The sequence below is a fragment of the Anopheles funestus genome, unplaced genomic scaffold, assembly GCF_943734845.2.
Source record: "Anopheles funestus unplaced genomic scaffold, idAnoFuneDA-416_04 scaffold_12_ctg1, whole genome shotgun sequence".
NCBI classification, from domain to species: Eukaryota; Metazoa; Arthropoda; class Insecta; order Diptera; family Culicidae; genus Anopheles; species Anopheles funestus.
This window is the reverse complement of record NW_026045352.1, coordinates 565655-709833: the sequence shown is the minus strand read 5'-3', so window position 1 is coordinate 709833 and position 144179 is coordinate 565655. Positions and strand designations below refer to the sequence as shown.

Here is a 144179-nt window from a genome sequence, read left to right as displayed (position 1 = left end):
GGCTACCCCAGCAAGGGCATAAAGATCTGCATTTCGCGTGAAGCGGCTTGTGTCGAGTATCATGCGTAACAATTTGTTCAGCATGATCTGTAGTCTACTGTGGTGAGTTCTTGCGCAAGAATTCCAAACAGGGGCTGCATATGTTACTGCTGGCATTATAATTTGGTTAAAGATTGCCAATTTGTTTGGCAGTGATAATTTGGACCTACGATTTATGAGTGGGTACAGGCATTTTAGAAGAAAATGTCCTCTCTCCAAGATGGTTTCCACATGTCCCCGGAAAAGCATCTTGAAATCGAACGTAAGTCCTAGGTATTTTATCGCAGAGGCCCAAGGGACAATCGTTCCGTCAACAGTAATTACTGGGCTCAGAGGAGGTGTTAAGTTTCTTCTCAGACGATGAGGAAATACCATGGCCTGTGTTTTTGTTGCATTTATCTTGATTTTCCAATCAGCAGTGTATCTTAGAAGAGCATCGAGGCAACGTTGCAGAGCCAAGACACATTAGAAAAGACACATTAGCCAAGACACATTAGCCGAAACACATTAGCCAAGACACATTAGCCAAGACACATTAGCCAAGACACCTTAGCCAAGACACCTTAGCCAAGACACCTTAGCCAAGACACTTTAGCCAAGACACCTTAGCCAAGACACCTTAGCCGAGACACCTTAGCCAAGACACCTTAGCCAAGACACCTTAGCTGAGACACATTAGCCGAGACACATTAGCCAAGACACATTAGCCAAGACACATTAGAAAAGACACATTAGCCAAGACACCATAGCCAAGACACCTTAGCCAAGACACATTAGCCGAAACACATTAGCCAAGACACATTAGCCAAGACACATTAGCCAAGACACATTAGAAAAGACACATTAGCCAAGACACATTAGCCGAAACACATTAGCCAAGACACATTAGCCAAGACACATTAGCCAAGACACATTAGCCAAGACACCTTAGCCAAGACACCTTAGCCAAGACACTTTAGCCAAGACACCTTAGCCAAGACACATTAGCCAAGACACCTTAGCCAAGACACCTTAGCCAAGACACCTTAGCCAAGACACATTAGCCAAGACACCTTAGCCAAGACACCTTAGCCAAGACAATTTAGCCAAGACACATTAGCCAAGACACATTAGCCAAGACACATTAGCCAAGACACATTAGCCAAGACACATTAGCCAAGACACATTAGCCAAGACACATTAGAAAAGACACATTAGCCAAGACACCACAGCCAAGACACCTTAGCCAAGACACATTAGCCGAAACACATTAGCCAAGACACATTAGCCAAGACACCTTAGCCAAGACACCTTAGCCAAGACACTTTAGCCAAGACACCTTAGCCAAGACACATTAGCCAAGACACCTTAGCCAAGACACCTTAGCCAAGACACCTTAGCCAAGACACATTAGCCAAGACACCTTAGCCAAGACACCTTAGCCAAGACACCTTAGCCGAGACACATTAGCCGAGACACATTAGCCAAGACACATTAGCCAAGACACATTAGAAAAGACACATTAGCCAAGACACCATAGCCAAGACACCTTAGCCAAGACACATTAGCCGAAACACATTAGCCAAGACACATTAGCCAAGACACATTAGCCAAGACACATTAGAAAAGACACATTAGCCAAGACACATTAGCCGAAACACATTAGCCAAGACACATTAGCCAAGACACATTAGCCAAGACACATTAGCCAAGACACCTTAGCCAAGACACCTTAGCCAAGACACTTTAGCCAAGACACCTTAGCCAAGACACATTAGCCAAGACACCTTAGCCAAGACACCTTAGCCAAGACACCTTAGTCAAGACACATTAGCCAAGACACCTTAGCCAAGACACCTTAGCCAAGACAATTTAGCCAAGACACATTAGCCAAGACACATTAGCCAAGACACATTAGCCAAGACACATTAGCCAAGACACATTAGCCAAGACACATTAGCCAAGACACATTAGCCAAGACACCTTAGCCAAGACATCTTAGCCAAGACACATTAGCCAAGACACCTTAAACAAGACACCTTAGCCAAGACACATTAGCCAAGACACCTTAGCCAAGACACCTTAGCCAAGACACCTTAGCCAAGACACATTAGCCAAGACACCTTAGCCAAGACACATTAGCCAAGACACATTAGCAAAGACACATTAGTCAAGACACATTAGCCAAGACACATTAGCCAAGACACCTTAGCCAAGACACATTAGCCAAGACACCTTAGCCAAGACACATTAGCCAAGACACATTAGCCAAGACACATTAGCCAAGACACATTAGCCAAGACACCTTAGCCAAGACACATTAGCCAAGACACCTTAGAAAAGACACATTAGCTAAGACACCTTAGCCAAGACACATTAGCCAAGACACCTTAGCCAAGACACTTTAGCCACGACACCTTAGCCAAGACACATTAGCCAAGACACATTAGCCAAGACACCTTAGCCACGACACCTTAGCCAAGACACATTAGCCGAGACACATTAGCCAAGACACATTAGCCAAGACACATTAGCCAAGACACCTTAAACAAGACACCTTAGCCAAGACACATTAGCCAAGACACATTAGCCAAGACACCTTAGCCAAAACACTTTAGCCACGACACCTTAGCCAAGACACATTAACCGAGACACCTTAGCCAAGACACATTAGCCAAGACACCTTAGAAAAGACACATTAGCTAAGACACCTTAGCCAAGACACATTAGCCAAGACACCTTAGCCAAGACACTTTAGCCACGACACCTTAGCCAAGACACATTAGCCAAGACACTTTAGCCACGACACCTTAGCCAAGACACATTAACCGAGACACCTTAGCCAAGACACATTAGCCAAGACACCTTAGAAAAGACACATTAGCTAAGACACCTTAGCCAAGACACATTAGCCAAGACACCTTAGCCAAGACACTTTAGCCACGACACCTTAGCCAAGACACATTAGCCAAGACACATTAGCCAAGACACCTTAGCCAAGACACATTAGCCGAGACACATTAGCCAAGACACCTTAGCCAAGACACATTAGCCAAGACACCTTAGCCAAGACACTTTAGCCACGACACCTTAGCCAAGACACATTAGCCAAGACACATTAGCCAAGACACCTTAGCCAAGACACCTTAGCCAAGACACATTAGCCGAGACACATTAGCCAAGACACATTAGCCAAGACACATTAGCCAAGACACCTTAGCCAAGACACCTTAGCCAAGACACCTTAGCCAAGACACATTAGCCAAGACACCTTAGCCAAGACACATTAGCCAAGACACCTTAGCCAAGACACCTTAGCCAAGACACCTTAGCCGAGACACATTAGCCGAGACACATTAGCCAAGACACATTAGCCAAGACACATTAGCCGAGACACATTAACCAAGACACGTTAGCCAAGACACATTAGCCAAGACACCTTAGCCAAGACACCTTAGCCAAGACACCTTTGCCAAGACACATTAGCCAAGACACCTTAGCCAAGACACCTTAGCCAAGACACATTAGCCAAGACACCTTAGCCAAGACACCTTAGCCAAGACACCTTAGCCGAGACACATTAGCCGAGACACATTAGCCAAGACACATTAGCCAAGACACATTAGAAAAGACACATTAGCCAAGACACCATAGCCAAGACACCTTAGCCAAGACACATTAGCCGAAACACATTAGCCAAGACACATTAGCCAAGACACCTTAGCCAAGACACCTTAGCCAAGACACTTTAGCCAAGACACCTTAGCCAAGACACATTAGCCAAGACACCTTAGCCAAGACACCTTAGCCAAGACACCTTAGCCAAGACACATTAGCCAAGACACCTTAGCCAAGACACCTTAGCCAAGACACATTAGCCGAGACACATTAGCCGAGACACATTAGCCAAGACACATTAGCCAAGACACATTAGAAAAGACACATTAGCCAAGACACCATAGCCAAGACACCTTAGCCAAGACACATTAGCCGAAACACATTAGCCAAGACACATTAGCCAAGACACCTTAGCCAAGACACCTTAGCCAAGACACATTAGCCAAGACACCTTAGCCAAGACACCTTAGCCAAGACACCTTAGCCGAGACACATTAGCCGAGACACATTAGCCAAGACACATTAGCCAAGACACATTAGAAAAGACACATTAGCCAAGACACCATAGCCAAGACACCTTAGCCAAGACACATTAGCCGAAACACATTAGCCAAGACACATTAGCCAAGACACATTAGCCAAGACACATTAGAAAAGACACATTAGCCAAGACACATTAGCCGAAACACATTAGCCAAGACACATTAGCCAAGACACATTAGCCAAGACACATTAGCCAAGACACCTTAGCCAAGACACCTTAGCCAAGACACCTTAGCCAAGACACATTAGCCAAGACACCTTAGCCAAGACACCTTAGCCAAGACACATTAGCCAAGACACCTTAGCCAAGACACCTTAGCCAAGACACCTTAGCCGAGACACATTAGCCGAGACACATTAGCCAAGACACATTAGCCAAGACACATTAGAAAAGACACATTAGCCAAGACACCATAGCCAAGACACCTTAGCCAAGACACATTAGCCGAAACACATTAGCCAAGACACATTAGCCAAGACACCTTAGCCAAGACACCTTAGCCAAGACACTTTAGCCAAGACACCTTAGCCAAGACACATTAGCCAAGACACCTTAGCCAAGACACCTTAGCCAAGACACCTTAGCCAAGACACATTAGCCAAGACACCTTAGCCAAGACACCTTAGCCAAGACACCTTAGCCGAGACACATTAGCCGAGACACATTAGCCAAGACACATTAGCCAAGACACATTAGAAAAGACACATTAGCCAAGACACCATAGCCAAGACACCTTAGCCAAGACACATTAGCCGAAACACATTAGCCAAGACACATTAGCCAAGACACATTAGCCAAGACACATTAGAAAAGACACATTAGCCAAGACACATTAGCCGAAACACATTAGCCAAGACACATTAGCCAAGACACATTAGCCAAGACACATTAGCCAAGACACCTTAGCCAAGACACCTTAGCCAAGACACTTTAGCCAAGACACCTTAGCCAAGACACATTAGCCAAGACACCTTAGCCAAGACACCTTAGCCAAGACACCTTAGCCAAGACACATTAGCCAAGACACCTTAGCCAAGACACCTTAGCCAAGACAATTTAGCCAAGACACATTAGCCAAGACACATTAGCCAAGACACATTAGCCAAGACACATTAGCCAAGACACATTAGCCAAGACACATTAGCCAAGACACATTAGCCAAGACACCTTAGCCAAGACATCTTAGCCAAGACACATTAGCCAAGACACCTTAAACAAGACACCTTAGCCAAGACACATTAGCCAAGACACCTTAGCCAAGACACCTTAGCCAAGACACCTTAACCAAGACACATTAGCCAAGACACCTTAGCCAAGACACCTTAGCCAAGACACCTTAGCCGAGACACATTAGCCGAGACACATTAGCCAAGACACATTAGCCAAGACACATTAGAAAAGACACATTAGCCAAGACACCATAGCCAAGACACCTTAGCCAAGACACATTAGCCGAAACACATTAGCCAAGACACATTAGCCAAGACACATTAGCCAAGACACATTAGAAAAGACACATTAGCCAAGACACATTAGTCGAAACACATTAGCCAAGACACATTAGCCAAGACACATTAGCCAAGACACATTAGCCAAGACACCTTAGCCAAGACACCTTAGCCAAGACACTTTAGCCAAGACACCTTAGCCAAGACACATTAGCCAAGACACCTTAGCCAAGACACCTTAGCCAAGACACCTTAGCCAAGACACATTAGCCAAGACACCTTAGCCAAGACACCTCAGCCAAGACAATTTAGCCAAGACACATTAGCCAAGACACATTAGCCAAGACACATTAGCCAAGACACTTTAGCCAAGACACATTAGCCAAGACACATTAGCCAAGACACATTAGCCAAGACACCTTAGCCAAGACATCTTAGCCAAGACACATTAGCCAAGACACCTTAAACAAGACACCTTAGCCAAGACACATTAGCCAAGACACCTTAGCCAAGACACCTTAGCCAAGACACCTTAGCCAAGACACATTAGCCAAGACACCTTAGCCAAGACACATTAGCCAAGACACATTAGCAAAGACACATTAGTCAAGACACATTAGCCAAGACACATTAGCCAAGACACCTTAGCCAAGACACATTAGCCAAGACACCTTAGCCAAGACACATTAGCCAAGACACATTAGCCAAGACACATTAGCCAAGACACATTAGCCAAGACACCTTAGCCAAGACACATTAGCCAAGACACCTTAGAAAAGACACATTAGCTAAGACACCTTAGCCAAGACACATTAGCCAAGACACCTTAGCCAAGACACTTTAGCCACGACACCTTAGCCAAGACACATTAGCCAAGACACATTAGCCAAGACACCTTAGCCACGACACCTTAGCCAAGACACATTAGCCGAGACACATTAGCCAAGACACATTAGCCAAGACACATTAGCCAAGACACCTTAAACAAGACACCTTAGCCAAGACACATTAGCCAAGACACATTAGCCAAGACACCTTAGCCAAAACACTTTAGCCACGACACCTTAGCCAAGACACATTAACCGAGACACCTTAGCCAAGACACATTAGCCAAGACACCTTAGAAAAGACACATTAGCTAAGACACCTTAGCCAAGACACTTTAGCCACGACACCTTAGCCAAGACACATTAGCCAAGACACATTAGCCAAGACACCTTAGTCAAGACACCTTAGCCAAGACACCTTAGCCAAGACACATTAGCCAAGACACCTTAGCCAAGACACCTTAGCCAAGACAATTTAGCCAAGACACATTAGCCAAGACACATTAGCCAAGACACATTAGCCAAGACACATTAGCCAAGACACATTAGCCAAGACACATTAGCCAAGACACCTTAGCCAAGACACCTTAGCCAAGACACATTAGCCAAGACACCTTAAACAAGACACCTTAGCCAAGACACATTAGCCAAGACACCTTAGCCAAGACACCTTAGCCAAGACACATTAGCCAAGACACCTTAGCCAAGACACATTAGCCAAGACACATTAGCAAAGACACATTAGTCAAGACACATTAGCCAAGACACCTTAGCCAAGACACCTTAGCCAAGACACATTGGCCAAGACACCTTAGCCAAGACACATTAGCCAAAACACCTTAGCCAAGACACCTTAGCCAAGACACATTAACCGAGACACCTTAGCCAAGACACATTAGCCAAGACACCTTAGAAAAGACACATTAGCTAAGACACCTTAGCCAAGACACATTAGCCAAGACACCTTAGCCAAGACACTTTAGCCACGACACCTTAGCCAAGACATATTAGCCAAGACACATTAGCCAAGACACCTTAGCCACGACACCTTAGCCAAGACACATTAGCCAAGACACATTAGCCAAGACACCTTAAACAAGACACCTCAGCCAAGACACATTAGCCAAGACACATTAGCCAAGACACCTTAGCCAAGACACTTTAGCCACGACACCTTAGCCAAGACACATTAACCGAGACACCTTAGCCAAGACACATTAGCCAAGACACCTTAGAAAAGACACATTAGCTAAGACACCTTAGCCAAGACACATTAGCCAAGACACCTTAGCCAAGACACTTTAGCCACGACACCTTAGCCAAGACACATTAGCCAAGACACATTAGCCAAGACACCTTAGCCGAGACACAATAGCCAAGACACATTAGCCAAGACACATTAGCCAAGACACCTTAAACAAGACACCTTAGCCAAGACACATTCGCCAAGACACATTAGCCAAGACACCTTAGCCAATACACTTTGACCACGACACCTTAGCCAAGACACATTAACCGAGACACCTTAGCCAAGACACATTAGCCAAGACACCTTAGAAAAGACACATTAGCTAAGACACCTTAGCCAAGACACATTAGCCAAAACACCTTAGCCAAGACACCTTAGCCAAGACACATTAACCGAGACACCTTAGCCAAGACACATTAGCCAAGACACCTTAGAAAAGACACATTAGCTAAGACACCTTAGCCAAGACACATTAGCCAAGACACCTTAGCCAAGACACTTTAGCCACGACACCTTAGCCAAGACATATTAGCCAAGACACATTAGCCAAGACACCTTAGCCAAGACACATTAGCCAAGACACCTTAGCCAAGACACATTAGCCAAGACACCTTAAACAAGACACCTCAGCCAAGACACATTAGCCAAGACACATTAGCCAAGACACCTTAGCCAAGACACTTTAGCCACGACACCTTAGCCAAGACACATTAGCCAAGACACCTTAGAAAAGACACATTAGCTAAGACACCTTAGCCAAGACACATTAGCCAAGACACCTTAGCCAAGACACTTTAGCCACGACACCTTAGCCAAGACATATTAGCCAAGACACATTAGCCAAGACACCTTAGCCACGACACCTTAGCCAAGACACATTAGCCAAGACACATTAGCCAAGACACCTTAAACAAGACACCTCAGCCAAGACACATTAGCCAAGACACATTAGCCAAGACACCTTAGCCAAGACACTTTAGCCACGACACCTTAGCCAAGACACATTAACCGAGACACCTTAGCCAAGACACATTAGCCAAGACACCTTAGAAAAGACACATTAGCTAAGACACCTTAGCCAAGACACATTAGCCAAGACACCTTAGCCAAGACACTTTAGCCACGACACCTTAGCCAAGACACATTCGCCAAGACACATTAGCCAAGACACCTTAGCCAAGACACTTTAGCCACGACACCTTAGCCAAGACACATTAACCGAGACACCTTAGCCAAGACACATTAGCCAAGACACCTTAGAAAAGACACATTAGCCAAGACACATTAGCCGAGACACATTAGCCAAGACACCTTAGCCAAGACACCTTAGCCAAGACACATTAGCCGAGACACATTAGCCAAGACACCTTAGCCGAGACACATTAGCCAAGAAACCTTAGCCAAGACACATTAGCCAAGACACCTTAGCCAAGACACATTAGCCGAGACACATTAGCCAAGACACATTAGCCAAGACACCTTAGCCAAGACACCTTAGCCAAGACACATAAGCCAACACACATTAGCCTAGACACATTAGCCAAGACACATTAGCCAAGACACCTTAGCCAAGACACATTAACCGAGACACCTTAGCCAAGACACATTAGCCAAGACACCTTAGAAAAGACACATTAGCTAAGACACATTAGCCAAGACACATTAGCCAAGACACCTTAGCCAAGACACATTAGCCAAGACACCTTAGCCAAGACACTTTAGCCACGACACCTTAGCCAAGACACATTAGCCAAGACACATTAGCCAAGACACCTTAGCCACGACACCTTAGCCAAGACACATTAGCCGAGACACAATAGCCAAGACACATTAGCCAAGACACATTAGCCAAGACACCTTAAACAAGACACCTTAGCCAAGACACATTCGCCAAGACACATTAGCCAAGACACCTTAGCCAATACACTTTGACCACGACACCTTAGCCAAGACACATTAACCGAGACACCTTAGCCAAGACACATTAGCCAAGACACCTTAGAAAAGACACATTAGCTAAGACACCTTAGCCAAGACACATTAGCCAAGACACCTTAGCCAAGACACTTTAGCCACGACACCTTAGCCAAGACACATTAGCCAAGACACATTAGCCAAGACACCTTAGCCAAGACACCTTAGCCAAGACACATTAGCCGAGACACATTAGCCAAGACACATTAGCCAAGACACATTAGCCAAGACACCTTAGCCAAGACACCTTAGCCAAGACACATTAGCCAAGACACCTTAGCCAAGACACCTTAGCCAAGACACATTAGCCAAGACACCTTAGCCAAGACACCTTAGCCAAGACACCTTAGCCGAGACACATTAGCCGAGACACATTAGCCAAGACACATTAGCCAAGACACATTAGCCAAGACACCTTAGCCAAGACACATTAGCCAAGACACCTTAGCCAAGACACCTTAGCCAAGACACCTTAGCCAAGACACATTAGCCAAGACACATTAGCCGAGACACATTAACCAAGACACCTTAGCCGAGACACATTAGCCGAGACACATTAGCCAAGACACATTAGCCGAGACACATTAACCAAGACACATTAGCCAAGACACATTAGCCAAGACACCTTAGCCAAGACACCTTAGCCAAGACACCTTAGCCAAGACACATTAGCCAAGACACCTTAGCCAAGACACCTTAGCCAAGACACATTAGCCAAGACACCTTAGCCAAGACACCTTAGCCAAGACACCTTAGCCGAGACACATTAGCCGAGACACATTAGCCAAGACACATTAGCCAAGACACATTAGAAAAGACACATTAGCCAAGACACCATAGCCAAGACACCTTAGCCAAGACACATTAGCCGAAACACATTAGCCAAGACACATTAGCCAAGACACCTTAGCCAAGACACCTTAGCCAAGACACTTTAGCCAAGACACCTTAGCCAAGACACATTAGCCAAGACACCTTAGCCAAGACACCTTAGCCAAGACACCTTAGCCAAGACACATTAGCCAAGACACCTTAGCCAAGACACCTTAGCCAAGACACCTTAGCCGAGACACATTAGCCGAGACACATTAGCCAAGACACATTAGCCAAGACACATTAGAAAAGACACATTAGCCAAGACACCATAGCCAAGACACCTTAGCCAAGACACATTAGCCGAAACACATTAGCCAAGACACATTAGCCAAGACACATTAGCCAAGACACATTAGAAAAGACACATTAGCCAAGACACATTAGCCGAAACACATTAGCCAAGACACATTAGCCAAGACACATTAGCCAAGACACATTAGCCAAGACACCTTAGCCAAGACACCTTAGCCAAGACACTTTAGCCAAGACACCTTAGCCAAGACACATTAGCCAAGACACCTTAGCCAAGACACCTTAGCCGAGACACCTTAGCCAAGACACATTAGCCAAGACACCTTAGCCAAGACACCTTAGCCAAGACAATTTAGCCAAGACACATTAGCCAAGACACATTAGCCAAGACACATTAGCCAAGACACATTAGCCAAGACACATTAGCCAAGACACATTAGCCAAGACACATTAGCCAAGACACCTTAGCCAAGACATCTTAGCCAAGACACATTAGCCAAGACACCTTAAACAAGACACCTTAGCCAAGACACCTTAGCCAAGACACATTAGCCAAGACACCTTAGCCAAGACACATTAGCCAAGACACATTAGCAAAGACACATTAGTCAAGACACATTAGCCAAGACACATTAGCCAAGACACCTTAGCCAAGACACATTAGCCAAGACACCTTAGCCAAGACACATTAGCCAAGACACATTAGCCAAGACACATTAGCCAAGACACATTAGCCAAGACACCTTAGCCAAGACACATTAGCCAAGACACCTTAGAAAAGACACATTAGCTAAGACACCTTAGCCAAGACACATTAGCCAAGACACCTTAGCCAAGACACTTTAGCCACGACACCTTAGCCAAGACACATTAGCCAAGACACATTAGCCAAGACACCTTAGCCAAGACACTTTAGCCAAGACACCTTAGCCAAGACACATTAGCCAAGACACCTTAGCCAAGACACCTTAGCCAAGACACCTTAGCCAAGACACATTAGCCAAGACACCTTAGCCAAGACACCTTAGCCAAGACAATTTAGCCAAGACACATTAGCCAAGACACATTAGCCAAGACACATTAGCCAAGACACATTAGCCAAGACACATTAGCCAAGACACATTAGCCAAGACACATTAGCCAAGACACCTTAGCCAAGACATCTTAGCCAAGACACATTAGCCAAGACACCTTAAACAAGACACCTTAGCCAAGACACCTTAGCCAAGACACATTAGCCAAGACACCTTAGCCAAGACACATTAGCCAAGACACATTAGCAAAGACACATTAGTCAAGACACATTAGCCAAGACACATTAGCCAAGACACCTTAGCCAAGACACATTAGCCAAGACACCTTAGCCAAGACACATTAGCCAAGACACATTAGCCAAGACACATTAGCCAAGACACATTAGAAAAGACACATTAGCCAAGACACATTAGCCGAAACACATTAGCCAAGACACATTAGCCAAGACACATTAGCCAAGACACATTAGCCAAGACACCTTAGCCAAGACACCTTAGCCAAGACACTTTAGCCAAGACACCTTAGCCAAGACACATTAGCCAAGACACCTTAGCCAAGACACCTTAGCCAAGACACCTTAGCCAAGACACATTAGCCAAGACACCTTAGCCAAGACACCTTAGCCAAGACAATTTAGCCAAGACACATTAGCCAAGACACATTAGCCAAGACACATTAGCCAAGACACATTAGCCAAGACACATTAGCCAAGACACATTAGCCAAGACACATTAGCCAAGACACCTTAGCCAAGACATCTTAGCCAAGACACATTAGCCAAGACACCTTAAACAAGACACCTTAGCCAAGACACCTTAGCCAAGACACATTAGCCAAGACACCTTAGCCAAGACACATTAGCCAAGACACATTAGCAAAGACACATTAGTCAAGACACATTAGCCAAGACACATTAGCCAAGACACCTTAGCCAAGACACATTAGCCAAGACACCTTAGCCAAGACACATTAGCCAAGACACATTAGCCAAGACACATTAGCCAAGACACATTAGCCAAGACACCTTAGCCAAGACACATTAGCCAAGACACCTTAGAAAAGACACATTAGCTAAGACACCTTAGCCAAGACACATTAGCCAAGACACCTTAGCCAAGACACATTAGCCACGACACCTTAGCCAAGACACATTAGCCAAGACACCTTAGCCAAGACACCTTAGCCAAGACACTTTAGCCAAGACACCTTAGCCAAGACACATTAGCCAAGACACCTTAGCCAAGACACCTTAGCCAAGACACCTTAGCCAAGACACATTAGCCAAGACACCTTAGCCAAGACACCTTAGCCAAGACACCTTAGAAAAGACACATTAGCCAAGACACCTTAGCCTAGACACATAAGCCAAGACACATTAGCCAAGACACATTAGAGAAGACACCTTAGCCAAGACACATTAGCCAAGACACCTTAGCCAAGACACCTTAGCCAAGACACCTTAGCCAAGACACCTTAGCCAAGACACCTTAGCCAAGACACCTTAGCCAAGACACATTAGCCAAGACACCTTAGCCAAGACACATTAGCCAAGACACATTAGCAAAGACACATTAGTCAAGACACATTAGCCAAGACACATTAGCCAAGACACCTTAGCCAAGACACATTAGCCAAGACACCTTAGCCAAGACACATTAGCCAAGACACATTAGCCAAGACACATTAGCCAAGACACATTAGCCAAGACACCTTAGCCAAGACACATTAGCCAAGACACCTTAGAAAAGACACATTAGCTAAGACACCTTAGCCAAGACACATTAGCCAAGACACCTTAGCCAAGACACTTTAGCCACGACACCTTAGCCAAGACACATTAGCCAAGACACATTAGCCAAGACACCTTAGCCACGACACCTTAGCCAAGACACATTAGCCGAGACACATTAGCCAAGACACATTAGCCAAGACACATTAGCCAAGACACCTTAAACAAGACACCTTAGCCAAGACACCTTAGCCAAAACACTTTAGCCACGACACCTTAGCCAAGACACATTAACCGAGACACCTTAGCCAAGACACATTAGCCAAGACACCTTAGAAAAGACACATTAGCTAAGACACCTTAGCCAAGACACATTAGCCAAGACACCTTAGCCAAGACACCTTAGCCAAGACACATTAGCCAAGACACCTTAGCCAAGACACATTAGCCAAGACACATTAGCAAAGACACATTAGTCAAGACACATTAGCCAAGACACATTAGCCAAGACACCTTAGCCAAGACACATTAGCCAAGACACCTTAGCCAAGACACATTAGCCAAGACACATTAGCCAAGACACATTAGCCAAGACACATTAGCCAAGACACCTTAGCCAAGACACATTAGCCAAGACACCTTAGAAAAGACACATTAGCTAAGACACCTTAGCCAAGACACATTAGCCAAGACACCTTAGCCAAGACACTTTAGCCACGACACCTTAGCCAAGACACATTAGCCAAGACACATTAGCCAAGACACCTTAGCCAAGACACTTTAGCCAAGACACCTTAGCCAAGACACATTAGCCAAGACACCTTAGCCAAGACACCTTAGCCAAGACACCTTAGCCAAGACACATTAGCCAAGACACCTTAGCCAAGACACCTTAGCCAAGACAATTTAGCCAAGACACATTAGCCAAGACACATTAGCCAAGACACATTAGCCAAGACACATTAGCCAAGACACATTAGCCAAGACACATTAGCCAAGACACATTAGCCAAGACACCTTAGCCAAGACATCTTAGCCAAGACACATTAGCCAAGACACCTTAAACAAGACACCTTAGCCAAGACACCTTAGCCAAGACACATTAGCCAAGACACCTTAGCCAAGACACATTAGCCAAGACACATTAGCAAAGACACATTAGTCAAGACACATTAGCCAAGACACATTAGCCAAGACACCTTAGCCAAGACACATTAGCCAAGACACCTTAGCCAAGACACATTAGCCAAGACACATTAGCCAAGACACATTAGCCAAGACACATTAGAAAAGACACATTAGCCAAGACACATTAGCCGAAACACATTAGCCAAGACACATTAGCCAAGACACATTAGCCGAGACACATTAGCCAAGACACCTTAGCCAAGACACCTTAGCCAAGACACTTTAGCCAAGACACCTTAGCCAAGACACATTAGCCAAGACACCTTAGCCAAGACACCTTAGCCAAGACACCTTAGCCAAGACACATTAGCCAAGACACCTTAGCCAAGACACCTTAGCCAAGACAATTTAGCCAAGACACATTAGCCAAGACACATTAGCCAAGACACATTAGCCAAGACACATTAGCCAAGACACATTAGCCAAGACACATTAGCCAAGACACATTAGCCAAGACACCTTAGCCAAGACATCTTAGCCAAGACACATTAGCCAAGACACCTTAAACAAGACACCTTAGCCAAGACACCTTAGCCAAGACACATTAGCCAAGACACCTTAGCCAAGACACATTAGCCAAGACACATTAGCAAAGACACATTAGTCAAGACACATTAGCCAAGACACATTAGCCAAGACACCTTAGCCAAGACACATTAGCCAAGACACCTTAGCCAAGACACATTAGCCAAGACACATTAGCCAAGACACATTAGCCAAGACACATTAGCCAAGACACCTTAGCCAAGACACATTAGCCAAGACACCTTAGAAAAGACACATTAGCTAAGACACCTTAGCCAAGACACATTAGCCAAGACACCTTAGCCAAGACACTTTAGCCACGACACCTTAGCCAAGACACATTAGCCAAGACACCTTAGCCAAGACACCTTAGCCAAGACACTTTAGCCAAGACACCTTAGCCAAGACACATTAGCCAAGACACCTTAGCCAAGACACCTTAGCCAAGACACCTTAGCCAAGACACATTAGCCAAGACACCTTAGCCAAGACACCTTAGCCAAGACACCTTAGAAAAGACACATTAGCCAAGACACCTTAGCCTAGACACATAAGCCAAGACACATTAGCCAAGACACATTAGAGAAGACACCTTAGCCAAGACACATTAGCCAAGACACCTTAGCCAAGACACCTTAGCCAAGACACCTTAGCCAAGACACCTTAGCCAAGACACCTTAGCCAAGACACCTTAGCCAAGACACATTAGCCAAGACACCTTAGCCAAGACACATTAGCCAAGACACATTAGCAAAGACACATTAGTCAAGACACATTAGCCAAGACACATTAGCCAAGACACCTTAGCCAAGACACATTAGCCAAGACACCTTAGCCAAGACACATTAGCCAAGACACATTAGCCAAGACACATTAGCCAAGACACATTAGCCAAGACACCTTAGCCAAGACACATTAGCCAAGACACCTTAGAAAAGACACATTAGCTAAGACACCTTAGCCAAGACACATTAGCCAAGACACCTTAGCCAAGACACTTTAGCCACGACACCTTAGCCAAGACACATTAGCCAAGACACATTAGCCAAGACACCTTAGCCACGACACCTTAGCCAAGACACATTAGCCGAGACACATTAGCCAAGACACATTAGCCAAGACACATTAGCCAAGACACCTTAAACAAGACACCTTAGCCAAGACACCTTAGCCAAAACACTTTAGCCACGACACCTTAGCCAAGACACATTAACCGAGACACCTTAGCCAAGACACATTAGCCAAGACACCTTAGAAAAGACACATTAGCTAAGACACCTTAGCCAAGACACATTAGCCAAGACACCTTAGCCAAGACACTTTAGCCACGACACCTTAGCCAAGACACATTAGCCAAGACACCTTAGCCAAAACACTTTAGCCACGACACCTTAGCCAAGACACATTAACCGAGACACCTTAGCCAAGACACATTAGCCAAGACACCTTAGAAAAGACACATTAGCTAAGACACCTTAGCCAAGACACATTAGCCAAGACACCTTAGCCAAGACACTTTAGCCACGACACCTTAGCCAAGACACATTAACCGAGACACCTTAGCCAAGACACATTAGCCAAGACACCTTAGAAAAGACACATTAGCTAAGACTTATTAGCCGAGACACATTAGCCAAGACACATTAGCCAAGACACATTAGCCAAGACACCTTAGCCAAGACATCTTAGCCAAGACACATTAGCCAAGACACCTTAAACAAGACACCTTAGCCAAGACACCTTAGCCAAGACACATTAGCCAAGACACCTTAGCCAAGACACATTAGCCAAGACACATTAGCAAAGACACATTAGTCAAGACACATTAGCCAAGACACATTAGCCAAGACACCTTAGCCAAGACACCTTAGCCAAGACAATTTAGCCAAGACACATTAGCCAAGACACATTAGCCAAGACACATTAGCCAAGACACTTTAGCCACGACACCTTAGCCAAGACACTTTAGCCACGACACCTTAGCCAAGACACCTTAGCCAAGACACCTTAGCCAAGACACCTTAGCCAAGACACATTAGCCAAGACACCTTAGCCAAGACACCTTAGCCAAGACACATTAGCCAAGACACCTTAGCCAAGACACCTTAGCCAAGACACATTAGCCAAGACACCTTAGCCAAGACACATTAGCCAAGACACCTTAGACAAGACACCTTAGCCAAGACACATTAGCCAAGACACCTTAGAAAAGACACATTAGCCAAGACACCTTAGCCTAGACACATGAGCCAAGACACATTAGCCAAGACACCTTAGCCAAGACACCTTAGCCAAGACACATTAGCCAAGACACATTAGCCAAGACACATTAGCCAAGACACCTTAGCCAAGACACCTTAGACAAGACACCTTAGCCAAGACACTTTAGCCAAGACACCTTAGCCAAGACACATTAGCCAAGACACCTTAGCCAAGACACATTAGCCGAGACACATTAGCCAAGACACATTAGCCAAGACACATTAGCCAAGACACATTAGCCAAGACACCTTAGCCAAGACACCTTAGCCAAGACACATTAGCCACGACACATTAGCCAAGACACATTAGCCAAGACACATTAGCCAAGACACATTAGCCAAGACACCTTAGCCAAGACACTTTAGCCACGACACCTTAGCCAAGACACATTAGCCAAGACACATTAGCCAAGACACATTAGCCAAGACACCTTAGCCAAGACACCTTAGCCAAGACAATTTAGCCAAGACACATTAGCCAAGACACATTAGCCAAGACACATTAGCCAAGACACATTAGCCAAGACACATTAGCCAAGACACATTAGCCAAGACACCTTAGCCAAGACACCTTAGCCAAGACACATTAGCCAAGACACCTTAAACAAGACACATTAGCCAAGACACCTTAGCCAAGACACCTTAGCCAAGACACATTAGCCAAGACACCTTAGCCAAGACACATTAGCCAAGACACATTAGCAAAGACACATTAGTCAAGACACATTAGCCAAGACACCTTAGCCAAGACACCTTAGCCAAGACACATTGGCCAAGACACCTTAGCCAAGACACATTAGCCAAAACACCTTAGCCAAGACACCTTAGCCAAGACACATTAACCGAGACACCTTAGCCAAGACACATTAGCCAAGACACCTTAGAAAAGACACATTAGCTAAGACACCTTAGCCAAGACACATTAGCCAAGACACCTTAGCCAAGACACTTTAGCCACGACACCTTAGCCAAGACATATTAGCCAAGACACATTAGCCAAGACACCTTAGCCACGACACCTTAGCCAAGACACATTAGCCAAGACACATTAGCCAAGACACCTTAAACAAGACACCTCAGCCAAGACACATTATTCAAGACACATTAGCCAAGACACCTTAGCCAAGACACTTTAGCCACGACACCTTAGCCAAGACACATTAACCGAGACACCTTAGCCAAGACACATTAGCCAAGACACCTTAGAAAAGACACATTAGCTAAGACACCTTAGCCAAGACACATTAGCCAAGACACCTTAGCCAAGACACTTTAGCCACGACACCTTAGCCAAGACACATTAGCCAAGACACATTAGCCAAGACACCTTAGCCAAGACACCTTAGCCAAGACACATTAGCCGAGACACATTAGCCAAGACACATTAGCCAAGACACATTAGCCAAGACACCTTAGCCAAGACACCTTAGCCAAGACACATTAGCCAAGACACATTAGCAAAGACACATTAGTCAAGACACATTAGCCAAGACACATTAGCCAAGACACCTTAGCCAAGACACATTAGCCAAGACACCTTAGCCAAGACACATTAGCCAAGACACATTAGCCAAGACACATTAGCCAAGACACATTAGCCAAGACACCTTAGCCAAGACACATTTGCCAAGACACCTTAGAAAAGACACATTAGCTAAGACACCTTAGCCAAGACACATTAGCCAAGACACCTTAGCCAAGACACTTTAGCCACGACACCTTAGCCAAGACACATTAGCCAAGACACATTAGCCAAGACACCTTAGCCACGACACCTTAGCCAAGACACATTAGCCGAGACACATTAGCCAAGACACATTAGCCAAGACACATTAGCCAAGACACCTTAAACAAGACACCTTAGCCAAGACACATTAGCCAAGACACATTAGCCAAGACACCTTAGCCAAGACACTTTAGCCACGACACCTTAGCCAAGACACATTAACCGAGACACCTTAGCCAAGACACATTAGCCAAGACACCTTAGAAAAGACACATTAGCTAAGACACCTTAGCCAAGACACATTAGCCAAGACACCTTAGCCAAGACACTTTAGCCACGACACCTTAGCCAAGACACATTAGCCAAGACACATTAGCCAAGACACCTTAGCCAAGACACCTTAGCCAAGACACCTTAGCCAAGACACATTAGCCAAGACACCTTAGCCAAGACACCTTAGCCAAGACAATTTAGCCAAGACACATTAGCCAAGACACATTAGCCAAGACACATTAGCCAAGACACATTAGCCAAGACACATTAGCCAAGACACATTAGCCAAGACACCTTAGCCAAGACATCTTAGCCAAGACACATTAGCCAAGACACCTTAAACAAGACACCTTAGCCAAGACACATTAGCCAAGACACCTTAGCCAAGACACCTTAGCCAAGACACCTTAGCCAAGACACATTAGCCAAGACACCTTAGCCAAGACACATTAGCCAAGACACATTAGCAAAGACACATTAGTCAAGACACATTAGCCAAGACACATTAGCCAAGACACCTTAGCCAAGACACGTTAGCCAAGACACCTTAGCCAAGACACATTAGCCAAGACACCTTAGCCAAGACACCTTAGCCAAGACACATTAACCGAGACACTTTAGCCAAGACACATTAGCCAAGACACCTTAGAAAAGACACATTAGCTAAGACACCTTAGCCAAGACACAATAGCCAAGACACCTTAGCCAAGACACTTTAGCCACGACACCTTAGCCAAGACACATTAGCCAAGACACATTAGCCAAGACACATTAGCCAAGACACATTAGCCAAGACACATTAGCCAAGACACATTAGCCAAGACACCTTAAACAAGACACCTTAGCCAAGACACATTAGCCAAGACACATTAGCCAAGACACCTTAGCCAAGACACTTTAGCCACGACACCTTAGCCAAGACACATTAACCGAGACACCTTAGCCAAGACACATTAGCCAAGACACCTTAGAAAAGACACATTAGCTAAGACACCTTAGCCAAGACACATTAGCTAAGACACCTTAGCCAAGACACTTTAGCCACGACACCTTAGCCAAGACACATTAGCCAAGACACATTAGCCAAGACACCTTAGCCAAGACACCTTAGCCAAGACACATTAGCCGAGACACATTAGCCAAGACACATTAGCCAAGACACGTTAGCCAAGACACCTTAGCCAAGACACCTTAGCCAAGACACATTAGCCAAGACACCTTAGCCAAGACACCTTAGCCAAGACACATTAGCCAAGACACCTTAGCCAAGACACCTTAGCCGAGACACATTAGCCGAGACACATTAGCCAAGACACATTAGCCAAGACACATTAGCCGAGACACATTAACCAAGACACATTAGCCAAGACACATTAGCCAAGACACCTTAGCCAAGACACCTTAGCCAAGACACCTTAGCCAAGACACATTAGCCAAGACACCTTAGCCAAGACACCTTAGCCAAGACACATTAGCCAAGACACCTTAGCCAAGACACCTTAGCCAAGACACCTTAGCCGAGACACATTAGCCAAGACACATTAGCCAAGACACATTAGCCAAGACACATTAGAAAAGACACATTAGCCAAGACACCTTAGCCAAGACACCTTAGCCAAGACACATTAGCCGAAACACATTAGCCAAGACACATTAGCCAAGACACATTAGCCAAGACACATTAGCCAAGACACATTAACCAAGACACATTAGCCAAGACACCTTAGCCAAGACACATTAGCCAAGACACATTAGCCAAGACACATTAGCCAAGACACCTTAGCCAAGACACCTTAGCCAAGACACTTTAGCCAAGACACATTAGCCAAGACACATTAGCCAAGACACCTTAGCCAAGACACCTTAGCCAAGACACATTAGCCAAGACACATTAGCCAAAACACATTAGCCAAGACACATTAGCCAAGACACCTTAGCCAAGACACATGAGCTAAGACACCTTAGAAAAGACACATTAGCCAAGACACCTTACCCAAGACACATTAGCCAAGACACATTAGCCAAGACACCTTAGCCAAGACACATTAGCCAAGACACCTTAGCCAAGACACTTTAGCCACGACACCTTAGCCAAGACACCTTAGAAAAGACACATTAGCCAAGACACCTTAGAAAAGACACCTTAGCCAAGACACATTAGCCAAGACACCTTAGCAAACACATTAGCCAAGACGCCTTAGCCAAGACACATTAGCCAAGACACCTTAGAAAAGACACATTAGCCAAGACACCTGAGCCAAGACACATTAGCCAAGACACCTTAGCTAAGACACATTAGTCAAGACACATTAGCCAAGACACATTAGCCACGACACATTAGCCAAGACACATTAGCCAAGACACCTTAGCCAAGACACATTAGCCAAGACACCTTAGAAAAGAAACATTAGCCAAGACACCTGAGCCAAGACACATTAGCCAAGACACATTAGCCAAGACACCTTAGAAAAGACACATTAGCCAAGACACATTAGCCAAGACACATTAGCCAAGACACATTAGCCAAGACACCTTAGCCAAGACACCTTAGCCAAGACACCTTCGCCAAGACACATTAGCCAAGACACCTTAGCCAAGACACATTAGCCAAGACACATTAGCCAAGACACATTAGCCAAGACACATTAGCCAAGACACCTTAGCCAAGACACCTTAGCCAAGACACATTAGCCAAGACACCTTAGCCAAGACACCTTAGCCAAGACACCTTAGACAAGACACCTTAGCCAAGACACTTTAGCCAAGACACCTTAGCCAAGACACATTAGCCAAGACACATTAGCCGAGACACATTAGCCAAGACACATTAGCCAAGACACATTAGCCAAGACACATTAGCCAAGACACCTTAGCAAACACATTAGCCAAGACGCCTTAGCCAAGACACATTAGCCAAGACACCTTAGAAAAGACACCTTAGCCAAGACACCTGAGCCAAGACACATTAGCCAAGACACCTTAGCAAAGACACATTAGTCAAGACACATTAGCCAAGACACATTAGCCACGACACATTAGCCAAGACACATTAGTAAAGACACCTTAGCCAAGACACATTAGCCAAGACACCTTAGAAAAGAAACATTAGCCAAGACACCTGAGCCAAGACACATTAGCCAAGACACCTTAGAAAAGACACATTAGCCAAGACACATTAGCCAAGACACATTAGCCAAGACACATTAGCCAAGACACCTTAGCCAAGACACCTTCGCCAAGACACATTAGCCAAGACACCTTAGCCAAGGCACATTAGCCAAGACACCTAAGCCAAGACACATTAGCCAAGACACATTAGCCAAGACACCTTAGCCAAGACACCTTAGCCAAGACACATTAGCCAAGACACCTTAGCCAAGACACCTTAGCCAAGACACCTTACACAAGACACCTTAGCCAAGACACTTTAGCCAAGACACCTTAGCCAAGACACATTAGCCAAGACACCTTAGCCAAGACACCTTAGCCAAGACACATTAGCCGAGACACATTAGCCAAGACACATTAGCCAAGACACATTAGCCAAGACACATTAGCCAAGACACCTTAGCCAAGACACCTTAGCCAAGACACATTAGCCAAGACACATTAGCCAAGACACATTAGCCAAGACACATTAGCCAAGACACCTTAGCCAAGACCCCTTAGACAAGACACCTTAGCCAAGACACATTAGCCAAGACACCTTAGAAAAGACACATTAGCCAAGACACCTTAGCCAAGACACCTTAGCCAAGACACATTAGCCAAGACGCCTTAGCCAAGACACCTTAGCCTAGACACATAAGCCAAGACACATTAGCCAAGACACATTAGAGAAGACACCTTAGCCAAGACACATTAGCCAAGACACCTTAGCCAAGACACCTTAGCCAAGACACCTTAGCCAAGACACATTAGCCAAGACACCTTAGCCAAGACACCTTAGCCAAGACACATTAGCCAAGACACCTTAGCCAAGACACCTTAGCCAAGACACATTAGCCAAGACACATTAGCCAAGACACCTTAGCCAAGACACCTTAGCCAAGACACATTAGCCGAGACACATTAGCCAAGACACATTAGCCAAGACACATTAGCCAAGACACATTAGCCAAGACACCTTAGCCAAGACACCTTAGCCAAGACACATTAGCCAAGACACATTAGCCAAGACACATTAGCCAAGACACATTAGCCAAGACACCTTAGCCAAGACACCTTAGACAAGACACCTTAGCCAAGACACCTTAGCCAAGACACATTAGCCGAGACACATTAGCCAAGACACATTAGCCAAGACACATTAGCCAAGACACATTAGCCAAGACACCTTAGCCAAGACACCTTAGCCAAGACACATTAGCCAAGACACATTAGCCAAGACACATTAGCCAAGACACATTAGCCAAGACACCTTAGCCAAGACACCTTAGACAAGACACCTTAGCCAAGACACATTAGCCAAGACACCTTAGAAAAGACACATTAGCCAAGACACCTTAGCCTAGACACATAAGCCAAGACACATTAGCCAAGACACATTAGAGAAGACACCTTAGCCAAGACACATTAGCCAAGACACCTTAGCCAAGACACCTTAGCCAAGACACCTTAGCCAAGACACATTAGCCAAGACACCTTAGCCAAGACACCTTAGCCAAGACACATTAGCCAAGACACCTTAGCCAAGACACCTTAGCCAAGACACCTTAGACAAGACACCTTAGCCAAGACACTTTAGCCAAGACACCTTAGCCAAGACACATTAGCCAAGACACCTTAGCCAAGACACCTTAGCCAAGACACATTAGCCGAGACACATTAGCCAAGACACATTAGCCAAGACACATTAGCCAAGACACATTAGCCAAGACACCTTAGCCAAGACACCTTAGCCAAGACATATTAGCCAAGACACATTAGCCAAGACACATTAGCCAAGACACATTAGCCAAGACACCTTAGCCAAGACACCTTAGACAAGACACCTTAGCCAAGACACATTAGCCAAGACACCTTAGAAAAGACACATTAGCCAAGACACCTTAGCCAAGACACCTTAGCCAAGACACATTAGCCAAGACACATTAGCCAAGACACCTTAGCCTAGACACATAAGCCAAGACACATTAGCCAAGACACATTAGAGAAGACACCTTAGCCAAGACACATTAGCCAAGACACCTTAGCCAAGACACCTTAGCCAAGACACCTTAGCCAAGACACATTAGCCAAGACACCTTAGCCAAGACACCTTAGCCAAGACACATTAGCCAAGACACCTTAGCCAAGACACCTTAGCCAAGACACCTTAGACAAGACACCTTAGCCAAGACACTTTAGCCAAGACACCTTAGCCAAGACACATTAGCCAAGACACCTTAGCCAAGACACTTTAGCCAAGACACATTAGCCGAGACACATTAGCCAAGACACATTAGCCAAGACACATTAGCCAAGACAGATTAGCCAAGACACCTTAGCCAAGACACCTTAGCCAAGACACATTAGCCAAGACACATTAGCCAAGACACATTAGCCAAGACACATTAGCCAAGACACCTTAGCCAAGACACCTTAGACAAGACACCTTAGCCAAGACACCTGAGCCAAGACACATTAGCCGAGACACATTAGCCAAGACACATTAGCCAAGACACCTTAGCCAAGACACCTTAGCCAAGACACATTAGCCAAGACACATTAGCCAAGACACATTAGCCAAGACACATTAGCCAAGACACCTTAGCCAAGACACCTTAGCCAAGACACATTAGCCAAGACACATTAGCCAAGACACATTAGCCAAGACACCTTAGAAAAGACACATTAGCCAAGACACCTTAGCCTAGACACATAAGCCAAGACACATTAGCCAAGACACATTAGAGAAGACACCTTAGCCAAGACACATTAGCCAAGACACCTTAGCCAAGACACCTTAGCCAAGACACCTTAGCCAAGACACATTAGCCAAGACACCTTAGCCAAGACACCTTAGCCAAGACACATTAGCCAAGACACCTTAGCCAAGACACCTTAGCCAAGACACCTTAGACAAGACACCTTAGCCAAGACACTTTAGCCAAGACACCTTAGCCAAGACACATTAGCCAAGACACCTTAGCCAAGACACCTTAGCCAAGACACATTAGCCAAGACACCTTAGAAAAGACACATTAGCCAAGACACCTTAGCCTAGACACATAAGCCAAGACACATTAGCCAAGACACATTAGAGAAGACACCTTAGCCAAGACACATTAGCCAAGACACCTTAGCCAAGACACCTTAGCCAAGACACATTAGCCAAGACACATTAGCCAAGACACATTAGCCAAGACACATTAGCCAAGACACCTTAGCCAAGACACCTTAGCCAAGACACATTAGCCAAGACACCTTAGAAAAGACACATTAGCCAAGACACCTTAGCCTAGACACATAAGCCAAGACACATTAGCCAAGACACATTAGCCAAGACACATTAGCCAAGACACATTAGCCAAGACACCTTAGAAAAGACACATTAGCCAAGACACCTTAGCCTAGACACATAAGCCAAGACACATTAGCCAAGACACATTAGAGAAGACACCTTAGCCAAGACACATTAGCCAAGACACCTTAGCCAAGACACCTTAGCCAAGACACCTTAGCCAAGACACATTAGCCAAGACACCTTAGCCAAGACACCTTAGCCAAGACACATTAGCCAAGACACCTTAGCCAAGACACCTTAGCCAAGACACCTTAGACAAGACACCTTAGCCAAGACACTTTAGCCAAGACACCTTAGCCAAGACACATTAGCCAAGACACCTTAGACAAGACACCTTAGCCAAGACACATTAGCCAAGACACCTTAGAAAAGACACATTAGCCAAGACACCTTAGCCTAGACACATAAGCCAAGACACATTAGCCAAGACACATTAGAGAAGACACCTTAGCCAAGACACATTAGCCAAGACACCTTAGCCAAGACACCTTAGCCAAGACACCTTAGCCAAGACACCTTAGCCAAGACACCTTAGCCAAGACACATTAGCCAAGACACCTTAGCCAAGACACCTTAGCCAAGACACCTTAGCCAAGACACATTAGCCAAGACACCTTAGCCAAGACACCTTAGCCAAGACACATTAGCCAAGACACATTAGCCAAGACACATTAGCCAAGACACCTTAGAAAAGACACATTAGCCAAGACACCTTAGCCTAGACACATAAGCCAAGACACATTAGCCAAGACACATTAGAGAAGACACCTTAGCCAAGACACATTAGCCAAGACACCTTAGCCAAGACACCTTAGAAAAGACACATTAGCCAAGACACCTTAGCCTAGACACATAAGCCAAGACACATTAGCCAAGACACATTAGAGAAGACACCTTAGCCAAGACACATTAGCCAAGACACCTTAGCCAAGACACCTTAGCCAAGACACCTTAGCCAAGACACATTAGCCAAGACACCTTAGCCAAGACACCTTAGCCAAGACACATTAGCCAAGACACCTTAGCCAAGACACATTAGCCAAGACACCTTAGACAAGACACCTTAGCCAAGACACATTAGCCAAGACACCTTAGAAAAGACACATTAGCCAAGACACCTTAGCCTAGACACATGAGCCAAGACACATTAGCCAAGACACATTAGAGAAGACACCTTAGCCAAGACACATTAGCCAAGACACCTTAGCCTAGACACATAAGCCAAGACACATTAGCCAAGACACATTAGAGAAGACACCTTAGCCAAGACACATTAGCCAAGACACCTTAGCCAAGACACCTTAGCCAAGACACATTAGCCAAGACACATTAGCCAAGACACATTAGCCAAGACACATTAGCCAAGACACCTTAGCCAAGACACCTTAGCCAAGACACATTAGCCAAGACACCTTAGAAAAGACACATTAGCCAAGACACCTTAGCCTAGACACATAAGCCAAGACACATTAGCCAAGACACATTAGCCAAGACACATTAGCCAAGACACATTAGCCAAGACACCTTAGAAAAGACACATTAGCCAAGACACCTTAGCCTAGACACATAAGCCAAGACACATTAGCCAAGACACATTAGAGAAGACACCTTAGCCAAGACACATTAGCCAAGACACCTTAGCCAAGACACCTTAGCCAAGACACCTTAGCCAAGACACATTAGCCAAGACACCTTAGCCAAGACACCTTAGCCAAGACACATTAGCCAAGACACCTTAGCCAAGACACCTTAGCCAAGACACCTTAGACAAGACACCTTAGCCAAGACACTTTAGCCAAGACACCTTAGCCAAGACACATTAGCCAAGACACCTTAGACAAGACACCTTAGCCAAGACACATTAGCCAAGACACCTTAGAAAAGACACATTAGTCAAGACACCTTAGCCTAGACACATAAGCCAAGACACATTAGCCAAGACACATTAGAGAAGACACCTTAGCCAAGACACATTAGCCAAGACACCTTAGCCAAGACACCTTAGCCAAGACACCTTAGCCAAGACACATTAGCCAAGACACCTTAGCCAAGACACCTTAGCCAAGACACATTAGCCAAGACACCTTAGCCAAGACACCTTAGCCAAGACACATTAGCCAAGACACCTTAGCCAAGACACATTAGCCAAGACACCTTAGCCAAGACACATTAGCCAAGACACCTTAGAAAAGACACATTAGCCAAGACACCTTAGCCTAGACACATGAGCCAAGACACATTAGCCAAGACACCTTAGCCAAGACACCTTAGCCAAGACACATTAGCCAAGACACATTAGCCAAGACACATTAGCCAAGACACCTTAGCCAAGACACCTTAGACAAGACACCTTAGCCAAGACACTTTAGCCAAGACACCTTAGCCAAGACACATTAGCCAAGACACCTTAGCCAAGACACATTAGCCGAGACACATTAGCCAAGACACATTAGCCAAGACACATTAGCCAAGACACATTAGCCAAGACACCTTAGCCAAGACACCTTAGCCAAGACACATTAGCCACGACACATTAGCCAAGACACATTAGCCAAGACACATTAGCCAAGACACCTTAGCCAAGACACCTTAGACAAGACACCTTAGCCAAGACACCTTAGCCAAGACACATTAGCCAAGACACCTTAGCCAAGACACCTTAGAAAAGACACATTAGCCAAGACACCTTAGCCAAGACACCTTAGCCAAGACACATTAGCCAAGACACCTTAGCCAAGACACCTTAGCCAAGACACCTTAGACAAGACACCTTAGCCAAGACACTTTAGCCAAGACACCTTAGCCAAGACACATTAGCCAAGACACCTTAGCCAAGACACCTTAGCCAAGACACATTAGCCGAGACACATTAGCCAAGACACATTAGCCAAGACACATTAGCCAAGACACATTAGCCAAGACACCTTAGCCAAGACACCTTAGCCAAGACACATTAGCCAAGACACATTAGCCAAGACACATTAGCCAAGACACATTAGCCAAGACACCTTAGCCAAGACACCTTAGACAAGACACCTTAGCCAAGACACCTTAGCCAAGACACATTAGCCAAGACACCTTAGCCAAGACACCTTAGCCAAGACACCTTAGCCAAGACACCTTAGCCAAGACACATTAGCCAAGACACATTAGCCAAGACACATTAGCCAAGACACATTAGCCAAGACACCTTAGCCAAGACACCTTAGACAAGACACCTTAGCCAAGACACTTTAGCCAAGACACCTTAGCCAAGACACATTAGCCAAGACACCTTAGCCAAGACACCTTAGCCAAGACACCTTAGACAAGACACCTTAGCCAAGACACATTAGCCAAGACACCTTAGCCAAGACACCTTAGCCAAGACACCTTAGCCAAGACACATTAGCCAAGACACCTTAGCCAAGACACCTTAGCCAAGACACCTTAGCCAAGACACATTAGCCAAGACACCTTAGCCAAGACACCTTAGCCAAGACACATTAGCCGAGACACATTAGCCAAGACACATTAGCCAAGACACATTAGCCAAGACACATTAGCCAAGACACCTTAGCCAAGACACATTAGCCAAGACACCTTAGCCAAGACACCTTAGCCAAGACACCTTAGACAAGACACCTTAGCCAAGACACTTTAGCCAAGACACCTTAGCCAAGACACATTAGCCAAGACACCTTAGCCAAGACACCTTAGCCAAGACACATTAGCCAAGACACATTAGCCAAGACACATTAGCCAAGACACATTAGCCAAGACACCTTAGCCAAGACACCTTAGACAAGACACCTTAGCCAAGACACTTTAGCCAAGACACCTTAGCCAAGACACATTAGCCAAGACACCTTAGCCAAGACACCTTAGCCAAGACACCTTAGACAAGACACCTTAGCCAAGACACATTAGCCAAGACACCTTAGCCAAGACACCTTAGCCAAGACACATTAGCCAAGACACCTTAGCCAAGACACCTTAGCCAAGACACCTTAGCCGAGACACATTAGCCGAGACACCTTAGCCAAGACACCTTAGCCAAGACACCTTAGCCAAGACACATTAGCCAAGACACCTTAGCCAAGACACCTTAGCCAAGACACCTTAGCCAAGACACCTTAGCCAAGACACATTAGCCAAGACACATTAGCCAAGACACATTAGCCAAGACACATTAGCCAAGACACCTTAGCCAAGACACCTTAGACAAGACACCTTAGCCAAGACACTTTAGCCAAGACACCTTAGCCAAGACACATTAGCCAAGACACCTTAGCCAAGACACCTTAGCCAAGACACCTTAGACAAGACACCTTAGCCAAGACACATTAGCCAAGACACCTTAGCCAAGACACCTTAGCCAAGACACCTTAGCCAAGACACATTAGCCAAGACACCTTAGCCAAGACACTTTAGCCAAGACACCTTAGCCAAGACACATTAGCCAAGACACCTTAGCCAAGACACCTTAGCCAAGACACATTAGCCAAGACACCTTAGAAAAGACACATTAGCCAAGACACCTTAGCCTAGACACATAAGCCAAGACACATTAGCCAAGACACATTAGAGAAGACACCTTAGCCAAGACACATTAGCCAAGACACCTTAGCCAAGACACCTTAGCCAAGACACATTAGCCAAGACACATTAGCCAAGACACATTAGCCAAGACACATTAGCCAAGACACATTAGCCAAGACACCTTAGCCAAGACACCTTAGCCAAGACACCTTAGCCAAGACACATTAGCCAAGACACCTTAGCCAAGACACCTTAGCCAAGACACATTAGCCAAGACACCTTAGCCAAGACACCTTAGCCGAGACACATTAGCCAAGACACCTTAGCCAAGACACATTAGCCAAGACACCTTAGACAAGACACCTTAGCCAAGACACATTAGCCAAGACACCTTAGAAAAGACACATTAGCCAAGACACCTTAGCCTAGACACATGAGCCAAGACACATTAGCCAAGACACATTAGAGAAGACACCTTAGCCAAGACACATTAGCCAAGACACCTTAGCCTAGACACATAAGCCAAGACACATTAGCCAAGACACATTAGAGAAGACACCTTAGCCAAGACACATTAGCCAAGACACCTTAGCCAAGACACCTTAGCCAAGACACATTAGCCAAGACACATTAGCCAAGACACATTAGCCAAGACACATTAGCCAAGACACCTTAGCCAAGACACCTTAGCCAAGACACATTAGCCAAGACACTTCAGAAAAGACACATTAGCCAAGACACCTTAGCCTAGACACATAAGCCAAGACACATTAGCCAAGACACATTAGCCAAGACACATTAGCCAAGACACATTAGCCAAGACACCTTAGAAAAGACACATTAGCCAAGACACCTTAGCCTAGACACATAAGCCAAGACACATTAGCCAAGACACATTAGAGAAGACACCTTAGCCAAGACACATTAGCCAAGACACCTTAGCCAAGACACCTTAGCCAAGACACCTTAGCCAAGACACATTAGCCAAGACACCTTAGCCAAGACACCTTAGCCAAGACACATTAGCCAAGACACCTTAGCCAAGACACCTTAGCCAAGACACCTTAGACAAGACACCTTAGCCAAGACACTTTAGCCAAGACACCTTAGCCAAGACACATTAGCCAAGACACCTTAGACAAGACACCTTAGCCAAGACACATTAGCCAAGACACCTTAGAAAGACACATTAGCCAAGACACCTTAGCCTAGACACATAAGCCAAGACACATTAGCCAAGACACATTAGAGAAGACACCTTAGCCAAGACACATTAGCCAAGACACCTTAGCCAAGACACCTTAGCCAAGACACCTTAGCCAAGACACATTAGCCAAGACACCTTAGCCAAGACACCTTAGCCAAGACACATTAGCCAAGACACCTTAGCCAAGACACCTTAGCCAAGACACATTAGCCAAGACACCTTAGCCAAGACACATTAGCCAAGACACCTTAGACAAGACACCTTAGCCAAGACACATTAGCCAAGAAACCTTAGAAAAGACACATTAGCCAAGACACCTTAGCCTAGACACATGAGCCAAGACACATTAGCCAAGACACATTAGAGAAGACACCTTAGCCAAGACACATTAGCCAAGACACCTTAGCCAAGACACCTTAGCCAAGACACCTTAGCCAAGACACATTAGCCAAGACACCTTAGCCAAGACACCTTAGCCAAGACACATTAGCCAAGACACCTTAGCCAAGACACCTTAGACAAGACACCTTAGCCAAGACACTTTAGCCAAGACACTTTAGCCAAGACACCTTAGCCAAGACACATTAGCCAAGACACCTTAGACAAGACACCTTAGCCAAGACACATTAGCCAAGACACCTTAGAAAAGACACATTAGCCAAGACACCTTAGCCTAGACACATGAGCCAAGACACATTAGCCAAGACACATTAGAGAAGACACCTTAGCCAAGACACATTAGCCAAGACACCTTAGCCAAGACACCTTAGCCAAGACACCTTAGCCAAGACACATTAGCCAAGACACCTTAGCCAAGACACCTTAGCCAAGACACATTAGCCAAGACACCTTAGCCAAGACACATTAGCCAAGACACCTTAGAAAAGACACATTAGCCAAGACACATTAGCCAAGACACCTTAGAAAAGACACATTAGCCAAGACACCTTAGCCTAGACACATGAGCCAAGACACATTAGCCAAGACACATTAGAGAAGACACCTTAGCCAAGACACATTAGCCAAGACACCTTAGCCAAGACACCTTAGCCAAGACACCTTAGCCAAGACACATTAGCCAAGACACCTTAGCCAAGACACCTTAGCCAAGACACATTAGCCAAGACACCTTAGCCAAGACACCTTAGCCAAGACACCTTAGACAAGACACCTTAGCCAAGACACTTTAGCCAAGACACCTTAGCCAAGACACATTAGCCAAGACACCTTAGCCAAGACACCTTAGCCAAGACACATTAGCCGAGACACATTAGCCAAGACACATTAGCCAAGACACATTAGCCAAGACACATTAGCCAAGACACCTTAGCCAAGACACCTTAGCCAAGACACATTAGCCAAGACACATTAGCCAAGACACATTAGCCAAGACACATTAGCCAAGACACCTTAGCCAAGACACCTTAGACAAGACACCTTAGCCAAGACACCTTAGCCAAGACACATTAGCCAAGACACCTTAGCCAAGACACCTTAGCCAAGACACCTTAGCCAAGACACCTTAGCCAAGACACATTAGCCAAGACACATTAGCCAAGACACATTAGCCAAGACACATTAGCCAAGACACCTTAGCCAAGACACCTTAGACAAGACACCTTAGCCAAGACACTTTAGCCAAGACACCTTAGCCAAGACACATTAGCCAAGACACCTTAGCCAAGACACATTAGCCAAGACACCTTAGACAAGACACCTTAGCCAAGACACATTAGCCAAGACACCTTAGCCAAGACACCTTAGCCAAGACACCTTAGCCAAGACACATTAGCCAAGACACCTTAGCCAAGACACCTTAGCCAAGACACCTTAGCCAAGACACATTAGCCAAGACACCTTAGCCAAGACACCTTAGCCAAGACACATTAGCCGAGACACATTAGCCAAGACACATTAGCCAAGACACATTAGCCAAGACACATTAGCCAAGACACCTTAGCCAAGACACATTAGCCAAGACACCTTAGCCAAGACACCTTAGCCAAGACACCTTAGACAAGACACCTTAGCCAAGACACTTTAGCCAAGACACCTTAGCCAAGACACATTAGCCAAGACACCTTAGCCAAGACACCTTAGCCAAGACACATTAGCCAAGACACATTAGCCAAGACACATTAGCCAAGACACATTAGCCAAGACACCTTAGCCAAGACACCTTAGACAAGACACCTTAGCCAAGACACTTTAGCCAAGACACCTTAGCCAAGACACATTAGCCAAGACACCTTAGCCAAGACACCTTAGCCAAGACACCTTAGACAAGACACCTTAGCCAAGACACATTAGCCAAGACACCTTAGCCAAGACACCTTAGCCAAGACACATTAGCCAAGACACCTTAGCCAAGACACCTTAGCCAAGACACCTTAGCCGAGACACATTAGCCGAGACACCTTAGCCAAGACACCTTAGCCAAGACACCTTAGCCAAGACACATTAGCCAAGACACCTTAGCCAAGACACCTTAGCCAAGACACCTTAGCCAAGACACCTTAGCCAAGACACATTAGCCAAGACACATTAGCCAAGACACATTAGCCAAGACACATTAGCCAAGACACCTTAGCCAAGACACCTTAGACAAGACACCTTAGCCAAGACACTTTAGCCAAGACACCTTAGCCAAGACACATTAGCCAAGACACCTTAGCCAAGACACCTTAGCCAAGACACCTTAGACAAGACACCTTAGCCAAGACACATTAGCCAAGACACCTTAGCCAAGACACCTTAGCCAAGACACCTTAGCCAAGACACATTAGCCAAGACACCTTAGCCAAGACACCTTAGCCAAGACACCTTAGCCAAGACACATTAGCCAAGACACATTAGCCAAGACACCTTAGCCAAGACACCTTAGCCAAGACACCTTAGCCAAGACACATTAGCCAAGACACCTTAGCCAAGACACCTTAGCCAAGACACCTTAGCCAAGACACATTAGCCAAGACACCTTAGCCAAGACACCTTAGCCAAGACACATTAGCCAAGACACCTTAGCCAAGACACCTTAGCCAAGACACCTTAGACAAGACACCTTAGCCAAGACACTTTAGCCAAGACACCTTAGCCAAGACACATTAGCCAAGACACCTTAGCCAAGACACCTTAGCCAAGACACATTAGCCAAGACACCTTAGAAAAGACACATTAGCCAAGACACCTTAGCCTAGACACATAAGCCAAGACACATTAGCCAAGACACATTAGAGAAGACACCTTAGCCAAGACACATTAGCCAAGACACCTTAGCCAAGACACCTTAGCCAAGACACATTAGCCAAGACACATTAGCCAAGACACATTAGCCAAGACACATTAGCCAAGACACCTTAGCCAAGACACCTTAGCCAAGACACATTAGCCAAGACACCTTAGAAAAGACACATTAGCCAAGACACCTTAGCCTAGACACATAAGCCAAGACACATTAGCCAAGACACATTAGCCAAGACACATTAGCCAAGACACATTAGCCAAGACACCTTAGAAAAGACACATTAGCCAAGACACCTTAGCCTAGACACATAAGCCAAGACACATTAGCCAAGACACATTAGAGAAGACACCTTAGCCAAGACACATTAGCCAAGACACCTTAGCCAAGACACCTTAGCCAAGACACCTTAGCCAAGACACATTAGCCAAGACACCTTAGCCAAGACACCTTAGCCAAGACACCTTAGCCAAGACACATTAGCCAAGACACCTTAGCCAAGACACCTTAGCCAAGACACATTAGCCGAGACACATTAGCCAAGACACATTAGCCAAGACACATTAGCCAAGACACATTAGCCAAGACACATTAGCCAAGACACCTTAGCCAAGACACATTAGCCAAGACACCTTAGCCAAGACACCTTAGCCAAGACACCTTAGACAAGACACCTTAGCCAAGACACATTAGCCAAGACACCTTAGCCAAGACACCTTAGCCAAGACACCTTAGCCAAGACACCTTAGCCAAGACACATTAGCCAAGACACATTAGCCAAGACACATTAGCCAAGACACATTAGCCAAGACACCTTAGCCAAGACACCTTAGACAAGACACCTTAGCCAAGACACTTTAGCCAAGACACCTTAGCCAAGACACATTAGCCAAGACACCTTAGCCAAGACACCTTAGCCAAGACACCTTAGACAAGACACCTTAGCCAAGACACATTAGCCAAGACACCTTAGCCAAGACACCTTAGCCAAGACACATTAGCCAAGACACCTTAGCCAAGACACCTTAGCCAAGACACCTTAGCCGAGACACATTAGCCGAGACACCTTAGCCAAGACACCTTAGCCAAGACACCTTAGCCAAGACACATTAGCCAAGACACCTTAGCCAAGACACCTTAGCCAAGACACCTTAGCCAAGACACCTTAGCCAAGACACATTAGCCAAGACACATTAGCCAAGACACATTAGCCAAGACACATTAGCCAAGACACATTAGCCAAGACACCTTAGCCAAGACACCTTAGACAAGACACCTTAGCCAAGACACTTTAGCCAAGACACCTTAGCCAAGACACATTAGCCAAGACACCTTAGCCAAGACACCTTAGCCAAGACACCTTAGACAAGACACCTTAGCCAAGACACATTAGCCAAGACACCTTAGCCAAGACACCTTAGCCAAGACACCTTAGCCAAGACACATTAGCCAAGACACCTTAGCCAAGACACCTTAGCCAAGACACCTTAGCCAAGACACATTAGCCAAGACACATTAGCCAAGACACCTTAGCCAAGACACCTTAGCCAAGACACCTTAGCCAAGACACATTAGCCAAGACACCTTAGCCAAGACACCTTAGCCAAGACACCTTAGCCAAGACACATTAGCCAAGACACCTTAGCCAAGACACCTTAGCCAAGACACATTAGCCAAGACACCTTAGCCAAGACACCTTAGCCAAGACACCTTAGACAAGACACCTTAGCCAAGACACTTTAGCCAAGACACCTTAGCCAAGACACATTAGCCAAGACACCTTAGCCAAGACACCTTAGCCAAGACACATTAGCCAAGACACCTTAGAAAAGACACATTAGCCAAGACACCTTAGCCTAGACACATAAGCCAAGACACATTAGCCAAGACACATTAGAGAAGACACCTTAGCCAAGACACATTAGCCAAGACACCTTAGCCAAGACACCTTAGCCAAGACACATTAGCCAAGACACATTAGCCAAGACACATTAGCCAAGACACATTAGCCAAGAAACCTTAGCCAAGACACCTTAGCCAAGACACATTAGCCAAGACACCTTAGAAAAGACACATTAGCCAAGACACCTTAGCCGAGACACATAAGCCAAGACACATTAGCCAAGACACATTAGCCAAGACACATTAGCCAAGACACATTAGCCAAGACACCTTAGAAAAGACACATTAGCCAAGACACCTTAGCCTAGACACATAAGCCAAGACACATTAGCCAAGACACATTAGAGAAGACACCTTAGCCAAGACACATTAGCCAAGACACCTTAGCCAAGACACCTTAGCCAAGACACCTTAGCCAAGACACATTAGCCAAGACACCTTAGCCAAGACACCTTAGCCAAGACACATTAGCCAAGACACCTTAGCCAAGACACCTTAGCCAAGACACCTTAGACAAGACACCTTAGCCAAGACACTTTAGCCAAGACACCTTAGCCAAGACACATTAGCCAAGACACCTTAGACAAGACACCTTAGCCAAGACACATTAGCCAAGACACCTTAGAAAAGACACATTAGCCAAGACACCTTAGCCTAGACACATAAGCCAAGACACATTAGCCAAGACACATTAGAGAAGACACCTTAGCCAAGACACATTAGCCAAGACACCTTAGCCAAGACACCTTAGCCAAGACACCTTAGCCAAGACACCTTAGCCAAGACACCTTAGCCAAGACACATTAGCCAAGACACCTTAGCCAAGACACCTTAGCCAAGACACCTTAGCCAAGACACATTAGCCAAGACACCTTAGCCAAGACACCTTAGCCAAGACACATTAGCCAAGACACATTAGCCAAGACACATTAGCCAAGACACCTTAGAAAAGACACATTAGCCAAGACACCTTAGCCTAGACACATAAGCCAAGACACATTAGCCAAGACACATTAGAGAAGACACCTTAGCCAAGACACATTAGCCAAGACACCTTAGCCAAGACACCTTAGCCAAGACACATTAGCCAAGACACCTTAGAAAAGACACATTAGCCAAGACACCTTAGCCTAGACACATTAGCCAAGACACATTAGCCAAGACACATTAGAGAAGACACCTTAGCCAAGACACATTAGCCAAGACACCTTAGCCAAGACACCTTAGCCAAGACACCTTAGCCAAGACACATGAGCTAAGACACCTTAGCCAAGACACCTTAGCCAAGACACATTAGCCAAGACACATTAGCCAAGACACATTAGCCAAGACACATTAGCCAAGACACCTTAGCCAAGACACCTTAGCCAAGACACATTAGCCAAGACACATTAGCCAAGACACATTAGCCAAGACACCTTAGAAAAGACACATTAGCCAAGACACATTAGCCTAGACACATAAGCCAAGACACATTAGCCAAGACAAATTAGAGAAGACACCTTAGCCAAGACACATTAGCCAAGACACCTTAGCCAAGACACCTTAGCCAAGACACCTTAGCCAAGACACCTTAGCCAAGACACATTAGCCAAGACACCTTAGCCAAGACACCTTAGCCAAGACACATTAGCCAAGACACCTTAGCCAAGACACCTTAGCCAAGACACCTTAGACAAGACACCTTAGCCAAGACACTTTAGCCAAGACACCTTAGCCAAGACACATTAGCCAAGACACCTTAGCCAAGACACCTTAGCCAAGACACATTAGCCAAAACACCTTAGAAAAGACACATTAGCCAAGACACCTTAGCCTAGACACATAAGCCAAGACACATTAGCCAAGACACATTAGAGAAGACACCTTAGCCAAGACACATTAGCCAAGACACCTTAGCCAAGACACCTTAGCCAAGACACATTAGCCAAGACACATTAGCCAAGACACATTAGCCAAGACACATTAGCCAAGAAACCTTAGCCAAGACACCTTAGCCAAGACACATTAGCCAAGACACCTTAGAAAAGACACATTAGCCAAGACACCTTAGCCTAGACACATAAGCCAAGACACATTAGCCAAGACACATTAGCCAAGACACATTAGCCAAGACACATTAGCCAAGACACCTTAGAAAAGACACATTAGCCAAGACACCTTAGCCTAGACACATAAGCCAAGACACATTAGCCAAGACACATTAGAGAAGACACCTTAGCCAAGACACATTAGCCAAGACACCTTAGCCAAGACACCTTAGCCAAGACACCTTAGCCAAGACACATTAGCCAAGACACCTTAGCCAAGACACCTTAGCCAAGACACATTAGCCAAGACACCTTAGCCAAGACACCTTAGCCAAGACACCTTAGACAAGACACCTTAGCCAAGACACTTTAGCCAAGACACCTTAGCCAAGACACATTAGCCAAGACACCTTAGACAAGACACCTTAGCCAAGACACATTAGCCAAGACACCTTAGAAAAGACACATTAGCCAAGACACCTTAGCCTAGACACATAAGCCAAGACACATTAGCCAAGACACATTAGAGAAGACACCTTAGCCAAGACACATTAGCCAAGACACCTTAGCCAAGACACCTTAGCCAAGACACCTTAGCCAAGACACCTTAGCCAAGACACCTTAGCCAAGACACATTAGCCAAGACACCTTAGCCAAGACACCTTAGCCAAGACACCTTAGCCAAGACACATTAGCCAAGACACCTTAGCCAAGACACCTTAGCCAAGACACATTAGCCAAGACACATTAGCCAAGACACATTAGCCAAGACACCTTAGAAAAGACACATTAGCCAAGACACCTTAGCCTAGACACATAAGCCAAGACACATTAGCCAAGACACATTAGAGAAGACACCTTAGCCAAGACACATTAGCCAAGACACCTTAGCCAAGACACCTTAGCCAAGACACATTAGCCAAGACACCTTAGAAAAGACACATTAGCCAAGACACCTTAGCCTAGACACATAAGCCAAGACACATTAGCCAAGACACATTAGAGAAGACACCTTAGCCAAGACACATTAGCCAAGACACCTTAGCCAAGACACCTTAGCCAAGACACCTTAGCCAAGACACATGAGCTAAGACACCTTAGCCAAGACACCTTAGCCAAGACACATTAGCCAAGACACATTAGCCAAGACACATTAGCCAAGACACATTAGCCAAGACACCTTAGCCAAGACACCTTAGCCAAGACACATTAGCCAAGACACATTAGCCAAGACACATTAGCCAAGACACCTTAGAAAAGACACATTAGCCAAGACACCTTAGCCTAGACACATAAGCCAAGACACATTAGCCAAGACACATTAGAGAAGACACCTTAGCCAAGACACATTAGCCAAGACACCTTAGCCAAGACACCTTAGCCAAGACACCTTAGCCAAGACACCTTAGCCAAGACACATTAGCCAAGACACCTTAGCCAAGACACCTTAGCCAAGACACATTAGCCAAGACACCTTAGCCAAGACACCTTAGCCAAGACACCTTAGACAAGACACCTTAGCCAAGACACTTTAGCCAAGACACCTTAGCCAAGACACATTAGCCAAGACACCTTAGCCAAGACACCTTAGCCAAGACACATTAGCCAAGACACCTTAGAAAAGACACATTAGCCAAGACACCTTAGCCTAGACACATAAGCCAAGACACATTAGCCAAGACACATTAGAGAAGACACCTTAGCCAAGACACATTAGCCAAGACACCTTAGCCAAGACACCTTAGCCAAGACACATTAGCCAAGACACATTAGCCAAGACACATTAGCCAAGACACATTAGCCAAGACACCTTAGCCAAGACACCTTAGCCAAGACACATTAGCCAAGACACATTAGCCAAGACACATTAGCCAAGACACCTTAGAAAAGACACATTAGCCAAGACACCTTAGCCTAGACACATAAGCCAAGACACATTAGCCAAGACACATTAGCCAAGACACATTAGCCAAGACACATTAGCCAAGACACCTTAGAAAAGACACATTAGCCAAGACACCTTAGCCTAGACACATAAGCCAAGACACATTAGCCAAGACACATTAGAGAAGACACCTTAGCCAAGACACATTAGCCAAGACACCTTAGCCAAGACACCTTAGCCAAGACACCTTAGCCAAGACACATTAGCCAAGACACCTTAGCCAAGACACCTTAGCCAAGACACATTAGCCAAGACACCTTAGCCAAGACACCTTAGCCAAGACACATTAGCCAAGACACCTTAGCCAAGACACATTAGCCAAGACACCTTAGACAAGACACCTTAGCCAAGACACATTAGCCAAGACACCTTAGAAAAGACACATTAGCCAAGACACCTTAGCCTAGACACATGAGCCAAGACACATTAGCCAAGACACATTAGAGAAGACACCTTAGCCAAGACACATTAGCTAAGACACCTTAGCCAAGACACCTTAGCCAAGACACCTTAGCCAAGACACATTAGCCAAGACACCTTAGCCAAGACACCTTAGCCAAGACACATTAGCCAAGACACCTTAGCCAAGACACCTTAGCCAAGACACCTTAGACAAGACACCTTAGCCAAGACACTTTAGCCAAGACACTTTAGCCAAGACACCTTAGCCAAGACACATTAGCCAAGACACCTTAGACAAGACACCTTAGCCAAGACACATTAGCCAAGACACCTTAGAAAAGACACATTAGCCAAGACACCTTAGCCTAGACACATGAGCCAAGACACATTAGCCAAGACACATTAGAGAAGACACCTTAGCCAAGACACATTAGCCAAGACACCTTAGCCAAGACACCTTAGCCAAGACACCTTAGCCAAGACACATTAGCCAAGACACCTTAGCCAAGACACCTTAGCCAAGACACATTAGCCAAGACACCTTAGCCAAGACACATTAGCCAAGACACCTTAGAAAAGACACATTAGCCAAGACACATTAGCCAAGACACCTTAGAAAAGACACATTAGCCAAGACACCTTAGCCTAGACACATGAGCCAAGACACATTAGCCAAGACACATTAGAGAAGACACCTTAGCCAAGACACATTAGCCAAGACACCTTAGCCAAGACACCTTAGCCAAGACACCTTAGCCAAGACACATTAGCCAAGACACCTTAGCCAAGACACCTTAGCCAAGACACATTAGCCAAGACACCTTAGCCAAGACACCTTAGCCAAGACACCTTAGACAAGACACCTTAGCCAAGACACTTTAGCCAAGACACCTTAGCCAAGACACATTAGCCAAGACACCTTAGCCAAGACACCTTAGCCAAGACACATTAGCCGAGACACATTAGCCAAGACACATTAGCCAAGACACATTAGCCAAGACACATTAGCCAAGACACCTTAGCCAAGACACATTAGCCAAGACACCTTAGCCAAGACACCTTAGACAAGACACCTTAGCCAAGACACCTTAGCCAAGACACATTAGCCAAGACACCTTAGCCAAGACACCTTAGCCAAGACACCTTAGCCAAGACACCTTAGCCAAGACACATTAGCCAAGACACATTAGCCAAGACACATTAGCCAAGACACATTAGCCAAGACACCTTAGCCAAGACACCTTAGCCAAGACACATTAGCCAAGACACCTTAGAAAAGACACATTAGCCAAGACACCTTAGCCTAGACACATAAGCCAAGACACATTAGCCAAGACACATTAGAGAAGACACCTTAGCCAAGACACATTAGCCAAGACACCTTAGCCAAGACACCTTAGCCAAGACACCTTAGCCAAGACACATGAGCTAAGACACCTTAGCCAAGACACCTTAGCCAAGACACATTAGCCAAGACACATTAGCCAAGACACATTAGCCAAGACACATTAGCCAAGACACCTTAGCCAAGACACCTTAGCCAAGACACATTAGCCAAGACACATTAGCCAAGACACATTAGCCAAGACACCTTAGAAAAGACACATTAGCCAAGACACCTTAGCCTAGACACATAAGCCAAGACACATTAGCCAAGACACATTAGAGAAGACACCTTAGCCAAGACACATTAGCCAAGACACCTTAGCCAAGACACCTTAGCCAAGACACCTTAGCCAAGACACCTTAGCCAAGACACATTAGCCAAGACACCTTAGCCAAGACACCTTAGCCAAGACACATTAGCCAAGACACCTTAGCCAAGACACCTTAGCCAAGACACCTTAGACAAGACACCTTAGCCAAGACACTTTAGCCAAGACACCTTAGCCAAGACACATTAGCCAAGACACCTTAGCCAAGACACCTTAGCCAAGACACATTAGCCAAGACACCTTAGAAAAGACACATTAGCCAAGACACCTTAGCCTAGACACATAAGCCAAGACACATTAGCCAAGACACATTAGAGAAGACACCTTAGCCAAGACACATTAGCCAAGACACCTTAGCCAAGACACCTTAGCCAAGACACATTAGCCAAGACACATTAGCCAAGACACATTAGCCAAGACACATTAGCCAAGACACCTTAGCCAAGACACCTTAGCCAAGACACATTAGCCAAGACACATTAGCCAAGACACATTAGCCAAGACACCTTAGAAAAGACACATTAGCCAAGACACCTTAGCCTAGACACATAAGCCAAGACACATTAGCCAAGACACATTAGCCAAGACACATTAGCCAAGACACATTAGCCAAGACACCTTAGAAAAGACACATTAGCCAAGACACCTTAGCCTAGACACATAAGCCAAGACACATTAGCCAAGACACATTAGAGAAGACACCTTAGCCAAGACACATTAGCCAAGACACCTTAGCCAAGACACCTTAGCCAAGACACCTTAGCCAAGACTCATTAGCCAAGACACCTTAGCCAAGACACCTTAGCCAAGACACATTAGCCAAGACACCTTAGCCAAGACACCTTAGCCAAGACACATTAGCCAAGACACCTTAGCCAAGACACATTAGCCAAGACACCTTAGACAAGACACCTTAGCCAAGACACATTAGCCAAGACACCTTAGAAAAGACACATTAGCCAAGACACCTTAGCCTAGACACATGAGCCAAGACACATTAGCCAAGACACATTAGAGAAGACACCTTAGCCAAGACACATTAGCTAAGACACCTTAGCCAAGACACCTTAGCCAAGACACCTTAGCCAAGACACATTAGCCAAGACACCTTAGCCAAGACACCTTAGCCAAGACACATTAGCCAAGACACCTTAGCCAAGACACCTTAGCCAAGACACCTTAGACAAGACACCTTAGCCAAGACACTTTAGCCAAGACACTTTAGCCAAGACACCTTAGCCAAGACACATTAGCCAAGACACCTTAGACAAGACACCTTAGCCAAGACACATTAGCCAAGACACCTTAGAAAAGACACATTAGCCAAGACACCTTAGCCTAGACACATGAGCCAAGACACATTAGCCAAGACACATTAGAGAAGACACCTTAGCCAAGACACATTAGCCAAGACACCTTAGCCAAGACACCTTAGCCAAGACACCTTAGCCAAGACACATTAGCCAAGACACCTTAGCCAAGACACCTTAGCCAAGACACATTAGCCAAGACACCTTAGCCAAGACACATTAGCCAAGACACCTTAGAAAAGACACATTAGCCAAGACACATTAGCCAAGACACCTTAGAAAAGACACATTAGCCAAGACACCTTAGCCTAGACACATGAGCCAAGACACATTAGCCAAGACACATTAGAGAAGACACCTTAGCCAAGACACATTAGCCAAGACACCTTAGCCAAGACACCTTAGCCAAGACACCTTAGCCAAGACACATTAGCCAAGACACCTTAGCCAAGACACCTTAGCCAAGACACATTAGCCAAGACACCTTAGCCAAGACACCTTAGCCAAGACACCTTAGACAAGACACCTTAGCCAAGACACTTTAGCCAAGACACCTTAGCCAAGACACATTAGCCAAGACACCTTAGCCAAGACACCTTAGCCAAGACACATTAGCCGAGACACATTAGCCAAGACACATTAGCCAAGACACATTAGCCAAGACACATTAGCCAAGACACCTTAGCCAAGACACATTAGCCAAGACACATTAGCCAAGACACATTAGCCAAGACACATTAGCCAAGACACCTTAGCCAAGACACATTAGCCAAGACACATTAGCCAAGACACCTTAGCCAAGACACATTAGCCAAGACACATTAGCCAAGACACATTAGCCAAGACACCTTAGCCAAGACACCTTAGCCAAGACACCTTAGCCAAGACACCTTAGCCAAGACACTTTAGCCAAGACACTTTAGCCAAAACACCTTAGCCAAGACACTTTAGCCGAGACACATTAGCCAAGACACATTAGCCAAGACACCTTAGCCAAGACACCTTAGCCAAGACACATTAGCCAAGACACCTTAGCCAAGACACCTTAGCCAAGACACTTTAGCCAAGATACATTAGCCAAGACACCTTAGCCAAGACACCTTAGCCAAGACACCTTAGCCAAGACACCTTAGCCAAGACACCTTAGCCAAGACACCTTAGCCAAGACACCTTAGCCAAGACACATTAGCCAAGACACCTTAGCCAAGACACCTTAGCCAAGACACCTTAGCCAAGACACATTAGCCAAGACACATTAGCCAAGACACCTTAGCCAAGACACCTTAGCCAAGACACCTTAGCCAAGACACCTTAGCCAAGACACATTAGCCAAGACACTTTAGCCAAAACACCTTAGCCTAGACACTTTAGCCGAGACACATTAGCCAAGACACATTAGCCAAGACACCTTAGCCAAGACACCTTAGCCAAGACACCTTAGCCAAGACACCTTAGCCAAGACACATTAGCCAAGACACCTTTGCCAAGACACATTAGCCAAGACACCTTAGCTAAGACACATTAGCCAAGACACATTAGCCAAGACACCTTAGCCAAGACACATTAGCCAAGACACCTTAGCCAAGACACCTTAGCCAAGACACTTTAGCCAAGACACTTTAGCCAAGACACCTTAGCGAAGACACCTTAGCCAAGACACATTAGCCAAGACACCTTAGCCAAGACACATTAGCCAAGACACCTTAGCCAAGACACCTTAGCCAAGACACATTAGCCAAGACACATAAGCCGAGACACATTAGCCAAGACACATTAGCCAAGACACCTTAGCCAAGACACATTAGCCAAGACACCTTAGCCAAGACACCTTAGCCAAGACACTTTAGCCAAGATACATTAGCCAAGACACCTTAGCCAAGACACCTTAGCCAAGACACCTTAGCCAAGACACCTTAGCCAAGACACCTTAGCCAAGACACCTTAGCCAAGACACATTAGCCAAGACACCTTTGCCAAGACACATTAGCCAAGACACCTTAGCTAAGACACATTAGCCAAGACACATTAGCCAAGACACCTTAGCCAAGACACATTAGCCAAGACACCTTAGCCAAGACACCTTAGCCAAGACACTTTAGCCAAGACACTTTAGCCAAGACACCTTAGCGAAGACACCTTAGCCAAGACACCTTAGCCAAGACACCTTAGCCAAGACACATTAGCCAAGACACTTTAGCCAAGACACCTTAGCCAAGACACCTTAGCCAAGACACCTTAGCCAAGACACCTTAGCCAAGACACATTAGCCAAGACACCTTAGCCAAGACACCTTAGCCAAGACACCTTAGCCAAGACACATTAGCCAAGACACCTTTGCCAAGACACATTAGCCAAGACACCTTAGCTAAGACACATTAGCCAAGACACATTAGCCAAGACACCTTAGCCAAGACACATTAGCCAAGACACCTTAGCCAAGACACCTTAGCCAAGACACTTTAGCCAAGACACTTTAGCCAAGACACCTTAGCGAAGACACCTTAGCCAAGACACATTAGCCAAGACACCTTAGCCAAGACACATTAGCCAAGACACCTTAGCCAAGACACCTTAGCCAAGACACCTTAGCCAAGACACTTTAGCCAAAACACCTTAGCCTAGACACTTTAGCCGAGACACATTAGCCAAGACACATTAGCCAAGACACCTTAGCCAAGACACCTTAGCCGAGACACATTAGCCGAGACACATTAGCCAAGACACATTAGCCAAGACACCTTAGCCAAGACACCTTAGCCGAGACACATTAGCCAAGACACCTTAGCCAAGACACTTTAGCCAAGACACATTAGCCAAGACACTTTAGCCAAGACACCTTAGCCGAGACACATTAGCCAAGACACCTTAGCCAAGACACATTAGCCAAGACACCTTAGCCAAGACACATTAGCCAAGACACCTTAGACAAGACACCTTAGCCAAGACACCTTAGCCAAGACACCTTAGCCGAGACACATTAGCCAAGACACCTTAGCCAAGACACTTTAGCCAAGACACATTAGCCAAGACACCTTAGCCAAGACAAATTAGCCGAGACACCTTAGCCAAAACACATTAGCCAAGACACATTAGCCAAGACACCTTAGCCAAGACACATTAGCCAAGACACCTTAGCCAAGACACCTTAGCCAAGACACATTAGCCAAGACACCTTAGCCAAGACACCTTAGCCAAGACACCTTAGCCAAGACACCTTAGCCAAGACACCTTAGCCAAGACACATTAGCCAAGACACATTAGCCAAGACACATTAGCCGAGACACATTAGCCAAGACACATTAGCCAAGACACCTTAGCCAAGACACCTTAGCCGAGACACATTAGCCAAGACACCTTAGCCAAGACACTTTAGCCAAGACACATTAGCCAAGACACTTTAGCCAAGACACCTTAGCCGAGACACATTAGCCAAGACACCTTAGCCAAGACACATTAGCCAAGACACCTTAGCCAAGACACATTAGCCAAGACACCTTAGACAAGACACCTTAGCCAAGACACCTTAGACAAGACACCTTAGCCGAGACACATTAGCCAAGACACCTTAGCCAAGACACTTTAGCCAAGACACATTAGCCAAGACACCTTAGCCAAGACAAATTAGCCGAGACACCTTAGCCAAAACACATTAGCCAAGACACATTAGCCAAGACACCTTAGCCAAGACACATTAGCCAAGACACCTTAGCCAAGACACCTTAGCCAAGACACATTAGCCAAGACACCTTAGCCAAGACACCTTAGCCAAGACACCTTAGCCAAGACACCTTAGCCAAGACACCTTAGCCAAGACACATTAGCCAAGACACATTAGCCGAGACACATTAGCCAAGACACCTTGGTCAAGACACCTTAGCCAAGACACATTAGCCAAGATACATTAGCCAAGACACATTAGCCAAGACACCTTAGCCAAGACACCTTAGCCAAGACACCTTAGCCAAGACACCTATGCCAAGACACATTAGCCGAGACATATTAGCCAAGACACATTAGCCAAGACACCTTAGCCAAGACACCTTAGCCAAGACACCTTAGCCAAGACACCTTAGCCAAGACACCTTAGCCAAGACACCTTAGCCAAGACACCTTAGCCAAGACACATTAGCCAAGACACATTAGCCAAGACACATTAGCCAAGACACCTTAGCCAAGACACCTTAGCCAAGACACCTTAGCCAAGACACCTTAGCCAAGACACTTTAGCCAAGACACATTAGCCAAGACACCTTAGCCAAGACACCTTAGCCAAGACACCTTAGCCAAGACACCTTAGCCAAGACACCTCAGCCAAGACACATTAGCCAAGACACCTTAGCCAACACACCTTAGCCAAGACACCTTAGCCGAGACACATTAGCCAAGACACCTTAGCCAAGACACTTTAGCCAAGACACATTAGCCAAGACACCTTAGCCAAGACACCTTAGCCAAGACACCTTAGCCAAGACACCTTAGCCAAGACACCTTAGCCAAGACACATTAGCCAAGACACCTTAGCCAACACACCTTAGCCAAGACACCTTAGCCGAGACACATTAGCCAAGACACCTTAGCCAAGACACCTTAGCCAAGACACCTTAGCCAAGACACATTAGCCAAGACACCTTAGCCAAGACACATTAGCCGAGACACTTTAGCCACGACACCTTAGCCAAGACACCTTAGCCAAGACACTTTAGCCAAGACACATTAGCCAAGACACCTTAGCCAAGACACTTTAGCCAAGACACATTAGCCAAGACACCTTAGCCAAGACACCTTAGCCAAGACACCTTAGCCAAGACACCTTAGCCAAGACACCTTAGCCAAGACACATTAGCCAACACACCTTAGCCAACACACCTTAGCCAAGACACCTTAGCCGAGACACATTAGCCAAGACACCTTAGCCAAGACACCTTAGCCAAGACACCTTAGCCAAGACACCTTAGCCAAGACACCTTAGCCAAGACACATTAGCCAAGACACCTTAGCCAAGACACATTAGCCGAGACACTTTAGCCACGACACCTTAGCCAAGACACCTTAGCCAAGACACTTTAGCCAAGACACATTAGCCAAGACACCTTAGCCAAGACACATTAGCCAAGACACCTTAGACAAGACACCTTAGCCAAGACACATTAGCCAAGACACCTTAGCCAAGACACATTAGCCAAGACACATTAGCCAAGACACATTAGCCAAGAAACATTAGCCAAGACACCTTAGCCAAGACACATTAGCCAAGACACATTAGCCAAGACACATTAGCCAAGACACATTAGCCAAGACACATTAGCCAAGACACCTTAGCCAAGACACCTTAGCCGAGACACATTAGCCAAGACACCTTAGCCAAGACACTTTAGCCAAGACACATTAGCCAAGACACCTTAGCCAAGACACCTTAGCCAAGACACCTTAGCCAAGACACCTTAGCCAAGACACATTGGCCAAGACACCTTAGCCAACACACCTTAGCCAAGACACCTTAGCCGAGACACATTAGCCAAGACACCTTAGCCAAGACACCTTAGCCAAGACACCTTAGCCAAGACACATTAGCCAAGACACCTTAGCCAAGACACATTAGCCGAGACACTTTAGCCACGACACCTTAGCCAAGACACCTTAGCCAAGACACTTTAGCCAAGACACATTAGCCAAGACACCTTAGCCAAGACACATTAGCCAAGACACCTTAGACAAGACACCTTAGCCAAGACACATTAGCCAAGACACCTTAGCCAAGACACATTAGCCAAGACACATTAGCCAAGACACATTAGCCAAGAAACATTAGCCAAGACACCTTAGCCAAGACACATTAGCCAAGACACATTAGCCAAGACACATTAGCCAAGACACATTAGCCAAGACACATTAGCCAAGACACATTAGCCAAGACACCTTAGCCAAGACACCTTAGCCGAGACACATTAGCCAAGACACCTTAGCCAAGACACTTTAGCCAAGACACATTAGCCAAGACACCTTAGCCAAGACACCTTAGCCAAGACACCTTAGCCAAGACACCTTAGCCAAGACACCTTAGCCAAGACACATTAGCCAAGACACCTTAGCCAACACACCTTAGCCAAGACACCTTAGCCAAGACACATTAGCCAAGACACCTTAGCGAAGACACCTTAACCAAGACACCTTAGCCAAGACACATTAGCCAAGACACCTTAGCCAAGACACATTAGCCGAGACACTTTAGCCACGACACCTTAGCCAAGACACCTTAGCCAAGACACTTTAGCCAAGACACATTAGCCAAGACACCTTAGCCAAGACACATTAGCCAAGACACATTAGCCAAGAAACATTAGCCAAGACACCTTAGCCAAGACACATTAGCCAAGACACATTAGCCAAGACACATTAGCCAAGACACATTAGCCAAGACACATTAGCCAAGACACATTAGCCAAGACACCTTAGCCAAGACACCTTAGCCGAGACACATTAGCCAAGACACCTTAGCCAAGACACTTTAGCCAAGACACATTAGCCAAGACACCTTAGCCAAGACACCTTAGCCAAGACACCTTAGCCGAGACACATTAGCCAAGACACCTTAGCCAAGACACTTTAGCCAAGACACATTAGCCAAGACACCTTAGCCAAGACACCTTAGCCAAGACACATTAGCCAAGACACCTTAGCCAAGACACATTAGCCGAGACACTTTAGCCACGACACCTTAGCCAAGACACCTTAGCCAAGACACTTTAGCCAAGACACATTAGCCAAGACACCTTAGCCAAGACACATTAGCCAAGACACCTTAGACAAGACACCTTAGCCAAGACACATTAGCCGAGACACTTTAGAAACGACACCTTAGCCAAGACACCTTAGCCAAGACACATTAGCCAAGACACATTAGCCAAGACACATTAGCCAAGAAACATTAGCCAAGACACCTTAGCCAAGACACCTTAGCCAAGACACATTAGCCAAGACACATTAGCCAAGACACCTTAGCCAAGACACCTTAGCCAAGACACATTAGCCAAGACACCTTAGCCAAGACACATTAGCCGAGACACTTTAGCCACGACACCTTAGCCAAGACACCTTAGCCAAGACACTTTAGCCAAGACACATTAGCCAAGACACCTTAGCCAAGACACATTAGCCAAGACACCTTAGCCAAGACACCTTAGCCAAGACACATTAGCCGAGACACTTTAGAAACGACACCTTAGCCAAGACACCTTAGCCAAGACACATTAGCCAAGACACATTAGCCAAGACACATTAGCCAAGACACCTTAGCCAACACACCTTAGCCAAGACACCTTAGCCGAGACACATTAGCCAAGACACATTAGCCAAGACACCTTAGCCAAGACACCTTAGCCAAGACACATTAGCCAAGACACCTTAGCCAAGACACATTAGCCGAGACACTTTAGCCACGACACCTTAGCCAAGACACCTTAGCCAAGACACTTTAGCCAAGACACATTAGCCAAGACACCTTAGCCAAGACACATTAGCCAAGACACCTTAGACAAGACACCTTAGCCAAGACACATTAGCCGAGACACTTTAGAAACGACACCTTAGCCAAGACACCTTAGCCAAGACACATTAGCCAAGACACATTAGCCAAGACACATTAGCCAAGAAACATTAGCCAAGACACCTTAGCCAAGACACCTTAGCCAAGACACATTAGCCAAGACACATTAGCCAAGAAACATTAGCCAAGACACATTAGCCAAGACACATTAGCCAAGACACATTAGCCAAGACACATTAGCCAAGACACATTAGCCAAGACACATTAGCCAAGACACATTAGCCAAGACACCTTAGCCGAGACACATTAGCCAAGACACCTTAGCCAAGACACCTTAGCCAAGACACCTTAGCCAAGACACATTAGCCAAGACACCTTAGCCAAGACACATTAGCCGAGACACTTTAGCCACGACACCTTAGCCAAGACACCTTAGCCAAGACACTTTAGCCAAGACACATTAGCCAAGACACCTTAGCCAAGACACATTAGCCAAGACACCTTAGCCAAGACACCTTAGCCAAGACACCTTAGCCAAGACACCTTAGCCAAGACACCTTAGCCAAGACACCTTAGCCAAGACACCTTAGCCAAGACACATTAGCCAAGAAACATTAGCCGAGACACTTTAGCCAAGACACCTTAGCCAAGACACCTTAGCCAAGACACTTTAGCCAAGACACATTAGCCAAGACACCTTAGCCAAGACACATTAGCCAAGACACCTTAGACAAGACACCTTAGCCAAGACACATTAGCCGAGACACTTTAGAAACGACACCTTAGGCAAGACACCTTAGCCAAAACACCTTAGCCAAGACACCTTAGCCAAGACACCTTAGCCAAGACACCTTAGCCAAGACACATTAGCCAAGACACCTTAGCCAAGACACATTAGCCAAGACACCTTAGCCAAGACACATTAGCCAAGACACCTTAGCCAAGACACATTAGCCAAGACACATTAGCCAAGACACATTAGCCAAGACACCTTAGCCAAGACACATTAGCCAAGACACATTAGCCAAGACACCTTAGCCAAGACACCTTAGCCAAGACACCTTAGCCAAGACACATTAGCCAAGACACCTTAGCCAAGACACCTTAGCCAAGACACATTATCCAAGACACCTTAGCCAAGACACCTTAGCCAAGACACATTAGCCAAGACACCTTAGCCAAGACACATTAGCCAAGACACCTTAGCCAAGACACCTTAGCCAAGACACCTTAGCCAAGACACCTTAGCCAAGACACATTAGCCAAGACACCTTAGCCAAGACACCTTAGCCAAGACACATTAGCCAAGACACCTTAGCCAAGACACATTAGCCAAGACACCTTAGCCAAGACACATTAGCCAAGACACCTTAGCCAAGACACATTAGCCAAGACACCTTAGCCAAGACACATTAGCCAAGACACATTAGCCAAGACACCTTAGCCAAGACACCTTAGCCAAGACACCTTAGCCAAGACACATTAGCCAAGACACCTTAGCCAAGACACCTTAGCCAAGACACATTATCCAAGACACCTTAGCCAAGACACCTTAGCCAAGACACATTAGCCAAGACACCTTAGCCAAGACACATTAGCCAAGACACCTTAGCCAAGACACCTTAGCCAAGACACCTTAGCCAAGACACATTAGCCAAGACACATTAGCCAAGACACATTAGCCAAGACACATTAGCCAAGACACCTTAGCCAAGACACATTAGCCAAGACACCTTAGCCAAGACACCTTAGCCAAGACACATTAGCCAAGACACCTTAGCCAAGACACCTTAGCCAAGACACATTAGCCAAGACACATTAGCCAAGACACCTTTGCCAAGACACATTAGCCAAGACACCTTAGCCAAAACACATTAGCCAAGACACCTTAGCCAAGACACCTTAGCCAAGACACCTTAGCCAAGACACCTTAGCCAAGACACCTTAGCCAAGACACCTTAGCCAAGACACATTAGCCAAGACACCTTAGCCAAGACACATTAGCCAAGACACATTAGCCAAGACACCTTAGCCAAGACACATTAGCCAAGACACCTTAGCCAAGACACATTAGCCAAGACACCTTAGCCAAGACACATTAGCCAAGACACATTAGCCAAGACACCTTAGCCAAGACACCTTAGCCAAGACACCTTAGCCAAGACACATTAGCCAAGACACCTTAGCCAAGACACCATAGCCAAGACACATTATCCAAGACACCTTAGCCAAGACACCTTAGCCAAGACACATTAGCCAAGACACCTTAGCCAAGACACATTAGCCAAGACACCTTAGCCAAGACACCTTAGCCAAGACACCTTAGCCAAGACACATTAGCCAAGACACATTAGCCAAGACACATTAGCCAAGACACATTAGCCAAGACACCTTAGCCAAGACACATTAGCCAAGACACCTTAGCCAAGACACCTTAGCCAAGACACATTAGCCAAGACACCTTAGCCAAGACACCTTAGCCAAGACACATTAGCCAAGACACATTAGCCAAGACACCTTAGCCAAGACACATTAGCCAAGACACCTTAGCCAAAACACATTAGCCAAGACACCTTAGCCAAGACACATTTGCCAAGACACATTAGCCAAGACACCTTAGCCAAGACACCTTAGCCAAGACACATTAGCCAAGACACCTTAGCCAAGACACATTAGCCAAGACACCTTAGCCAAGACACCTTAGCCAAGACACCTTAGCCAAGACACATTAGCCAAGACACATTAGCCAAGACACCTTAGCCAAGACACATTAGCCTAGACAACTTAGCCAAGACACATTAGAAAAGACACCTTAGCCAAGACACCTTAGCCAAGACACCTTAGCCAAGACACATTAGCCAAGACACATTAGCCAAGACACCTTAGCCAAGACACCTTAGCCAAGACACATTAGCCAAGACACCTTAGCCAAGACACATTAGCCAAGACACCTTAGCCAAGACACCTTAGCCAAGACACCTTAGCCAAGACACCTTAGCCTAGACACATTAGCCAAGACACATTAGCCAAGACACCTTAGCCAAGACACATTAGCCAAGACACCTTAGCCAAGACACATTAGCCAAGACACCTTAGCCAAGACACCTTAGCCAAGACACATTAGCCAAGACACCTTAGCCAAGACACATTAGCGAAGACACCTTAGCCAAGACACCTTAGCCAAGACACCTTAGCCAAGACACCTTAGCCAAGACACATTAGCCAAGACACCTTAGCCAAGACACCTTAGCCAAGACACCTTAGCCAAGACACATTAGCCAAGACACCTTAGCCAAGACACCTTAGCCAAGACACCTTAGCCAAGACACCTTAGCCAAGACACATTAGCCAAGACACCTTAGCCAAGACACCTTAGCCAAGACACATTAGCCAAGACACATTAGCCAAGACACCTTAGCCAAGACACATTAGCCAAGACACCTTAGCCAAGACACCTCAGCCAAGACACCTTAGCCAAGACACCTTATTAAAGACACCTTAGCCAAGACACCTTAGCCAAGACACCTTATCCAAGACACATTAGCCAAGACACCTTAGCCAAGACACCTTAGCCAAGACACATTAGCCAAGACACCTTAGCCAAGACACATTAGCCAAGACACCTTAGCCAAGACACCTTAGCCAAGACAACTTAGCCAAGACACATTAGCCAAGACACCTTAGCCAAGACACATTAGCCAAGACACCTTAGACAAGACACCTTAGCCAAGACACATTAGCCAAGACACCTTAGCCAAGACACCTTAGCCAAGACACCTTAGCCAAGACACCTTAGCCAAGACACATTAGCCAAGACACCTTAGCCAAGACACCTTAGCCAAGACACATTAGCCAAGACACCTTAGCCAAGACACCTTAGCCAAGACACCTTAGCCAAGACACATTAGCCAAGACACCTTAGCCAAGACACCTTAGCCAAGACACATTAGCCAAGACACCTTAGCCAAGACACCTTAGCCAAGACACATTAGCCAAGACACCTTAGCCAAGACACCTTAGCCAAGACACATTAGCCAAGACACATTAGCCAAGACACCTTAGCCAAGACACATTAGCCAAGACACCTTAGCCAAGACACCTTAGCCAAGACACCTTAGCCAAGACACCTTAGCCAAGACACCTTAGCCAACACACCTTAGCCAAGACACCTTAGCCAAGACACATTAGCCAAGACACCTTAGCCAAGACACCTTAGCCAAGAGACATTAGCCAAGACACCTTAGCCAAGACACCTTAGCCAAGACACATTAGCCAAGACACCTTAGCCAAAACACATTAGCCAAGACACCTTAGCCAAGACACCTTAGCCAAGACACATTAGCCAAGACACATTAGCCAAGACACATTAGCCAAGACACCTTAGCCAAGACACCTTAGCCAAGACACCTTATCCAAGACACATTAGCCAAGACACCTTAGCCAAGACACCTTAGCCAAGACACCTTATCCAAGACACCTTAGCCAAGACACCTTAGCCAAGACACCTTAGCCAAGACACCTTAGCCAAGACACCTTAGCCAAGACACCTTAGTCAAGACACCTTAGCCAAGACACCTTAGCCAAGACACCTTAGCCAAGACACATTAGCCAAGACACATTAGCCAAGACACCTTAGCCAAGACACATTAGCCAAGACACCTTAGCCAAGACACATTAGCCAAGACACCTTAGCCAAGACACATTAGCCAAGACACCTTAGCCAAGACACATTAGCCAAGACACATTAGCCAAGACACATTAGTCAAGACACATTAGCCAAGACACATTAGCCAAGACACATTAGCCAAGACACCTTAGCCAAGACACCTTAGCCAAGACACCTTAGCCAAGACACATTAGCCAAGACACCTTAGCCAAGACACCTTAGCCAAGACACCTTAGCCAAGACACCTTAGCCAAGACACCTTAGCCAAGACACATTAGCCAAGACACCTTAGCCAAGACACATTAGCCAAGACACCTTAGCCAAGACACCTTAGCCAAGACACATTAGCCAAGACACCTTAGAAATGACACCTTAGCCAAGACACATTAGCCAAGACACATTAGCCAAGACACCTTAGCCAAGACACATTAGCCAAGACACCTTAGCCAAAACACCTTAGCCAAGACACCTTAGCCAAGACACATTAGCCAAGACACATTAGCCAAGACACCTTAGCCAAGACACCTTAGCCAAAACACCTTAGCCAAGACACCTTAGCCAAGACACATTAGCCAAGACACCTTAGCCAAGACACCTTAGCCAAGACACCTTAGCCAAGACACCTTAGCCAAGACACATTAGCCAAGACACCTTAGCCAAAACACCTTAGCCAAGACACCTTAGCCAAGACACATTAGCCAAGACACATTAGCCAAGACACCTTAGCCAAGACACATTAGCCAAGACACCTTAGCCAAAACACCTTAGCCAAGACACCTTAGCCAAGACACCTTAGCCAAGACACCTTAGCCAAGACACCTTAGCCAAGACACCTTAGCCAAGACACCTTAGCCAAAACACCTTAGCCAAGACACATTAGCCAAGACACCTTAGCCAAGACACATTAGCCAAGACACCTTAGCCAAGACACATTAGCCAAGACACATTAGCCAAGACACCTTAGCCAAGACACCTTAGCCAAGACACATTAGCCAAGACACCTTAGCCAAACACATTAGCCAAGACACATTAGCCAAGACACATTAGCCAAGACACATTAGCCAAGACACCTTAGCCAAGACACCTTAGCCAAGACACATTAGCCAAGACACCTTAGCCAAACACATTAGCCAAGACACATTAGCCAAGACACATTAGCCAAGACACCTTAGCCAAGACACCTTAGAAAAGACACATTAGCCAAGACACATTTGCCAAGACACATTAGCCAAGACACCTTAGCCAAGACACATTAGCCAAGACACCTTAGCCAAGACACCTTAGCCAAGACACATTAGCCAAGACACCTTAGCCAAGACACCTTAGCCAAGACACCTTAGCCAAGACACATTAGCCAAGACACCTTAGCCAAGACACCTTAGCCAAGACACCTTAGCCAAGACACCTTAGCCAAGACACCTTAGCCAAGACACATTAGCCAAGACACCTTAGCCAAGACACATTAGCCAAGACACCTTAGCCAAGACACCTTAGCCAAGACACATTAGCCAAGACACCTTAGAAATGACACCTTAGCCAAGACACATTAGCCAAGACACATTAGCCAAGACACCTTAGCCAAGACACATTAGCCAAGACACCTTAGCCAAAACACCTTAGCCAAGACACCTTAGCCAAGACACATTAGCCAAGACACATTAGCCAAGACACCTTAGCCAAGACACCTTAGCCAAGACAACTAAGCCAAGACACATTAGCCAAGACACCTTAGCCAAGACACATTAGCCAAGACACCTTAGCCAAGACACCTTAGCCAAGACACATTAGCCAAGACACATTAGCCAAGACACCTTAGCCAAGACACCTTAGCCAAGACACATTAGCCAAGACACCTTAGCCAAGACACATTAGCCAAGACACCTTAGCCAAGACACCTTAGCCAAGACACATTAGCCAAGACACCTTAGCCAAGACACCTTAGCCAAGACACCTTAGCCAAGACACCTTAGCCAAGACACATTAGCCAAGACACCTTAGCCAAGACACATTAGCCAAGACACCTTAGCCAAGACACCTTAGCCAAGACACCTTAGCCAAGACACCTTAGCCAAGACACATTAGCCAAGACACCTTAGCCAAGACACCTTAGCCAAGACACATAAGCCAAGACACCTTAGCCAAGACACATTAGCCAAGAGACCTTAGCCAAGACACCTTAGCCAAGACACCTTAGCCAAGACACATTAGCCAAGACACCTTAGCCAAAACACCTTAGCAAAGACACCTTAGCCAAGACACATTAGCCAAGACACCTTAGCCAAGACACATTAGCCAAGACACCTTAGCCAAGACACATTAGCCAAGACACATTAGCCAAGACACCTTAGCCAAGACACCTTAGCCAAGACACCTTAGCCAAGACACCTTAGCCAAGACACCTTAGCCAAGACACATTAGCCAAGACACATTAGCCAAGACACCTTAGCCAAGACGCCTTAGCCAAGACACATTAGCCAAGACACATTAGCCGAGACACATTAGCCGAGACACATTAGCCAAGACACATTAGCCAAGACACCTTAGCCAAGACACATTAGCCAAGACACCTTAGCCAAGACACCTTAGCCAAGACACCTTAGCCAGGACACCTTAGCCAAGACACATTAGCCAAGACACCTTAGCCAAGACACCTTAGCCAAGACACCTTAGCCAAGACACCTTAGCCAAGACACCTTAGCCAAGACACATTAGCCAAGACACATTAGCCGAGACACATTAGCCAAGACACCTTAGCCAAGACACCTTTGCCAAGACAAATTAGCCAAGACACATTAGCCGAGACACCTCAGCCAAGGCGAGATACTCACATTAGGCGAGATACCTTAGCCAAGACACATTAGCCAAGACACCTTAGCCAAGACACCTTAGCCAAGACACCTTAGCCAAGACACATTAGCCAAGACACCTTAGCCAAGACACCTTAGCCAAGACACCTTAGCCAAGACACCTTAGCCAAGACACCTTAGCCAAGACACATTAGCCGAGACACCTTAGCCAAGACACCTTAGCCAAGACACATTAGCCAAGACACATTAGCCAAGACACCTTAGCCAAGACACATTAGCCAAGACACATTAGCCAAGACACCTTAGCCGAGACACCTTAGCCAAGACACCTTAGCCAAGACACATTAGCCAAGACACATTAGCCGAGACACATTAGCCGAGACACATTAGCCAAGACACCTTAGCCAAGACACCTTAGCCAAGACACCTTAGCCAAGACACCATAGCCAAGACACATTAGCCAAGACACATAAGCCGAGACACATTAGCCAAGACACCTTAGCCAAGACACCTTTGCCAAGACAAATTAGCCAAGACACATTAGCCAAGACACCTCAGCCAAGGCGAGATACTCACATTAGGCGAGATACCTTAGCCAAGACACATTAGCCAAGACACCTTAGCCAAGACACCTTAGCCAAGACACCTTAGCCAAGACACATTAGCCAAGACACCTTAGCCAAGACACCTTAGCCAAGACACCTTAGCCAAGACACCTTAGCCAAGACACCTTAGCCAAAACACATTAGCCGAGACACCTTAGCCAAGACACCTTAGCCAAGACACATTAGCCAAGACACATTAGCCAAGACACCTTAGCCAAGACACATTAGCCAAGACACATTAGCCAAGACACATTAACCAAGACACATTAGCCAAGACACATTAGCCAAGACACATTAGCCAAGACACATTTGCCTAGACACATTAGCCAAGACACATTAGCCAAGACACCTTAGCCAAGACACCTTAGCCAAGACACCTTAGCCAAGACACCTTAGCCAAGACACATTAGCCAAGACACCTTAGCCAAGACACCTTAGCCAAGACACATTAGCCAAGACACATTAGCCAAGACACCTTAGCCAAGACACCATAGCCAAGACACATTAGCCAAGACACCTTAGCAAAGACACATTAGCCAAGACACATTAGCCAAGACACCTTAGCCAAGACACATTAGCCAAGACACCTTAGCCAAGACACCTTAGCCAAGACACATTAGCCAAGACACCTTAGCCAAGACACCTTAGCCAAGACACCTTAGCCAAGACACCTTAGCCAAGACACATTAGCCAAGACACCTTAGCCAAGACACATTAGCCAAGACACCTTAGCCAAGACACCTTAGCCAAGACACCTTAGCCAAGACACATTAGCCAAGACACATTAGCCAAGACACCTTAGCCAAGACACATTAGCCAAGACACATTAGCCAAGACACCTTAGCCAAGACACCTTAGCCAAGACACATTAGCCAAGACACATTAGCCAAGACACATTAGCCAAGACACCTTAGCCAAGACACCTTAGCCAAGACGCCTTAGCCAAGACACATTAGCCAAGACACATTAGCCGAGACACATTAGCCGATACACATTAGCCAAGACACATTAGCCAAGACACCTTAGCCAAGACACATTAGCCAAGACACCTTAGCCAAGACACCTTAGCCAAGACACCTTAGCCAGGACACCTTAGCCAAGACACCTTAGCCAAGACACATTAGCCAAGACACCTTAGCCAAGACACATTAGCCAAGACGCCTTAGCCAAGACACATTAGCCAAGACACATTAGCCAAGACACATTTGCCTAGACACATTAGCCAAGACACATTAGCCAAGACACCTTAGCCAAGACACCTTAGCCAAGACACATTAGCCAAGACACCTTAGCCAAGACACCTTAGCCAAGACACCTTAGCCAAGACACCTTAGCCAAGACACCTTTGCCAAAACACCTTAGCAAAGACACCTTAGCCAAGACACATTAGCCAAGACACCTTAGCCAAGACACATTTGCCAAGACACCTTAGCCAAGACACATTAGCCAAGACACATTTGCCTAGACACATTAGCAAAGACACCTTAGCCAAGACACCTTAGCCAAGACACATTAGCCAAGACACCTTAGCCAAGACACCTTAGCCAAGACACCTTAGCCAGGACACCTTAGCCAAGACACCTTAGCCAAGACACATTAGCCAAGACACCTTAGCCAAGACACATTAGCCAAGACGCCTTAGCCAAGACACATTAGCCAAGACACATTAGCCAAGACACATTTGCCTAGACACATTAGCCAAGACACATTAGCCAAGACACCTTAGCCAAGACACCTTAGCCAAGACACATTAGCCAAGACACCTTAGCCAAGACACCTTAGCCAAGACACCTTAGCCAAGACACCTTTGCCAAAACACCTTAGCAAAGACACCTTAGCCAAGACACCTTAGCCAAGACACATTAGCCAAGACGCCTTAGCCAAGACACATTAGCCAAGACACTTTAGCCAAGACACATTTGCCTAGACAAATTAGCCAAGACACATTAGCCAAGACACCTTAGCCAAGACACCTTAGCCAAGACACATTAGCCAAGACACCTTAGCCAAGACACCTTAGCCAAGACACCTTAGCCAAGACACCTTAGCCAAGACACATTAGCCAAAACACCTTAGCCAAGACACATTAGCCAAGACACCTTAGCCAAGACACCTTAGCCAAGACACCTTAGCCAAGACACATTAGCCAAGACACATTAGCGAAGACACCTTAGCCAAGACACATTAGCCAAGACACATTAGCCAAGACACCTTAGCCAAGACACCTTAGCCAAGACACCTTAGCCAAGACACCTTAGCCAAGACACATTAGCCAAGACACATTAGCCAAGACACATTAGCCAAGACACATTAGCCAAGACACCTTAGCCAAGACACATTAGCCAAGACACCTTAGCCAAGACACATTAGCCGAGACACATAAGCCGATACACATTAGCCAAGACACATTAGCCAAGACACCTTAGCCAAGACACATTAGCCAAGACACCTTAGCCAAGACACCTTAGCCAAGACACCTTAGCCAGGACACCTTAGCCAAGACACCTTAGCCAAGACACATTAGCCAAGACACCTTAGCCAAGACACATTAGCCAAGACGCCTTAGCCAAGACACATTAGCCAAGACACATTAGCCAAGACACATTTGCCTAGACACATTAGCCAAGACACATTAGCCAAGACACCTTAGCCAAGACACCTTAGCCAAGACACATTAGCCAAGACACCTTAGCCAAGACACCTTAGCCAAGACACCTTAGCCAAGACACCTTAGCCAAGACACCTTTGCCAAAACACCTTAGCAAAGACACCTTAGCCAAGACACATTAGCCAAGACACATTAGCCAAGACACATTAGCCAAGACACCTTAGCCAAGACACCTTAGCCAAGACACCTTAGCCAAGACACATTAGCCAAGACACATTAGCCAAGACACATTAGCCAAGACACATTAGCCAAGACACCTTAGCCAAGACGCCTTAGCCAAGACACATTAGCCAAGACACATTAGCCGAGACACATTAGCCGATACACATTAGCCAAGACACATTAGCCAAGACACCTTAGCCAAGACACATTAGCCAAGACACCTTAGCCAAGACACCTTTGCCAAGACACCTTAGCCAGGACTCCTTAGCCAAGACACCTTAGCCAAGACACATTAGCCAAGACACCTTAGCCAAGACACATTAGCCAAGACGCCTTAGCCAAGACACATTAGCCAAGACACATTAGCCAAGACACATTTGCCTAGACACATTAGCCAAGACACATTAGCCAAGACACCTTAGCCAAGACACCTTAGCCAAGACACATTAGCCAAGACACATTAGCCAAGACACATTAGCCAAAGCACATTAGCCAAGACACCTTAGCCAAGACGCCTTAGCCAAGACACATTAGCCAAGACACATTAGCCGAGACACATTAGCCGATACACATTAGCCAAGACACATTAGCCAAGACACATTAGCCAAGACACATTAGCCAAGACACCTTAGCCAAGACGCCTTAGCCAAGACACATTAGCCAAGACACATTAGCCGAGACACATTAGCCGATACACATTAGCCAAGACACCTTAGCCAAGACACCTTAGCCAAGACACCTTAGCCAAGACACCTTAGCCAAGACACATTAGCCAAGACACATTAGCCAAGACACATTAGCCAAGACACCTTAGCCAAGACACCTTAGCCAAGACGCCTTAGCCAAGACACATTAGCCAAGACACATTAGCCGAGACACATTAGCCGATACACATTAGCCAAGACACATTAGCCAAGACACCTTAGCCAAGACACATTAGCCAAGACACCTTAGCCAAGACACCTTAGCCAAGACACCTTAGCCAAGACACCTTAGCCAAGACACCTTAGCCAAGACACATTAGCCAAGACACCTTAGCCAAGACACATTAGCCAAGACACCTTAGCCAAGACACATTAGCCAAGACACATTAGCCAAGACACATTAGCCAAGACACATTTGCCTAGACACATTAGCCAAGACACATTAGCCAAGACACCTTAGCCAAGACACCTTAGCCAAGACACATTAGCCAAGACACATTAGCCAAGACACCTTAGCCAAGACACATTAGCCAAGACACATTAGCCAAGACACATTAGCCGAGACACATTAGCCGATACACATTAGCCAAGACACATTAGCCAAGACACCTTAGCCAAGACACATTAGCCAAGACACCTTAGCCAAGACACCTTAGCCAAGACACCTTAGCCAAGACACCTTAGCCAAGACACATTAGCCAAGACACCTTAGCCAAGACACCTTAGCCAAGACACCTTAGCCAAGACACCATAGCCAAGACACATTAGCCAAGACACCTTAGCAAAGACACCTTAGCCAAGACACATTAGCCAAGACACCTTAGCCAAGACACATTAGCCAAGACACCTTAGCCAAGACACCTTAGCCAAGACACATTAGCCAAGACACCTTAGCCAAGACACATTAGCCAAGACACCTTAGCCAAGACACCTTAGCCAAGACACATTAGCCAAGACACATTAGCCAAGACACATTAGCCAAGACACATTAGCCAAGACACCTTAGCCAAGACGCCTTAGCCAAGACACATTAGCCAAGACACATTAGCCGAGACACATTAGCCGATACACATTAGCCAAGACACATTAGCCAAGACACCTTAGCCAAGACACATTAGCCAAGACACCTTAGCCAAGACACATTAGCCAAGACACCTAAGCCAAGACACCTTAGCCAAGACACCTTAGCCAAGACACCTTAGCCAAGACACATTAGCCAAGACACCTTAGCCAAGACACCTTAGCCAAGACACCTTAGCCAAGACACCATAGCCAAGACACATTAGCCAAGACACCTTAGCAAAGACACCTTAGCCAAGACACATTAGCCAAGACACCTTAGCCAAGACACATTAGCCAAGACACATTAGCCGAGACACATTAGCCGATACACATTAGCCAAGACACCTTAGCCAAGACACCTTAGCCAAGACAACTTAGCCAAGACACCTTAGCCAAGACACATTAGCCAAGACACATTAGCCAAGACACATTAGCCAAGACACATTAGCCAAGACACCTTAGCCAAGACGCCTTAGCCAAGACACATTAGCCAAGACACATTAGCCGAGACACATTAGCCGATACACATTAGCCAAGACACATTAGCCAAGACACCTTAGCCAAGACACATTAGCCAAGACACCTTAGCCAAGACACCTTAGCCAAGACACCTTAGCCAGGACACCTTAGCCAAGACACCTTAGCCAAGACACATTAGCCAAGACACCTTAGCCAAGACACATTAGCCAAGACGCCTTAGCCAAGACACATTAGCCAAGACACCTAAGCGAAGACACCTTAGCCAAGACACATTTGCCTAGACACATTAGCCAAGACACATTAGCCAAGACACCTTAGCCAAGACACCTTAGCCAAGACACATTAGCCAAGACACATTAGCCAAGACACCTTAGCCAAGACACCTTAGCCAAGACACATTAGCCAAGACACATTAGCCGAGACACATTAGCCGATACACATTAGCCAAGACACATTAGCCAAGACACCTTAGCCAAGACACATTAGCCAAGACACCTAAGCCAAGACACCTTAGCCAAGACACCTTAGCCAAGACACCTTAGCCAAGACACATTAGCCAAGACACCTTAGCCAAGACACCTTAGCCAAGACACCTTAGCCAAGACACCATAGCCAAGACACATTAGCCAAGACACCTTAGCAAAGACACCTTAGCCAAGACACATTAGCCAAGACACCTTAGCCAAGACACATTAGCCAAGACACCTTAGCCAAGACACCTTAGCCAAGACACATTAGCCAAGACACCTTAGCCAAGACACCTTAGCCAAGACACCTTAGCCAAGACACCTTAGCCAAGACACATTAGCCAAGACACCTTAGCCAAGACACATTAGCCAAGACACCTTAGCCAAGACACCTTAGCCAAGACACCTTAGCCAAGACACATTAGCCAAGACACATTAGCCAAGACACCTTAGCCAAGACGCCTTAGCCAAGACACATTAGCCAAGACACATTAGCCAAGACACATTTGCCTAGACACATTAGCCAAGACACCTTAGCCAAGACACATTAGCCAAGACACATTAGCCAAGACACCTTAGCCAAGACGCCTTAGCCAAGACACATTAGCCAAGACACATTAGCCGAGACACATTAGCCGATACACATTAGCCAAGACACATTAGCCAAGACACCTTAGCCAAGACACATTAGCCAAGACACATTTGCCTAGACACATTAGCCAAGACACCTTAGCCAAGACACATTAGCCAAGACACCTTAGCCAAGACACATTAGCCAAGACACATTAGCCAAGACACATTAGCCAAGACACATTTGCCTAGACACATTAGCCAAGACACCTTAGCCAAGACACATTAGCCAAGACACATTAGCCAAGACACCTTAGCCAAGACACCTTAGCCAAGACACATTAGCCAAGACACATTAGCCGAGACACATTAGCCGATACACATTAGCCAAGACACATTAGCCAAGACACCTTAGCCAAGACACATTAGCCAAGACACCTTAGCCAAGACACATTAGCCAAGACACCTTAGCCAAGACACCTTAGCCAAGACACATTAGCCAAGACACCTTAGCCAAGACACCTTAGCCAAGACACCTTAGCCAAGACACCTTAGCCAAGACACCTTTGCCAAAACACCTTAGCAAAGACACCTTAGCCAAGACACATTAGCCAAGACACCTTAGCCAAGACACATTAGCCAAGACACCTTAGCCAAGACACATTAGCCAAGACACATTAGCCAAGACACCTTAGCCAAGACACCTTAGCCAAGACACCTTAGCCAAGACACCTTAGCCAAGACACATTAGCCAAGACACATTAGCCAAGACACATTAGCCAAGACACCTTAGCCAAGACGCCTTAGCCAAGACACATTAGCCAAGACACATTAGCCGAGACACATTAGCCGATACACATTAGCCAAGACACATTAGCCAAGACACCTTAGCCAAGACACATTAGCCAAGACACCTTAGCCAAGACACCTTAGCCAAGACACCTTAGCCAGGACACCTTAGCCAAGACACCTTAGCCAAGACACATTTGCCAAGACACCTTAGCCAAGACACATTAGCCAAGACGCCTTAGCCAAGACACATTAGCCAAGACACATTAGCCAAGACACATTTGCCTAGACACATTAGCCAAGACACATTAGCCAAGACACCTTAGCCAAGACACCTTAGCCAAGACACATTAGCCAAGACACATTAGCCAAGACACCTTAGCCAAGACGCCTTAGCCAAGACACATTAGCCAAGACACATTAGCCGAGACACATTAGCCGATACACATTAGCCAAGACACATTAGCCAAGACACCTTAGCCAAGACACATTAGCCAAGACACCTTAGCCAAGACACCTTAGCCAAGACACCTTAGCCAGGACACCTTAGCCAAGACACCTTAGCCAAGACACATTAGCCAAGACACCTTAGCCAAGACGCCTTAGCCAAGACACATTAGCCAAAACACATTAGCCAAGACACATTTGCCTAGACACATTAGCCAAGACACCTTAGCCAAGACACCTTAGCCAAGACACCTTAGCCAAGACACATTAGCCAAGACACCTTAGCCAAGACACCTTAGCCAAGACACATTAGCCAAGACACATTAGCCAAGACACCTTAGCCAAGACACCATAGCCAAGACACATTAGCCAAGACACCTTAGCCAAGACACATTAGCCAAGACACCTTAGCCAAGACACCTTAGCCAAGACACATTAGCCAAGACACCTTAGCCAAGACACCTTAGCCAAGACACCTTAGCCAAGACACCTTAGCCAAGACACCTTAGCCAAGACACATTAGCCAAGACACCTTAGCCAAGACACATTAGCCAAGACACCTTAGCCAAGACACCTTAGCCAAGCACCTTAGCCAAGACACATTAGCCAAGACACATTAGCCAAGACACCTTAGCCAAGACACCTTAGCCAAGACACATTAGCCAAGACACCTTAGCCAAGACACATTAGCCAAGACACCTTAGCCAAGACACATTAGTCAAGACACCTTAGCCAAGACACCTTAGCCAAGACACCTTAGCCAAGACACCTTAGCCAAGACACATTAGCCAATACACCTTAGCCAAGACACCTTAGCCAAGACACCTTAGCCAAGACACCTTAGCCAAGACACCTTTGCCAAGACACCTTAGCAAAGACACCTTAGCCAAGACACATTAGCCAAGACACCTTAGCCAAGACACATTAGCCAAGACACCTTAGCCAAGACACATTAGCCAAGACACCTTAGAAAAGACACCTTAGCCAAGACACCTTGGCCAAGACACCTTAGCCAAGACACATTAGCCAAGACACATTAGCCAAGACACATTAGCCAAGACACATTAGCCAAGACACCTTAGCCAAGACGCCTTAGCCAAGACACATTAGCCAAGACACATTAGCCGAGACACATTAGCCGATACACATTAGCCAAGACACATTAGCCAAGACACCTTAGCCAAGACACATTAGCCAAGACACCTTAGCCAAGACACCTTAGCCAAGACACCTTAGCCAGGACACCTTAGCCAAGACACATTAGCCAAGACACCTTAGCCAAGACACATTAGCCAAGACACATTAGCCGAGACACATTAGCCAAGACACCTTAGCCAAGACACCTTTGCCAAGACAAATTAGCCAAGACACATTAGCCGAGACACCTCAGCCAAGACACCTTAGCCAAGACACATTAGCCGAGACACCTTAGCCAAGACACATTAGCCAAGACACATTAGGCGAGATACCTTAGCCAAGACACATTAGCCAAGACACCTTAGCCAAGACACCTTAGCCAAGACACCTTAGCCAAGACACATTAGCCAAGACACCTTAGCCAAGACACCTTAGCCAAGACACCTTAGCCAAGACACCTTAGCCAAGACACATTAGCCGAGACACCTTAGCCAAGACACCTTAGCCAAGACACATTAGCCAAGACACATTAGCCAAGACACCTTAGCCAAGACACATTAGCCAAGACACATTAGCCAAGACACATTAACCAAGACACATTAGCCAAGACACCTTAGCCAAGACACATTAGCCAAGACACATTTGCCTAGACACATTAGCCAAGACACATTAGCCGAGACACATTAGCCGAGACACATTAGCCAAGACACATTAGCCAAGACACATTAGGCGAGATACCTTAGCCAAGACACATTAGCCAAGACACCTTAGCCAAGACACCTTAGCCAAGACACCTTAGCCAAGACACATTAGCCAAGACACCTTAGCCAAGACACCTTAGCCAAGACACCTTAGCCAAGACACATTAGCCAAGACACCTTAGCCAAGACACATTAGCCAAGACACATTAACCGAGACACCTTAGCCAAGACACCTTAGCCAAGACACCTTAGCCAAGACACATTAGCCGAGACACCTTAGCCAAGACACCTTAGCCAAGACACATTAGCCAAGACACATTAGCCAAGACACCTTAGCCAAGACACATTAGCCAAGACACATTAGCCAAGACACATTAACCAAGACACATTAGCCAAGACACCTTAGCCAAGACACATTAGCCAAGACACATTTGCCTAGACACATTAGCCAAGACACATTAGCCGAGACACATTAGCCGAGACACATTAGCCAAGACACATTAGCCAAGACACATTAGGCGAGATACCTTAGACAAGAGACATTAGCCAAGACACCTTAGCCAAGACACCTTAGCCAAGACACCTTAGCCAAGACACATTAGCCAAGACACCTTAGCCAAGACACCTTAGCCAAGACACCTTAGCCAAGACACATTAGCCAAGACACCTTAGCCAAGACACATTAGCCAAGACACATTAACCGAGACACCTTAGCCAAGACACCTTAGCCAAGACACCTTAGCCAAGACACCTTAGCAAAGACACATTAGCCAAGACACATTAGCCAAGACACATTAGCCAAGACACCTTAGCCGAGACACATTAGCCAAGACACATTAGCCAAGACAACTTAGCCAAGACACCTTAGCCAAGACACCTAAGCCAAGACACCTTAGCCAAGACACATTAGCCACGACACCTTAGCCGAGACACATTAGCCGAGACACATTAGCCAAGACACCTTAGCCAAGACACATTAGCCAAGACACATTAGCAAAGACACCTTAGCCAAGACACCTTAGCCAAGACACATTAGCCAAGACACCTTAGCCAAGACACCTTAGCCAAGACACCTTAGCCAAGACACCTTAGCCAAGACACATTAGCCAAGACACCTTAGCCAAGACACATTAGCCAAGACACATTAGCTAAGACACCTTAGCCGAGACACATTAGCCGAGAGACCTTAGCCAAGACACATTAGCCAAGACACATTAGCCAAGACACATTAGCCAAGACACATTAGCCAAGACACCTTAGCCAAGACACCTTAGCCAAGACACCTTAGCCAAGACACCTAAGCCAAGACACCTTAGCCAAGATACATTAGTCAAGACACCTTAGCCGAGACACATTCGCCGAGAGACCTTAGCCAAGACACATAAGCCAAGACACCTTAGCCAAGACACCTTAGCCAAGACACATTAGCCAAGACACCTTAGCCAAAACACCTTAGCCAAGACACCTTAGACAAGACACCTTAGCAAAGACACATTAGCCAAGACACATTAGCCGAGACACATTAGCCACGACACCTTAGCCAAGACACCTTAGCCAAGACACCTTAGCCAAGACACATTAGCCGAGACACCTTAGCCAAAACACCTTAGCCAAGACACCTTAGCCAAGACACCTTAGCCGAGACACCTTAGCCAAAACACCTTAGCCAAGACACCTTAGCCAAGACACCTTAGCCGAGACACATTAGCCAAGACACCTTAGCCAAGACACATTAGCCAAGACACATTAGCCAAGACACATTAGCCAAGACACATTAGCCAAGACACCTTAGCCAAGACACCTTAGCCAAGACACATTAGCCAAGACACATTAGCCGAGACACCTTAGCCAAGACACATTAGCCAAGACACATTAGCCAAGACACCTTAGCCAAGACACATTAGCCAAGACACATTAGCAAAGACACCTTAGCCAAGACACCTTAGCCAAGACACATTAGCCAAGACACCTTAGCCAAAACACCTTAGCCAAGACACCTTAGCCAAGACACCTTAGCCAAGACACATTAGCCAAGACACATTAGCCAAGACACATTAGCCAAGACTCCTTAGCCAAGACACATTAGCCAAGACACATTAGCCGAGACACCTTAGCCAAGACACATTAGCCAAGACACATTAGCCAAGACACCTTAGCCAAGACACCTTAGCCAAGACACCTTAGCCAAGACACATTAGCCAAGACACATTAGCCAAGACACATTAGCCGAGACACATTAGCCAAGACACCTTAGCCAAGACACATTAGCCAAGACACATTAGCCAAGACACATTAGCCAAGACACATTAGCCAAGACACATTAGCCAAGACACCTTAGCCGAGACACATTAGCCAAGACACATTAGCCAAGACACATTAGCTAAGACACCTTAGCCAAGACACATTAGCCAAGACACATTAGCCAAGACATCTTAGCCAAGACACCTTAGCCAAGACACATTAGCCAAGACACATTAGCCAAGACACATTAGCCAAGACACCTTAGCCGAGACACATTAGCCAAGGCACATTAGCCAAGACACATTAGCCAAGACACCTAAGCCAAGACACATTAGCCAAGACACCTTAGCCAAGACACATTAGCCAAGACACCTTAGCCAAGACACCTTAGCCAAGACACCTTAGCCAAGACACATTAGCCAAGACACATTAGCCAAGACACATTAGCCAAGACATTTTAGCCAAGACACCTTAGCCGAGACACATTAGCCAAGACACCTTAGAAAAGACACCTTAGCCAAGACACCTTAGCCAAGACACCTTAGCCAAGACACCTTAGCCAAGACACCTTAGCCAAGACACATTAGCCAAGACATTTTAGCCAAGACACCTTAGCCGAGACACATTAGCCAAGACACCTTAGCCAAGACACCTTAGCCAAGACACCTTAGCCAAGACACATTAGCCAAGACACCTTAGCCGAGACACATTAGCCAAGACACCTTAGCCAAGACACCTTAGCCAAGACACATTAGCCAAGACACCTTAGCCAAGACACATTAGCGAAGACACCTTAGCCAAGACACATTAGCCAAGACACCTTAGCCAAGACACATTAGCCAAGACACATTAGCCAAGACACCTTAGCCGAGACACATTAGCCAAGACACCTTAGCCAAGACACCTTAGCCAAGACACATTAGCCGAGACACATTAGCCAAGACACCTTAGCCAAGACACCTTAGCCAAGACACCTCAGTCAAGACACCTTAGCCAAGATACATTAGCCAAGACACATTAGCCAAGACACATTAGCCGAGACACCTTAGCGAAGACACCTTAGCCAAGACACCTTGGCCAAGACACCTTAGCCGAGACACATTAGCCAAGACACATTCGCGAAGACACCTTAGCCAAGACACATTAGCCAAGACACCTTAGTCAAGACACCTTAGCCAAGACACATTAGCCAAGACACCTTAGCGAAGACACCTTAGCCATGACACCTTAGCCAAGACACCTTAGCCGAGACACATTAGCCAAGACACATTCGCGAAGACACCTTAGCCAAGACACATTAGCCAAGACACCTTAGCCAAGACACCTTAGCCAAGACACATTAGCCAAGACACCTTAGCCAAGACACCTTAGCCAAGACACCTTAGCCAAAACACCTTAGCCAAGACACCTTAGCCAAGACACCTTAGCCAAGACACATTAGCCAAGACACATTAGCCAAGACACCTTAGCCGAGACACATTAGCCAAGACACATTAGCCAAGACACCTTAGCCGAGACACATTAGCCAAGACACATTAGCCAAGACACCTTAGCCAAGACACCTTAGCCGAGACACATAAGCGATGACACCTTAGCCAAGACACCTTAGCCAAGACACCTTAGCCAAGACACCTTAGCCAAGACACCTTAGCCAAGACACAATAGCCGAGACACCTAAGTCAAGACACATTAACCAAGACACATAAGCCAAAACACATTAGCCAAGACACCTTAGCCGAGACACATTGGCCAAGACACCTTAGCCAAGACACCTTAGCCAAGACACATTAGCCAAGACACCTTAGCCAAGACACCTTAGCCAAGACACCTTAGCCAAGACACCTTAGCCAAGACACATTAGCCAAGACACCTTAGCCGAGACACATTAGCCAAGACACCTTAGCCAAGACACATTAGCCAAGACACCTACGCCAAGACACATTAGCCAAGACACATAAGCCAAGACACATTAGCCAAGACACCTTAGCCGAGACACATTAGCCAAGACACCTTAGCCAAGACACCTAAGCCAAGACACATTAGCCAAGACACCTTAGCCAAGACACCTTAGCCAAGACACCTTAGCCAAGACACCTTAGCCAAGACACCTTAGCCAAGACACCTTAGCCAAGACACCTTAGCCAAGACACTTTAGCCAAGACACATTAGCCAAGACACCTTAGCCGAGACACATTAGCCAAGACACCTTAGCCAAGACACCTTAGCCAAGACACATTAGCCGAGACACATTAGCCAAGACACCTTAGCCAAGACACCTTAGCCAAGACACCTTAGCCAAGACACCTTAGCCAAGACACCTTAGCCAAGACACCTTAGCCAAGACACATTAGCCAAGACACCTTAGCCAAGACACCTTAGCCAAGACACCTTAGCCAAGACACCTTAGCCAAGACACATTAGCCAAGACACCTTAGCCGAGACACATTAGCCAAGACACCTTAGCCAAGACACATTAGCCAAGACACCTACGCCAAGACACATTAGCCAAGACACATAAGCCAAGACACATTAGCCAAGACACCTTAGCCGAGACACATTAGCCAAGACACCTTAGCCAAGACACCTTAGCCAAGACACATTAGCCAAGACACATTAGCCAAGACACCTTAGCCGAGACACATTAGCCAAGACACCTTAGCCAAGACACCTTAGCCGAGACACATTAGCCAAGACACCTTAGCCGAGACACATTATCCAAGACACCTTAGCCAAGACACCTTAGCCAAGACACATTAGCCAAGACACCTTAGCCAAGACACATTAGCCAAGACACATTAGCCAAGACACCTTAGCCGAGACACATTAGCCAAGACACCTTAGCCAAGACACATTAGCCAAGACACCTAAGCCAAGACACATTAGCCAAGACACCTTAGCCGAGACACATTAGCCAAGACACCTTAGCCGAGACACATTATCCAAGACACCTTAGCCAAGACACCTTAGCCAAGACACATTAGCCAAGACACCTTAGCCAAGACACATTAGCCAAGACACATTAGCCAAGACACCTTAGCCGAGACACATTAGCCAAGACACCTTAGCCAAGACACATTAGCCAAGACACCTAAGCCAAGACACATTAGCCAAGACACCTTAGCCGAGACACATTAGCCAAGACACCTTAGCCAAGACACCTTAGCCAAGACACCTTAGCCAAGACACATTAGCCAAGACATTTTAGCCAAGACACCTTAGCCGAGACACATTAGCCAAGACACCTTAGCCAAGACACCTTAGCCAAGACACCTTAGCCAAGACACCTTAGCCAAGACACCTAGCCAAGACACCTTAGCCAAGACACATTAGCCAAGACATTTTAGCCAAGACACCTTAGCCGAGACACATTAGCCAAGACACCTTAGCCAAGACACCTTAGCCAAGACACATTAGCCAAGACACATTAGCCAAGACACCTTAGCCGAGACACATTAGCCAAGACACCTTAGCCAAGACACCTTAGCCAAGACACATTAGCCAAGACACCTTAGCCAAGACACCTTAGCCAAGACACATTAGCCAAGACACATTAGCCAAGACACCTTAGCCAAGACACCTTAGCCGAGACACATTAGCCAAGACACCTTAGCCAAGACACCTTAGCCAAGACACATTAGCCGAGACACATTAGCCAAGACACCTTAGCCAAGACACCTTAGCCAAGACACATTAGCCAAGACACCTTAGCCAAGACACCTTAGCCAAGACACTATAGCCGAGACACCTAAGTCAAGACACATTAACCAAGACACATAAGCCAAAACACATTAGCCGAGACACATTAGCCAAGACACCTTAGCCAAGACACCTTAGCCAAGACACATTAGCCAAGACACCTTAGCCAAGACACCTTAGCCAAGACACTATAGCCGAGACACCTAAGTCAAGACACATTAGCCAAGACACCTTAGCCAAGACACATTAGCCAAGACACATTAGCCAAGACACCTTAGCCAAGACACCTTAGCCAAGACACATTAGCCAAGACACCTTAGCCAAGACACCTTAGCCAAGACACCTTAGCCAAGACACCTTAGCCAAGACACATTAGCCAAGACACCTTAGCCGAGACACATTAGCCAAGACACCTTAGCCAAGACACATTAGCCAAGACACCTACGCCAAGACACATTAGCCAAGACACATTAGCCAAGACACATTAGCCAAGACACCTTAGCCGAGACACATTAGCCAAGACACCTTAGCCAAGACACCTAAGCCAAGACACATTAGCCAAGACACCTTAGCCAAGACACCTTAGCCAAGACACCTTAGCCAAGACACCTTAGCCAAGACACCTTAGCCAAGACACCTTAGCCAAGACACCTTAGCCAAGACACATAAGCCAAGACACATTAGCCAAGACACCTTAGCCGAGACACATTAGCCAAGACACATTTGCCAAGACACCTTAGCCAAGACACATTAGCCGAGACACATTAGCCAAGACACCTTAGCCAAGACACCTTAGCCAAGACACCTTAGCCAAGACACCTTAGCCAAGACACCTTAGCCAAGACACCTTAGCCAAGACACCTTAGCCAAGACACATTAGCCAAGACATTTTAGCCAAGACACCTTAGCCGAAACACATTAGCCAAGACACCTTAGCCAAGACACATTAGCCAAGACACATTAGCCAAGACACCTTAGCCGAGACACATTAGCCAAGACACCTTAGCCAAAACACCTTAGCCAAGACACATTAGCCAAGACACCTTAGCCAAGACACCTTAGCCAAGACACATTAGCCAAGACACCTTAGCCGAGACACATTAGCCAAGACACCTTAGCCGAGACACATTAACCAAGACACCTTAGCCAAGACACCTTAGCCAAGACACATTAGCCAAGACACCTTAGCCAAGACACATTAGCCAAGACACATTAGCCAAGACACCTTAGCCGAGACACATTAGCCAAGACACCTTAGCCAAGACACATTAGCCAAGACACCTAAGCCAAGACACCTTAGCCAAGACACATTAGCCAAGACACCTTAGCCAAGACACATTAGCCAAGACACATTAGCCAAGACACATTAGCCGAGACACATTAGCCAAGACACCTTAGCCAAGACACCTTAGCCAAGACACATTAGCCAAGACACATTAGCCAAGACACATAAGCCGAGACACCTTAGCGAAGACACCTTAGCCAAGACACCTTAGCCAAGACACCTTAGCCGAGACACATTAGCCAAGACACATTCGCGAAGACACCTTAGCCAAGACACATTAGCCAAGACACCTTAGCCAAGACACCTTAGCCAAGACACATTAGCCAAGACACCTTAGCCAAGACACCTTAGCCAAGACACCTTAGCCAAGACACCTTAGCCAAGACACCTTAGCCAAGACACCTTAGCCAAGACACATTAGCCAAGACACATTAGCCAAGACACCTTAGCCGAGACACATTAGCCAAGACACATTAGCCAAGACACCTTAACCGTAACACATTAGCCAAGACACCTTAGCCAAGACACCTTAGCCGAGACACATTAGCGATGACACCTTAGCCAAGACACCTTAGCCAAGACACCTTAGCCAAGACACCTTAGCCAAGACACCTTAGCCAAGACACAATAGCCGAGACACCTAAGTCAAGACACATTAACCAAGACACATAAGCCGAGACACATTAGCCAAGACACCTTAGCCGAGACACATTAGCCAAGACACCTTAGCCAAGACACCTTAGCCAAGACACATTAGCCAAGACACCTTAGCCAAGACACCTTAGCCAAGACACCTTAGCCAAGACACCTTAGCCAAGACACATTAGCCAAGACACCTTAGCCGAGACACATTAGCCAAGACACCTTAGCCAAGACACCTTAGCCAAGACACATTAGCCAAGACACCTTAGCCGAGACACATTAGCCAAGACACCTTAGCCAAGACACCTTAGCCAAGACACATTAGCCGAGACACATTAGCCAAGACACCTTAGCCAAGACACCTTAGCCAAGACACCTTAGCCAAGACACCTTAGCCAAGACACATTAGCCAAGACATTTTAGCCAAGACACCTTAGCCGAGACACATTAGCCAAGACACCTTAGCCAAGACACATTAGCCAAGACACATTAGCCAAGACACCTTAGCCGAGACACATTAGCCAAGACACCTTAGCCAAGACACCTTAGCCAAGACACATAAGCCAAGACACCTTAGCCAAGACACATTAGCCAAGACACCTTAGCCGAGACACATTAGCCAAGACACCTTAGCCGAGACACATTAGCCAAGACACCTTAGCCAAGACACCTTAGCCAAGACACATTAGCCAAGACACCTTAGCCAAGACACATTAGCCAAGACACATTAGCCAAGACACCTTAGCCGAGACACATTAGCCAAGACACCTTAGCCAAGACACATTAGCCAAGACACCTAAGCCAAGACACATTAGCCAAGACACCTTAGCCGAGACACATTAGCCAAGACACCTTAGCCAAGACACCTTAGCCAAGACACCTTAGCCAAGACACATTAGCCAAGACATTTTAGCCAAGACACCTTAGCCGAGACACATTAGCCAAGACACCTTAGCCAAGACACCTTAGCCAAGACACCTTAGCCAAGACACCTTAGCCAAGACACCTTAGCCAAGACACATTAGCCAAGACATTTTAGCCAAGACACCTTAGCCGAGACACATTAGCCAAGACACCTTAGCCAAGACACCTTAGCCAAGACACCTTAGCCAAGACACATTAGCCAAGACACCTTAGCCGAGACACATTAGCCAAGACACCTTAGCCAAGACACCTTAGCCAAGACACATTAGCCAAGACACCTTAGCCAAGACACCTTAGCCAAGACACATTAGCCAAGACACATAAGCCGAGACACGTTAGCCAAGACACCTTAGCCAAGACACCTTAGCCAAGACACCTTAGCCAAGACACCTTAGCCAAGACACATTAGCCAAGACACCTTAGCCAAGACACATTAGCCAAGACACATTAGCCAAGACACCTTAGCCGAGACACATTAGCCAAGACACCTTAGCCAAGACACATTAGCCAAGACACCTAAGCCAAGACACATTAGCCGAGACACATTAGCCAAGACACCTTAGCCAAGACACCTTAGCCAAGACACCTTAGCCAAGACACCTTAGCCAAGACACCTTAGCCAAGACACATTAGCCAAGACACATTTGCCAAGACACCTTAGCCAAGACACATTAGCCAAGACACCTTAGCCGAGACACATTAGCCAAGACACCTTAGCCAAGACACCTTAGCCAAGACACATTAGCCAAGACACATAAGCCGAGACACGTTAGCCAAGACACCTTAGCCAAGACACCTTAGCCAAGACACCTTAGCCAAGACACCTTAGCCAAGACACATTAGCCAAGACACCTTAGCCAAGACACATTAGCCAAGACACATTAGCCAAGACACCTTAGCCGAGACACATTAGCCAAGACACCTTAGCCAAGACACCTTAGCCAAGACACATTAGCCAAGACACCTTAGCCGAGACACATTAGCCAAGACACCTTAGCCAAGACACCTTAGCCAAGACACCTTAGCCGAGACACATTAGCCAAGACACCTTAGCCAAGACACATTAGCCAAGACACATTTGCCAAGACACCTTAGCCAAGACACATTAGCCAAGACACCTTAGCCGAGACACATTAGCCAAGACACCTTAGCCAAGACACCTTAGCCAAGACACCTTAGCCAAGACACCTTAGCCAAGACACATTAGCCAAGACACCTTAGCCAAGACACATTAGCCGAGACACATTAGCCAAGACACCTTAGCCAAGACACCTTAGCCAAGACACCTTAGCCAAGACACATTAGCCAAGACACATTAGCCGAGACACATTAGCCAAGACACCTTAGCCAAGAAACCTTAGCCAAGACACATTAGCCAAGACACATTTGCCAAGACACCTTAGCCAAGACACCTTAGCCAAGACACCTTAGCCAAGACACCTTAGCCAAGACACATTGACCAAGACACCTTAGCCAAGACATTTTAGCCAAGACACCTTAGCCAAGACACATTAGCCAAGACAACTTAGCCAAGACACCTTAGCCAAGACACATTAGCCGAGACACATTAGCCAAGACACATTAGCAAAGACACCTTAGCCAAGACACATTAGCCAAGACACATTAGCCGAGACACATTAGCCAAGACACATTAGCCAAGACACCTTAGCCAAGACACATTAGCCAAGACACATTAGCCAAGACACATTAGCCGAGACACCTTAGCGAAGACACCTTAGCCAAGACACCTTAGCCAAGACACCTTAGCCGAGACACATTAGCCAAGACACATTAGCGAAGACACCTTAGCCAAGACACATTAGCCAAGACACATTAGCCGAGACACCTTAGCCAAGACACCTTAGCCAAGACACCTTAGCCAAGACACATTAGCCAAGACACCTTAGCCAGGACACATTAGCCAAGACACCTTAGCCAAGACACTTTAGCCAAGACACCTTAGCCACGACACCTTAGCCAAGACACCTTAGCCAAGACACATTAGCCAAGACACCTTAGCCAAGACACATTAGCCAAGACACCTTAGCCAAGACACCTTAGCCAAGACACCTTAGCCAAGACATTTTAGCCAAGACACATTAGCCAAGACACATTAGCCGAGACACCTTAGCGAAGACACCTTAGCCAAGACACCTTAGCCAAGACACCTTAGCCGAGACACATTAGCCAAGACACATTCGCGAAGACACCTTAGCCAAGACACCTTAGCCAAGACACCTTAGCCAAGACACCTTAGCCAAGACACATTAGCCAAGACACCTTAGCCAAGACACCTTAGCCAAGACACCTTAGCCAATACACCTTAGCCAAGACACCTTAGCCAAGACGCCTTAGCCAAGACACATTAGCCAAGACACATTAGCCAAGACACCTTAGCCGAGACACATTAGCCAAGACACATTAGCCAAGACACCTTAGCCGAGACACATTAGCCAAGACACCTTAGCCAAGACACCTTAGCCAAGACACCTTAGCCGAGACACATTAGCGATGACACCTTAGCCAAGACACCTTAGCCAAGACACATTAGCCAAGACACATTAGCCGATACACCTTAGCGAAGACACCTTAGCCAAGACACCTTAGCCAAGACACCTTAGCCGAGACACATTAGCCAAGACACATTAGCCAAGACACCTTAGCCAAGACACATTAGCCAAGACACCTTAGCCAAGACACATTAGCCAAGACACCTTAGCCAAGACACATTAGCCAAGACACATTAGCCGAGACACCTTAGCGAAGACACCTTAGCCAAGACACCTTAGCCAAGACACATTAGCCAAGACACCTTAGCCAGGACACATTAGCCAAGACACCTTAGCCAAGACACTTTAGCCAAGACACCTTAGCCACGACACCTTAGCCAAGACACCTTAGCCAAGACACATTAGCCAAGACACCTTAGCCAAGACACATTAGCCAAGACACCTTAGCCAAGACACATTAGCCAAGACACCTAAGCCAAGACACATTAGCCAAGACACATTAGCCAAGACACATTAGCCAAGACACCTTAGCCGAGACACATTAGCCAAGACACCTTAGCCAAGACACCTTAGCCAAGACACGTTAGCCAAGACACCTTAGCCAAGACACCTTAGCCAAGACACATTAGCCAAGACACCTTAGCCAAGACACCTTAGCCAAGACACCTTAGCCAAGACACATTAGCCAAGACACCTTAGCCAAGACACATTAGCCAAGACACATTAGCCAAGACACCTTAGCCGAGACACATTAACCAAGACACCTTAGCCAAGACACCTTAGCCAAGACACATTAGCCGAGACACATTAGCCAAGACACCTTAGCCAAGACACCTTAGCCAAGACACCTTAGCCAAGACACCTTAGCCAAGACACATTAGCCAAGACACATTAGCCAAGACACATTAGCCGAGACACCTTAGCGAAGACACCTTAGCCAAGACACCTTAGCCAAGACACCTTAGCCGAGACACATTAGCCAAGACACATTCGCGAAGACACCTTAGCCAAGACACATTAGCCAAGACACCTTAGCCAAGACACCTTAGCCAAGACACATTAGCCAAGACACCTTAGCCAAGACGCCTTAGCCAAGACACATTAGCCAAGACACATTAGCCAAGACACCTTAGCCGAGACACATTAGCCAAGACACATTAGCCAAGACACATTAGCCGAGACACATTAGCCAAGACACCTTAGCCAAGACACCTTAGCCAAGACACCTTAGCCGAGACACATTAGCGATGACACCTTAGCCAAGACACCTTAGCCAAGACACCTTAGCCAAGACACCTTAGCCAAGACACAATAGCCGAGACACCTAAGTCAAGACACATTAACCAAGACACATAAGCCAAGACACATTAGCCAAGACACCTTAGCCGAGACACATTAGCCAAGACACCTTAGCCAAGACACCTTAGCCAAGACACATTAGCCAAGACACCTTAGCCAAGACACCTTAGCCAAGACACATTAGCCAAGACACCTTAGCCGAGACACATTAGCCAAGACACCTTAGCCAAGACACATTAGCCAAGACACCTACGCCAAGACACATTAGCCAAGACACATTAGCCAAGACACATTAGCCAAGACACCTTAGCCGAGACACATTGGCCAAGACACCTTAGCCAAGACACCTTAGCCAAGACACATTAGCCAAGACACCTTAGCCAAGACACCTTAGCCAAGACACCTTAGCCAAGACACCTTAGCCAAGACACCTTAGCCAAGACACCTTAGCCAAGACACCTTCGCCAAGACACATTAGCCAAGACACATTAGCCAAGACACCTTAGCCGAGACACATTAGCCAAGACACATTAGCCAAGACACCTAAGCCAAGACACATTAGCCGAGACACATTAGCCAAGACACCTTAGCCAAGACACCTTAGCCAAGACACCTTAGCCAAGACACCTTAGCCAAGACACCTTAGCCAAGACACCTTAGCCAAGACACATTAGCCAAGACATTTTAGCCAAGACACCTTAGCCGAGACACATTAGCCAAGACACCTTAGTCAAGACACATTAGCCAAGACACATTAGCCAAGACACCTTAGCCGAGACACATTAGCCAAGACACCTTAGCCAAGACACATTAGCCAAGACACATTAGCCAAGACACCTTAGCCAAGACACCTTAGCCAAGACACATTAGCCGAGACACATTAGCCAAGACACTTTAGCCAAGACACCTTAGCCAAGACACATTAGCCAAGACACTTTAGCCGAGACACATTAGCCAAGACACCTTAGCTGAGACACATTAGCCAAGACACCTTAGCCAAGACACCTTAGCCAAGACACCTTAGCCAAGACACATTAGCCAAGACACCTTAGCCAAGACACCTTAGCCAAGACACCTTAGCCAAGACACATTAGCCGAGACACATTAGCCAAGACACTTTAGCCAAGACACCTTAGCCAAGACACATTAGCCAAGACACTTTAGCCGAGACACATTAGCCAAGACACCTTAGCCGAGACACATTAGCCAAGACACCTTAGCCAAGACACCTTAGCCAAGACACATTAGCCAAGACACCTTAGCCAAGACACATTAGCCAAGACACATTAGCCAAGACACCTTAGCCGAGACACATTAGCCAAGACACCTTAGCCAAGACACATTAGCCAAGACACCTAAGCCAAGACACATTAGCCAAGACACCTTAGCCGAGACACATTAGCCAAGACACATTAGCCAAGACACCTTAGCCAAGACACCTTAGCCAAGACACATTAGCCAAGACACATTAGCCAAGACATTTTAGCCAAGACACCTTAGCCGAGACACATTAGCCAAGACACCTTAGCCAAGACACCTTAGCCAAGACACCTTAGCCAAGACACCTTAGCCAAGACACCTTAGCCAAGACACATTAGCCAAGACATTTAAGCCAAGACACCTTAGCCAAGGCACATTAGCCAAGACACATTAGCCAAGACACCTAAGCCAAGACACATTAGCCAAGACACCTTAGCCGAGACACATTAGCCAAGACACCTTAGCCAAGACACCTTAGCCAAGACACCTTAGCCACGACACATTAGCCAAGACACATTAGCCAAGACACATTAGCCAAGACATTTTAGCCAAGACACCTTAGCCGAGACACATTAGCCAAGACACCTTAGCCAAGACACCTTAGCCAAGACACCTTAGCCAAGACACCTTAGCCAAGACACCTTAGCCAAGACACCTTAGCCAAGACACATTAGCCAAGACATTTTAGCCAAGACACCTTAGCCGAGACACATTAGCCAAGACACCTTAGCCAAGACACCTTAGCCAAGACACCTTAGCCAAGACACATTAGCCAAGACACCTTAGCCGAGACACATTAGCCAAGACACCTTAGCCAAGACACCTTAGCCAAGACACCTTAGCCAAGACACATTAGCCAAGACACATTAGCCAAGACACATTAGCCAAGACACCTTAGCCGAGACACATTAGCCAAGGCACATTAGCCAAGACACATTAGCCAAGACACCTAAGCCAAGACACATTAGCCAAGACACCTTAGCCGAGACACATTAGCCAAGACACCTTAGCCAAGACACCTTAGCCAAGACACCTTAGCCAAGACACATTAGCCAAGACACATTAGCCAAGACACATTAGCCAAGACATTTTAGCCAAGACACCTTAGCCGAGACACATTAGCCAAGACACATTAGCCAAGACACCTTAGCCAAGACACCTTAGCCAAGACACCTTAGCCAAGACACCTTAGCCAAGACACCTTAGCCAAGACACATTAGCCAAGACATTTTAGCCAAGACACCTTAGCCGAGACACATTAGCCAAGACACCTTAGCCAAGACACCTTAGCCAAGACACCTTAGCCAAGACACATTAGCCAAGACACCTTAGCCGAGACACATTAGCCAAGACACCTTAGCCAAGACACCTTAGCCAAGACACATTAGCCAAGACACCTTAGCCAAGACACATTAGCGAAGACACCTTAGCCAAGACACATTAGCCAAGACACCTTAGCCAAGACACATTAGCCAAGACACATTAGCCAAGACACCTTAGCCGAGACACATTAGCCAAGACACCTTAGCCAAGACACCTTAGCCAAGACACATTAGCCGAGACACATTAGCCAAGACACCTTAGCCAAGACACCTTAGCCAAGACACCTCAGTCAAGACACCTTAGCCAAGATACATTAGCCAAGACACCTTAGCCAAGACACATTAGCCAAGACACCTTAGCGAAGACACCTTAGCCAAGACACCTTGGCCAAGACACCTTAGCCGAGACACATTAGCCAAGACACATTCGCGAAGACACCTTAGCCAAGACACATTAGCCAAGACACCTTAGTCAAGACACCTTAGCCAAGACACATTAGCCAAGACACCTTAGCGAAGACACCTTAGCCATGACACCTTAGCCAAGACACCTTAGCCGAGACACATTAGCCAAGACACATTCGCGAAGACACCTTAGCCAAGACACATTAGCCAAGACACCTTAGCCAAGACACCTTAGCCAAGACACATTAGCCAAGACACCTTAGCCAAGACACCTTAGCCAAGACACCTTAGCCAAAACACCTTAGCCAAGACACCTTAGCCAAGACACCTTAGCCAAGACACATTAGCCAAGACACATTAGCCAAGACACCTTAGCCGAGACACATTAGCCAAGACACATTAGCCAAGACACCTTAGCCGAGACACATTAGCCAAGACACCTTAGCCAAGACACCTTAGCCAAGACACCTTAGCCGAGACACATTAGCGATGACACCTTAGCCAAGACACCTTAGCCAAGACACCTTAGCCAAGACACAATAGCCGAGACACCTAAGTCAAGACACATTAACCAAGACACATAAGCCAAAACACATTAGCCAAGACACCTTAGCCGAGACACATTGGCCAAGACACCTTAGCCAAGACACCTTAGCCAAGACACATTAGCCAAGACACCTTAGCCAAGACACCTTAGCCAAGACACCTTAGCCAAGACACCTTAGCCAAGACACATTAGCCAAGACACCTTAGCCGAGACACATTAGCCAAGACACCTTAGCCAAGACACATTAGCCAAGACACCTACGCCAAGACACATTAGCCAAGACACATAAGCCAAGACACATTAGCCAAGACACCTTAGCCGAGACACATTAGCCAAGACACCCTAGCCAAGACACCTAAGCCAAGACACATTAGCCAAGACACCTTAGCCAAGACACCTTAGCCAAGACACCTTAGCCAAGACACCTTAGCCAAGACACCTTAGCCAAGACACCTTAGCCAAGACACTTTAGCCAAGACACATTAGCCAAGACACCTTAGCCGAGACACATTAGCCAAGACACCTTAGCCAAGACACCTTAGCCAAGACACATTAGCCGAGACACATTAGCCAAGACACCTTAGCCAAGACACCTTAGCCAAGACACCTTAGCCAAGACACCTTAGCCAAGACACCTTAGCCAAGACACCTTAGCCAAGACACATTAGCCAAGACACCTTAGCCAAGACACCTTAGCCGAGACACATTAGCCAAGACACCTTAGCCAAGACACATTAGCCAAGACACATTAGCCAAGACACCTTAGCCGAGACACATTAGCCAAGACACCTTAGCCAAGACACCTTAGCCGAGACACATTAGCCAAGACACCTTAGCCGAGACACATTAGCCAAGACACCTTAGCCAAGACACCTTAGCCAAGACACATTAGCCAAGACACCTTAGCCAAGACACATTAGCCAAGACACATTAGCCAAGACACCTTAGCCGAGACACATTAGCCAAGACACCTTAGCCAAGACACATTAGCCAAGACACCTAAGCCAAGACACATTAGCCAAGACACCTTAGCCGAGACACATTAGCCAAGACACCTTAGCCAAGACACCTTAGCCAAGACACCTTAGCCAAGACACATTAGCCAAGACATTTTAGCCAAGACACCTTAGCCGAGACACATTAGCCAAGACACCTTAGCCAAGACACCTTAGCCAAGACACCTTAGCCAAGACACCTTAGCCAAGACACCTAGCCAAGACACCTTAGCCAAGACACATTAGCCAAGACATTTTAGCCAAGACACCTTAGCCGAGACACATTAGCCAAGACACCTTAGCCAAGACACCTTAGCCAAGACACATTAGCCAAGACACATTAGCCAAGACACCTTAGCCAAGACACATTAGCCAAGACACATTAGCCAAGACACCTTAGCCGAGACACATTAGCCAAGACACCTTAGCCAAGACACATTAGCCAAGACACCTAAGCCAAGACACGTTAGCCAAGACACCTTAGCCGAGACACATTAGCCTAGACACCTTAGCCAAGACACATTAGCCAAGACACATTAGCCAAGACACCTTAGCCAAGACACCTTAGCCAAGACACATTAGCCAAGACACCTTAGCCAAGACACATTAGCCAAGACACATTAGCCAAGACACCTTAGCCGAGACACATTAGCCAAGACACCTTAGCCAAGACACATTAGCCAAGACACCTAAGCCAAGACACATTAGCCAAGACACCTTAGCCGAGACACATTAGCCAAGACACCTTAGCCAAGACACCTTAGCCAAGACACCTTAGCCAAGACACATTAGCCAAGACACATTAGCCGAGACACATTAGCCAAGACACCTTAGCCAAGACACCTTAGCCAAGACACATTAGCCAAGACACATTTGCCAAGACACCTTAGCCAAGACACATTAGCCAAGACACCTTAGCCGAGACACATTAGCCAAGACACCTTAGCAAAGACACCTTAGCCAAGACACCTTAGCCAAGACACCTTAGCCAAGACACATTAGCCAAGACACCTTAGCCAAGACACCTTAGCCAAGCCACATTAGCCGAGACACATTAGCCAAGACACCTTAGCCAAGAAACCTTAGCCAAGACACATTAGCCAAGACACATTTGCCAAGACACCTTAGCCAAGACACCTTAGCCAAGACACCTTAGCCAAGACACCTTAGCCAAGACACATTGACCAAGACACCTTAGCCAAGACATTTTAGCCAAGACACCTTAGCCAAGACACATTAGCCAAGACACCTTAGCCAAGACACCTTAGCCAAGACACATTAGCCGAGACACATTAGCCAAGACACATTAGCAAACCTACACATTAGCCAGGACACATTAGCCAAGACACCTTAGCCAAGACACTTTAGCCAAGACACCTTAGCCAAGACACCTTAGCCAAGACACCTTAGCCAAGACACATTAGCCAAGACACCTTAGCCAAGACACATTAGCCAAGACACCTTAGCCAAGACACATTAGCCAAGACACCTAAGCCAAGACACATTAGCCAAGACACATTAGCCAAGACACATTAGCCAAGACACCTTAGCCGAGACACATTAGCCAAGACACCTTAGCCAAGACACCTTAGCCAAGACACGTTAGCCAATACACCTTAGCCAAGACACCTTAGCCAAGACACATTAGCCAAGACACCTTAGCCAAGACACCTTAGCCAAGACACCTTAGCCAAGACACCTTAGCCGAGACAAATTAGCCAAGACACCTTAGCCAAGACACCTTAGCCAAGACACCTTAGCCAAGACACATTAGCCAAGACACATTAGCCAAGACACCTTAGCCGAGACACATTAGCCAAGACACCTTAGCCAAGACACCTTAGCCAAGACACATTAGCCGAGACACATTAGCCAAGACACCTTAGCCAAGACACCTTAGCCAAGACACCTTAGCCAAGACACCTTAGCCAAGACACATTAGCCAAGACACATTAGCCAAGACACATTAGCCGAGACACCTTAGCGAAGACACCTTAGCCAAGACACCTTAGCCAAGACACCTTAGCCGAGACACATTAGCCAAGACACATTCGCGAAGACACCTTAGCCAAGACACATTAGCCAAGACACCTTAGCCAAGACACCTTAGCCAAGACACATTAGCCAAGACACCTTAGCCAAGACACCTTAGCCAAGACACCTTAGCCAATACACCTTAGCCAAGACACCTTAGCCAAGACACCTTAGCCAAGACACATTAGCCAAGACACATTAGCCAAGACACCTTAGCCGAGACACATTAGCCAAGACACATTAGCCAAGACACCTTAGCCAAGACACCTTAGCCAAGTTACCTTAGCCAAGACACATTAGCCAAGACACATTAGCCAAGACACCTTAGCCGAGACACATTAGCAAAGACACCTTAGCCAAGACACCTTAGCCGAGACACATTAGCCAAGACACCTTAGCCAAGACACCTTAGCCACATTAGCAAGACACCTTAGCCAAGACACCTTAGCCAAGACATATTAGCCAAGACACCTTAGCCAAGACACATTAGCCAAGACACCTTAGCCGAGACACATTAGCCAAGACACCTTAGCCAAGACACATTAGCCAAGACACCTTAGCCGAGACACATTAGCCAAGACACCTTAGCCAAGACACCTTAGCCAAGACACATTAGCCGAGACACATTAGCCAAGACACCTTAGCCAAGACACCTTAGCCAAGACACCTTAGCCAAGACACCTTAGCCAAGACACCTTAGCCAAGACACCTTAGCCAAGACACATTAGCCAAGACATTTTAGCCAAGACACCTTAGCCGAGACACATTAGCCAAGACACCTTAGCCAAGACACATTAGCCAAGACACATTAGCCAAGACACCTTAGCCGAGACACATTAGCCAAGACACCTTAGCCAAAACACCTTAGCCAAGACACATTAGCCAAGACACCTTAGCCAAGACACCTTAGCCAAGACACATTAGCCAAGACACCTTAGCCGAGACACATTAGCCAAGACACCTTAGCCGAGACACATTAGCCAAGACACCTTAGCCAAGACACCTTAGCCAAGACACATTAGCCAAGACACCTTAGCCAAGACACATTAGCCAAGACACATTAGCCAAGACACCTTAGCCAAGACACTTTAGCCGAGACACATTAGCCAAGACACCTTAGCCAAGACACCTTAGCCAAGAAACCTTAGCCAAGACACATTAGCCAAGACACATTAGCCAAGACACATTAGCCAAGACACATTAGCCAAGACACCTTAGCCAAGACACCTTAGCCAAGACACATTAGCCAAGACACCTTAGCCAAGACACATTAGCCAAGACACCTAAGCCAAGACACATTAGCCAAGACACCTTAGCCGAGACACATTAGCCAAGACACCTTAGCCAAGACACCTTAGCCAAGACACCTTAGCCAAGACACATTAGCCAAGACATTTTAGCCAAGACACCTTAGCCGAGACACATTAGCCAAGACACCTTAGCCAAGACACCTTAGCCAAGACACCTTAGCCAAGACACCTTAGCCAAGACACCTAGCCAAGACACCTTAGCCAAGACACATTAGCCAAGACATTTTAGCCAAGACACCTTAGCCAAGACACATTAGCCAAGACACCTTAGCCAAGACACCTAGCCAAGACACCTTAGCCAAGACACATTAGCCAAGACACCTTAGCCAAGACACCTTAGCCAAGACACATTAGCCAAGACACCTTAGCCAAGACACATTAGCCAAGACACCTAAGCCAAGACACATTAGCCAAGACACCTTAGCCGAGACACATTAGCCAAGACACCTTAGCCAAGACACCTTAGCCAAGACACCTTAGCCAAGACACATTAGCCAAGACATTTTAGCCAAGACACCTTAGCCGAGACACATTAGCCAAGACACCTTAGCCAAGACACCTTAGCCAAGACACCTTAGCCAAGACACCTTAGCCAAGACACCTAGCCAAGACACCTTAGCCAAGACACATTAGCCAAGACATTTTAGCCAAGACACCTTAGCCGAGACACATTAGCCAAGACACCTTAGCCAAGACACCTTAGCCAAGACACCTTAGCCAAGACACATTAGCCAAGACACCTTAGCCGAGACACATTAGCCAAGACACCTTAGCCAAGACACATCAGCCAAGACACCTTAGCCGAGACACATTAGCCAAGACACCTTAGCCAAGACACCTTAGCCAAGACATTTTAGCCAAGACACCTTAGCCGAGACACATTAGCCAAGACACCTTAGCCAAGACACCTTAGCCAAGACACCTTAGCCAAGACACCTTAGCCAAGACACCTAGCCAAGACACCTTAGCCAAGACACATTAGCCAAGACATTTTAGCCAAGACACCTTAGCCAAGACACATTAGCCAAGACACCTTAGCCAAGACACCTAGCCAAGACACCTTAGCCAAGACACATTAGCCAAGACACCTTAGCCAAGACACCTTAGCCAAGACACATTAGCCAAGACACCTTAGCCAAGACACATTAGCCAAGACACCTAAGCCAAGACACATTAGCCAAGACACCTTAGCCGAGACACATTAGCCAAGACACCTTAGCCAAGACACCTTAGCCAAGACACCTTAGCCAAGACACATTAGCCAAGACATTTTAGCCAAGACACCTTAGCCGAGACACATTAGCCAAGACACCTTAGCCAAGACACCTTAGCCAAGACACCTTAGCCAAGACACCTTAGCCAAGACACCTAGCCAAGACACCTTAGCCAAGACACATTAGCCAAGACATTTTAGCCAAGACACCTTAGCCGAGACACATTAGCCAAGACACCTTAGCCAAGACACCTTAGCCAAGACACCTTAGCCAAGACACATTAGCCAAGACACCTTAGCCGAGACACATTAGCCAAGACACCTTAGCCAAGACACCTTAGCCGAGACACATTAGCCAAGACACATTAGCCAAGACACATTAGCCAAGACACCTCAGCCGAGACACATTAGCCAAGACACCTTAGCCAAGACACCTTAGCCAAGACACCTTAGCCAAGACAATTTAGCCGAGACACATTAGCCAAGACACATTAGCGAAGACACCTTAGCCAAGACACATTAGCCAAGACACCTTAGCCAAGACACATTAGCCAAGACACCTTAGCCGAGACACATTAGCCAAGACACCTTAGCCAAGACACCTTAGCCAAGACACCTTAGCCAAGACACGTTAGCCAAGACACCTTAGCCAAGACACCTTAGCCAAGACACATCAGCCAAGACACCTTAGCCGAGACACATTAGCCAAGACACCTTAGCCAAGACACCTTAGCCAAGACACCTTAGCCAAGACACGTTAGCCAAGACACCTTAGCCAAGACACCTTAGCCAAGACACATCAGCCAAGACACCTTAGCCAAGACACCTTAGCCAAGACACCTTAGCCAAGACACTTTAGCCGAGACACATTAGCCAAGACACATTAGCGAAGACACCTTAGCCAAGACACATTAGCCAAGACACCTTAGCCAAGACACATTAGCCAAGACACATTAGCCAAGACACCTTAGCCAAGACACGTTAGCCAAGACACCTTAGCCAAGACACCTTAGCCAAGACACATTAGCCGAGACACATTAGCCAAGACACCTTAGCCAAGACACCTTAGCCAAGACACCTTAGCCGAGACACCTTAGCCAAGACACATTAGCCAAGACACATTAGCCAAGACACATTAGCCAAGACACGTTAGCCAAGACATTTTAGCCAAGACACCTTAGCCGAGACACATTAGCCAAGACACCTTAGCCAAGACACATTAGCCAAGACACATTAGCCAAGACACCTTAGCCAAGACACGTTAGCCAAGACACCTTAGCCAAGACACATTAGCCAAGACACCTTAGCCGAGACACCTTAGCCAAGACACCTTAGCCAAGACACATTAGCCAAGACACATTAGCCAAGACACATTAGCCAAGACACCTTAGCCAAGACACCTTAGCCAAGACACCTTAGCCAAGACACATTAGCCAAGACACCTTAGCCAAGACACATTAGCCAAGACACCTTAGCCAAGACACCTTAGCCAAGACACCTTAGCCAAGACACCTTAGCCAAGACACCTTAGCCAAGACACCTTAGCCAAGACACCTTAGCCGAGACACATTAGCCAAGACACCTTAGCCAAGACACATTAGCCAAGACACCTTAGCCAAGACACCTTAGCCAAGACACATCAGCCAAGACACCTTAGCCGAGACACCTTAGCCGAGACACCTTAGCCAAGACACCTTAGCCAAGACACCTTAGCCAAGACACGTTAGCCAAGACACCTTAGCCAAGACACCTTAGCCAAGACACATCAGCCAAGACACCTTAGCCAAGACACCTTAGCCAAGACACCTTAGCCAAGACACTTTAGCCGAGACACATTAGCCAAGACACATTAGCGAAGACACCTTAGCCAAGACACATTAGCCAAGACACCTTAGCCAAGACACATTAGCCAAGACACCTTAGCCAAGACACGTTAGCCAAGACACCTTAGCCAAGACACCTTAGCCAAGACACATTAGCCGAGACACATTAGCCAAGACACCTTAGCCAAGACACCTTAGCCAAGACACCTTAGCCAAGACACCTACGCCAAGACACATTAGCCAAGACACATTAGCCAAGACACATTAGCCAAGACACGTTAGCCAAGACATTTTAGCCAAGACACCTTAGCCGAGACACATTAGCCAAGACACCTTAGCCAAGACACATTAGCCAAGACACATTAGCCAAGACACCTTAGCCAAGACACGTTAGCCAAGACACCTTAGCCAAGACACCTTAGCCAAGACACATTAGCCGAGACACCTTAGCCAAGACACCTTAGCCAAGACACCTTAGCCAAGACACCTTAGCCAAGACACCTTAGCCAAGACACTTTAGCCGAGACACATTAGCCAAGACACATTAGCGAAGACACCTTAGCCAAGACACATTAGCCAAGACACCTTAGCCAAGACACATTAGCCAAGACACCTTAGCCGAGACACATTAGCCAAGACACCTTAGCCAAGACACCTTAGCCAAGACACGTTAGCCAAGACACCTTAGCCAAGACACCTTAGCCAAGACACCTTAGCCAAGACACTTTAGCCGAGACACCTTAGCCAAGACACCTTAGCCAAGACACCTTAGCCAAGACACCTTAGCCAAGACACCTTAGCCGAGACACATTAGCCAAGACACCTTAGCCAAGACACCTTAGCCAAGACACCTTAGCCAAGACACGTTAGCCAAGATACCTTAGCCAAGACACCTTAGCCAAGACACATCAGCCAAGACACCTTAGCCAAGACACCTTAGCCAAGACACCTTAGCCAAGACACTTTAGCCGAGACACATTAGCCAAGACACATTAGCGAAGACACCTTAGCCAAGACACATTAGCCAAGACACCTTAGCCAAGACACATTAGCCAAGACACATTAGCCAAGACACCTTAGCCAAGACACGTTAGCCAAGACACCTTAGCCAAGACACCTTAGCCAAGACACATTAGCCGAGACACATTAGCCAAGACACCTTAGCCAAGACACCTTAGCCAAGACACCTTAGCCAAGACACCTTAGCCAAGACACATTAGCCAAGACACATTAGCCAAGACACATTAGCCGAGACACCTTAGCGAAGACACCTTAGCCAAGACACCTTAGCCAAGACACCTTAGCCAAGACACATTAGCCAAGACACATTCGCGAAGACACCTTAGCCAAGACACATTAGCCAAGACACCTTAGCCAAGACACCTTAGCCAAGACACATTAGCCAAGACACCTTAGCCAAGACACCTTAGCCAAGACACCTTAGCCAAGACACCTTAGCCAAGACACCTTAGCCAAGACACCTTAGCCAAGACACATTAGCCAAGACACATTAGCCAAGACACCTTAGCCGAGACACATTAGCCAAGACACATTAGCCAAGACACCTTAACCGTAACACATTAGCCAAGACACCTTAGCCAAGACACCTTAGCCAAGACACCTTAGCCGAGACACATTAGCGATGACACCTTAGCCAAGACACCTTAGCCAAGACACCTTAGCCAAGACACCTTAGCCAAGACACCTTAGCCAAGACACAATAGCCGAGACACCTAAGTCAAGACACATTAACCAAGACACATAAGCCGAGACACATTAGCCAAGACACCTTAGCCGAGACACATTAGCCAAGACACCTTAGCCAAGACACCTTAGCCAAGACACATTAGCCAAGACACCTTAGCCAAGACACCTTAGCCAAGACACCTTAGCCAAGACACCTTAGCCAAGACACCTTAGCCAAGACACATTAGCCAAGACACCTTAGCCGAGACACATTAGCCAAGACACCTTAGCCAAGACACATTAGCCAAGACACCTACGCCAAGACACATTAGCCAAGACACATTAGCCAAGACACATTAGCCAAGACACCTTAGCCGAGACACATTAGCCAAGACACCTTAGCCAAGACACCTTAGCCAAGACACATTAGCCAAGACACCTTAGCCAAGACACCTTAGCCAAGACACCTTAGCCAAGACACCTTAGCCAAGACACCTTAGCCAAGACACCTTAGCCAAGACACCTTAGCCAAGACACATTAGCCAAGACACATTAGCCAAGACACCTTAGCCGAGACACATTAGCCAAGACACATTAGCCAAGACACCTTAGCCAAGACACCTTAGCCAAGACACCTTAGCCAAGACACCTTAGCCAAGACACCTTAGCCAACACACCTTAGCCAAGACACCTTAGCCAAGACACATTAGCCAAGACATTTTAGCCAAGACACCTTAGCCGAGACACATTAGCCAAGACACCTTAGCCAAGACACATTAGCCAAGACACATTAGCCAAGACACCTTAGCCGAGACACATTAGCCAAGACACCTTAGCCAAGACACCTTAGCCAAGACACATTAGCCAAGACACCTTAGCCAAGACACATTAGCCAAGACACCTTAGCCGAGACACATTAGCCAAGACACCTTAGCCGAGACACATTAGCCAAGACACCTTAGTCAAGACACCTTAGCCAAGACACATTAGCCAAGACACCTTAGCCAAGACACATTAGCCAAGACACATTAGCCAAGACACCTTAGCCGAGACACATTAGCCAAGACACCTTAGCCAAGACACATTAGCCAAGACACCTAAGCCAAGACACATTAGCCAAGACACCTTAGCCGAGACACCTTAGCCAAGACACCTTAGCCAAGACACCTTAGCCAAGACACCTTAGCCAAGACACATTAGCCAAGACACCTTAGCCAAGACACCTTAGCCAAGACACCTTAGCCAAGACACCTTAGCCAAGACACATTAGCCAAGACATTTTAGGCAAGACACCTTAGCCGAGACACATTAGCCAAGACACCTTAGCCAAGACACCTTAGCCAAGACACCTTAGCCAAGACACATTAGCCAAGACACCTTAGCCGAGACACATTAGCCAAGACACCTTAGCCAAGACACCTTAGCCAAGACACATTAGCCAAGACACCTTAGCCAAGACACCTTAGCCAAGACACATTAGCCAAGACACATAAGCCGAGACACGTTAGCCAAGACACCTTAGCCAAGACACCTTAGCCAAGACACCTTAGCCAAGACACATTAGCCAAGACACCTTAGCCAAGACACATTAGCCAAGACACATTAGCCAAGACACCTTAGCCGAGACACATTAGCCAAGACACCTTAGCCAAGACACATTAGCCAAGACACCTAAGCCAAGACACATTAGCCAAGACACCTTAGCCGAGACACATTAGCCAAGACACCTTAGCCAAGACACCTTAGCCAAGACACCTTAGCCAAGACACATTAGCCAAGACACATTAGCCGAGACACATTAGCCAAGACACCTTAGCCAAGACACCTTAGCCAAGACACATTAGCCAAGACACATTTGCCAAGACACCTTAGCCAAGACACATTAGCCAAGACACCTTAGCCGAGACACATTAGCCAAGACACCTTAGCCAAGACACCTTAGCCAAGACACCTTAGCCAAGACACCTTAGCCAAGACACATTAGCCAAGACACCTTAGCCAAGACACATTAGCCGAGGCACATTAGCCAAGACACCTTAGCCAAGACACATTAGCCAAGACACGTTAGCCAAGACACCTTAGCCAAGACACCTTAGCCAAGACACATTAGCCAAGACACCTTAGCCGAGACACATTAGCCAAGACACCTTAGCCAAGACACCTTAGCCAAGACACCTTAGCCAAGACACGTTAGCCAAGACACCTTAGCCAAGACACCTTAGCCAAGACACATCAGCCAAGACACCTTAGCCAAGACACATTAGCCAAGACACCTTAGCCAAGACACCTTAGCCAAGACACTTTAGCCGAGACACATTAGCCAAGACACCTTAGCCAAGACACATTAGCCAAGACACATTAGCCAAGACACCTTAGCCAAGACACGTTAGCCAAGACACCTTAGCCAAGACACCTTAGCCAAGACACATTAGCCGAGACACCTTAGCCAAGACACCTTAGCCAAGACACCTTAGCCAAGACACCTTAGCCAAGACACCTTAGCCAAGACACTTTAGCCGAGACACATTAGCCAAGACACATTAGCGAAGACACCTTAGCCAAGACACATTAGCCAAGACACCTTAGCCAAGACACATTAGCCAAGACACCTTAGCCGAGACACATTAGCCAAGACACCTTAGCCAAGACACCTTAGCCAAGACACCTTAGCCAAGACACGTTAGCCAAGACACCTTAGCCAAGACACCTTAGCCAAGACACATTAGCCAAGACACCTTAGCCGAGACACATTAGCCAAGACACCTTAGCCAAGACACCTTAGCCAAGACATCTTAGCCAAGACACGTTAGCCAAGACACCTTAGCCAAGACACCTTAGCCAAGACACATCAGCCAAGACACCTTAGCCAAGACACCTTAGCCAAGACACCTTAGCCAAGACACTTTAGCCGAAACACATTAGCCAAGACACATTAGCGAAGACACCTTAGCCAAGACACATTAGCCAAGACACCTTAGCCAAGACACATTAGCCAAGACACATTAGCCAAGACACCTTAGCCAAGACACGTTAGCCAAGACACCTTAGCCAAGACACCTTAGCCAAGACACATTAACCGAGACACATTAGCCAAGACACCTTAGCCAAGACACCTTAGCCAAGACACCTTAGCCAAGACACCTTAGCCAAGACACATTAGCCAAGACACATTAGCCAAGACACATTAGCCGAGACACCTTAGCGAAGACACCTTAGCCAAGACACCTTAGCCAAGACACCTTAGCCGAGACACATTAGCCAAGACACATTCGCGAAGACACCTTAGCCAAGACACATTAGCCAAGACACCTTAGCCAAGACACCTTAGCCAAGACACATTAGCCAAGACACCTTAGCCAAGACACCTTAGCCAAGACACCTTAGCCAAGACACCTTAGCCAAGACACCTTAGCCAAGACACATTAGCCAAGACACATTAGCCAAGACACCTTAGCCGAGACACATTAGCCAAGACACATTAGCCAAGACACCTTAACCGTAACACATTAGCCAAGACACCTTAGCCAAGACACCTTAGCCAAGACACCTTAGCCGAGACACATTAGCGATGACACCTTAGCCAAGACACCTTAGCCAAGACACCTTAGCCAAGACACCTTAGCCAAGACACCTTAGCCAAGACACAATAGCCGAGACACCTAAGTCAAGACACATTAACCAAGACACATAAGCCGAGACACATTAGCCAAGACACCTTAGCCGAGACACATTAGCCAAGACACCTTAGCCAAGACACCTTAGCCAAGACACATTAGCCAAGACACCTTAGCCAAGACACCTTAGCCAAGACACCTTAGCCAAGACACCATAGCCAAGACACCTTAGCCAAGACACATTAGCCAAGACACCTTAGCCGAGACACATTAGCCAAGACACCTTAGCCAAGACACATTAGCCAAGACACCTACGCCAAGACACATTAGCCAAGACACATTAGCCAAGACACATTAGCCAAGACACCTTAGCCGAGACACATTAGCCAAGACACCTTAGCCAAGACACCTTAGCCAAGACACATTAGCCAAGACACCTTAGCCAAGACACCTTAGCCAAGACACCTTAGCCAAGACACCTTAGCCAAGACACCTTAGCCAAGACACCTTAGCCAAGACACATTAGCCAAGACACATTAGCCAAGACACCTTAGCCGAGACACATTAGCCAAGACACCTTAGCCAAGACACCTTAGCCAAGACACATTAGCCGAGACACATTAGCCAAGACACCTTAGCCAAGACACCTTAGCCAAGACACCTTAGCCAAGACACCTTAGCCAAGACACCTTAGCCAAGACACCTTAGCCAAGACACCTTAGCCAAGACACATTAGCCAAGACATTTTAGCCAAGACACCTTAGCCGAGACACATTAGCCAAGACACCTTAGCCAAGACACATTAGCCAAGACACATTAGCCAAGACACCTTAGCCGAGACACATTAGCCAAGACACCTTAGCCAAGACACCTTAGCCAAGACACATTAGCCAAGACACCTTAGCCAAGACACATTAGCCAAGACACCTTAGCCGAGACACATTAGCCAAGACACCTTAGCCGAGACACATTAGCCAAGACACCTTAGCCAAGACACCTTAGCCAAGACACATTAGCCAAGACACCTTAGCCAAGACACATTAGCCAAGGCACATTAGCCAAGACACCTTAGCCGAGACACATTAGCCAAGACACCTTAGCCAAGACACATTAGCCAAGACACCTAAGCCAAGACACATTAGCCAAGATACCTTAGCCGAGACACATTAGCCAAGACACCTTAGCCAAGACACCTTAGCCAAGACACCTTAGCCAAGACACCTTAGCCAAGACACCTTAGCCAAGACACCTTAGCCAAGACACATTAGCCAAGACACCTTAGCCAAGACACCTTAGCCAAGACACATTAGCCAAGACATTTTAGCCAAGACACCTTAGCCGAGACACATTAGCCAAGACACCTTAGCCAAGACACCTTAGCCAAGACACCTTAGCCAAGACACATTAGCCAAGACACCTTAGCCGAGACACATTAGCCAAGACACCTTAGCCAAGACACCTTAGCCAAGACACATTAGCCAAGACACCTTAGCCAAGACACCTTAGCCAAGACACATTAGCCAAGACACATAAGCCGAGACACGTTAGCCAAGACACCTTAGCCAAGACACCTTAGCCAAGACACCTTAGCCAAGACACATTAGCCAAGACACCTTAGCCAAGACACATTAGCCAAGACACATTAGCCAAGACACCTTAGCCGAGACACATTAGCCAAGACACCTTAGCCAAGACACATTAGCCAAGACACCTAAGCCAAGACACATTAGCCAAGACACCTTAGCCGAGACACATTAGCCAAGACACCTTAGCCAAGACACCTTAGCCAAGACACCTTAGCCAAGACACATTAGCCAAGACACATTAGCCGAGACACATTAGCCAAGACACCTTAGCCAAGACACCTTAGCCAAGACACATTAGCCAAGACACATTTGCCAAGACACCTTAGCCAAGACACATTAGCCAAGACACCTTAGCCGAGACACATTAGCCAAGACACCTTAGCCAAGACACCTTAGCCAAGACACCTCAGCCAAGACACCTTAGCCAAGACACATTAGCCAAGACACCTTAGCCAAGACACATTAGCCGAGACACATTAGCCAAGACACCTTAGCCAAGACACCTTAGCCAAGACACCTTAGCCAAGACACATTAGCCAAGACACATTAGCCGAGACACATTAGCCAAGACACCTTAGCCAAGAAACCTTAGCCAAGACACATTAGCCAAGACACATTTGCCAAGACACCTTAGCCAAGACACCTTAGCCAAGACACCTTAGCCAAGACACCTTAGCCAAGACACATTGACCAAGACACCTTAGCCAAGACATTTTAGCCAAGACACCTTAGCCAAGACACATTAGCCAAGACAACTTAGCCAAGACACCTTAGCCAAGACACATTAGCCGAGACACATTAGCCAAGACACATTAGCAAAGACACCTTAGCCAAGACACATTAGCCAAGACACATTAGCCGAGACACATTAGCCAAGACACATTAGCCAAGACACTTTAGCCAAGACACATTAGCCAAGACACATTAGCCAAGACACATTAGCCGAGACACCTTAGCGAAGACACCTTAGCCAAGACACATTAGCCAAGACACCTTAGCCAGGACACATTAGCCAAGACACCTTAGCCAAGACACTTTAGCCAAGACACCTTAGCCACGACACCTTAGCCAAGACACCTTAGCCAAGACACATTAGCCAAGACACCTTAGCCAAGACACATTAGCCAAGACACCTTAGCCAAGACACCTTAGCCAAGACACCTTAGCCAAGACATTTTAGCCAAGACACATTAGCCAAGACACATTAGCCGAGACACCTTAGCGAAGACACCTTAGCCAAGACACCTTAGCCAAGACACCTTAGCCGAGACACATTAGCCAAGACACATTCGCGAAGACACCTTAGCCAAGACACATTAGCCAAGACACCTTAGCCAAGACACCTTAGCCAAGACACATTAGCCAAGACACCTTAGCCAAGACACCTTAGCCAAGACACCTTAGCCAAGACACCTTAGCCAAGACACCTTAGCCAAGACACCTTAGCCAAGACACATTAGCCAAGACACCTTAGCCAAGACACCTTAGCCAAGACACATTAGCCAAGACACATTAGCCATGACACCTTAGCCAAGACGCCTTAGCCAAGACACATTAGCCAAGACACATTAGCCAAGACACCTTAGCCGAGACACATTAGCCAAGACACATTAGCCAAGACACCTTAGCCGAGACACATTAGCCAAGACACCTTAGCCAAGACACCTTAGCCAAGACACCTTAGCCGAGACACATTAGCGATGACACCTTAGCCAAGACACCTTAGCCAAGACACATTAGCCAAGACACATTAGCCGAGACACCTTAGCGAAGACACCTTAGCCAAGACACCTTAGCCAAGACACCTTAGCCGAGACACATTAGCCAAGACACATTAGCCAAGACACCTTAGCCAAGACACATTAGCCAAGACACCTTAGCCAAGACACATTAGCCAAGACACCTTAGCCAAGACACATTAGCCAAGACACATTAGCCGAGACACCTTAGCGAAGACACCTTAGCCAAGACACCTTAGCCAAGACACATTAGCCAAGACACCTTAGCCAGGACACATTAGCCAAGACACCTTAGCCAAGACACTTTAGCCAAGACACCTTAGCCACGACACCTTAGCCAAGACACCTTAGCCAAGACACATTAGCCAAGACACCTTAGCCAAGACACATTAGCCAAGACACCTTAGCCAAGACACATTAGCCAAGACACCTAAGCCAAGACACCTTAGCCAAGACACCTTAGCCGAGACACATTAGCCAAGACACCTTAGCCGAGACACATTAGCCAAGACACCTTAGCCAAGACACCTTAGCCAAGACACGTTAGCCAAGACACCTTAGCCAAGACACCTTAGCCAAGACACATTAGCCAAGACACCTTAGCCAAGACACATTAGCCGAGACACCTTAGCGAAGACACCTTAGCCAAGACACCTTAGCCAAGACACCTTAGCCGAGACACATTAGCCAAGACACATTCGCGAAGACACCTTAGCCAAGACACATTAGCCAAGACACCTTAGCCAAGACACCTTAGCCAAGACACATTAGCCAAGACACCTTAGCCAAGACACCTTAGCCAAGACACCTTAGCCAAGACACCTTAGCCAAGACACGTTAGCCAAGACACCTTAGCCAAGACACCTTAGCCAAGACACATTAGCCAAGACACATTAGCCAAGACACATTAGCCGAGACACCTTAGCGAAGACACCTTAGCCAAGACACCTTAGCCAAGACACCTTAGCCGAGACACATTAGCCAAGACACATTCGCGAAGACACCTTAGCCAAGACACATTAGCCAAGACACCTTAGCCAAGACACCTTAGCCAAGACACATTAGCCAAGACACCTTAGCCAAGACACCTTAGCCAAGACACCTTAGCCAAGACACCTTAGCCAAGACACCTTAGCCAAGACACCTTAGCCAAGACACCTTAGCCAAGACACCTTAGCCAAGACACCTTAGCCAAGACACATTAGCCAAGACACATTAGCCATGACACCTTAGCCAAGACGCCTTAGCCAAGACACATTAGCCAAGACACATTAGCCAAGACACCTTAGCCGAGACACATTAGCCAAGACACATTAGCCAAGACACCTTAGCCGAGACACATTAGCCAAGACACCTTAGCCAAGACACCTTAGCCAAGACACCTTAGCCGAGACACATTAGCGATGACACCTTAGCCAAGACACCTTAGCCAAGACACATTAGCCAAGACACCTTAGCCGAGACACATTAGCGATGACACCTTAGCGAAGACACCTTAGCCAAGACACCTTAGCCAAGACACCTTAGCCGAGACACATTAGCCAAGACACATTAGCCAAGACACCTTAGCCAAGACACATTAGCCAAGACACCTTAGCCAAGACACATTAGCCAAGACACCTTAGCCAAGACACATTAGCCAAGACACATTAGCCGAGACACCTTAGCGAAGACACCTTAGCCAAGACACCTTAGCCAAGACACATTAGCCAAGACACCTTAGCCAGGACACATTAGCCAAGACACCTTAGCCAAGACACTTTAGCCAAGACACCTTAGCCACGACACCTTAGCCAAGACACCTTAGCCAAGACACATTAGCCAAGACACCTTAGCCAAGACACATTAGCCAAGACACCTTAGCCAAGACACATTAGCCAAGACACCTAAGCCAAGACACATTAGCCAAGACACATTAGCCAAGACACATTAGCCAAGACACCTTAGCCGAGACACATTAGCCAAGACACCTTAGCCAAGACACCTTAGCCAAGACACGTTAGCCAAGACACCTTAGCCAAGACACCTTAGCCAAGACACATTAGCCAAGACACCTTAGCCAAGACACATTAGCCGAGACACCTTAGCGAAGACACCTTAGCCAAGACACCTTAGCCAAGACACCTTAGCCAAGACACCTTAGCCAAGACACATTAGCCAAGACACCTTAGCCAAGACACATTAGCCAAGACACATTAGCCAAGACACCTTAGCCGAGACACATTAACCAAGACACCTTAGCCGAGACACCTTAGCCAAGACACATTAGCCGAGACACATTAGCCAAGACACCTTAGCCAAGACACCTTAGCCAAGACACCTTAGCCAAGACACATTAGCCAAGACACATTAGCCAAGACACATTAGCCGAGACACCTTAGCGAAGATACCTTAGCCAAGACACCTTAGCCAAGACACCTTAGCCGAGACACATTAGCCAAGACACATTCGCGAAGACACCTTAGCCAAGACACATTAGCCAAGACACCTTAGCCAAGACACCTTAGCCAAGACACATTAGCCAAGACACCTTAGCCAAGACACCTTAGCCAAGACACCTTAGCCAATACACCTTAGCCAAGACACCTTAGCCAAGACGCCTTAGCCAAGACACATTAGCCAAGACACATTAGCCAAGACACCTTAGCCGAGACACATTAGCCAAGACACATTAGCCAAGACACCTTAGCCGAGACACATTAGCCAAGACACCTTAGCCAAGACACCTTAGCCAAGACACCTTAGCCGAGACACATTAGCGATGACACCTTAGCCAAGACACCTTAGCCAAGACACCTTAGCCAAGACACCTTAGCCAAGACACAATAGCCGAGACACCTAAGTCAAGACACATTAACCAAGACACATAAGCCAAGACACATTAGCCAAGACACCTTAGCCGAGACACATTAGCCAAGACACCTTAGCCAAGACACCTTAGCCAAGACACATTAGCCAAGACACCTTAGCCAAGACACCTTAGCCAAGACACATTAGCCAAGACACCTTAGCCGAGACACATTAGCCAAGACACCTTAGCCAAGACACATTAGCCAAGACACCTACGCCAAGACACATTAGCCAAGACACATTAGCCAAGACACATTAGCCAAGACACCTTAGCCGAGACACATTGGCCAAGACACCTTAGCCAAGACACCTTAGCCAAGACACATTAGCCAAGACACCTTAGCCAAGACACCTTAGCCAAGACACCTTAGCCAAGACACCTTAGCCAAGACACCTTAGCCAAGACACCTTAGCCAAGACACCTTCGCCAAGACACATTAGCCAAGACACATTAGCCAAGACACCTTAGCCGAGACACATTAGCCAAGACACATTAGCCAAGACACCTTAGCCAAGACACATTAGCCGAGACACATTAGCCAAGACACCTTAGCCAAGACACCTTAGCCAAGACACCTTAGCCAAGACACCTTAGCCAAGACACCTTAGCCAAGACACCTTAGCCAAGACACCTTAGCCAAGACACCTTAGCCAAGACACATTAGCCAAGACATTTTAGCCAAGACACCTTAGCCGAGACACATTAGCCAAGACACCTTAGTCAAGACACATTAGCCAAGACACATTAGCCAAGACACCTTAGCCGAGACACATTAGCCAACACACCTTAGCCAAGACACCTTAGCCAAGACACATTAGCCAAGACACCTTAGCCAAGACACCTTAGCCAAGACACATTAGCCAAGACACTTTAGCCGAGACACATTAGCCAAGACACCTTAGCCGAGACACATTAGCCAAGACACCTTAGCCAAGACACCTTAGCCAAGACACATTAGCCAAGACACCTTAGCCAAGACACATTAGCCAAGACACATTAGCCAAGACACCTTAGCCGAGACACATTAGCCAAGACACCTTAGCCAAGACACATTAGCCAAGACACCTAAGCCAAGACACATTAGCCAAGACACCTTAGCCGAGACACATTAGCCAAGACACCTTAGCCAAGACACCTTAGCCAAGACACCTTAGCCAAGACACATTAGCCAAGACATTTTAGCCAAGACACCTTAGCCGAGACACATTAGCCAAGACACCTTAGCCAAGACACCTTAGCCAAGACACCTTAGCCAAGACACCTTAGCCAAGACACCTTACCCAAGACACCTTAGCCAAGACACATTAGCCAAGACATTTAAGCCAAGACACCTTAGCCGAGACACATTAGCCAAGACACCTTAGCCAAGACACCTTAGCCAAGACACCTTAGCCAAGACACATTAGCCGAGACACCTTAGCCGAGACACATTAGCCAAGACACCTTAGCCAAGACACCTTAGCCAAGACACATTAGCCAAGACACCTTAGCCAAGACACCTTAGCCAAGACACATTAGCCAAGACACATAAGCCGAGACACATTAGCCAAGACACCTTAGCCAAGACACCTTAGCCAAGACACCTTAGCCAAGACACATTAGCCAAGACACCTTAGCCAAGACACATTAGCCAAGACACATTAGCCAAGACACCTTAGCCGAGACACATTAGCCAAGACACCTTAGCCAAGACACATTAGCCAAGACACCTAAGCCAAGACACATTAGCCAAGACACCTTAGCCGAGACACATTAGCCAAGACACCTTAGCCAAGACACCTTAGCCAAGACACCTTAGCCACTACACATTAGCCAAGACACATTAGCCAAGACACATTAGCCAAGACATTTTAGCCAAGACACCTTAGCCGAGACACATTAGCCAAGACACCTTAGCCAAGACACCTTAGCCAAGACACCTTAGCCAAGACACCTTAGCCAAGACACCTTAGCCAAGACACATTAGCCAAGACATTTTAGCCAAGACACCTTAGCCGAGACACATTAGCCAAGACACCTTAGCCAAGACACCTTAGCCAAGACACCTTAGCCAAGACACATTAGCCAAGACACCTTAGCCGAGACACATTAGCCAAGACACCTTAGCCAAGACACATTAGCCAAGACACCTTAGCCAAGACACATTAGCGAAGACACCTTAGCCAAGACACATTAGCCAAGACACCTTAGCCAAGACACATTAGCCAAGACACATTAGCCAAGACACCTTAGCCGAGACACATTAGCCAAGACACCTTAGCCAAGACACCTTAGCCAAGACACATTAGCCGAGACGCATTAGCCAAGACACCTTAGCCAAGACACCTTAGCCAAGACACCTCAGTCAAGACACCTTAGCCAAGATACATTAGCCAAGACACATTAGCCAAGACACATTAGCCGAGACACCTTAGCGAAGACACCTTAGCCAAGACACCTTAGCCAAGACACCTTAGCCGAGACACATTAGCCAAGACACATTCGCGAAGACACCTTAGCCAAGACACATTAGCCAAGACACCTTAGTCAAGACACCTTAGCCAAGACACATTAGCCAAGACACCTTAGCGAAGACACCTTAGCCAAGACACCTTAGCCAAGACACCTTAGCCGAGACACATTAGCCAAGACACATTCGCGAAGACACCTTAGCCAAGACACATTAGCCAAGACACCTTAGCCAAGACACCTTAGCCAAGACACATTAGCCAAGACACCTTAGCCAAGACACCTTAGCCAAGACACCTTAGCCAAGACACCTTAGCCAAGACACCTTATCCAAGACACCTTAGCCAAGACACATTAGCCAAGACACATTAGCCAAGACACCTTAGCCGAGACACATTAGCCAAGACACATTAGCCAAGACACCTTAGCCGAGACACATTAGCCAAGACACCTTAGCCAAGACACCTTAGCCAAGACACCTTAGCCGAGACACATTAGCGATGACACCTTAGCCAAGACACCTTATCCAAGACACCTTAGCCAAGACACCTTAGCCAAGACACAATAGCCGAGACACCTAAGTCAAGACACATTAACCAAGACACATAAGCCAAAACACATTAGCCAAGACACCTTAGCCGAGACACATTAGCCAAGACACCTTAGCCAAGACACCTTAGCCAAGACACATTAGCCAAGACACCTTAGCCAAGACACCTTAGCCAAGACACCTTAGCCAAGACACCTTAGCCAAGACACATTAGCCAAGACACCTTAGCCGAGACACATTAGCCAAGACACCTTAGCCAAGACACATTAGCCAAGACACCTACGCCAAGACACATTAGCCAAGACACATTAGCCAAGACACATTAGCCAAGACACCTTAGCCGAGACACATTAGCCAAGACACCTTAGCCAAGACACCTAAGCCAAGACACATTAGCCAAGACACCTTAGCCAAGACACCTTAGCCAAGACACCTTAGCCAAGACACCTTAGCCAAGACACCTTAGCCAAGACACCTTAGCCAAGACACCTTAGCCAAGACACATTAGCCAAGACACATTAGCCAAGACACCTTAGCCGAGACACATTAGCCAAGACACCTTAGCCAAGACACCTTAGCCAAGACACATTAGCCGAGACACATTAGCCAAGACACCTTAGCCAAGACACCTTAGCCAAGACACCTTAGCCAAGACACCTTAGCCAAGACACCTTAGCCAAGACACCTTAGCCAAGACACCTTAGCCAAGACACATTAGCCAAGACATTTTAGCCAAGACACCTTAGCCGAGACACATTAGCCAAGACACCTTAGCCAAGACACATTAGCCAAGACACATTAGCCAAGACACCTTAGCCGAGACACATTAGGCAAGACACCTTAGCCAAAACACCTTAGCCAAGACACATTAGCCAAGACACCTTAGCCAAGACACCTTAGCCAAGACACATTAGCCAAGACACCTTAGCCGAGACACATTAGCCAAGACACCTTAGCCGAGACACATTAGCCAAGACACCTTAGCCAAGACACCTTAGCCAAGACACATTAGCCAAGACACCTTAGCCAAGACACATTAGCCAAGACACATTAGCCAAGACACCTTAGCCGAGACACATTAGCCAAGACACCTTAGCCAAGACACATTAGCCAAGACACCTTAGCCAAGACACATTAGCCAAGACACCTTAGCCGAGACACATTAGCCAAGACACCTTAGCCAAGACACCTTAGCCAAGACACCTTAGCCAAGACACATTAGCCAAGACATTTTAGCCAAGACACCTTAGCCGAGACACCTTAGCCAAGACACCTTAGCCAAGACACCTTAGCCAAGACACCTTAGCCAAGACACCTTAGCCAAGACACCTAGCCAAGACACCTTAGCCAAGACACATTAGCCAAGACATTTTAGCCAAGACACCTTAGCCGAGACACATTAGCCAAGACACCTTAGCCAAGACACCTTAGCCAAGACACCTTAGCCAAGACACATTAGCCAAGACACCTTAGCCGAGACACATTAGCCAAGACACCTTAGCCAAGACACCTTAGCCAAGACACATTAGCCAAGACACCTTAGCCAAGACACCTTAGCCAAGACACATTAGCCAAGACACATTAGCCAAGACACCTTAGCCAAGACACATTAGCCAAGACACATTAGCCAAGACACCTTAGCCGAGACACATTAGCCAAGACACCTTAGCCAAGACACATTAGCCAAGACACCTAAGCCAAGACACGTTAGCCAAGACACCTTAGCCGAGACACATTAGCCTAGACACCTTAGCCAAGACACATTAGCCAAGACACATTAGCCAAGACACCTTAGCCAAGACACCTTAGCCAAGACACATTAGCCAAGACACCTTAGCCAAGACACATTAGCCAAGACACATTAGCCAAGACACCTTAGCCGAGACACATTAGCCAAGACACCTCAGCCAAGACACATTAGCCAAGACACCTAAGCCAAGACACATTAGCCAAGACACCTTAGCCGAGACACATTAGCCAAGACACCTTAGCCAAGACACCTTAGCCAAGACACCTTAGCCAAGACACATTAGCCAAGACACATTAGCCGAGACACATTAGCCAAGACACCTTAGCCAAGACACCTTAGCCAAGACACATTAGCCAAGACACATTTGCCAAGACACCTTAGCCAAGACACATTAGCCAAGACACCTTAGCCGAGACACATTAGCCAAGACACCTTAGCCAAGACACCTTAGCCAAGACACCTTAGCCAAGACACCTTAGCCAAGACACATTAGCCAAGACACCTTAGCCAAGACACCTTAGCCAAGCCACATTAGCCGAGACACATTAGCCAAGACACCTTAGCCAAGAAACCTTAGCCAAGACACATTAGCCAAGACACATTTGCCAAGACACCTTAGCCAAGACACCTTAGCCAAGACACCTTAGCCAAGACACCTTAGCCAAGACACATTGACCAAGACACCTTAGCCAAGACATTTTAGCCAAGACACCTTAGCCAAGACACATTAGCCAAGACACCTTAGCCAAGACACCTTAGCCAAGACACATTAGCCGAGACACATTAGCCAAGACACATTAGCAAAGACACCTTAGCCAAGACACATTAGCCAAGACACATTAGCCGAGACACATTAGCCAAGACACATTAGCCAAGACACCTTAGCCAAGACACATTAGCCAAGACACATTAGCCAAGACACATTAGCCGAGACACCTTAGCGAAGACACCTTAGCCAAGACACCTTAGCCAAGACACCTTAGCCGAGACACATTAGCCAAGACACATTAGCGAAGACACCTTAGCCAAGACACATTAGCCAAGACACCTTAGCCAAGACACATTAGCCAAGACACCTTAGCCAAGACACATTAGCCAAGACACATTAGCCGAGACACCTTAGCGAAGACACCTTAGCCAAGACACCTTAGCCAAGACACATTAGCCAAGACACCTTAGCCAGGACACATTAGCCAAGACACCTTAGCCAAGACACTTTAGCCAAGACACCTTAGCCAAGACACCTTAGCCAAGACACCTTAGCCAAGACACATTAGCCAATACACCTTAGCCAAGACACATTAGCCAAGACACCTTAGCCAAGACACATTAGCCAAGACACCTAAGCCAAGACACATTAGCCAAGACACATTAGCCAAGACACATTAGCCAAGACACCTTAGCCGAGACACATTAGCCAAGACACCTTAGCCAAGACACCTTAGCCAAGACACGTTAGCCAATACACCTTAGCCAAGACACCTTAGCCAAGACACATTAGCCAAGACACCTTAGCCAAGACACCTTAGCCAAGACACCTTAGCCAAGACACCTTAGCCGAGACACATTAGCCAAGACACATTAGCGAAGACACCTTAGCCAAGACACATTAGCCAAGACACCTTAGCCAAGACACCTTAGCCAAGACACATTAGCCAAGACACCTTAGCCGAGACACATTAGCCAAGACACCTTAGCCAAGACACCTTAGCCAAGACACATTAGCCGAGACACATTAGCCAAGACACCTTAGCCAAGACACCTAAGCCAAGACACCTTAGCCAAGACACCTTAGCCAAGACACATTAGCCAAGACACATTAGCCAAGACACATTAGCCGAGACACCTTAGCGAAGACACCTTAGCCAAGACACCTTAGCCAAGACACCTTAGCCGAGACACATTAGCCAAGACACATTCGCGAAGACACCTTAGCCAAGACACATTAGCCAAGACACCTTAGCCAAGACACCTTAGCCAAGACACATTAGCCAAGACACCTTAGCCAAGACACCTTAGCCAAGACACCTTAGCCAATACACCTTAGCCAAGACACCTTAGCCAAGACACCTTAGCCAAGACACATTAGCCAAGACACATTAGCCAAGACACCTTAGCCGAGACACATTAGCCAAGACACATTAGCCAAGACACCTTAGCCAAGACACCTTAGCCAAGTAACCTTAGCCAAGACACATTAGCCAAGACACATTAGCCAAGACACCTTAGCCGAGACACATTAGCAAAGACACCTTAGCCAAGACACATTAGCAAAGACACCTTAGCCAAGACACCTTAGCCAAGACACATTAGCCAAGACACCTTAGCCAAGACACATTAGCCAAGACACCTTAGCCAAGACACCTTAGCCAAGACACATTAGCCAAGACACATTAGCCAAGACACCTTAGCCGAGACACATTAGCCAAGACACATTAGCCAAGACACCTCAGCCAAGACACCTTAGCCAAGACACCTTAGCCAAGACACCTTAGCCAAGACACCTTAGCCAAGACACCTTAGCCGAGACACATTAGCCAAGACACCTTAGCCAAGACACCTTAGCCAAGACACATTAGCCAAGACACCTTAGCCAAGACACCTTAGCCAAGACACCTTAGCCAAGACACCTTAGCCAAGACACATTAGCCAAGACACCTTCGCCGAGACACATTAGCCAAGACACCTTAGCCAAGACACATTAGCCAAGACACCTTAGCCGAGACACATTAGCCAAGACACCTTAGCCAAGACACCTTAGCCAAGACACATTAGCCAAGACACATTAGCCAAGACACCTTAGCCGAGACACATTAGCCAAGACACATTAGCCAAGACACCTTAGCCGAGACACCTAAGTCAAGACACATTAACCAAGACACATAAGCCAAGACACATTAGCCAAGACACCTTAGCCGAGACACATTAGCCAAGACACCTTAGCCAAGACACCTTAGCCAAGACACATTAGCCAAGACACCTTAGCCGAGACACATTAGCCAAGACACATTAGCCAAGACACCTTAGCCGAGACACCTAAGTCAAGACACATTAACCAAGACACATAAGCCAAGACACATTAGCCAAGACACCTTAGCCGAGACACATTAGCCAAGACACCTTAGCCAAGACACCTTAGCCAAGACACATTAGCCAAGACACCTTAGCCAAGACACCTTAGCCAAGACACCTTAGCCAAGACACCTTAGCCAAGACACATTAGCCAAGACACCTTAGCCGAGACACATTAGCCAAGACACCTTAGCCAAGACACATTAGCCAAGACACCTTAGCCGAGACACATTAGCCAAGACACCTTAGCCAAAACACATTAGCCAAGACACCTTAGCCGAGACACCTTAGCCAAGACACCTTAGCCAAGACACCTTAGCCAAGACACATTAGCCAAGACACCTTAGCCAAGACACCTTAGCCAAGACACATTAGCCAAGACACCTTAGCCAAGACACCTTAGCCAAGACACCTTAGCCAAGACACATTAGCCAAGACACCTTAGCCGAGACACATTAGCCAAGACACCTTAGCCAAGACACCTTAGCCAAGACACATTAGCCGAGACACATTAGCCAAGACACCTTAGCCAAGACACCTTAGCCAAGACACCTTAGCCAAGACACCTTAGCCAAGACACCTTAGCCAAGACACCTTAGCCAAGACACCTTAGCCAAGACACCTTAGCCAAGACACATTAGCCAAGACATTTTAGCCAAGACACCTTAGCCGAGACACATTAGCCAAGACACCTTAGCCAAGACACATTAGCCAAGACACCTACGCCAAGACACATTAGCCAAGACACATTAGCCAAGACACATTAGCCAAGACACCTTAGCCGAGACACATTAGCCAAGACACCTTAGCCAAGACACCTTAGCCAAGACACATTAGCCAAGACACCTTAGCCAAGACACCTTAGCCAAGACACTATAGCCGAGACACCTAAGTCAAGACACATTAACCAAGACACATAAGCCAAAACACATTAGCCAAGACACATAAGCCGAGACACATTAGCCAAGACACATTAGCCAAGACACCTTAGCCAAGACACATTAGCCAAGACACCTTAGCCAAGACACCTTAGCCAAGACACCTTAGCCAAGACACCTTAGCCAAGACACATTAGCCAAGACACCTTAGCCGAGACACATTAGCCAAGACACCTTAGCCAAGACACATTAGCCAAGACACCTACGCCAAGACACATTAGCCAAGACACATTAGCCAAGACACATTAGCCAAGACACCTTAGCCGAGACACATTAGCCAAGACACCTTAGCCAAGACACCTAAGCCAAGACACATTAGCCAAGACACCTTAGCCAAGACACCTCAGCCAAGACACCTTAGCCAAGACACCTTAGCCAAGACACCTTAGCCAAGACACCTTAGCCAAGACACCTTAGCCAAGACACATTAGCCAAGACACATTAGCCAAGACACCTTAGCCGAGACACATTAGCCAAGACACCTTAGCCAAGACACCTTAGCCAAGACACATAAGCCGAGACACATTAGCCAAGACACCTTAGCCAAGACACCTTAGCCAAGACACCTTAGCCAAGACACCTTAGCCAAGACACCTTAGCCAAGACACCTTAGCCAAGACACCTTAGCCAAGACACATTAGCCAAGACATTTTAGCCAAGACACCTTAGCCGAAACACATTAGCCAAGACACCTTAGCCAAGACACATTAGCCAAGACACATTAGCCAAGACACCTTAGCCGAGACACATTAGCCAAGACACCTTAGCCAAAACACCTTAGCCAAGACACATTAGCCAAGACACCTTAGCCAAGACACCTTAGCCAAGACACATTAGCCAAGACACCTTAGCCGAGACACATTAGCCAAGACACCTTAGCCGAGACACATTAACCAAGACACCTTAGCCAAGACACCTTAGCCAAGACACATTAGCCAAGACACCTTAGCCAAGACACATTAGCCAAGACACATTAGCCAAGACACCTTAGCCAAGACACCTTAGCCAAGACACATTAGCCAAGACACCTTAGCCGAGACACATTAGCCAAGACACATTAGCCAAGACACCTTAGCCGAGACACATTAGCCAAGACACCTTAGCCGAGACACATTAACCAAGACACCTTAGCCAAGACACCTTAGCCAAGACACATTAGCCGAGACACATTAGCCAAGACACCTTAGCCAAGACACCTTAGCCAAGACACCTTAGCCAAGACACCTTAGCCAAGACACCTTAGCCAAGACACCTTAGCCAAGACACCTTAGCCAAGACACATTAGCCAAGACATTTTAGCCAAGACACCTTAGCCGAAACACATTAGCCAAGACACCTTAGCCAAGACACCTTAGCCAAGACACCTTAGCCAAGACACATTAGCCAAGACACATTAGCCGAGACACGTTAGCCAAGACACCTTAGCCAAGACACCTTAGCCAAGACACATTAGCCAAGACACCTTAGCCAAGACACCTTAGCCAAGACACCTTAGCCAAGACACCTTAGCCAAGACACTTTAGCCAAGACACATTAGCCAAGACACCTTAGCCAAGACACCTTAGCCAAGACACCTTAGCCAAGACACCATAGCCAAGACACATTAGCCAAGACACTTTAGCCAAGACACCTTAGCCAAGACACCTTAGCCAAGACACCTTAGCCAAGACACCTTAGCCAAGACACATTAGCCGAGACACGTTAGCCAAGACACTTTAGCCAAGACACCTTAGCCAAGACACCTTAGCCAAGACACCTTAGCCAAGACACCTTAGCCAAGACACCTTAGCCAAGACACCTTAGCCAAGACACATTAGCCAAGACATTTTAGCCAAGACACCTTAGCCGAAACACATTAGCCAAGACACCTTAGCCAAGACACATTAGCCAAGACACATTAGCCAAGACACCTTAGCCGAGACACATTAGCCAAGACACCTTAGCCAAAACACCTTAGCCAAGACACATTAGCCAAGACACCTTAGCCAAGACACCTTAGCCAAGACACATTAGCCAAGACACCTTAGCCGAGACACATTAGCCAAGACACCTTAGCCGAGACACATTAACCAAGACACCTTAGCCAAGACACCTTAGCCAAGACACATTAGCCAAGACACCTTAGCCAAGACACATTAGCCAAGACACATTAGCCAAGACACCTTAGCCAAAACACCTTAGCCAAGACACATTAGCCAAGACACCTTAGCCAAGACACCTTAGCCAAGACACATTAGCCAAGACACCTTAGCCGAGACACATTAGCCAAGACACCTTAGCCGAGACACATTAACCAAGACACCTTAGCCAAGACACCTTAGCCAAGACACCTTAGCCAAGACACATTAGCCAAGACATTTTAGCCAAGACACCTTAGCCGAGACACATTAGCCAAGACACCTTAGCCAAGACACCTTAGCCAAGACACCTTAGCCAAGACACCTTAGCCAAGACACCTAGCCAAGACACCTTAGCCAAGACACATTAGCCAAGACATTTTAGCCAAGACACCTTAGCCAAGACACCTTAGCCAAGACACCTTAGCCAAGACACATTAGCCAAGACACCTTAGCCGAGACACCTTAGCCAAGACACCTTAGCCAAGACACCTTAGCCAAGACACATTAGCCAAGACACCTTAGCCAAGACACCTTAGCCAAGACACATTAGCCAAGACACCTTAGCCAAGACACCTTAGCCAAGACACATTAGCCAAGACATTTTAGCCAAGACACCTTAGCCGAAACACATTAGCCAAGACACCTTAGCCAAGACACATTAGCCAAGACACATTAGCCAAGACACCTTAGCCGAGACACATTAGCCGAGACACCTTAGCCAAGACACCTTAGCCAAGACACCTTAGCCAAGACACATTAGCCAAGACACCTTAGCCAAGACACCTTAGCCAAGACACCTTAGCCAAGACACCTTAGCCAAGACACCTTAGCCAAGACACCTTAGCCAAGACACCTTAGCCAAGACACATTAGCCAAGACACCTTAGCCAAGACACTATAGCCGAGACACGTAAGTCAAGACACATTAACCAAGACACATAAGCCAAAACACATTAGCCAAGACACATTAGCCGAGACACATTAGCCAAGACACCTTAGCCAAGACACCTTAGCCAAGACACATTAGCCAAGACACCTTAGCCAAGACACCTTAGCCAAGACACCTTAGCCAAGACACCTTAGCCAAGACACATTAGCCAAGACACCTTAGCCAAGACACATTAGCCAAGACACCTTAGCCAAGACACCTTAGCCAAGACACTATAGCCGAGACACCTAAGTCAAGACACATTAACCAAGACACATAAGCCAAAACACATTAGCCAAGACACATTAGCCGAGACACATTAGCCAAGACACCTTAGCCAAGACACCTTAGCCAAGACACCTTAGCCAAGACACATTAGCCAAGACACCTTAGCCAAGACACCTTAGCCAAGACACCTTAGCCAAGACACCTTAGCCAAGACACCTTAGCCAAGACACCTTAGCCAAGACACCTTAGCCAAGACACATTAGCCAAGACACCTTAGCCAAGACACTATAGCCGAGACACCTAAGTCAAGACACATTAACCAAGACACATAAGCCAAAACACATTAGCCAAGACACATTAGCCGAGACACATTAGCCAAGACACCTTAGCCAAGACACCTTAGCCAAGACACATTAGCCAAGACACCTTAGCCAAGACACCTTAGCCAAGACACCTTAGCCAAGACACCTTAGCCAAGACACATTAGCCAAGACACCTTAGCCAAGACACATTAGCCAAGACACCTTAGCCAAGACACCTTAGCCAAGACACTATAGCCGAGACACCTAAGTCAAGACACATTAACCAAGACACATAAGCCAAAACACATTAGCCAAGACACATTAGCCGAGACACATTAGCCAAGACACCTTAGCCAAGACACCTTAGCCAAGACACCTTAGCCAAGACACCTTAGCCAAGACACCTTAGCCAAGACACCTTAGCCAAGACACATTAGCCAAGACACCTTAGCCAAGACACCTTAGCCAAGACACCTTAGCCAAGACACTTTAGCCAGGACACCTTAGCCAAGACACATTAGCCGAGACACATTAGCCAAGACACCTTAGCCAAGACACATTAGCCAAGACACCTTAGCCAAGACACATTAGCCAAGACACCTTAGCCAAGACACCTTAGCCAAGACACCTTAGCCAAGACACATTAGCTAAGACACTTTAGCCAAGACACCTTAGCCAAGACACATTAGCCGAGACACATTAGCCAAGACACCTTAGCCAAGACACATTAGCCAAGACTCCTTAGCCAAGACACCTTAGCCAAGACACATTAGCCAAGACACCTTAGCCAAGACACCTTAGCCAAGACACCTTAGCCAAGACACCTTAGCCGAGACACATTAGCCAAGACACATTAGCCAAGACACCTTAACCAAGACACCTTAGCCAAGACACCTTAGCCAAGACACTTTAGCCAAGACACCTTAGCCAAGACACATTAGCCGAGACACATTAGCCAAGACACCTTAGCCAAGACACATTAGCCAAGACACTTTAGCCAAGACACCTTAGCCAAGACACATTAGCCAAGACACCTTAGCCAAGACACCTTAGCCAAGACACATTAGCCAAGACACCTTAGCCAAGACACCTTAGCCAAGACACATTAGCCAAGACACCTTAGCCGAGACACATTAGCCAAGACACATTAGCCAAGACACCTTAGCCAAGACACCTTAGCCAAGACACCTTAGCCAAGACACATTAGCCAAGACACTTTAGCCAAGACACCTTAGCCAAGACACATTAGCCGAGACACATTAGCCAAGACACCTTAGCCAAGACACCTTAGCCAAGACACCTTAGCCAAGACACCTTAGCCAAGACACATTAGCCAAGACACCTTAGCCAAGACACCTTAGCCAAGACACCTTAGCCAAGACACCTTAGCCGAGACACATTAGCCAAGACACATTAGCCAAGACACCTTAGCCAAGACACCTTAGCCAAGACACCTTAGCCAAGACACTTTAGCCAAGACACCTTAGCCAAGACACATTAGCCGAGACACATTAGCCAAGACACCTTAGCCAAGACACATTAGCCAAGACACCTTAGCCAAGACACCTTAGCCAAGACACATTAGCCAAGACACATTAGCCAAGACACTTTAGCCAAGACACATTAGCCAAGACACTTTAGCCGAGACACATTAGCCAAGACACATTAGCCAAGACACATTAGCCAAGACACCTTAGCCAAGACACCTTAGCCAAGACACCTTAGCCAAGACACATTAGCCAAGACACCTTAGCCAAGACACCTTAGCCAAGACACCTTAGCCAAGACACCTTAGCCAAGACACCTTAGCCAAGACACATTAGCCAAGACACTTTAGCCAAGACACCTTAGCCAAGACACATTAGCCGAGACACATTAGCCAAGACACCTTAGCCAAGACACATTAGCCAAGACACCTTAGCCAAGACACCTTAGCCAAGACACATTAGCCAAGACACCTTAGCCAAGACACCTTAGCCAAGACACCTTAGCCAAGACACCTTAGCCGAGACACATTAGCCAAGACACATTAGCCAAGACACATTAGCCAAGACACCTTAGCCAAGACACCTTAGCCAAGACACCTTAGCCAAGACACATTAGCCAAGACACCTTAGCCAAGACACCTTAGCCAAGACACATTAGCCAAGACACCTTAGCCAAGACACCTTAGCCAAGACACCTTAGCCAAGACACATTAGCCAAGACACTTTAGCCGAGACACATTAGCCAAGACACATTAGCCAAGACACCTTAGCCAAGACACATTAGCCAAGACACCTTAGCCAAGACACTTTAGCCGAGACACATTAGCCAAGACACCTTAGCCAAGACACCTTAGCCAAGACACATTAGCCAAGACACTTTAGCCGAGACACATTAGCCAAGACACCTTAGCCAAGACACCTTAGCCAAGACACCTTAGCCAAGACACCTTAGCCAAGACACATTAGCCAAGACACCTTAGCCAAGACACATTAGCCAAGACACATTAGCCAAGACACCTTAGCCAAGACACCTTAGCCAAGACACCTTAGCCAAGACACCTTAGCCAAGACACCTTAGCCAAGACACCTTAGCCAAGACACATTAGCCAAGACACATTAGCCAAGACACCTTAGCCAAGACACCTTAGCCAAGACACCTTAGCCAAGACACCTTAGCCAAGACACCTTAGCCAAGACACATTAGCCAAGACACCTTAGCCAAGACACATTAGCCAAGACACATTAGCCAAGACACCTTAGCCAAGACACATTAGCCAAGACACCTTAGCCGAGACACATTAGCCAAGACACTTTAGCCAAGACACCTTAGCCAAGACACCTTAGCCAAGACACCTTAGCCAAGACACCTTAGCCAAGACACATTAGCCAAGACACATTAGCCAAGACACCTTAGCCAAGACACCTTAGCCAAGACACCTTAGCCAAGACACATTAGCCAAGACACATTAGCCAAGACACCTTAGCCGAGACACATTAGCCAAGACACCTTAGCCAAGACACCTTAGCCAAGACACATTAGCCAAGACACCTTAGCCAAGACACCTTAACCAAGACACCTTAGCCAAGACACATTAGCCAAGACACCTTAGCCAAGACACCTTAGCCGAGACACATTAGCCAAGACACCTTAGCCAAGACACATTAGCCAAGACACCTTAGCCAAGACACCTTAGCCAAGACACATTAGCCAAGACACCTTAGCCAAGACACCTTAGCAAAGACACCTTAGCCAAGACACATTAGCCAAGACACTTTAGCCGTGACACATTAGCCAAGACACATTAGCCAAGACACCTTAGCCAAGACACCTTAGCCAAGACACCTTAGCCAAGACACCTTAGCCAAGACACATTAGCCAAGACACTTTAGCCCAGACACCTTAGCCGAGACACATTAGCCAGTACACCTTAGCCAAGACACCTTAACCAAGACACCTTAGCCAAGACACCTTAGCCAAGACACATTAGCCAAGACACCTTAGCCAAGACACATTAGCCAAGACACCTTAGCCAAGACACCTTAGCCAAGACACATTAGCCAGGACACCTTAGCCAAGACACCTTAGCCAAGACACCTTAGCCAAGACACCTTAGCCAAGACACCTTAGCCGAGACATATTAGCCAAGACACCTTAGCCAAGACACATTAGCCAAGACACCTTAGCCAAGACACTTTAGCCAAGACACTTTAGACAAGATACATTAGCCAAGACACATTAGCCAAGACACATTAGCCAAGACACATTAGCCAAGACACCTTAGCCAAGACACCTTAGCCAAGACACCTTAGCCAAGACACATTAGCCAAGACACCTTAGCCAAGACACCTTAGCCAAGACACCTTAGCCAAGACACCTTAGCCAAGACACCTTAGCCAAGACACATTAGCCAAGACACCTTAGCCAAGACACCTTAGCCAAGACACCTTAGCCAAGACACATTAGCCAAGACACCTTAGCCAAGACACCTTAGCCAAGACACATTAGCCAAGACACCTTAGCCAAGACACCTTAGCCAAGACACCTTAGCCAAGACACATTAGCCAAGACACTTTAGCCGAGACACATTAGCCAAGACACATTAGCCAAGACACCTTAGCCAAGACACCTTAGCCAAGACACCTTAGCCAAGACACCTTAGCCAAGACACATTAGCCAAGACACTTAAGCCAAGACACCTTAGCCGAGACACATTAGCCAGTACACCTTAGCCAAGACACCTTAGCCAAGACACCTTAGCCAAGACACCTTAGCCAAGACACCTTAGCCGAGACATATTAGCCAAGACACCTTAGCCAAGACACATTAGCCAAGACACCTTAGCCAAGACACTTTAGCCAAGACACTTTAGACAAGATACATTAGCCAAGACACATTAGCCAAGACACATTAGCCAAGACACATTAGCCAAGACACCTTAGCCAAGACACCTTAGCCAAGACACCTTAGCCAAGACACATTAGCCAAGACACCTTAGCCAAGACACCTTAGCCAAGACACCTTAGCCAAGACACCTTAGCCAAGACACCTTAGCCAAGACACCTTAGCCAAGACACATTAGCCAAGACACCTTAGCCAAGACACCTTAGCCAAGACACCTTAGCCAAGACACATTAGCCAAGACACCTTAGCCAAGACACCTTAGCCAAGACACATTAGCCAAGACACCTTAGCCAAGACACCTTAGCCAAGACACCTTAGCCAAGACACATTAGCCAAGACACTTTAGCCGAGACACATTAGCCAAGACACATTAGCCAAGACACCTTAGCCAAGACACCTTAGCCAAGACACCTTAGCCAAGACACCTTAGCCAAGACACATTAGCCAAGACACTTAAGCCAAGACACCTTAGCCGAGACACATTAGCCAGTACACCTTAGCCAAGACACCTTAACCAAGACACCTTAGCCAAGACACCTTAGCCAAGACACATTAGCCAAGACACTTTAGCCAAGACACCTTAGCCAAGACACATTAGCCGAGACACATTAGCCAAGACACCTTAGCCAAGACACATTAGCCAAGACACCTTAGCCAAGACACCTTAGCCAAGACACATTAGCCAAGACACCTTAGCCAAGACACATTAGCCAAGACACATTAGCCAAGACACATTAGCCAAGACACCTTAGCCAAGACACATTAGCCAAGACACATTAGCCAAGACACCTTAGCCAAGACAAAATAGCCAAGACACATTAGCCAAGACACATTAGCCAAGACACCTTAGCCAAGACAAAATAGCCAAGACACCTTAGCCAAGACACATTAGCCAAGACACATTAGCCAAGACACCTTAGCCAAGACACCTTAGCCAAGACACCTTAGCCAAGACACCTTAGCCAAGACACATTAGCCAAGACACCTTAGCCAAGACACATTAGCCAAGACACATTAGCCAAGACACCTTAGCCAAGACACATTAGCCAAGACACCTTAGCCGAGACACATTAGCCAAGACACTTTAGCCAAGACACCTTAGCCAAGACACCTTAGCCAAGACACCTTAGCCAAGACACCTTAGCCAAGACACATTAGCCAAGACACATTAGCCAAGACACATTAGCCAAGACACCTTAGCCAAGACACCTTAGCCAAGACACATTAGCCAAGACACATTAGCCAAGACACCTTAGCCGAGACACATTAGCCAAGACACCTTAGCCAAGACACCTTAGCCAAGACACATTAGCCAAGACACCTTAGCCAAGACACCTTAACCAAGACACCTTAGCCAAGACACATTAGCCAAGACACCTTAGCCAAGACACCTTAGCCGAGACACATTAGCCAAGACACCTTAGCCAAGACACATTAGCCAAGACACCTTAGCCAAGACACCTTAGCCAAGACACATTAGCCAAGACACCTTAGCCAAGACACCTTAGCAAAGACACCTTAGCCAAGACACATTAGCCAAGACACTTTAGCCGTGACACATTAGCCAAGACACATTAGCCAAGACACCTTAGCCAAGACACCTTAGCCAAGACACCTTAGCCAAGACACCTTAGCCAAGACACATTAGTCAAGACACTTTAGCCCAGACACCTTAGCCGAGACACATTAGCCAGTACACCTTAGCCAAGACACCTTAACCAAGACACCTTAGCCAAGACACCTTAGCCAAGACACATTAGCCAAGACACCTTAGCCAAGACACATTAGCCAAGACACCTTAGCCAAGACACCTTAGCCAAGACACATTAGCCAGGACACCTTAGCCAAGACACCTTAGCCAAGACACCTTAGCCAAGACACCTTAGCCAAGACACCTTAGCCGAGACATATTAGCCAAGACACCTTAGCCAAGACACATTAGCCAAGACACCTTAGCCAAGACACTTTAGCCAAGACACTTTAGACAAGATACATTAGCCAAGACACATTAGCCAAGACACATTAGCCAAGACACATTAGCCAAGACACCTTAGCCAAGACACCTTAGCCAAGACACCTTAGCCAAGACACATTAGCCAAGACACCTTAGCCAAGACACCTTAGCCAAGACACCTTAGCCAAGACACCTTAGCCAAGACACCTTAGCCAAGACACCTTAGCCAAGACACCTTAGCCAAGACACATTAGCCAAGACACCTTAGCCAAGACACCTTAGCCAAGACACCTTAGCCAAGACACATTAGCCAAGACACCTTAGCCAAGACACCTTAGCCAAGACACATTAGCCAAGACACCTTAGCCAAGACACCTTAGCCAAGACACCTTAGCCAAGACACATTAGCCAAGACACTTTAGCCGAGACACATTAGCCAAGACACATTAGCCAAGACACCTTAGCCAAGACACCTTAGCCAAGACACCTTAGCCAAGACACCTTAGCCAAGACACATTAGCCAAGACACATTAGCCAAGACACCTTAGCCGAGACACATTAGCCAGTACACCTTAGCCAAGACACCTTAACCAAGACACCTTAGCCAAGACACCTTAGCCAAGACACATTAGCCAAGACACTTTAGCCAAGACACCTTAGCCAAGACACATTAGCCGAGACACATTAGCCAAGACACCTTAGCCAAGACACATTAGCCAAGACACCTTAGCCAAGACACCTTAGCCAAGACACATTAGCCAAGACACCTTAGCCAAGACACCTTAGCCAAGACACCTTAGCCAAGACACCTTAGCCGAGACACCTTAGCCAAGACACATTAGCCAAGACACCTTAGCCAAGACACCTTAGCCAAGACACCTTAGCCAAGACACCTTAGCCAAGACACCTTAGCCAAGACACATTAGCCAAGACACCTTAGCCAAGACACCTTAGCCAAGACACCTTAGCCAAGACACATTAGCCAAGACACTTTAGCCAAGACACCTTAGCCAAGACACATTAGCCGAGACACATTAGCCAAGACACCTTAGCCAAGACACATTAGCCAAGACACCTTAGCCAAGACACCTTAGACAAGACACATTAGCCAAGACACCTTAGCCAAGACACCTTAGCCAAGACACCTTAGCCAAGACACTCTAGCCAAGACACCTTAGCCAAGACACATTAGCCAAGACATTCTAGCCAAGACACATTAGCCAAGACACCTTAGCCAAGACACATTAGCCAAGACACCTTAGCCAAGACACCTTAGCCAAGACACCTTAGCCAAGACACATTAGCCAAGACACCTTAGCCAAGACACATTAGCCAAGACACCTTAGCCAAGACACATTAGCCAAGACACCTTAGCCAAGACACATTAGCCAAGACACATTAGCCAAGACACATTAGCCAAGACACCTTAGCCAAGACACCTTAGCCAAGACACCTTAGCCAAGACACCTTAGCCAAGACACATTAGCCAAGACACATTAGCCAAGACACATTAGCCGAGACACATTAGCCAAGACACATTAGCCAAGATACATTAGCCAAGACACCTTAGCCAAGACACATTAGCCAAGACACATTAGCCAAGACACATTAGCCAAGACACCTTAGCCAAGACACCTTAGCCAAGACACCTTAGCCAAGACACATTAGCCAAGACACCTTAGCCAAGACACATTAGCCAAGACACCTTAGCCAAGACACATTAGCCAAGACACATTAGCCAAGACACATTAGCCAAGACACCTTAGCCAAGACACATTAGCCAAGACACATTAGCCAAGACACCTTAGCCAAGACAAAATAGCCAAGACACATTAGCCAAGACACATTAGCCAAGACACCTTAGCCAAGACACCTTAGCCAAGACACCTTAGCCAAGACACATTAGCCAAGACACCTTAGCCAAGACACATTAGCCAAGACACCTTAGCCAAGACACATTAGCCAAGACACATTAGCCAAGACACCTTAGCCAAGACACATTAGCCAAGACACATTAGCCAAGACACCTTAGATAAGACACATTAGCCGAGACACATTAGCCAAGACACATTAGCCAAGATACATTAGCCAAGACACCTTAGCCAAGACACCTTAGCCAAGACACATTAGCCAAGACACCTTAGCCAAGACACATTAGCCAAGACACATTAGCCAAGACACCTTAGCCAAGACACATTAGCCAAGACACATTAGCCAAGACACCTTAGCCAAGACACATTAGCCAAGACACCTTAGCCAAGAAACCTTAGCCAAGACACCTTAGCCAAGACACCTTAGCCAAGACACCTTAGCCAAGACACCTTAGCCAAGACACCTTAGCCAAGACACCTTAGCCAAGACACTTTAGCCAAGACACATTAGCCAAGACATTCTAGCCAAGACACATTAGCCAAGACACCTTAGCCAAGACACATTAGCCTAGACACCTTAGCCAAGACACCTTAGCCAAGACACCTTAGCCAAGACACCTTAGCCAAGACACATTAGCCAAGACACATTAGCCAAGACACATTAGCCGAGACACATTAGCCAAGACACAATAGCCAAGATACATTAGCCAAGACACCTTAGCCAAGACACATTAGCCAAGACACATTAGCCAAGACACATTAGCCAAGACACCTTAGCCAAGACACCTTAGCCAAGACACCTTAGCCAAGACACATTAGCCAAGACACCTTAGCCGAGACACATTAGCCAAGACACCTTAGCCAAGACACATTAGCCAAGACACATTAGCCAAGACACATTAGCCAAGACACCTTAGCCAAGACACATTAGCCAAGACACATTAGCCAAGACACCTTAGCCAAGACAAAATAGCCAAGACACATTAGCCAAGACACATTAGCCAAGACACCTTAGCCAAGACACCTTAGCCAAGACACCTTAGCCAAGATACATTAGCCAAGACACCTTAGCCAAGACACATTAGCCAAGACACCTTAGCCAAGACACATTAGCCAAGACACATTAGCCAAGATACATTAGCCAAGACACCTTAGCCAAGACACATTAGCCAAGACACCTTAGCCAAGACACCTTAGCCAAGACACCTTAGCCAAGACACATTAGCCAAGACACCTTAGCCAAGACACATTAGCCAAGACACCTTAGCCAAGACACCTTAGCCAAGACACCTTAGCCAAGACACCTTAGCCAAGACACCTTAGCCAAGACACCTTAGCCAAGACACCTTAGCCAAGACACCTTAGCCAAGACACTTTAGCCAAGACACATTAGCCAAGACATTCTAGCCAAGACACATTAGCCAAGACACCTTAGCCAAGACACATTAGCCAAGACACCTTAGCCAAGACACCTTAGCCAAGACACCTTAGCCAAGACACCTTAGCCAAGACACATTAGCCAAGACACATTAGCCAAGACACATTAGCCGAGACACATTAGCCAAGACACATTAGCCAAGATACATTAGCCAAGACACCTTAGCCAAGACACATTAGCCAAGACACATTAGCCAAGACACATTAGCCAAGACACCTTAGCCAAGACACCTTAGCCAAGACACCTTAGCCAAGACACATTAGCCAAGACACCTTAGCCACGACACATTAGCCAAGACACCTTAGCCAAGACACATTAGCCAAGACACATTAGCCAAGACACATTAGCCAAGACACCTTAGCCAAGACACATTAGCCAAGACACATTAGCCAAGACACCTTAGCCAAGACACATTAGCCAAGACACATTAGCCAAGACACCTTAGATAAGACACATTAGCCGAGACACATTAGCCAAGACACATTAGCCAAGATACATTAGCCAAGACACCTTAGCCAAGACACCTTAGCCAAGACACATTAGCCAAGACACCTTAGCCAAGACACATTAGCCAAGACACATTAGCCAAGACACCTTAGCCAAGACACATTAGCCAAGACACATAAGCCAAGACACATTAGCCAAGACACCTTAGCCAAGACACCTTAGCCAAGACACATTAGCCGAGACACATTAGCCAAGACACATTAGCCAAGATACATTAGCCAAGACACCTTAGCCAAGACACATTAGCCAAGACACCTTATGCAAGACACCTTAGCCAAGACACCTTAGCCAAGACACATTAGCCAAGACACCTTAGCCAAGACACCTTAGCCAAGACACCTTAGCCAAGACACCTTAGCCAAGACACCTTAGCCAAGACACCTTAGCCAAGACACTTTAGCCAAGACACATTAGCCAAGACATTCTAGCCAAGACACATTAGCCAAGACACCTTAGCCAAGACACATTAGCCAAGACACATTAGCCGAGACACCTTAGCCAAGACACCTTAGCCAAGACACCTTAGATAAGACACATTAGCTAAGACACATTAGCCAAGACACATTAGCCAAGACACCTTAGCCAAGACACATTAGCCAAGACACCTTAGCCAAGACACATTAGCCAAGACACATTAGCCAAGACACATTAGCCAAGACACCTTAGCCAAGACACATTAGCCAAGACACATTAGCCAAGACACCTTAGCCAAGACACATTAGCCAAGACACATTAGCCAAGACACCTTAGATAAGACACATTAGCCGAGACACATTAGCCAAGACACATTAGCCAAGATACATTAGCCAAGACACCTTAGCCAAGACACCTTAGCCAAGACACATTAGCCAAGACACATTAGCCAAGACACCTTAGCCAAGACACATTAGCCAAGACACATTAGCCAAGACACCTTAGCCAAGACACATTAGCCAAGACACATTAGCCAAGACACCTTAGATAAGACACATTAGCCGAGACACATTAGCCAAGACACATTAGCCAAGATACATTAGCCAAGACACCTTAGCCAAGACACCTTAGCCAAGACACATTAGCCAAGACACCTTAGCCAAGACACATTAGCCAAGACACATTAGCCAAGACACCTTAGCCAAGACACCTTAGCCAAGACACATTAGCCAAGACACATTAGCCAAGACACATTAGCCAAGACACCTTAGCCAAGACACATTAGCCGAGACACATTAGCCAAGACACTTAAGCCGAGACACATTAGCCAAGACACCTTAGCCAAGACACATTAGCCAAGACACCTTAGCCAAGACACCTTAGCCAAGACACATTAGCCAAGACACCTTAGCCAAGACACCTTAGCCAAGACACCTTAGCCAAGACACCTTAGCCAAGACACCTTAGCCAAGACACCTTAGCCAAGACACTTTAGCCAAGACACATTAGCCAAGACATTCTAGCCAAGACACATTAGCCAAGACACCTTAGCCAAGACACATTAGCCAAGACACCTTAGCCAAGACACCTTAGCCAAGACACCTTAGCCAAGACACCTTAGCCAAGACACATTAGCCAAGACACATTAGCCAAGACACATTAGCCGAGACACATTAGCCAAGACACATTAGCCAAGATACATTAGCCAAGACACCTTAGCCAAGACACATTAGCCAAGACACATTAGCCAAGACACATTAGCCAAGACACCTTAGCCAAGACACCTTAGCCAAGACACCTTAGCCAAGACACATTAGCCAAGACACCTTAGCCAAGACACATTAGCCAAGACACCTTAGCCAAGACACATTAGCCAAGACACATTAGCCAAGACACATTAGCCAAGACACCTTAGCCAAGACACATTAGCCAAGACACAATAGCCAAGACACCTTAGCCAAGACAAAATAGCCAAGACACATTAGCCAAGACACATTAGCCAAGACACCTTAGCCAAGACACCTTAGCCAAGACACCTTAGCCAAGACACATTAGCCAAGACACCTTAGCCAAGACACATTAGCCAAGACACCTTAGCCAAGACACATTAGCCAAGACACATTAGCCAAGATACATTAGCCAAGACACCTTAGCCAAGACACATTAGCCAAGACACCTTAGCCAAGACACCTTAGCCAAGACACCTTAGCCAAGACACATTAGCCAAGACACCTTAGCCAAGACACATTAGCCAAGACACCTTAGCCAAGACACCTTAGCCAAGACACCTTAGCCAAGACACCTTAGCCAAGACACCTTAGCCAAGACACCTTAGCCAAGACACCTTAGCCAAGACACCTTAGCCAAGACACTTTAGCCAAGACACATTAGCCAAGACATTCTAGCCAAGACACATTAGCCAAGACACCTTAGCCAAGACACATTAGCCAAGACACCTTAGCCAAGACACCTTAGCCAAGACACCTTAGCCAAGACACCTTAGCCAAGACACATTAGCCAAGACACATTAGCCAAGACACATTAGCCGAGACACATTAGCCAAGACACATTAGCCAAGATACATTAGCCAAGACACCTTAGCCAAGACACATTAGCCAAGACACATTAGCCAAGACACATTAGCCAAGACACCTTAGCCAAGACACCTTAGCCAAGACACCTTAGCCAAGACACATTAGCCAAGACACCTTAGCCAAGACACATTAGCCAAGACACCTTAGCCAAGACACATTAGCCAAGACACATTAGCCAAGACACATTAGCCAAGACACCTTAGCCAAGACACATTAGCCAAGACACATTAGCCAAGACACCTTAGCCAAGACACCTTAGCCAAGACACATTAGCCAAGACACATTAGCCAAGACACCTTAGCCAAGACACCTTAGCCAAGACACCTTAGCCAAGACACATTAGCCAAGACACCTTAGCCAAGACACATTAGCCAAGACACCTTAGCCAAGACACCTTAGCCAAGACACCTTAGCCAAGACACCTTAGCCAAGACACTTTAGCCAAGACACCTTAGCCAAGACACCTTAGCCAAGACACATTAGCCAAGACACCTTAGCCAAGACACATTAGCCAAGACACCTTAGCCAAGACACCTTAGCCAAGACACCTTAGCCAAGACACCTTAGCCAAGACACTTAAGCCGAGACACATTAGCCAAGACACATTAGCCAAGACACCTTAGCCAAGACACCTTATCCAAGACACCTTAGCCAAGACACATTAGCCAAGACACCTTAGCCAAGACACATTAGCCAAGACACCTTAGCCAAGACACCTTAGCCAAGACACCTTAGCCAAGACACTTTAGCCGAGACACATTAGCCAAGACACCTTAGCCAAGACACTTTAGCCAAGACACCTTACCCAAGACACCTTAGCCAAGACACTTTAGCCGAGACACATTAGCCAAGACACCTTAGCCAAGACACCTTAGCCAAGACACCTTAGCCAAGACACATTAGCCAAGACACATTAGCCAAGACACATTAGCCAAGACACCTTAGCCAAGACACCTTAGCCAAGACACCTTAGCCAAGACACATTAGCCAAGACACATTAGCCAAGACACATTAGCCGAGACACATTAGCCAAGACACATTAGCCAAGATACATTAGCCAAGACACCTTAGCCAGGACACATTAGCCAAGACACATTAGCCAAGACACATTAGCCAAGACACCTTAGCCAAGACACCTTAGCCAAGACACCTTAGCCAAGACACATTAGCCAAGACACCTTAGCCAAGACACATTAGCCAAGACACCTTAGCCAAGACACCTTAGCCAAGACACCTTAGCCAAGACACCTCAGCCAAGACACTTTAGCCAAGACACATTAGCCAAGACATTCTAGCCAAGACACATTAGCCAAGACACCTTAGCCAAGACACATTAGCCAAGACACCTTAGCCAAGACACATTAGCCAAGACACATTAGCCAAGACACCTTAGCCAAGACACATTAGCCAAGACACATTAGCCAAGACACATTAGCCAAGACACCTTAGCCAAGACACATTAGCCAATACACATTAGCCAAGACACCTTAGCCAAGACAAAATAGCCAAGACACATTAGCCAAGACACATTAGCCAAGACACCTTAGCCAAGACACCTTAGCCAAGACACCTTAGCCAAGACACATTAGCCAAGACACCTTAGCCAAGACACATTAGCCAAGACACCTTAGCCAAGACACCTTAGCCAAGACACCTTAGCCAAGACACCTTAGCCAAGACACTTTAGCCGAGACACATTAGCCAAGACACCTTAACCAAGACACCTTAGCCAAGACACCTTAGCCAAGACACATTAGCCAAGACACTTTAGCCGAGACACATTAGCCAAGACACATTAGCCAAGACACCTTAGCCAAGACACCTTAGCCAAGACACCTTAGCCAAGACACCTTAGCCAAGACACTTTAGCCGAGACACATTAGCCAAGACACATTAGCCAAGACACATTAGCCAAGACACCTTAGCCAAGACACATTAGCCAAGACACCTTAGCCAAGACACCTTAGCCAAGACACCTTAGCCAAGACACCTTAGCCAAGACACCTTAGCCAAGACACATTAGCCAAGACACATAAGCCAAGACACCTTAGCCAAGACACCTTAACCAAGACACCTTAGCCAAGACACCTTAGCCAAGACACCTTAGCCGAGACACCTTAGCCAAGACACCTTAGCCGAGACACATTAGCCAAGACACATTAGCCAAGACACCTTAGCCAAGACACCTTAGCCAAGACACATTAGCCAAGACACATTAGCCAAGACACCTTAGCCAAGACACCTTAGCCAAGACACCTTAGCCAAGACACATTAGCCAAGACACTTTAGCCGAGACACATTAGCCAAGACACATTAGCCAAGACACCTTAGCCAAGACACCTTAGCCAAGACACCTTAGCCAAGACACCTTAGCCAAGACACTTTAGCCGAGACACATTAGCCAAGACACATTAGCCAAGACATATTAGCCAAGACACCTTAGCCAAGACACATTAGCCAAGACACCTTAGCCAAGACACCTTAGCCAAGACACCTTAGCCAAGACACCTTAGCCAAGACACATTAGCCAAGACACATTAGCCAAGACACCTTAGCCAAGACACCTTAACCAAGACACCTTAGCCAAGACACCTTAGCCAAGACACCTTAGCCGAGACACCTTAGCCAAGACACCTTAGCCGAGACACATTAGCCAAGACACCTTAGCCAAGACACCTTAGCCAAGACACCTTAGCCAAGACACATTAGCCAAGACACATTAGCCAAGACACCTTAGCCAAGACACCTTAGCCAAGACACCTTAGCCAAGACACATTAGCCAAGACACTTTAGCCGAGACACATTAGCCAAGACACATTAGCCAAGACACCTTAGCCAAGACACCTTAGCCAAGACACCTTAGCCAAGACACCTTAGCCAAGACACATTAGCCAAGACACTTTAGCCGAGACACATTAGCCAAGACACATTAGCCAAGACACATTAGCCAAGACACCTTAGCCAAGACACCTTAGCCAAGACACATTAGCCAAGACACCTTAGCCAAGACACCTTAGCCAAGACACATTAGCCAAGACACCTTAGCCAAGACACCTTAGCCAAGACACCTTAGCCAAGACACATTAGCCAAGACACTTTAGCCGAGACACATTAGCCAAGACACATTAGCCAAGACACCTTAGCCAAGACACCTTAGCCAAGACACCTTAGCCAAGACACCTTAGCCAAGACACATTAGCCAAGACACTTTAGCCGAGACACATTAGCCAAGACACATTAGCCAAGACACATTAGCCAAGACACCTTAGCCAAGACACCTTAGCCAAGACACTTTAGCCAAGACACCTTAGCCAAGACACATTAGCCAAGACACCTTAGCCAAGACACCTTAGCCAAGACACCTTAGCCAAGACACATTAGCCAAGACACCTTAGCCAAGACACCTTAGCCAAGACACCTTAGCCAAGACACCTTAGCCAAGACACATTAGCCAAGACACATTAGCCAAGACACCTTAGCCAAGACACCTTAGCCAAGACACATTAGCCAAGACACCTTAGCCAAGACACCTTAGCCAAGACACCTTAGCCAAGACACATTAGCCAAGACACCTTAGCCAAGACACCTTAGCCAAGACACCTTAACCAAGACACCTTAGCCAGGACACCTTAGCAAAGACACCTTATTCGAGACACCTTAGCCAAGACACCTTAGCCGAGACACATTAGCCAAGACACCTTAGCCAAGACACATTAGCCGAGACACATTAGCCAAGATACCTTAGCCAAGACACATTAGCCAAGACACCTTAGCCAAGACACCTTAGCCAAGACACATTAGCCAAGACACCTTAGCCAAGACACATTAGCCAAGACACCTTAGCCAAGACACCTTAGCCGAGACACATTAGCCAAGACACATTAGCCAAGACACCTTAGCCAAGGCACATTAGCCAAGACACCTTAGCCAAGACACATTAGCCAAGACACCTTAGCCAAGACACCTTAGCCAAGACACCTTAGCCAAGACACCTTAGCCAAGACACATTAGCCAAGACACATTAGCCAAGACACCTTAGCCAAGACACCTTAGCCAAGACACTTTAGCCAAGACACATTATCCAAGACACATTAGCCAAGACACTTTAGCCAAGACACCTTAGCCAAGACACATTAGCCGAGACACATTAGCCAAGACACCTTAGCCAAGACACATTAGCCAAGACACCTTAGCCAAGACACCTTAGCCAAGACACATTAGCCAAGACACTTTAGCCAAGACACATTAGCCAAGACACTTTAGCCGAGACACATTAGCCAAGACACATTAGCCAAGACACATTAGCCAAGACACCTTAGCCAAGACACCTTAGCCAAGACACCTTAGCCAAGACACATTAGCCAAGACACCTTAGCCAAGACACCTTAGCCAAGACACCTTAGCCAAGACACCTTAGCCAAGACACCTTAGCCGAGACACATTAGCCAAGACACCTTAGCCAAGACACCTTAGCCAAGACACCTTAGCCAAGACACCTTAGCCAAGACACCTTAGCCAAGACACCTTGACCGAGACACATTAGCCAAGACACATTAGCCAAGACACCTTAGCCAAGACACCTTAGCCAAGACACCTTAGCCAAGACACATTAGCCAAGACACCTTAGCCAAGACACCTTAGCCAAGACACATTAGCCAAGACACCTTAGCCAAGACACCTTAGCCAAGACACCTTAGCCAAGACACATTAGCCAAGACACTTTAGCCGAGACACATTAGCCAAGACACATTAGCCAAGACACCTTAGCCAAGACACCTTAGCCAAGACACCTTAGCCAAGACACATTAGCCAAGACACCTTAGCCAAGACACCTTAGCCAAGACACATTAGCCAAGACACTTTAGCCAAGACACCTTAGCCAAGACACATTAGCCAAGACACCTTAGCCAAGACACCTTAACCAAGACACCTTAGCCAAGACACCTTAGCCAAGACACCTTAGCCGAGACACCTTAGCCAAGACACCTTAGCCGAGACACATTAGCCAAGACACCTTAGCCAAGACACCTTAGCCAAGACACCTTAGCCAAGACACATTAGCCAAGACACATTAGCCAAGACACCTTAGCCAAGACACCTTAGCCAAGACACCTTAGCCAAGACACATTAGCCAAGACACTTTAGCCGAGACACATTAGCCAAGACACATTAGCCAAGACACCTTAGCCAAGACACCTTAGCCAAGACACATTATCCAAGACACATTAGCCAAGACACTTTAGCCAAGACACCTTAGCCAAGACACATTAGCCGAGACACATTAGCCAAGACACCTTAGCCAAGACACATTAGCCAAGACACCTTAGCCAAGACACCTTAGCCAAGACACATTAGCCAAGACACTTTAGCCAAGACACATTAGCCAAGACACTTTAGCCGAGACACATTAGCCAAGACACATTAGCCAAGACACATTAGCCAAGACACCTTAGCCAAGACACCTTAGCCGAGACACATTAGCCAAGACACATTAGCCAAGACACCGTAGCCAAGACACCTTAGCCAAGACACCTTAGCCAAGACACCTTAGCCAAGACACATTAGCCAAGACACCTTAGCCAAGACACCTTAGCCGAGACACATTAGCCAGTACACCTTAGCCAAGACACCTTAACCAAGACACCTTAGCCAAGACACCTTAGCCGAGACACATTAGCCAAGACACCTTAGCCAAGACACCTTAGCCGAGACACATTAGCCAACACACCTTAGCCAAGACACCTAAGCCGAGACACATTAGCCAAGACACCTTAGCCAAGACACCTTAGCCAAGACACCTTAGCCAAGACACCTTAGCCAAGACACCTTAGCCGAGACACCTTAGCCAAGACACATTAGCCAAGACACCTTAGCCAAGACACATTAGCCGAGACACATTAGCCAAGACACCTTAGCCAAGACACCTTAGCCAAGACACCTTAGCCAAGACACCTTAGCCAAGACACTTTAGCCAAGACACCTTAGCCGAGACACTTTGGCCGAGACACATTAGCCAAGACACCTTAGCCAAGACACCTTAGCCAAGACACCTTAGCCAAGACACCTTAGCCAAGACACTTTAGCCAAGACACCTTAGCCAAGACACATTAGCCGAGACACATTAGCCAAGACACCTTAGCCAAGACACATTAGCCAAGACACCTTAGCCAAGACACCTTAGCCAAGACACATTAGCCAAGACACTTTAGCCAAGACACATTAGCCAAGACACTTTAGCCGAGACACATTAGCCAAGACACATTAGCCAAGACACATTAGCCAAGACACCTTAGCCAAGACACCTTAGCCAAGACACCTTAGCCAAGACACATTAGCCAAGACACCTTAGCCAAGACACCTTAGCCAAGACACATTAGCCAAGACACCTTAGCCAAGACACCTTAGCCAAGACACCTTAGCCAAGACACATCAGCCAAGACACTTTAGCCAAGACACATTAGCCAAGACACATTAGCCAAGACACCTTAGCCAAGACACCTTAGCCAAGACACCTTAGCCAAGACACCTTAGCCGAGACACATTAGCCAAGACACATTAGCCAAGACACATTAGCCAAGACACCTTAGCCAAGACACCTTAGCCAGACACATTAGCCAAGACACCTTAGCCAAGACACCTTAGCCAAGACACCTTAGCCGAGACACATTAGCCAAGACACCTTAGCCAAGACACTTTAGCCAAGACACCTTAGCCGAGACACTTTGGCCGAGACACATTAGCCAAGACACCTTAGCCAAGACACCTTAGCCAAGACACCTTAGCCAAGACACCTTAGCCAAGACACATTAGCCAAGACACCTTAGCCAAGACACATTAGCCAAGACACTTTAGCCAAGACACCTTAGCCAAGACACATTAGCCGAGACACATTAGCCAAGACACCTTAGCCAAGACACATTAGCCAAGACACCTTAGCCAAGACACCTTAGCCAAGACACATTAGCCAAGACACTTTAGCCAAGACACATTAGCCAAGACACTTTAGCCGAGACACATTAGCCAAGACACATTAGCCAAGACACATTAGCCAAGACACCTTAGCCAAGACACCTTAGCCAAGACACATTAGCCAAGACACCTTAGCCAAGACACCTTAGCCAAGACACATTAGCCAAGACACCTTAGCCAAGACACCTTAGCCAAGACACCTTAGCCAAGACTTATTAGCCAAGACACTTTAGCCGAGACACATTAGCCAAGACACATTAGCCAAGACACCTTAGCCAAGACACCTTAGCCAAGACACCTTAGCCAAGACACCTTAGCCAAGACACATTAGCCAAGACACTTTAGCCAAGACACCTTAGCCGAGACACATTAGCCAGTACACCTTAGCCAAGACACCTTAACCAAGACACCTTAGCCAAGACACCTTAGCCAAGACACATTAGCCAAGACACCTTAGCCAAGACACCTTAGCCGAGACACATTAGCCAAGACACCTTAGCCAAGACACCTTAGCCGTGACACATTAGCCAAGACACCTTAGCCAAGACACCTTAGCCGAGACACATTAGCCAAGACACCTTAGCCAAGACACCTTAGCCAAGACACCTTAGCCAAGACACCTTAGCCAAGACACCTTAGCCAAGACACCTTAGCCGAGACACCTTAGCCAAGACACCTTAGCCGAGACACCTTAGCCAAGACACATTAGCCGAGACACATTAGCCAAGACACCTTAGCCGAGACACTTTGGCCGAGACACATTAGCCAAGACACCTTAGCCAAGACACCTTAGCCAAGACACATTAGCCAAGACACCTTAGCCAAGACACCTTAGCCAAGACACCTTAGCCAAGACACATTAGCCAAGACACTTTAGCCAAGACACATTAGCCAAGACACTTTAGCCGAGACACATTAGCCAAGACACATTAGCCAAGACACATTAGCCAAGACACCTTAGCCAAGACACCTTAGCCAAGACACATTAGCCAAGACACCTTAGCCAAGACACCTTAGCCAAGACACATTAGCCAAGACACCTTAGCCAAGACACCTTAGCCAAGACACCTTAGCCAAGACACATTAGCCAAGACACTTTAGCCAAGACACCTTAGCCAAGACACATTAGCCGAGACACATTAGCCAAGACACCTTAGCCAAGACACATTAGCCAAGACACCTTAGCCAAGACACCTTAGCCAAGACACATTAGCCAAGACACCTTAGCCAAGACACCTTAGCCGAGACACATTAGCCAAGACACATTAGCCAAGACACCTTAGCCAAGACACCTTAGCCAAGACACCTTAGCCAAGACACTTTAGCCAAGACACCTTAGCCAAGACACATTAGCCGAGACACATTAGCCAAGACACCTTAGCCAAGACACATTAGCCAAGACACCTTAGCCAAGACACCTTAGCCAAGACACATTAGCCAAGACACTTTAGCCAAGACACTTTAGCCAAGACACATTAGCCAAGACACTTTAGCCGAGACACATTAGCCAAGACACATTAGCCAAGACACATTAGCCAAGACACCTTAGCCAAGACACCTTAGCCAAGACACATTAGCCAAGACACCTTAGCCAAGACACCTTAGCCAAGACACATTAGCCAAGACACCTTAGCCAAGACACCTAAGCCAAGACACCTTAGCCAAGACACATTAGCCAAGACACTTTAGCCAAGACACCTTAGCCAAGACACATTAGCCGAGACACATTAGCCAAGACACCTTAGCCAAGACACATTAGCCAAGACACCTTAGCCAAGACACCTTAGCCAAGACACATTAGCCAAGACACCTTAGCCAAGACACCTTAGCCAAGACACCTTAGCCAAGACACCTTAGCCGAGACACATTAGCCAAGACACCTTAGCCAAGACACCTTAGCCAAGACACCTTAGCCAAGACACCTTAGCCAAGACACATTAGCCAAGACACCTTAGCCAAGACACCTTAGCCAAGACACCTTAGCCAAGACACATTAGCCAAGACACATTAGCCAAGACACCTTAGCCAAGACACCTTAGCCAAGACACATTAGCCAAGACACCTTAGCCAAGACACATTAGCCAAGACACCTTAGCCAAGACACCTTAGCCAAGACACATTAGCCAAGACACTTTAGCCAAGACACATTAGCCAAGACACCTTAGCCAAGACACATTAGCCAAGACACCTTAGCCAAGACACCTTAGCCAAGACACCTTAGCCAAGACACCTTAGCCGAGACACATTAGCCAAGACACCTTAGCCAAGACACCTTAGCCAAGACACCTTAGCCAAGACACCTTAGCCAAGACACATTAGCCAAGACACCTTAGCCAAGACACCTTAGCCAAGACACATTATCCAAGACACATTAGCCAAGACACCTTAGCCAAGACACCTTAGCCAAGACACATTAGCCGAGACACATTAGCCAAGACACCTTAGCCAAGACACATTAGCCAAGACACCTTAGCCAAGACACCTTAGCCAAGACACATTAGCCAAGACACTTTAGCCAAGACACATTAGCCAAGACACTTTAGCCGAGACACATTAGCCAAGACACATTAGCCAAGACACATTAGCCAAGACACCTTAGCCAAGACACCTTAGCCAAGACACCTTAGCCAAGACACATTAGCCAAGACACCTTAGCCAAGACACCTTAGCCAAGACACCTTAGCCAAGACACCTTAGCCAAGACACCTTAGCCGAGACACATTAGCCAAGACACCTTAGCCAAGACACCTTAGCCAAGACACCTTAGCCAAGACACCTTAGCCAAGACACCTTAACCAAGACACCTTAGCCAAGACACCTTAGCCAAGACACCTTAGCCGAGACACCTTAGCCAAGACACCTTAGCCGAGACACCTTAGCCAAGACACATTAGCCAAGACACCTTAGCCAAGACACATTAGCCAAGACACATTAGCCAAGACACCTTAGCCAAGACACATTAGCCAAGACACCTTAGCCGAGACACATTAGCCAAGACACTTTAGCCAAGACACCTTAGCCAAGACACTTTGGTCGAGACACATTAGCCAAGACACCTTAGCCAAGACACCTTAACCAAGACACCTTAGCCAAGACACCTTAGCCAAGACACCTTAGCCGAGACACCTTAGCCAAGACACATTAGCCGAGACACATTAGCCAAGACACCTTAGCCAAGACACCTTAGCCAAGACACCTAAGCCAAGACACCTTAGCCAAGACACATTAGCCAAGACACTTTAGCCAAGACACCTTAGCCAAGACACATTAGCCAAGACACCTTAGCCAAGACACCTTAACCAAGACACCTTAGCCAAGACACCTTATTCGAGACACCTTAGCCAAGACACCTTAGCCGAGACACATTAGCCAAGACACCTTAGCCAAGACACATTAGCCAAGACACATTAGCCAAGACACCTTAGCCAAGACACTTTAGCCAAGACACATTATCCAAGACACCTTAGCCAAGACACATTAGCCAAGACACATTAGCCAAGACACATTAGCCAAGACACATTAGCCGAGACACCTTAGCCAAGACACATTAGCCAAGACATATTAGCCAAGACACCTTAGCCAAGACACATTAGCCAAGACACCTTAGCCAAGACACCTTAGCCAAGACACTTTAGCCAAGACACATTAGCCAAGACATCTTAGCCAAGACACCTTAGCCAAGACACCTTAGCCAAGACACATTAGCCAAGACACCTTAGCCAAGACACCTTAGCCAAGACACCTTAGCCAAGACACCTTAGCCAAGACACATTAGCCAAGACACCTTAGCCAAGACACCTTAGCCAAGACACCTTAGCCAAGACACATTAGCCAAGACACCTTAGCCAAGACACCTTAACCAAGACACCTTAGCCAGGACACCTTAGCAAAGACACCTTATTCGAGACACCTAAGCCAAGACACCTTAGCCGAGACACATTAGCCAAGACACCTTAGCCAAGACACATTAGCCGAGACACATTAGCCAAGACACCTTAGCCAAGACACATTAGCCAAGACACCTTAGCCAAGACACCTTAGCCAAGACACATTAGCCAAGACACCTTAGCCAAGACACCTTAGCCAAGACACCTTAGCCAAGACACCTTAGCCGAGACACATTAGCCAAGACACATTAGCCAAGACACCTTAGCCAAGACACCTTAGCCAAGACACATTAGCCAAGACACCTTAGCCAAGACACCTTAGCCAAGACACATTAGCCAAGACACCTTAGCCAAGACACCTTAGCCAAGACACCTTAGCCAAGACACATTAGCCAAGACACCTTAGCCAAGACACATTCGCCGAGACACATTAGCCGAGACACCTTAGCCAAGACACCTTAGCCAAGACACCTTAGCCAAGACACATTAGCCAAGACACTTTAGCCAAGACACATTATCCAAGACACATTAGCCAAGACACTTTAGCCAAGACACCTTAGCCGAGACACATTAGCCAGTACACCTTAGCCAAGACACCTTAACCAAGACACATTAGCCAAGACACCTTAGCCAAGACACCTTAGCCGAGACACATTAGCCAAGACACCTTAGCCAAGACACCTTAGCCAAGACACCTTAGCCAAGACACCTTAGCCAAGACACCTTAGCCGAGACACATTAGCCAAGACACATTAGCCAAGACACCTTAGCCAAGACACCTTAGCCAAGACACATTAGCCAAGACACCTTAGCCAAGACACCTTAGCCAAGACACCTTAGCCAACACATTAGCCAAGACACTTTAGCCAAGACACCTTAGCCAAGACACATTAGCCGAGACACATTAGCCAAGACACCTTAGCCAAGACACATTAGCCAAGACACCTTAGCCAAGACACCTTAGCCAAGACACATTAGCCAAGACACCTTAGCCAAGACACCTTAGCCAAGACACCTTAGCCAAGACACCTTAGCCGAGACACATTAGCCAAGACACATTAGCCAAGACACCTTAGCCAAGACACCTTAGCCAAGACACCTTAGCCAACACATTAGCCAAGACACTTTAGCCAAGACACCTTAGCCAAGACACATTAGCCGAGACACATTAGCCAAGACACCTTAGCCAAGACACATTAGCCAAGACACCTTAGCCAAGACACCTTAGCCAAGACACATTAGCCAAGACACCTTAGCCAAGACACCTTAGCCAAGACACCTTAGCCAAGACACCTTAGCCGAGACACATTAGCCAAGACACATTAGCCAAGACACCTTAGCCAAGACACCTTAGCCAAGACACCTTAGCCAAGACACTTTAGCCAAGACACCTCAGCCAAGACACATTAGCCAAGACACCTTAGCCAAGACACCTTAGCCAAGACACATTAGCCAAGACACTTTAGCCAAGACACATTAGCCAAGACACTTTAGCCGAGACACATTAGCCAAGACACATTAGCCAAGACACATTAGCCAAGACACATTAGCCGAGACACATTAGCCAAGACACCTTAGCCAAGACACATTAGCCAAGACACCTTAGCCAAGACACCTTAGCCAAGACACATTAGCCAAGACACCTTAGCCAAGACACCTTAGCCAAGACACCTTAGCCAAGACACCTTAGCCGAGACACATTAGCCAAGACACATTAGCCAAGACACCTTAGCCAAGACACCTTAGCCAAGACACCTTAGCCAAGACACTTTAGCCAAGACACCTTAGCCAAGACACATTAGCCGAGACACATTAGCCAAGACACCTTAGCCAAGACACATTAGCCAAGACACCTTAGCCAAGACACCTTAGCCAAGACACATTAGCCAAGACACTTTAGCCAAGACACTTTAGCCAAGACACATTAGCCAAGACACTTTAGCCGAGACACATTAGCCAAGACACATTAGCCAAGACACATTAGCCAAGACACCTTAGCCAAGACACCTTAGCCAAGACACATTAGCCAAGACACCTTAGCCAAGACACCTTAGCCAAGACACATTAGCCAAGACACCTTAGCCAAGACACCTAAGCCAAGACACCTTAGCCAAGACACATTAGCCAAGACACTTTAGCCAAGACACCTTAGCCAAGACACATTAGCCGAGACACATTAGCCAAGACACCTTAGCCAAGACACATTAGCCAAGACACCTTAGCCAAGACACCTTAGCCAAGACACATTAGCCAAGACACCTTAGCCAAGACACCTTAGCCAAGACACCTTAGCCAAGACACCTTAGCCGAGACACATTAGCCAAGACACCTTAGCCAAGACACCTTAGCCAAGACACCTTAGCCAAGACACCTTAGCCAAGACACATTAGCCAAGACACCTTAGCCAAGACACCTTAGCCAAGACACCTTAGCCAAGACACATTAGCCAAGACACATTAGCCAAGACACCTTAGCCAAGACACCTTAGCCAAGACACATTAGCCAAGACACCTTAGCCAAGACACATTAGCCAAGACACCTTAGCCAAGACACCTTAGCCAAGACACATTAGCCAAGACACTTTAGCCAAGACACATTAGCCAAGACACCTTAGCCAAGACACATTAGCCAAGACACCTTAGCCAAGACACCTTAGCCAAGACACCTTAGCCAAGACACCTTAGCCGAGACACATTAGCCAAGACACCTTAGCCAAGACACCTTAGCCAAGACACCTTAGCCAAGACACCTTAGCCAAGACACATTAGCCAAGACACCTTAGCCAAGACACCTTAGCCAAGACACATTATCCAAGACACATTAGCCAAGACACCTTAGCCAAGACACCTTAGCCAAGACACATTAGCCGAGACACATTAGCCAAGACACCTTAGCCAAGACACATTAGCCAAGACACCTTAGCCAAGACACCTTAGCCAAGACACATTAGCCAAGACACTTTAGCCAAGACACATTAGCCAAGACACTTTAGCCGAGACACATTAGCCAAGACACATTAGCCAAGACACATTAGCCAAGACACCTTAGCCAAGACACCTTAGCCAAGACACCTTAGCCAAGACACATTAGCCAAGACACCTTAGCCAAGACACCTTAGCCAAGACACCTTAGCCAAGACACCTTAGCCAAGACACCTTAGCCGAGACACATTAGCCAAGACACCTTAGCCAAGACACCTTAGCCAAGACACCTTAGCCAAGACACCTTAGCCAAGACACCTTAACCAAGACACCTTAGCCAAGACACCTTAGCCAAGACACCTTAGCCGAGACACCTTAGCCAAGACACCTTAGCCGAGACACCTTAGCCAAGACACATTAGCCAAGACACCTTAGCCAAGACACATTAGCCAAGACACATTAGCCAAGACACCTTAGCCAAGACACATTAGCCAAGACACCTTAGCCGAGACACATTAGCCAAGACACTTTAGCCAAGACACCTTAGCCAAGACACTTTGGTCGAGACACATTAGCCAAGACACCTTAGCCAAGACACCTTAACCAAGACACCTTAGCCAAGACACCTTAGCCAAGACACCTTAGCCGAGACACCTTAGCCAAGACACATTAGCCGAGACACATTAGCCAAGACACCTTAGCCAAGACACCTTAGCCAAGACACCTAAGCCAAGACACCTTAGCCAAGACACATTAGCCAAGACACTTTAGCCAAGACACCTTAGCCAAGACACATTAGCCAAGACACCTTAGCCAAGACACCTTAACCAAGACACCTTAGCCAAGACACCTTATTCGAGACACCTTAGCCAAGACACCTTAGCCGAGACACATTAACCAAGACACCTTAGCCAAGACACATTAGCCAAGACACATTAGCCAAGACACCTTAGCCAAGACACTTTAGCCAAGACACATTATCCAAGACACCTTAGCCAAGACACATTAGCCAAGACACATTAGCCAAGACACATTAGCCAAGACACATTAGCCAAGACACCTTAGCCAAGACACCTTAGCCAAGACACATTAGCCAAGACACATTAGCCAAGACACCTTACGGTGAAAAAGGGCATCAAGCACGAACCTGCGTCAAACCAGCAGTGTGTCTCGTGTGCCCCCCGGGAAGCAATGCACACCAAGTCGGAGGAACCCGTTGCCACGCAGCTCGGAAAGCATGGAAGTAGTCCAAGTGAACCTTAACCATTGCGAGGCTGCACAGGATCT

General features: G+C 46.7%; 2 long non-coding RNA genes across 2 annotated transcripts; both read right to left on the bottom strand.

Annotated features, from left to right (window-relative positions):
• Positions 1-80452: 80452 nt before the first annotated feature.
• Positions 80453-130585, bottom strand: LOC125774485 (uncharacterized). Its single transcript, XR_007420961.1, has 3 exons — positions 130462-130585; positions 125282-125757; positions 80453-80494 (listed from the first exon to the last, which is right to left on the bottom strand). It is a non-coding gene; the product is annotated as an uncharacterized LOC125774485 (long non-coding RNA).
• LOC125774488 (uncharacterized) lies at positions 104821-125134 on the bottom strand. Its single transcript, XR_007420963.1, has 3 exons — positions 125044-125134; positions 106370-106439; positions 104821-104955 (listed from the first exon to the last, which is right to left on the bottom strand). It is a non-coding gene; the product is annotated as an uncharacterized LOC125774488 (long non-coding RNA).
• Positions 130586-144179: the final 13594 nt, after the last annotated feature.